General features: G+C 45.5%; 4 protein-coding genes across 18 annotated transcripts in view; 2 read left to right on the top strand and 2 right to left on the bottom strand.

The window, feature by feature from the left end:
* LOC130282879 (protein kinase C delta type-like) overlaps window positions 1-466 on the bottom strand; it is a 10,054-nt gene extending 9,588 nt beyond the window's left edge. For both annotated transcript variants that reach the window (XM_056531779.1, XM_056531780.1), the window contains exon 1: window positions 1-466. This exon is cut by the window's left edge and continues 244 nt beyond it. In XM_056531779.1, coding sequence (XP_056387754.1) covers window positions 1-449 — 449 coding nt within the window. In that variant the 5' untranslated portion in view covers window positions 450-466.
* Window positions 467-28,475: 28,009 nt separating this feature from the next.
* On the top strand, window positions 28,476-143,084 carry LOC130282872 (oocyte zinc finger protein XlCOF6-like). Of its 7 annotated transcripts, XM_056531758.1 has the most exons (13): window positions 88,297-88,404; window positions 91,281-91,430; window positions 91,554-91,742; window positions 93,862-93,982; window positions 94,087-94,181; window positions 94,327-94,423; window positions 95,498-95,664; window positions 95,820-96,011; window positions 96,101-96,221; window positions 96,321-96,406; window positions 97,375-97,486; window positions 99,606-101,363; window positions 139,967-143,084. In XM_056531758.1, exons 2-13 carry the CDS (start codon window positions 91,353-91,355, stop codon window positions 140,500-140,502), a joined length of 3,552 nt encoding a protein of 1,183 aa, XP_056387733.1. In that variant the 5' UTR covers window positions 88,297-88,404; window positions 91,281-91,352; the 3' UTR covers window positions 140,503-143,084. The 7 variants fall into 7 exon arrangements, with proteins under 7 accessions (XP_056387729.1, XP_056387733.1, XP_056387728.1 ...); XM_056531754.1 differs by lacking the exons at window positions 88,297-88,404; window positions 139,967-143,084 and adding an exon at window positions 28,476-28,625 and having other exon boundaries at window positions 99,606-102,552; XM_056531753.1 differs by lacking the exon at window positions 139,967-143,084 and having other exon boundaries at window positions 99,606-102,552.
* LOC130282875 (zinc finger protein 436-like) lies at window positions 52,079-87,507 on the bottom strand. Of its 7 annotated transcripts, XR_008846543.1 has the most exons (11): window positions 76,684-76,907; window positions 73,428-73,587; window positions 73,149-73,298; window positions 70,636-70,759; window positions 67,584-67,732; window positions 67,301-67,492; window positions 67,100-67,223; window positions 64,644-64,738; window positions 61,874-61,985; window positions 58,902-60,309; window positions 52,079-52,194 (listed from the first exon to the last, which is right to left on the bottom strand). XR_008846543.1 is itself a non-coding variant. In XM_056531762.1 (10 exons), exons 2-10 carry the CDS (start codon window positions 73,533-73,535, stop codon window positions 59,012-59,014), a joined length of 2,352 nt encoding a protein of 783 aa, XP_056387737.1. In that variant the 5' UTR covers window positions 73,536-73,587; window positions 87,122-87,507; the 3' UTR covers window positions 56,137-59,011. The 7 variants fall into 7 exon arrangements, 6 of the variants coding, with proteins under 6 accessions (XP_056387740.1, XP_056387737.1, XP_056387738.1 ...); XM_056531762.1 differs by lacking the exons at window positions 52,079-52,194; window positions 76,684-76,907 and adding an exon at window positions 87,122-87,507 and having other exon boundaries at window positions 56,137-60,309; XM_056531763.1 differs by lacking the exons at window positions 52,079-52,194; window positions 76,684-76,907 and adding an exon at window positions 87,150-87,507 and having other exon boundaries at window positions 56,137-60,309.
* On the top strand, window positions 118,216-134,316 carry LOC130282882 (gastrula zinc finger protein XlCGF66.1-like). 2 transcript variants are annotated; one of them, XM_056531789.1, is made up of 6 exons: window positions 118,216-118,906; window positions 127,632-127,787; window positions 128,909-129,100; window positions 131,826-131,934; window positions 133,344-133,432; window positions 134,181-134,316. In XM_056531789.1, exons 2-6 carry the CDS (start codon window positions 127,680-127,682, stop codon window positions 134,205-134,207), a joined length of 525 nt encoding a protein of 174 aa, XP_056387764.1. In that variant the 5' UTR covers window positions 118,216-118,906; window positions 127,632-127,679; the 3' UTR covers window positions 134,208-134,316. The 2 variants fall into 2 exon arrangements, with proteins under 2 accessions (XP_056387764.1, XP_056387763.1); XM_056531788.1 differs by having other exon boundaries at window positions 118,220-118,906; window positions 133,341-133,432.
* Window positions 143,085-144,179: the final 1,095 nt, after the last annotated feature.

The following is a 144,179-nucleotide window of genomic DNA, read 5'->3' as shown; positions in this document are numbered from 1 at the left end:
TCTTCAATCTCCTCTTCTCTCTTCCTCTTCTTCCCTCTCTTCCCCTCCTTGCTCTCATCTTCCTTCTTCCTCTCCTCTTCTCTCTTCTCCTCCTCGTGCTCCTCTTCTCTCTTCCTCTTCGCTCCTCTCTCCTTCTCCACCTCCTCGCTCTCTTCTCTTTTCCTCTTCTTTCCTCTCTTCAGCTTCTCGCTCAGCTCTTTCTTCTTCCTCTCATCTCCTCTCTTCTCCTCCTCCTCGCGCTCCTCTTCTCTCTTCCTCTTCGCTCCTCTCTCCTTCTCCACCTCCTCGCTCTCTTCTCTCTTCCTCTTCTTTCCTCTCTTCAGCTCCTCGCTCACCTCTTTCTTCTTCCTCTCATCTCCTCTCTTCTCCTCCTCCTCGTCCTCCTCTTCTCTCTTCATCTTCTTTCCTCTCTCCTTCTCGCCATCTCCTCTTCCTCCAGTAGCCGCCATCTTTGGGATCCTGTAGAAGTCCGTCCGCTCGGTCCAACTGACAGTTGTGGGTAAACAACAACAACAGCCGTTGTCCAGGTGACGTGTTGTCATAGCAACATCAGGTGGCACCTGCTGGAAGTGGTCCAGGGACCTGTGCATCCATATACACTGTAATGTGGGCATCATGGTGATAGCCTAGTGTCCAGAAAAATGGAGACATCCATGGCTGGTTCTTGTAGTGCTGTTTTATTAGTAGATGGAGCAGAGTGATGTGACTTTTATGTGCTGTATAGGTTGGCAGTGGTGCCCATAGACTCTGCTGGAAGGTTATAACAAGGGCGGTTGTGGGGGAATCCAAATGATCCTGGTGCAGGAATAACCAGATATTGTACCTGCTGTAATGGCAGGAATAATAAAGCCTTGTAAGGGCCTGTAATGTTCTGCTACATCCAATAAGTGGTCATCACCCACATACATTGGGTTGTAGGTCCATAGTCATTAATGTACAGTATATATGTCATGATACGGCTTCACCACCATTAGGACCTATTTTTTAAGCCGAGCAACATAAATTATTTTTGAGTGTCCAGTCTTAGTTATGGGAGAAGGATAAGTTCTATATAAGATGTAGACAGTTTGACAATTGACTTTGCTGAACAATCTTCTTTACTAGGTCTCAGATAATAAATGCAAAGTTGTCCATGAACATTGTATGGTTGTCTTTATTTTACACCATAGACAGATTCTAAAAATGGGTAATCTCTAGGGTTTTCCACCACGCAGGATTTACCAATATTTTCCAGAGAGGGTGTTACAGAGTTTGGAAAGTGTTCCTCTAATATTATCTAAGGATCACTATGAGGCACAGGAGAGGATTAAAGGGGAAACTCCAATATTTAAAATGATCATCTGTCCACAGGATCGATAATAGCTAGCTTATTGGTAGGGATCTGACCAGAATGGAGGTCTCTTTTACCCTGTATGAATAGAGAGGAAGCTCACATAGTCATCCACCACAAGGGGTAATAGGAGAAAAATCCCCCCAAAATTTGTAACCCAATTAATACCTCATATGTGTATGTGAAGTGCTCGGCAAGCACAGTAGGGGGCTCAGAAGGGAAGGAGCAACAATGGGATTTTGGACAGTGAGTTTTTCTGAAATGGTTTTTGAGGGGCATGTCACATTTAGGAAGCCCCTATGGTGCCAGAACAGCAAAAATAAAAATAAAATAAACCCCACATGGTATACTATTTTGAAAACTACACCCCTCAAGACATGTAACAAGGGGTCCAGTGAGCCTTAATACCCCACAGGTGTTTGACGACTTTTCGTTAAAGTCGGATGTGTAAATGAAAAAAAAATTCTTACAAAGGGTAATGGGAGAAAATGCACCCCAATATTTGTAACACTATGAAAATACCCACATTTGGCTTTTGGAAAGCAAATTTTGCTGAAATGGTTTTTGGGGGGCATGTCGCATTTAGGAAGCCCCTATTGTGCCAGAACAGCAAAAAAAAAAAAACACATGGCATACTATTTTTGGAAACTACACCCCTCAATGAAAACAATTTTTTTTCACTAAAATGCTGTTTTTTCCTCAAATTTTACATTTTTACAAGGGGTAATAGGAGAAAATGCCCCCAAAAATTTGTAACCCCATGTGCATTTACAAAGCACCCCGTGGTGCCAGAACAGTGAACCCCCCCCCCCCACATGTGACCCCATTTTGGAAAATACACACCTCATAGAATTTAATAAGCGGTGCAGTGAGCATTTACACCCCACTGACGTTTGACAGATATTTGGAACAGTGGGCTGTGCAAATGAAAAATTACAATTTTCATTTTCATGGACCACTGTTCCAAAACTCTGTCAGACACCGGTGGGGCATAAATGCTCACTGCACCCCTTACAAAATTCCGTGAGGGATGTAGTTTCCAAAATGGGGTCACATGTGGGGGGGGGGGGCGGTCCATTGTTCTGGCACTATGGGGGCTTTGTAAACACACGTAGCCTTCAATTCAGGACAAATTTTCTCTCCAAAATCCCAATGGCGCTCCTTCTCTTCTGAGCATTGTAGTGCGCCAGCAGAGCACTTGACGTCCACATATGGGGTATGTTCTTACTCAGAAGAAATGGGTTACTAATTTTCGGGGGCTTTTTTCCTATTTTGCCTTGTGAAAATGAAAAATTTAGGGTAAAACCAGCATTTTTGTGAAAAAAAATGCTTTCTTCATTTTCCCATCCAACTTTAACGAAAATTTGTCAGACACCTGTGGGGTGTTAAGGCTCACTTTACCTCTTGTTACGTTCTGTGAGGGGAGCAGTTTCCAAAATGGGTATTTATTTTTTTGCGTTTATGTCAGAACCACTGTAAAATCAGCCACCCCTGTGCAAATCACCAATTTAGGCTTTAAATGTACACAGTGCGCTCACTCCTGAGCCATATTGTGCGCCCGCAGAGCATTTTACCCCCACATATGGGGTATTTCCGTACTCTGGAGAAATTGCGTTACAAATTTTGGGGTCTTTTTTTCCTTTTACCTCTTGTGAAAATAAATGTATATGGCAGCACCAGCATGTTAATTTAAATTTTTTTTTACACTAACATGCTGGTGTAGACCACAACTTTTCCTTTTCGCAAGGGGTAAAAGGAGAAAAAGCCCCACAAAATTTGTATTGCAATTTCTCCCCAGTACGGAAATACCCCATATGTGGCCCTAAACTGTTTCCTTGAAATACGACAGGGCTCCGAAGTGAGAGAGTGCCATGCGTATTTGAGGACTAAATTAGGGATTGCATAGGGGTGGATATAGGGGTATTCTACGCCAGTGATTCCCAAACAGGGTGCCTCCAGCTGTTGTCAGTGGCTGTCCGGAAATGCTGGGAGTTGTTTTTTTACAACAGCAGGAGGCTCCATTTTGGAAACACTGCCATACGATACGTTTTCATTTTTATTGAGGGGACAGTGTAAGGGTTTGTATATGTAGTGTTTTACCCTTTATTATGTGTTAGTGTAGTTTAGTGTTTTTAGGGTACATTCGCACTGGCAGCAGTTTATGGTGAGTTTCCCGCTAGGAGTTTGCGCTGCGGTGGAAAATTCGAAAATTTGAAAACTTGAAGCAGTAAATCCTCTGTAAACCCGCAAGTCTGAATGTACCCTGTACATTCACATGGGGGGGGGGCGGACCTCCAGCTAATTCAAAACTACAACTCACTGCATGCACTGACAGATCGTGCTTTCTGGGAGTTGTACTTTTGCAACAGCTAGAGGCAGGGATGCCATCAGACATTTTGGGGCCCCTCACACAGCTCAAGGCCTGGGCCCCCTTGGCCGTCTCCTGGTACTTTGCTACTTTACTTCTTATCCCCTATAAACAAGATAGATCGTTTCTGATTGCAAGGGGTCCGACCACAGAAACCCCTCACGAATTCCTGCATGTCGCTCTCCTAACGCATTCATCTCTATGGAAGAGCCAGAAATACATAACGCTGTAGATAATCCCGCTTCATGTGCAAAATGAGCAAGGGCACTGTGCCAGGTCCCCTCTGGATCGGACACTTATCCTCTATCCTGTGGATAGGGGATAAGGAGTAAAGTAGCAGAGCACTCTTTTAACAAATTTGTGTTGAATCTAGGAGCCAGGATTAAAAAAATATATATATTTTTTTTTATTTAAACAATCAGCGCAATGTTTCAGATTTTGAGAGGCGGTTGTTAAAAATGTTTTTACACTATTTTCCCAGTTATATTTTGCACAGGGACCTGAGTAACTAGTCCTGAGACCCACCCCAAGGAATAGTTCCCAGGTAGCGGCAGAATTTATAAATTATGATTACTCTGAAACACCTGGGTGACCTGAGTGTAATTCATATTGTCCCCCAATTAAAAGACAATAAACAGTAGTAACAGCAGGTCTCCCTTCTCCAGCCTCCCCCCCACCTCACACATAGCAGGACTCTCAGCCCCCCCCTGCCCCCCTTCTCTCCACATAAGAGGCCCCACTATCTAGACCCCCCTCCCAACACATAGCAGGACTCTCAGCCCCCCTGCCCCCCTTTTCTCCACATAAGAGGCCCCACTATCTAGACCCCCCCCCAACACATAGCAGGACTCTCAGCCCCCCCTGCCCCCCTTCTCTCCACATAAGAGACCCCACTATCCAGACCCCACCTCATACATAGCAGGACTCTCAGCCCCCCCTTCTCTCCACATAACAGCCCCCCCCCCTATCCAGTCCCCACCTCATACATAGCAGGACTCTCAGCCCCCCCTGCCCCCCTTCTCTCCACATAACAGCCCCCCCTATCCAGACCCCCCCTAACACATAGCAGGACTCTCGGCCCCCCTTCCCACCTTCTCTCCACATAAGAGGCCCCCTATCCAGACCCCCCCCCCCCCCCAACACATAGCAGGACTCTCAGCCCCCCTGACCCCCTTCTCTCCACATAACAGCCCCCCCCCATCCAGACCCCCCCCAACACATAGCAGGACTCTCAGCCCCCCTTCCCACCTTCTCTCCACATAAGAGGCCCCCCTATCCAGACCCCCCCTAACACATAGCAGGACTCTCAGCCCCCCCTGCCCCCCTTCTCTCCACATAAGAGGCCCCCCTATCCAGACCCCCCTAACACATAGCAGGTTTCTCAGCCCCCCCTGCCCCCCTTCTTTCCACATAAGAGGCCCCCCTATCCAGACCCCACCTCATACATAGCAGGACTCTCAGCCCCCCCTTCCCCCTTCTCTCCACATAACAGGCCACCCTTTCCAGCCCCCTCCTCACACATAGCAGGACTCTCAGCCCCCCTGCCCCCCTTCTCTCCACATAAGAGGCCCCACTATCTAGACCCCCCCCCCAACACATAGCAGGACTCTCAGCCCCCCCTGCCCCCCTTCTCTATACATAACAGGCACCCCCCTATCCAGACCCCACCTCATACATAGCAGGACTCTCAGCCCCCCTTCTCTCCACATAACAGCCCCCCCTATCCAGTCCCCCCCCCCCAACACATAGCAGGACTCTCAGCCCCCCCTGCCCCCCTTCTCTATACATAACAGGCACCCCCCTATCCAGACCCCACCTCATTCATAGCAGGACTCTCAGCCCCCCTTCTCTCCACATAACAGCCCCCCCCCATCCAGTCCCCACCTCATACATAGCAGGACTCTCGGCCCCCCCCTGCCCCCTTCTCTCCACATAACAGCCCCCCCCTATCCAGCCCCCCCTAACACATAGCAGGACTCTCAGCCCCCCTTCCCACCTTCTCTCCACATAAGAGTCCCCCCCTATCCAGACCCCCCCCAACACGTAGCAGGACTCTCAGCCCCCCTGACCCCCTTCTCTCCACATAAGAGCCCCTCCCTATCCAGACCCTCCCCCCCCAACACATAGCAGGACTCTCGGCCCCCCTTCCCTCCTTCTCTCCACATAAGAGGCCCCCCCTATCCAGACCCCCCCTAACACATAGCAGGATTCTCAGCCCCCCTTCTTTCCACATAAGAGGCCCTCCCTATCCAGACCCCCCCCCCCCCAACACATAGCAGGACTCTCAGCCCCCCCTGCCCCCTTCTCTCCACATAAGAGGCCCCACTATCCAGCCCCCCCCTAACACATAGCAGGATTCTCAGCCCCCCTGCCCCCCTTCTTTCCACATAAGAGGCCCCCCCTATCCAGACCCCCCCTAACACATAGCAGGACTCTCAGCCCCCCCTGCCCCCCTTCTCTCCACATAAGAGGCCCCCCCTTTCCAGCCCCCTCCTCACATAAAGCAGGACTCAGCCCCCTCAGCCCCCCTTCTCTCCACACAAGAGGCCCCACTATCTAGACCCCCCTCCCCTAACACATAGCAGGACTCTCAGCCCCCCCTGCCCCCCTTCTTTCCACATAAGAGGCCCCCCTATCCAGCCCCTTCCTCACACATAGCAGGACTCTCAGCCCCCCCTCCCCTTCTTTCCACATAAGAGGACCCCCCTTTCCAGCCCCCTTCTCACACATAGCAGGACTCAGCCCCTCTGCCCCCCTTCTTTCCACATAAGAGGCCCCCCTATCCAGACCCCTCCTCACACATAGCAGGACTCTCAGCCCCCCCTGCCCCCTTCTTTCCACATAAGAGGCCCCCCTATCCAGCCCCCTCCTCATACATAGCAGGACTCTCAGCCCCCTTCTTTCCACATAAGAGGACCCCCTATCCAGCCCCCTCCTCACACATAGCAGGACTCTCAGTCCCCCCTGCCCCCTTCTTTCCACATAAGAGGCCCCCCTATCCAGCCCCCTCCTCACACATAGCAGGACTCTCAGTCCCCCCTGCCCCCTTCTTTCCACATAAGAGGACCCCCTATCCAGCTCCCTCCTCACACATAGCAGGACTCTCAGCCCCCCCTGCCCCCTTCTTTCCACATAAGAGGCCCCCCTATCCAGCCCCCTCCTCACACATAGCAGGACTCTCAGCCTCCCTCGCACAGTAATATGATGAGGCTCTCCTCTCAACCAGTGTAGCAGATCTTCCCCTGAGCAGCTCCTGTTCCTGTGTGCCATCAGCAGGAGGAGTCAGAACCAGTGAGGAGGAGGCAGACAGTAGAGGCAGCAGTGAGTGTCCTGTCTGTACAGTATATAGTAGACTCTGTAGCCTCCGGACCTCTGGTCACTGTATCACTCTGTTAGCTGCAGGACCTGTGTGTGCAGCTGTAGCTGCGGTGCGCAGGTCCTGAGTTCTGACAGGCTGACCCAGTGGCTGATCTGTATGTGTCCTCCAGCCACTGCAGGGGGGTGCAGCGGGGCCGGGCCTCCTTGGGAGCTCGGGCCCCTTACTGGGGTACTGGCTGTACCCCCCTGATGGCGGCCCTGGCTGGAGGCACACTGGTTGGAAAACCTTCAGTTAGGTTCTGTTACCTAACTCAGTATTTTCCAATCAGTGTGCCTCCAGCTGTTGCAAAACTACAACTCCCAACATGCACTGATCGCCAAAGGGAATGCTGGGAGATGTAGTTATGCAACAGCTGGAGGTATGCAACTACAACTCCCAGCATGCTGAGACAGCTGTTTGGGCATGCTGGGATTTGCACTTTTGCAACATCTGGAGGGCTACAGTTTAGAGACCACTGCACAGTGATCTCCAAATTGCGGCCCTCCAGATGTTGCAAAACTACAAATCCCAGCATGCCCAGACATCGACTGCTGTGCGGGCATGCTGGGAGTTGTAGTTTTGCAAGATCTAGAGGGCCACAGTTTAGAGATCACTGCACAGTGATCTCCGAACTGTAGCCCTCCAGCTGTTGCAAAACTACAAATCCCAGAATGCCCACACAGCAAACAGCTGTCTGGGCATGCTGGGAGTTGTAGTTTTGCAACATCTGGAGGGCTACAGTTTAGAGACCACTATATAGTGGTCTCAAACTGTAGCCCTCTAGATGTTGCTAGGCAACTCGCCGACTACCGTAGGATCCAGGGAGCCGCATCACCGTCCTCTTCTGCCGCCGATGGTCGCCGACGCCGATGGGTAAGTGGATCTTCGGCATCGATCCTCTTCGGTTTCCCCGTTTTGCCCCGCCTATTGTGGGTGGGCAGAACGGAGAAACTGAAAGTTAACCCACCCCCCCCCGCCCCCGATCTGCTATTGGTCGTCGCTTCTAGACGACCAATAGCAGCGATAGGAGGGGTTGCCCCCCTGCCACCTCACTCCTATCCCTTCAGGGGGATCGTTGGTGTCTTGGACAACTCCGATTCCCCTTATTTTCTGGGTCACCGTAGACCCGTATGACCCGGAATAGCCGCAAATCGCCAGTGTGAGCTCACTGGAGAATTGCGGTGATCATGCGCCGACATGGGAGGATCTATGGACCCCCCTGAGCATTGGCACGGGATGCCTGCTGAACGATTTCAGCAGTCATCCCGGTCCGATCACCGCCCAGCGAGCGGCAATGATCGGAAATGCGCCCTCCGTCCTTAAGTATCGGGATGCGATGGTGTATCCATACGCCCTTCATCCCCAACAGGTTAAGCAGCTTTTACCCATACATATTACTGATGGTTGGAGCTTCATTCTACTTGTTTAGATCTCTAATATTGCAATCTGTTGTTTGTATATTACCATACTAGCTGAGTACCCGGCGTTGCCCGGTTTTTCCTTCCTAATCCTTGTTGGGGAGGAAAATAAACAAAGGAGGAAGCTTTTGACTTCATATCCCGTCCTCATATATTGTTGTCATATCCCGACCTCCTATCCCGTCATCATATCCCGACCTCCTATCCCGACCTCCTATCCTGTCCTCCTATCCCGTCCTCCTATCCCGTCCTCCTATCTTTACTTACTTTCCTGTCCTCCTTTCCCGTTCTCCTTTTCCGTTCTCCTATCTTGACCTCCTTTCCCGTCCTCCTATCTCGACCTCCTTTCCCTTCCTCCTATCTCGACCTCCTTTTCCGTCCTCCTTTCCCGTCCGCCTATCCCGTCCTCCTATCCCGTCCTCCTATGCTGTCCTCCTTTCCCGTCCTCCTATCCCGTCCTCCTTTCCCGTCCTCCTTTCCTGTCCTCCTTTCCCGTCCTCCTATCCCGTCCTCCTTTCCCGTCCTCCTATCCCGTTCATCCATCCCGTCCTCCTATCCCGACCTCCTATCCCGTCCTCCTATCCCATCCTCATATCTCGACCTCCTATCCCGTCCTCCTATCTCGACCTCCTATCACTTCCTATCCCGACCTCCTATACCGACCTCCTATACCGTCCTCCTATCTCGACCTCCTATCTCGACCTCCTATCCCGACCTCCAATCCAGTTCTCCTATCTCAACCTCCTATCCTGACCTCCTATCCCAACCTCCCATCCTGACTTCCTATCCCGATCCTCCTATCCCGGTCCTCCTATCCCGGTCCTCCTATCCTGACCTCCTATCCCGATCCTCCTATCCCTGTCCTCCTATCGCGTCCTCCTATCCCGTCCTCCTATCCCTACCTCCTATGTTGACCTCCTATCCCGACCCGTAATATGTGTACCAGTTATTGAAATATCTCCAGCCGTACGGAAGTTATGTTGGAACATACTTTTCCCATTGATTTGCATGGGGCTTTAAACAAAAACCCCGACCCTCACAAATGGGGGTAGTTATGGGTTAAATTAACTATCCTATATTTTAAGTGGACATATAAGTAACATGTGACCAAGTATTATCGAAATATCTCCAGCCGTTTGGAAGTTATGCAGTAACATATATTTCCCATTGACTTGTATGGGACTTTAAACATAAACCCCGCCCCTGGCAAATGGGGGTGAGTAAGGGTTAAATCACCTATCCTATGTTTGGTGTTGACATATAAGTAACATGTGTGCCAAGTTTCATGTTAATATCTTTAGCCGTTTGGACGTGATGCTGGAACATACACATACAGATACATACATACACACATACATACACACACGTTGAGTTTTATATATACTGTATAGAGAATACATATGAGGGGGTAATTGGAGCCACAGGGACCTCAATGGCAATAAATATGTATGTAGATGTTGTGTATAGGGGTACATGTAAATAAGCCTGTACTATGCATTGTAAAAAAAAAATAATAATGCACCCAGACAGAAATGTCAAATTGAATTGCTGCAAAACTCTGCATGTAGTTATGTATCAGGCAGATATGTAACTAATTACAGGTGTGGTCTTACCACAAGAGGGCATAGAAGTACTTTATACCTTGTCCTGTAAAAAGGCTCTCAGAGGCTACTTATGGGTAGTATACCATTGGTGAGTGGAGGCTCATCATTGGACTGAGAGAAGCTGGACGGTCATTTTAACAAACTGCTTAACATCTAGGCTGCTGAGACCGAACTGTTTGGAGGTGTTGGGAGCAGTGGTTACATGAGGGGACGCACACATGGCGAACAGGCACCAGCGATTAAATGATCCTGTCTACTGTTAGCCCAGATCACAGATAGAGAGGATCATTTGATCCACCAGTAAATATGAGCAGCTCCCTCAGTTTTCTTGTCCTCCATCCAGACACAGGTGGCACCTTCATTATACACTACTCTTTCTACTCAGACCATTTCCAAACACTTAGTAGATGTAAATTTGGAGTCATGACCAAGAAATCTACAGGGTGGGCCATTTATATGGATACACCTTAATAAAATGGGAATGGTTAGTGATATTAACTTCCTGTTTGGGGCACATTAGTATATGTGAGTGGGGAAACTTTTCAAGATGGGTGGTGGCTAGAGATGAGCGAATCGAAGTTGACGAACCCGAATTCGTTACGAATTTCATGAAAAAATCAATTCGCAACGAATGCGAATATCGCCGCGATTCGATCGCACGAATCGCTTCATTAAACTCCATTTGACAGCGTTCCAGGCTATTGGAGACCTAAGATGGCGGATCCACATGTGAGTACATGGGGCAGGGGATTATGGGAGTCAACAGTCGGTGGGTTCCTCAGACACAACTCTCAGTTGGCATGGCCCGGGAGCAGTCCCTGTTCTCCCATTGCCTTTTTCCTATGCTGTTCCCTCTCCTAGAGAAGTATCTTATGCTGTGGGTTCAGCTCCACTATTTACTGAGGACGATCTAATAGAGGACAGTCAGCAGCTACTGGACTAGGCGGCCAAGTAGTGATGCGGAGAGTGACGTGGGAGGTGGTGTTGCCTGGAAATGGGAACCATGGTGACCGACAACGGGAAGAACATTGTGTCCACGCTGCGACAAGGAAGTGTGAAACATGCGCCCTGCATGGCACACGTGTTGAATCTGGTTGTCAAGCACTTCCTCAAGTCTTCACCCCATTTGCAAAACATCCTGAAAATGGCAAGGAAACTGTGCATGCACTTCAGCCACTCGTACACCGCCAAGCACACCTTCCTTGAGCTGCAGCGTCAGAACGGTATCCCACAACATAGTCTTATTTGTGACGTTGCCACACATTGGAATTCCACCCTTCATATGTTGGACAGACTATAAGAACAAAGAAAAGCCATCACCGATTTCTTGATGATCCAAGCAGATAGTGACACCTGCCGTTTGCTGAGGCCCTTTGAGGAAGCCACATTATTTGTGAGTCGCCTGGATTACGCCATGAACAACGTAATTCCACTGCTACATTTCCTACAAAAAATTCTTGAAATCATGGCTGGTCACGGCAATGGAGACATTGCACCTACATCTCAAGGCTACATGAGCCCTGTGGGGGCTGAACTGGAGGAGGAGGATGATGAGGGGCAGAGCGGAGCACAGTTTAGGTTGGATGAGATGGCCGATGTTTCTAGTCTTCGGAGAGGAGGAGCAGGAGCAGCCAGAGGAGCTGGAGGGTTATGAGGAAGTTGAGACAGAGGACCCAGACACACCTTGGCAGTATGCAGTGGAGATGGAGGCAGGTAGTCCCTCCGAGTCACTGGCGCAAATGGCACGATGCATGCTCAGTTGCTTGCGTAGTGACCCTCGAATTGTCAAAATTTGTCAGCGGGATGACTTCTGGATCTTCACCCTATTAGACCCTCGCTACCGTCCCAAAAATCGGGGCCTTTTTTACACCCACTGAGAGGGAGGACAAACTGACCTACTACAGAGAGATTCTACGTAGTCAGTTGGCTGATGCCTATCGGCCACATGGTCCATCCACTCGCAGGTCTGACTCGGGGGGCCCTCTGCGCTCACCTTCCACTGCCATGGCTGCTGGGGAGGGGAGGGGTGGCAGGAGCAGTACCAGCTCAATCAGCAGCAGCCTGAGTCTACAGTCGCTGATGAGTAGCTTTCTTCACCCGCATAGTGAAGCAACTCATCAGCAGCAGGTAGACATGGAGCAGGACCTGAACCAGCAGGTGGTGGCATACCTTGACATGGCCATGCCAAAAACCATTGAAGATCTGCTGGACTTCAGGGCAGCCAAACTTGATTTATGGCCACAATTAGCAGAGTTTGCCCTGGAAAAGCTGTTAGACATGTGCAATTCGGTTCGGCACGAATGTCAAATTTACCGAATTTTGCCGTTTTCGTGCATTCGGGCCGTTCTGAATGCACGAAAACATTTTTGAATATTTCCGAATAGCAACGATAAAATGAATAGCAACATAACGAATGCATTCGTTTTTCTCCGAATGCATGCGGTAAAAAAACAAATGCATTCCTTATCCGAAAACAAATGCATTAATTATTTACCGAATGCATGCGGTAAAAAAAAGAAAGTAAAGAATTTTTTCTAATTTTTTTATTGTTCCTTGCACTACACTGTTTCTGATTGTTAGTTATTGTTTTACTGTTACAAGGGGGCCTCCAGCTGTTGCAAAACTACAACACCCACCCAGCATGCGGCGGTCTGGGCATGCTGGGAGTTGTAGTTTTGCAACGGCTGGAGGCACACTTTGGCTAACACACGCATTTGCGCAATGCTTTTTAATTCATTTTCAAATTCCGCTGGCTTTTGTCAGAAATGGGTTACCAGGTCAATGACATGCATAGTAATTGCCGTGGGAACATTTTTCATTCATAAAACTGCAGGATTAATTGGATAATTGCCGTGTAGAACGCTTAGGACACCAAATATTCTACACTGCAATTATCCAATTAAGTCTGCGGTTTTATGAATGAAAAATGTTCCCACGGCAATTACTATGCATGTTATTAACCTCAATCACCCGACAATCAAACATATCGATCAAACACATCAATCATTCATACAGCATTCATTCATTCATTCATTCATTTACTCATTCATTCAACATTTCTGTATGTATTAATAATTTATTAATACATAATGTAATATTGAATGAATGAGTAAATGAATGAATGAATGAATGAATGCTGTATGAATGATTGATGTGTTTAATCGTCGGGTGATTGAGGTCAATGACATGCATAGTAATTGCTGTGGGAACATTTTTCATTCATAAAACTGCAGGCTTAATTGGATAATTGCCGTGTAGAACGCTTAAGACACCAAACATTCTACACTGCAATTATCCAATTAAGTCTGCGGTTTTATGAATGAAAAATGTTCCCACGGCAATTACTATGCATGTCATTGACCTGGTAACCCATTTCTGACAAAAGCCAGCGGAATTAAAAAATGAATTAAAAAGCATTGCGCGAATGCGTGTGTTTGCCAAAGTATGCCAAACTACAACTCCCAGCATGCCCAGACAGCCGCATGCTGGGTGGGTGTTGTAGTTTTGCAACAGTTTGATCGATGCGTTTGATTGTCGGGGGATTTATGTATAACATCATGTTATACATAAATCACCGACAATCAAACACATCGATCAAACACATCAATCATTCATACAGCATTCATTCTTTCATTCATTCATTCATTTACTCATTCATTCATTAAACATTACATTATGTATTAATATAAATCACATAAAATTATATTATCTTACCTGTCTTCCAATGTTCCGATCTCTGCGGCTGCCCTCTTTTCCTGCACACACACACTCCCGATAATGGTCCCCTGCTTAAAAAAGATTTACCTGAATGTACCCGAATACCGAATGTATACGAAAAATCAAACCCACCCGAATACGAATGTATCCGAAAAAACATCAAACCCAGACACCCGAATACTGAATGTATCCGAAAAAATGAGCCCCCGGAAACCCGAATACCGAATGTATCCGAAAAAATTAACCAACCAGACACCCAAATACCGAATGTATCTGAAAAAAAATGAAACCTGGACACCTGAATACCGAATGTATCTGAAAATCAAAACTGAAAATATTGCTGAACCGAAAATTTTATAAAAAACAAAAAAAGAAACGAAAATAAATGAAAATTTTTCCTCGGCACATGTCTAAAAGCTGTCCTGCCTGGCCAGTAGTGTGCCATCAGAGCGGGTGTTTAGTGCGGCCGGGGCCATAGTCACCCCAAGGCAAACTTGTCTGTCCGCTAAAAATGTGGAGAGACTGATGTTTGTCAAGATGAATCAGGGATGGATCAGCCAGGATTTCCAGCCACCAATGCCAGATGCCTCAGAGTAGATTGGCCATGCTGCTACACCAACATTTCCCAATTATGGTTGGTTATGAAACCCTCTTGGGTTATCAATTAGGGTTATGAAACCCTCTCTGGTACTGCGATTGCCTGCTCCTGGCTCAGCCTGTGTCTTTCAGGAACTACTTGCCTCACTGATGCTTCTGGCCTTGGGCCTTTAATTTTTGGATGTTTAGCAGTAGCTAAATATATGCTTAACCCCTTAAGGACGGAGCCCATTTTCACCTCTAGGACGAAGCCCTTTTTTGCAAATCTGACCACTGTCACTTTAAACATTAATAACTCTGGAATGCTTTCTGTTATCAATCTGATTCTGAGAATGTTTTTTCGTGACATATTCTACTTTAACTAAGTGGTAAAATTTTGTGGTAACTTGTATCCTTTCTTGGTGAAAAATTCCAAAATTTGATGAAAAAATTAAAAAATTTTCATTTTTCTAACTTTGAAGCTCTCTGCTTGTAAGGAAAATGGATATTCCAAATTTTTTTTTTTTGGATTCACATATACAATATGTCTACTTTATATTTCCATCATAAAATTGACGAGTTTTTACTTTTGGAAGACACCAGAGGGCTTCAAAGTTCAGCAGCAATTTTCCAATTTTTCACAAAATTTTCAAACTCGCAATTTTTCAGGGACCAGTTCAGGTTTGAAGTGGATTTGAAGGGTCTTCATATTAGAAATACCCCACAAATGACCCCATTATAAAAACTACACCCCCTAAAGTATTCAAAATGACATTCAGTAAATGTTTTAACCCTTTAGGTGTTTCACAGGAAAAGCAGCAAAGTGAACGAGAAAATTCAAAATCTTCATTTTTTACACTCGCATGTTCTTGTAGACCCAATTTTTGAATTTTTACAAGGGGTAAAAGGAGAAAATGTATACCTATATTTGTAGCCCAATTTCTCTCGAGTAAGCACATACCTCATATGTCTATGTAAAGTGTTCGGCGGGCGCAGTAGAGGGCTCAGAAGCGAAGGAGCGACAAGGGGATTTTAGAGAGTACGTTTTTCTGAAATGGTTTTTGGGGGGCATGTCACCTTTAGGAAGCCCCTATGGTGCCAGAACAGCAAAAAAAAAACACATGGCATACCATTTTGGAAACTAGACCCCTTGAGGAACGTAACAAGGGATAAAGTTAGCCTTAATACCCCACAGGTGTTTCACGACTTTTGCATATGTAAAAAAAAAAAAAAAAAATTTCACTAAAATGTGGGTTTCCCCCCAAATTTCACATTTTTGCAAGGGTTAATAGCAGAAAAGACCCCCCAAAATTTGTAACCCCATCTCTTCTGAGTATGGAGGTACCCCATAAGTGGACCTGAAGTGCACTACGGGCGAACTACAATGCTCAGAAGGGAAGGCGTCATATTTGGCTTTTTGAGAGCAAATTTTGCTCGGGGGGCATGTCGCATTTAGGAAGCCCCTATGGTGCCAGAACAGCAAAATAACCCCCACATGGCATACCATTTTGGAAACTAGACCCCTCACTAGTCCCAGAATGTAATGAGGGGTACAGTGAGCATTTACCCCCCACTGGTGTCTGACAGATCTTTGGAACAGTGGGCTGTGCAAAATTTTTCATTTTCACGGACCACTGTTCCAAAGATCCGTCAGACACCTGTGGGGTGTAAATTCTCACTGCACTCCTCATTACATTCCGTGAGGGGTGTAGTTTCCGAAATGGGGTCACATGTGGGTGTGTTTTTTTTTTTTTTTGCGTTTGTCAGAACTGCTGTAACAATCAGCCACCTCTGTGCAAATCACCTCAAATGTACATGGGGCACTCTCCCTTCTGGGCCTTGTTGTGCGCCCCCAGAGCACTTTGCGCCCACATATGGGGTATCTCCGTACTCGGGAGAAATTGTGTTACAAATTTTGGGGGGCGTTTTTCCCTTTTACCTCTTGTGAAAATGAAAAGTATAGGGCAACACCAGCATGTTAGTGTAAATTTTTTTATTTTTTTACACTAACATGCTGGTGTAGACCCCAACTGTTCCTTTTCATAAGGGGTAAAAGGAGAAAAAGCCCCCCAAAATTTGTTAGGCAATTTCTCCCGAGTACGGCGATACCCCATATGTGACCCTATTCTGTTGCCTTGAAATACGACAGGGCTCCAAAGTGAGAGCGCCATGTGCATTTGAGGCCTGAATTAGGGACTTGCATAGGGGTGGACATAGGGGTATTCTACGCCAGTGATTCCCAAACAGGGCGCCTCCAGCTGTTGCTAAACTCCCAGCATGCTTGGACAGTCAATTGCTGTCCAGAAATGCTGGGAGTTTTTGTTTTGCAACAGCTGGAGGCTCCATCTTAGAAACACTGCCGTACAATACGTTTTTAATTTTTATTGGAGAAGGGGGGTGGGGGGTGGGGGGGCAGTGTACGTGTGTATATGTAGTGTTTTACTCTTTATTTTATGTTAGTGTAGTGTAGTGTTTTTAGGTTACATTCACACTGGCGGCAGATTACACTGAGTCTCCCGCTAGGAGTTTGAGCTGCGGCGGAAAATTTGCCGCATCTCAAATTTGCAGCGGGGAACTCACTGTAATCTGCCGCCAGTGTGAATGTAGCCTGTACATTGACACGGGAGGGGGGTCAAAACTACAACTCCCAGCATGCACTGACAGACCATGCATGCTGGGAGTTGTAGTTTTGCAACAGCTGGAGGCACACTGGCTGGAAAACCTTGAGTTAGGTTCTATGACCTAACTCAGTATTTTCCAACCAGTGTGCCTCCAGCTGTTGCAAAACTGCAACTCCCAGCATGTACTGATTGCGGAAGGGCATGCTGGGAGATGTAGTTATGCAATGGCTGGAGGCACGCAAGTACAACTCCCAGCATGCCAAGACAGCCTTATGCTGTTCCTGAATGCTTGGAGTTGTAGTTTTGCAATATTTAGAGGGGTTCAGGTTGTAGATCACTAAGTGGTCTCAAACTGTAGCCCTCCAGATGTTGCAAAACTACAACTCTCAGCATGCCCAGCCAGCAAACTGCTGTCTGGGCATGCTGAGAGTTGTAGTTTTGCAACATCTGGAGGGCTACAGTTTGAGACCACTTAGTGATCTACAACCTGAACCCCTCTAAATATTGCAAAACTACAAGTCCCAGCATGCCCACACAGCAAACAGCTGTCTGGGCATGCTGGGAGTTGTAGTTTTGCAACATCTGGAGGGCCACGGTTTAGAGACCACTGTAAACTGTGGCCCTCCGGATGTTGCTAGGCAACAACTCACCTAGCAGGACCCGGAAGCCGCCGCCGCCGCACGTGGGGGATCCCCGCATGGAGGATCGCGATCCGGGATCCAGGTAGGGACCTTCGGCGCCGACCCTCCCTGGACGGTTCCCCCGTTTTGCCCGGACACCGATAGGTGGGCAAAGCGGGGGAACCGAACTTTAACCCCCCCTCCCCCGGTCTGCTATCGGTCGGTCGCTCGGCCGACCAATAGCAGGGATAGGAGGGGTGGCAACCCTGCCACCAAACTCCTATCCCTTTAGGGGGATCTAGGGTGTCTCGGACACCTACGATCCCTCTTATTTTCCGGGTCACCGGGTCACCAGTGACCCGTATGACCCGGAATCGCGCAGATCGCAGGTCTGAATTGACCTGCGATTTGCGCGCATCGCGGTCATGGGGGGGTCTCAGGACCCCCCTTGGCGATGTGCCGGGATGCCTGCTGTTAGATAACAGCAGTCATCCCGGTCCGATCACCGCTACCGGTGACGCGGCGCTCCCGGAACCCCGCGACGTACATGTACGTCGCCGCGCGCCAAGTGACACTTCGCGGCGCCGTACATGTACGTCGCTCGTCGTGAAGGGGTTAATGCAAATGTCAACATTGATCTTTAAATGTAAGGGGTTATGAAACCCTCTTGGGTACTGCGAATGCCTGCTCCGTACTCATTCTGTGTCATAGTTAGTACGGTCAAAAAAAGACATATGTCCATCAAGTTCAACCAGGGAATTGAAGGGTAGGGGTGTGGCGCGATATTGGGGAAGGGATGGGATTTTATATTTCTTCATAAGCTTTCATATCTAATCTAATTCATAAGCATAATATCTAATCCTGTTTTAAAGCTGTTAATCTTTCCTGCTGTGACCAGTTCCTGAGGTAGACTGTTCCATAAGTTCACAGTTCTCATGGTAAGGAAGGCGTGTCGCCCCTTGAGACTAAACTTTTTCTTCTCCAGACGGAGGGAGTGCCCCCTCGTCCTTTGCGGGGGTTTAACCTGGAACAGTTTTTATCCATATTTTTTGTATGGGCCATTAATATACTTATATATGTTTATTATATCTCCCCTTAAACGTCTCTTCTCAAGACTAAACAATTGTAACTCCTTTAATCGCTCCTCATAGCTAAGATGTTCCATGCCCCATATTAGTTTAGTCGCGCGTCTCTGCACCCTTTCCAGCTCCACAGTGTCCCTGGACAGGTGACCAAAACTGAACAGCATATTCCATGTGAGGCCGTACCAATGCTTTATAAAGGGGGAGTATTATGTCCCTGTCCCTTGAGTCCATGCCTCTTTTGATACATGTTAATATCCTGCTGGCTTTGGAAGCAGCAGCCTTACATTGCATGCTATTCTGTAGTCTGTGATCTACAAGTACACCCAGATCCTTCTCTACCAGTGACTCTGCCAGTTTAATCCCCCCTAAGACATACGACGCATGCAGGTTATTAGTACCCAGATGCTTAACTTTACATTTATCCACATTGAACCTCATTTGCCAAGTGGATGCCCAGACACTTAGTCTATCCAAGTCATCTTGTAACCTATACACCTCCTCTATAGACTGTACTGTGCTACAAAGCTTGGTGTCATCTGCAAAGATAGAAACAGAGCTGTTCATGCCATCCTCTATATCATTGATAAATAAATTAAACAACAGCGGTCCCAGTACAGAACCTTGGGGTACACCACTAATTACCGGGGACCAATCAGAGTACGAATCATTGATAACCACTCTCTAGGTACGATCCATGAGCCAGTGTTCAATCCAGTTACAAACTAAAATTTCCAAACCCAAAGACCTTAACTTACCTGTCAGACATCTATGAGGGACAGTATCAAATGCTTTATCAAAATCCAGAAACACTATATCCACAGCCATTCCTCTGTCAAGGCTTCTACTCACCTCTTCATAAAAGCAAATTAGATTGGTTTGACAACTTCTATCCTTAGTAAACCCATGCTGGCTATCACTCATAATACAATTATCCCCTATGTATTCCTGTATGTAATCCCGTATAAGTCCTTCAAACAATTTACCCACAATGCACATTAAACTTACCGGTCTATAGTTTCCTGGGGAAGACCTAGAGCCCTTTTTGAAGATTGGCACCACATTCGCCTTGCGCCAGTCCCTTGGCACAATACCAGACACCAGTGAATCTCTAAATATCATGAACAGGGGTACAGACATTACTGAACTTACCTCTCTAAGAACTCTTGGGTGCAATCCATCTGGCCCTGGAGATTTGCTTACATTTATATTACTTAACTTACCTTGTACCATCTCTACATTAAGCCAGTTCAGTACATTACTTGATGTGTTACCAGCACTGACCTGTCCAATGTCAGCTCCTCCTTCTTCCCTAGTATATACAGAACTAAAGAACCCATTCAGTAGCTCCGCTTTCTCTTTATCGCCTGTGACAGCCTCCCCATTATCATTATTAAGGGGCCCTACATGCTCTGTCCTTGGTTTTTTTGCATTTATATATCTAAAAAAATATTTAGGATTAGTTTTGCTTTCTGCCATCTGTCTTTCATTTTGAACTTTTGCTGTTTTTATTACATTTTTACAGATTTTATTAAGCTCTTTGTACTGTTTAAATGTTATAGCTGACCCATCAGATTTGTATTTTTTGAAGGCTATTTTTTTGTTGTTTATTGCTCTTTTAACATCATTTGTCAGCCATGTAGGATTTAGTTTTAATCGTTTATATTTGTTCCCCTTTGGTATATATTTAGCTGTATAGTTATTTAGAGTTGATTTAAAGTCTTTCAGGAACTACTTGCCTCCCTGCCCTCAGGCCTTGGGCCTTCAATTTTTGGATGTTTAGCAGTAAGCTAAATACATGCTTAATGCAAATGTCAACATTGATCTTTAAATGTAAGGGGTTATGAAACCCTTGTGGGTACTGTGAATGCCTTCTCCATACTCATTCTGTGTCTTTCAGGAACTACTTGCCTCCCTGCCCTCAAGCCTTGGGCCTTCAATTTTTGGATGTTTAGCAGTAGCTAAATACATGCTTAATGCAAATGTCAACATTGATCTTTAAATGTAAGGGGTTATGAAACCCTCTTGGGTACTGTGAATGCCTTCTCCATACTCATTCTGTGTCTTTCAGGAACTACTTGCCTCCCTGCCCTCAGGCCTTGGGCCTTCAATTTTTGGATGTTTAGCAGTAGCTAAATACATGCTTAATGCAAATTTCAACATTCATCTTTAAATGTAAGGGGATGGTTATGAAACCATCTTGGGTACTGCTCCTGACTGCTCCTGACTCATTCTGTGTCTATCGGGAACTACTTGCCTCCCCGATGCCTCAGGCCTTGCGCCTTACATTTTTGGATGTTTTGCAGTAGCTAAATACATGCTTAATGCAAATTTCAACATTGATCTTTAAATGTAAGGGGTTGGTTATGAAACCCTCTTGGGTACTGCTCCTGACTGCTCCTGACTCATTCTGTGTCTTCCAGGAAATAATTGCCTCCCTGATGCCTCAGGCCTTGGGCCTTCAATTTTTGGAAGATTAGCAGTAGCTAATACATGCTTAATGCAAATTTCAACTATGATTTTTAAATTCTCGGCGCTCTGCTAGGGCCTTCTCCTACCCCGCCGGGGCCGATCCGAGGACCTCACTAAACCATCCAATCGGTAGTAGAGACATGCGGTGTGTACAAAGGGCAGGGACTTAATGAACCCGAGCTTATGACCCACGCTTAGTTGAGATTCTTCTTTCCTGGAAAATAATTGCAATCCCTGATCCCTATCGCGAACAGGGTTCAGCGGGTTATCCGCAATGTAAGGGGTTATTAAAGCCTCTTTGGTACTGCTGATGCCTACTCCTGACTGCTCCTGTGTCTTTCAAGAACTACTTGACTTCATGATGCTTCTGGGTTTGGGCCTTTAATTTTAGGATTTTTGAAATACATACATACATGCTTAATTTAAATTTCAACATTTATGGTGCAATGTATGGGGTTATTAAACACTCTTGGGTAGTGTTTTTTTCAAATTTTCTGATAATTATCACAGTAATAAACTTGAATTTTCCACAATAATAACAATTACACCATTGAACGATTGTTGCGTGTGATTTTTTAAGTAAAATTTTCAAAAAAAAAATATGCAGAGGGATGAACTCTGCTTCTTTATTTCATAAAAAATTATTTTATAGAAAAATGTCTTTTGGTGGTCCACCGTCCTGCATTATAGAGTCTTCTGGACTCTTGGATATGCGCTTGTTCTTAAACAAAGGTACAAAAACCAAAATTGGCCGGTCAGGGCTATGGAGACGTTGCGCCTACATCTTACGGCCACATGAGCCCTGTGGGTGCTTGTGAGATTAGGTCCTTTGTACCCACACGGCGGGGTCTGGGACACAAATTTCGATTTAAATTTCAAATAAAATAATCACACATTTCAATGGTCTCCTCATGCTGCAGCCAACTCCAGGCTGCGTCATTCTGGTAATATATAGAGAGCACCTGCTGTCCTAAATTTTCGTTAACATTTTTCGTCAAAAATGTTTGTCTTTTTTATTAGGGATTGTGAAGCTTTGGTGCATACTCATGCATCAGCCAACTCCAGCCTGTGTCATTCAGGCAATATATGGTTTACTGATGGCGCTGCTGGGCCTGGGTCTGGGAATATAAAATTTTCTCATAGGTAGCACCTGTTACGCCTAGCGCTCCGGGTCCCCGCTCCTCCCCGGAGCGCTCACGGCGTCTTTCTCCCTGCAGCTCCCCGGTCAGTCCCGCTGACCGGGAGCGCTGCACTGTCATGGCCGTCGGGGATGCGATTCGCAAAGCGGGACGCGCCCGCTCGCGAATCGCATCCCAGGTCACTTACCCGTCCCGGTCCCCTGCTGTCATGTGCTGGCGCGCGCGGCTCCGCTCTCTAGGGCGCGCGCGCGCCAGCTCTCTGAGACTTAAAGGGCCAGTGCACCAATGATTGGTGCCTGGCCCAATTAGCTTAATTGGCTTCCACCTGCTCCCTGGCTATATCTGATCTCCTCCCATGCACTCCCTTGCCGGATCTTGTTGCCTTGTGCCAGTGAAAGCGTTTAGTGTGTCCAAAGCCTGTGTACCTGAACTTCTGCTATCCATCCTGACTACGAACCTTGCCGCCTGCCCCCGACCTTCTGCTACGTCTGACCTTGCCTCTACCTTGTCCTTCTGTCCCACGCCTTCTCAGCAGTCAGTGAGGTTGTGCCGTTGCTAGTGGATACGACCTGGTTGCTACTGCCGCAGCAAGACCATCCCGCTTTGCGGCGGGCTCTGGTGAAAACCAGTAGCCTCTTAGAACCGGTCCACTAGCACGGTCCACGCCAATCCCTCGCTGGCACAGAGGATCCACCTCCTGCCAGCCGGCATCGTGACAGTAGATCCGGCCATGGATCCCGCTGAGGTGCCGCTGCCAAGTCTCGCTGATCTTCCCACGGTGGTCGCTCAGCAATCGCAGCAGATTGCCCAACAAGGACAGCAGCTGTCGCAGTTGACCGCCATGTTACAGCAACTTCTGCCTCTGCTACAGCAGCAACCATCTCCTCCGCCAGTTCCTGCACCTCCTCCGCAGCGAGTGGCCGCTCCTAACCTCCGCTTGTCCCTGCCGGACAAATTTGATGGGGACTCTAAACTCTGCCGTGGATTTTTGTCTCAGTGTTCCCTGCATATGGAGATGTTGTCGGACTTGTTTCCTTCAGAACGGTCTAAGGTGGCGTTCGTAGTAAGCCTTCTTTCAGGAAAGGCCTTGTCTTGGGCCACACCGCTCTGGGACCGCAATGATCCTGCCACAGCCACAGTCCAGGCCTTCTTCGCTGAACTCCGGAGTGTCTTCGAGGAGCCAGCCCGAGCTTCTTCTGCCGAGACTGCCCTGTTGAACCTGGTCCAGGGTAATTCTTCAGTGGGCGAGTACGCCATCCAATTTCGTACTCTTGCTTCCGAGTTATCATGGAATAACGAGGCTCTCTGCGCGACCTTTAAAAAAGGCCTATCCAGTCGCATCAAGGATGTGCTGGCCGCACGAGAGATTCCTGCCAACCTCCAAGAACTCATCCATTTGGCTACCCGCATTGACATGCGTTTTTCTGAGCGACACCAAGAGCTCTGCCAGGAAAAAGACTTAGATCTCTGGGCACCTCTCCCACAGCATCCTTTGCAGTCTACGCCTGGGCCTCCCGCCGAGGAGGCCATGCAAGTGGATCGGTCTCGCCTGACCCAGGAAGAAAGGAATCGCCGTAGAGAAGAAAATCTCTGTCTGTACTGTGCCAGTACCGAGCATTTCTTGGTGGATTGCCCTATCCGTCCTCCACGCCTGGGAAACGCACGCACGCACCCAGCTCACGTGGGTGTGGCGTCTCTTGGCTCTAAGTCTGCTTCTCCACGTCTCACGGTGCCCGTGCGGATCTCTTCTTCAGCCAACTCCTCCCTCTCAGCCGTGGCCTGCTTGGACTCTGGTGCCTCTGGAAATTTTATATTGGAGTCCTTTGTGAATAAATTCAGCATCCCGGTGACCCGTCTCGTCAAGCCGCTCTACATTTCCGCGGTCAACGGAGCCAGATTGGACTGCACCGTGCGTTACCGCACAGAACCCCTCCTCATGTCTATTGGACCCCACCTCGAGAGGATTGAGCTCTTCGTTCTCCCCGGCTGTACCTCTGAGGTCCTCCTCGGTCTGCCATGGCTCCGGCTTCATTCGCCCACCCTTGATTGGACCACCGGGGAGATCAAGTACTGGGACTCTGCCTGCCACAGGAAGTGCCTCTCCCCCCCTCCCAGTCCCGTCAGGCAAGCCTCTGTGCCTCCTCATGGCTCCCGTCCTTGTGTCTCCCTGCCCCGTGCCAAGCTTCACCCTCTGCCCTCCCTCCCCATTCCTACTCCTGCTGTACTGCCTGCCATTGAGGAAACCATCCATTCTTTCCCGGTGTCCTCATCCCAGGGGAGGCAGTCACCGGACAAAAAAAAGGGGAGACCTAAGGGGGGGGGTACTGTTACGCCTAGCGCTCCGGGTCCCCGCTCCTCCCCGGAGCGCTCACGGCGTCTTTCTCCCTGCAGCTCCCCGGTCAGTCCCGCTGACCGGGAGCGCTGCACTGTCATGGCCGTCGGGGATGCGATTCGCACAGCGGGACGCGCCCGCTCGCGAATCGCATCCCAGGTCACTTACCCGTCCCGGTCCCCTGCTGTCATGTGCTGGCGCGCGCGGCTCCGCTCTCTAGGGCGCGCGCGCGCCAGCTCTCTGAGACTTAAAGGGCCAGTGCACCAATGATTGGTGCCTGGCCCAATTAGCTTAATTGGCTTCCACCTGCTCCCTGGCTATATCTGATCTCCTCCCATGCACTCCCTTGCCGGATCTTGTTGCCTTGTGCCAGTGAAAGCGTTTAGTGTGTCCAAAGCCTGTGTACCTGAACTTCTGCTATCCATCCTGACTACGAACCTTGCCGCCTGCCCCCGACCTTCTGCTACGTCTGACCTTGCCTCTACCTTGTCCTTCTGTCCCACGCCTTCTCAGCAGTCAGTGAGGTTGAGCCGTTGCTAGTGGATACGACCTGGTTGCTACTGCCGCAGCAAGACCATCCCGCTTTGCGGCGGGCTCTGGTGAAAACCAGTAGCCTCTTAGAACCGGTCCACTAGCACGGTCCACGCCAATCCCTCGCTGGCACAGAGGATCCACCTCCTGCCAGCCGGCATCGTGACAGCACCCACTATCCAAAAGTCTTCTTCATAAATTTCTACAATCGTTGTATTTTCTTGGAGGGATTGTGAAGCCCTAGTGTGTACTCATGCATCAGCCAACTTCAGGCTGTGTCATTCAGGCAATATATAGGTAGCACCCGCTGTCCTAAATATTCTTAAGATTATTTTAAAAATGTTTGTTTTTTCTTTGGGATTCTGAAGCCCTGGTGTGTACTCAATGCTGCTTCCCGCTACACTCTGTCAGCCCATTGGTCCTGCGACAGTGTGCTACTCCGCCTCCACATCCTCCACTGTGTCTTAAGCCTCCACTGCCCGGACAAGTCTCAGTGGCCCTTCAGCATACCATGTGTGCAGGTCACGGCAGTGTCACGTTGTTCTTCACATGGTTTGCCTTGGCAAGAAGTCTTGGAAACAATGGCCGGTCAGGGCAATGGAGACGTTGCGCCTAAATCTCACGGCCACATGAGCCCTGTGGGGGCTTGTTGGATTTGGTCCTTCGTACCCACACGCTAGGGTCCGGGACATGCAAAGGTTGTTTTAAATTTCAAATAAAAAAATTATGGCGCTGCTGGGCCTGGGTCTGGGAATTTCAAATTTCCTCATGGGTAGCACCCGCTATCCAAAATCTTTTTCGAAAAATTCTAAAATTGTGGTGGTTTTTGGGGGGGATTGTGAAGCCCTGGTGTGAACTCGTGCATCAGCCAACTCCAGGCTGTGTCAATCAGGCAATATATGGGTTACTGATGCCGCTGTGGGGCCTGGGTCTGGTAATTTCTAATTTTCTCATAGGTAGCACCCGCTATCCAAAATCTTTTTCAAAAATTTCTAAAATTGTGGTGTTTTTGGGGGGGATTGTGAAGCCCTGGTGTGTATTCATGCATCAGCCAACTCCAGGCTGTGTCATTCAGGCAATATATGGGTTACTGATTCTGCTGTGGGGCCTGGGTCTGGTAATTTCAAATTTTCTCATAGGTAGCACCCACTATCCAAAATCTTTTTCAAGAATTTCTACAATTGTGGTGTTTTTTGGTGGGGGGGATTGTGAAGCCCTGGTGTGTACTCGTGCATCAGCCAACTCCAGGCTGTGTCATTCAGGTAATATATGGGTAACTGATGCCGCTGTGGGGCCTGGGTCTGGGAATTTTAAATTTTCTCATAGGTAGCACCCGCTATCCAAAATCTTTTTCAAAAATTTCTAAAATTGTGATGTTTTTTTGGGGGGATTGTGAAGCCCTGGTGTGTACTCGTGCATCAGCTAACTCCAGGCTGTGTCATTCAGGCAATATATGGGTTACTGATGCCGCTGTTTGGCCTGGGTCTGGGAATTTCACATTTTCTCATAGGTAGCACCCGCTATCTAAAATCTTCGGTTTACATTTCTTAATTCATCTTTTAATCTTAGGGATTGTGAAGGCCTAGTGCTTACTCATGCTGCTGGCAACTTTGGGCTGTGCCATTCATCCACTATATGGTCTCCTCATGCGGCCAACACCTCCATGCTGTGCCATTCAGCCACTATATGGTCTCCTCAAGCTGACAACATGTCCATGCTGTGTCATTCAGTCACTATATGGTGTCCTCATGCTGCCAACACCTCCACTCTGTGCCTTTCAGCCACTATATGGTCTCCTCATGCTGCCAATACCTCCACGCTGTGTCAATCAGCCACTATATGGTGTCCTCATGCTGCCAACACCTCCACGCTGTGCCATTCAGCCACTATATGGTCTCCTCATGCTGCCAACACCTCCACGCTGTGTCAATCAGTCACTATATGGTCTCCTGGCACTGATGCCACCACCAGGCTCTGTAATTGTGCTGCTGTGCGGCAGTGATTCTAAAAGCGATGTCGGTAATCTGCATGTTAATCTGAATAACAGTATTATTTCACTAACCAATCAAATTTTTGAAAAGTTCGCTAATCTCTAGTGGTGACCATGCTGGCCATTTTGAAGTTGGCCATTTTGAATCCAACTTTTGTTTTTTCAATAGGAGGAGGGTCATGTGACACATCAAACTTATTGGGAATTTCACAAGAAAAACAATGATGTGCTTGGTTTAATGTAACTTTATTCTTTCATGAGTTTTTTACAAGTTTCTGACCACTTATAAAATGTGTTCAATGTGCTGCCCATTGTGTTGGATTGTCAATACAACCCTCTTCTCCCACTCTTCACACACTGATAGCAACACCGCAGGAGAAATGCTAGCACAGGCTTCCAGTATCCGTAGTTTCAGGTGCTGCACATCTCGTATCTTCACAGCATAGACAATTGTCTTCAGATGACCCCAAAGATAAATGTCTAAGGGGGTCAGATCGGGAGACCTTGGGGCCATTCAACTGGTCCACAATGACCAATCCACTTTCCAGGAAACTGTTCATCTAGGAATGCTCGGACCTGACACCCATAATGTGGTGGTGCACCATCTTGCTGGAAAAACTTAGGGAACGTGCCAGCTTCAGTGCATAAAGAGGGAAACACATCATCATGTAGCAATTTTGCATATCCAGCGGCCTTGAGGTTTCCATTGATGAAGAATGGCCCCACTATCTTTGTACCCCATATACCACACCATACCATCAATTTTTGTGTTCCAACAGTCTTGGAGGGGTCTATCCAATGTGGGTTAGCGTCAGACCAATAGCGGTGGTTTTGTTTGTTAACTTCACCATTCACATAAAAGTTTGCCTCATCACTGAACAAAATCTTCTGCGTAAACTGAGGGTCCGGTTCCAATTTTTGTTTTGCCCATTCTGCAGCACCTGAATCTACGGATACTGGAAGCCTGTGTCACCACCCATCTTGGTCACCACCCATCTTGAAAAGTTTCCCCCCTCACATATACTAATGTGGCACAAACAGGAAGTTAATATCACCAACCATTCCCATTTTATTAAGGTGTATCAATATAAATGGCCCACCCTGTATAATTATTAAGAGAACTTGGGGTGATGTTATTAATAATAATTCATGGACCAACCATTCCCCTTTTATTAAGGTGTATCCATATAAATGGCCCACCCTGTAGACTGCTACATATATATATATATATATATATATATATATTCCATGGAAGAAGAAGATGGCAGCACTCACCGAAATAGTTGAAGGATATTCTTCTTTTATTTTAAAGTGCAGAAGTGAACATCAAGTGCGGCCGGACGCCAAACCTCGATCAGCAGATTGTGTGACAGCTTTTGCGCGTGCGCAAAGCACGCTTCATCAGACCCTGCCTCCTTCATGCATGACGCATACCTATAAACTCTACAGGTGTGACGTCAAACAAAGGTAAGCTTACAGATTAAAAGAAAAGTGCAGTGACATATTAAAAGCAATAATCTGTAGAAAAAAATACTTCACAGGAATACACTATAGTCAAGTCTGTCATTTAGACCTAAATTTCCTTGCGCGTTGGTTCGTAATATCCAGTGTGCTTCAGCTTGTAACAGGGTTCTTTGTCTATCTTGACCTTCTTTAGTGTTAACCCTTTCTAAGCCGTGAAAGACTAGACTTCTGGGATCACCGTTGTGACTTATGAAACGGGGAGCACCTTTTTTAAAACGGATGAAGTAAATATGTTCATGAAACCTGATGTTCATGGGTCTTTTCGTGCTTCCTATATAGAAGTGTAAATACATTTACAGGTAATCGCAAATACAACCCATGGGGTGCGGCAAGTTATAAGGTCATGTAATATTATTGTCACGTACCGGCAGGACTGGTAGTGGATCCTCTGGACCAGAGAGGCAATGGTGCGGGTTGTACCAGAGGACCGGTTCTAAGTGGTTACTGGTTTTCACCAGAGCCCGCCACAAGGCGGGATGGTCTTGCTGCGGCGGTAACCACCAGGTCGTATCCTCCAGTAGCAACTCAACCTCTCAGGCAGCTGATATGGCGTGGTACACAGGGAGCAGGCAGGAGTGTAGTCGGACGTAGCAGAGGTCAGGGCAGGCGGCAAGGGTTCACAGGCGAGTAGGCAGTAGCAACGGGTTCGGCAACAGGCAAGGCAATACACACAATAGGAACGCTTTCTCAGAGGCACTAGGGCACAAAGATCTGGCAAGAGCAGGAAGGGGCAGGTGCCTTTGATAGGGAAGGCAGGGGAAGTGAGGAACCAGCGCACCAATTACCGGTGCGCTGGCCCTTTAAATTTACTGAAGGCGGCGCGTGCGCGCCCTAGAGAAGGTAGCGCGCGCCGGGAGGCAGAGAAGGATGGCGCAGGATGGAGCTGGGATGCAGCGCGTGAACGGGGACAAGCCGTCACGGCAGCCGCGTCCCCGACACAAGGGAACCCGGGCTCCCGGTCAGTGTGGCAGAAGGCCGAGGGGGCGGGGACCGGAGCGCACGCTTTAACAATTATTCTACAACCTCCGATACAAAAAGCTTTACCAGGCAGTAAATGTGAACACCAGGAACACGTACCGCATTTAGAACTCCCTCTCGGACCCAGGGCTTAAGTCCTGCAGGAATGCGTGGGAACTGAGTTCCACCACTTTTTCCACAGCAAGGACACTGGTCCCATTACCAAGTGTACTGTAGGACCAACCATTATGTGGAAGAGTTCCCATGCTTTTTTTTTTCCAGGACTTGACCCCTGCTCGGACCTATATCTGTAAGCCAGTCTGTCCCTTTTTTCTTTTTAGAATCAAAGGAACTACATGTGAGGGTGTCTTTAAAATTTTTTCACCTCCTGAAGGCTTTCATTGGTCTGGTGGGAACTAGACCAATGATCCCGGGGCAGAAGGCTGAGGGGGTGGACGCTCCGGTCCGGGGACGGGGACCTGAGTGCACGCTTTAACTAGAGATGAGCGAATCGAACTTGACGAACCCGAATTCTTTACGAATTTCATGAAAAATTCGATTCGCAACGAATACGAATATCGCCACGATTCTATCGCACGAATCGCTTCATTAAACTCCATTTTTACAGCGTTCCAGGCTATTGTAGAGCTAAGATGGCGGATCAACATGTGAGTACATGGGGCAGGGGATTATGGGAGGGCGGGAAACAGCGGCGGGAATGAAGGTAGGTGGGCTGACCCAGAATCACATGTGAGATGCAGCCTATCAGTGTTCACTGACCCCTGTGATGTCACAGCCCCTATATAATCGGCGGCCATCTTGCCTCTCTTCATTTCATCTATGCACTCAGATGGAGAGGACGGGACTGCGTGTGTGTGAATAGCTCATACCACAGCGTTACACTGCAACTGCTAGTCACATCAGCATTAGGGAAAGACAGGAGTGCAGAGTGCTTTGCTGTTCTCACTGAGAAGGATCATTGATTGCTAAACCTCCTATTCCCGTTATTGAGCATTGCAGCAGAGAGGGGCAGATAGCTGTCAGCTGCCTCATACAGAACTCCAAGCTGCCTGAACTTTCTGAAGCATCTCATCTCCTCATTTTTCAGCTCTATTGAGTTTTTTTTTTTCCTCCACAAATCTTCTGCTGCTCAGAATTGTGTGACAGAGTGCTATTTAGGGTTTAATCCCTAGAATTGTGTGACAGAGTGCAATTTAGGGTTTAATCCCTAGAATTGTGTGACAGAGTGCAATTTAGAGTTTAATCCCTGTTTTTTTTTTTTTTTTTTGGTGGTGCTGCACTGTTGGGTCCTGCTGCTGTTCAGAAAAAAGTCATATTAGTGTGGACATTAGTGCCTTTTTACTATTTTTCACCTGTTACTCTGTCTCTGTGCTAAATTCAGTGTTATACCACACGTTATACACCTGCCGGTGTATTAAAGAATATTTTTTTTTCCTGAGTACAAATACGCTTAACAGTGGCCTTATCATTGCAAAGTGCCTAAATACAAGCAAATAGTGTACCATATACTACCTTTTTTTCTGTCTCTGTGCTAAATTAAGTGTTATACCACATGTTATATACCTGCCGGTGTATTAAAGAAAAAAAAAAGGTTTTCCTGTGTAAAAATGCGCTTAACAGTGGCCTTATCATTGCAAAGGGCCTACATACAAGCAAATAGCATACTATTTAGTACCTGTATTTCTGTTTTATACCACACGTTATACACCTGCCTGTTTATTAAAGAAAAAAAAGGTTTTCCTGTGTAAAAAAAGTAGTGTACTATTTAGTACCTGTATTTCTGTCTCTGTGCTAAATTCAGTGCTATTCCACACATTAGTATACACTGGCTGGTGTATACAACAAAAAAAGAGTTTTTTTCTGCGTATAAATACGCTTAACAGTGCGCTCATCATTGCAAAGGGCATATATACAACAAAGGAGTGTACTATTTAGTAACTGTTATTCTGTCTAGGGCCTATATACTTTGAAAGGACAGCCGTAAGTAATCGCCTGCTGCTGTTCTATACCCTCATAAACGCACTAAGTATGTCAGGCAGGGAAGTGCCAGGACGTTCACAGAGAAGGGGCAGAGGCCTACATACGTCAGGCAGAGTTGGCAGCAGACTTGGGGCGAGTGGCAGCAGGAGTCGCAGCAATAGGCCTGAGCTCCCGTTAACACCCAGCGATCTCTCCTCGTCAATTGGTTTGCACACACTCATCCCCATCATCACAAGCGACATCTGACAACCCCAGTCAAGAGTCGGTGGGTTCCTCAGATACAACCCTCAGTTGGCATGGCCCTAGGGTTGCCACCCTACCGGTATTTTACCGGCACAGCCAGTATTTTCGTTCAGATTCCGGGCTGTGCTGGTAAGTTTGGATGAAAAATACCGGCCATGCAATGGCCGGTATTTTTCATTCACTGTCATCACACACTAACCTAAAAAAGAGGCGCCACTGAGCGGGGGTGCGGGCCGCACACCAGCACCATGCCGCTCAGCACAGCACCCTGTCTGACTCTGAGGCTGTCCCAGTCTAAAACCTTACCTGGCACTGTGCAATGCTGTGCGGCCGGATCTGCGAAGGGACGTTGCGGAAGTGACGTCACGCCGCAGACCCGCGCAGGACGTCACGTCACTCGCCGGCCCGAGACTGAGAGGAGACTGGAGAGGTGCTTCGGTAGTAGGTAAGTGTGTCTGTGTGTGTCCGTTACTATGTGTGTGTCAGTGTTTGTGTGTCTGTCTGTCAGTCAGTGTTTGTGTGTCTGTCGGCCAGTGTGTGTGTCTCTGAATTCCACCCCAATTCCCCTGTGGCAATCCCCCCCCACCCCAATTCCATGGGGAAGAGTGGGGGGGGAGGGGGGTAACTTACTATACCTATGGGGAAGAGAGAGGAGGGGGGGGGTAACTGCCTATACCTATGGGGAAGAGAGAGGGGGGTAACTGCCTATACCTATGGGGAAGAGAGAGGGGGGGGGTAACTGCCTATACCTATCGGGAAGAGAGAGAGGGGGGGTAACTGCCTATACCTATGGGGAAGAGAGAGGGGGTGGGGGTAACTGCCTATACCTATGGGGAAGAGAGAGGGGGGGTACCTGCCTATACCTATGGGGAAGAGAGAGGGGGGGTAACTGCCTATACCTATGGGGAAGAGAGAGGGGGTGGGGGGAACTGCCTATACCTATGGGGAAGAGAGAGGGGGGGTACCTGCCTATACCTATGGGGAAGAGAGAGGGGGGGTAACTGCCTATACCTATGGGGAAGAGAGAGGGGGGGTAACTGCCTATACCTATGGGGAAGAGAGAGGGGGGGGTAACTGCCTATACCTATGGGGAAGAGAGGGGGGGATAACTGCCTAAACCTATGGGGAAGAGAGAGGGGGGGGGTAACTGCCTATACCTTTGGGGAAGAGAGAGGGGGGGTAACTGCCTATAAGTATGGGGAAGAGAGGGGGGGTAACTGCCTTTACCTATGGGGAAGAGAGAGGGGGGGGGTAACTGCCTATACCTATGGGGAAGAGAGAGGGGGGGTAACTGCCTATACCTATGGGGAAGAGAGAGGGGGGGGGTAACTGCCTATACCTATGGGGAAGAGAGAGGGGGGGGGTAACTGCCTATACCTATGGGGAAGAGAGAGGGGGGGGGGTAACTGCCTATACCTATGGGGAAGAGAGAGGGGGGTAACTGCCTATACCTATGGGGAAGAGAGAGGGGGGGTAACTGCCTATTCCTATGGGGAAGAGAGAGGGGGGTAACTGTCTATACCTATGGGGAAGAGAGAGAGGGGTAACTGCCTATACCTATAGGGAAGAGAGAGGGGGGTAACTGCCTATACCTATGGGGAAGAGAGAGGGGGGGTAACTGCCTATACCTATGGTTAAGAGGGGGGGAGGTAACTGCCTATACCTATGGGGAAGAGAGGGGAGGTAACTGCCTATACCTATGGGGACAAGAGGGGGGGGGCAACTGCCTATACCTATGGGGAAGAGAGAGGGGGGGTAACTGCCTATACCTATGGGGAAGAGAGAGGGGGGGGTAACTGCCTATACCTATGGGGAAGAGAGAGGGGGGAGGTAACTGCCTATACCTACGGGGAAGAGAGGGGGTGACTCTGCCTATACCTATGGGGAAGAGAGGGGGTGACTCTGCCTATACCTGTGGGGAAGAAAGGGGGTGACTCTGCCTATACCTATGGGGAAGAGAGGGGTGACTCTGCCTATACCTATGGGGAAGAGAGGGGGTGACTTTGCCTATAGGGAACGGGGGAGGGGGTGTAACTGCCTATACTTATTGGGGGGGGCTACCTAACTTATACCTGGATGCCTAACTACTTACCTACATACCAGGCTATCTAACTATGTACCTGGCCTTCATACATGGCTGCCTAACTACCTAGCTAGCCCCCTACCTACCTGGCTTGTCACCTACCTACATATCCGGCTTCCTGATCTACCTACCTGGTTACCTACTTACCTGGCTGCCTACCTACCTTCCCAAGGAGGGCATTATTACAGTTTGTGGGCCTATAGATGGGAAGATTGTGTAGAGGAGGGGAGGGCACTGAATATATGCAGAGTCTGACATGTTTTTCCTGCAGATGTTAAGAGATCCACATGGCGGTCTTATCCGGACGGAGAAGAAAAGGAAAGAGGACACCGCTGATCAGAAAAGACGTAATTGTGAGTCCCAAAATGTAACTGCAATCGCTTATATGGTATACGCATCCTGTGTACAGCTGTTATCTACTGCCATATGGTCCTGTATATAATCACTTATATGGTATATACATCCTGTGTACAGCTGACATCTACCACCATATGGTCCTGTATATAATCACTTATATGGTATACACATCCTGTGTACAGCTGTTATCTACCGCCATATGGTCCTGTATATAATCACTTATATTGTGTATAGATTCTTTATAGTATACTGGTCTGTGTATAGTGGTTTTATTCAGTACAACATTTTCCGTTTTCCACCTACAGAGCTATATGAGGGCTTTATCGGTATCAATTTGGTTTTGATGATTTTTTCATCCTATTTTGTTGTTGTTGGTAGTGCGTATACAAAGGAGCTGTTACAATGTTTGCATTTGCACTATTTGGTGAGGTTGTCAAATGTATTTATATTATATTTGTATTTGCTGGGTATCCCCTTAAATTCATTGCCTGTTAAATAAATGTTATTTACAATTGTAAGTTTTATTCTCTAAATGTAATTTTTTTGTGCGATATAGGAAAGTTCCCCCAGCATATATATTGTATCCATCCCATCCCCCATGCCATTTCTTTACCCCCCTTCAGTCCCCCATGCCATTTCTTTACCCCCCTCCCATCCCCCATCCCCTGATCCCTCGTCCTCTGTGCAATCGGCCCCTCCCCTTTTTAGCTCCACCCCCACATAGCCACACCCACGACCGGTATTTTTCTGAGGGAAAGGTGGCAACCCTACATGGCCCGGGAGCAATCCCTCTAATCCCATTGCCTTTGTCCTATGATGTTCCCTCTCCCAAAGAAGTATCTCATGCTTTGGGTTCAGCTCCACTATTTAGCGAGAACGATGTAATAGAGGACAGTCAGCATCTAATCGGCAGCCAAGAATGTGAGGAGACTCTGCGGTGTGGTTGTTCTTCATAAAGAATCCGGAGGATCTTAGCGTAGTCACATGCAAAATCTGTGGGCAGAAAGTGAAGCGTGGCCAGGGTCCCAATCTCGGCACCACGGCAACACATGATTTGCCACCATAAAGCGGCCTGGGATAACCGTGGCTCCGAGGTAGTGGTCCAGCCTGCCGCATCACCCAGTGGCCATCCGCTCCCTCCGTCATCCAGCCAAGGCTCCACCACCTCAGCCGAAGGGAGCATTGTGTCAAACCCTCCTTCTTGCGCTCCTGCTTCCTCCGCTCGTAGTCAGCCATTCCGCCAACAATCAATCGGCGAAGCCATGTCCAAGAGACAAAAGTATGCGCCCACTCATCCAACGGTGCAGAAGTTGAATGTGCTCCTGTCCAAGTTGCTGGTGTTGCAGTCCCTCCCTTTCCAACTGGTGGACTCTGCAGCTTTCAGGGAATTGATGGCTTGTGCCGAGCCGAGTTGGAGAGTCCCAAGCCGTCATTTCTTTGCGAAGAAAGCAGTACCAGCCCTGCATAAGTTTGTACAAGAGAAGGTGAGCCAGTCCTTGAGACTGTCGGTGTGTTCAAAAGTGCACGGCAGCGCCGATGTGTGGAGCTGTAACTACGGGCAGGGACAATACATGCCTTTTACGGCCCACTGGGTAAATGTTGTTCCTGCACAGCCACAGCAGCAACTTGGACAGGTCACACCGCTTCCTCCTCCACGCTCTCGCTCCCAGGCAGTTGGTCCTTTTACAGTGTGCGCCTCCTCCTCCTCCCCCGTGTCCTCGGCCTCCACTGCACATACAAATCTCGGTGGCCCTTCATCGTACCACGTGTGTAGGGCACAGCGGTGTCAAGCCGTCCTTCACATGGTTTGCCTTGGCGAACGGAGTCACACAGGGGAGGAACTGCTGAAGTTCATTAGGGAAGAAATCCGAGTATGGCTTACTCCACGAAATCTGGAAATGGGAACCATGGTGACCGACAATGGGAAGAACATTGTGGCCGTGCTGCGACAAGGAAGTGTGAACCATTCGCCCTGCATGGCACACGTGTTGAATCTGGTTGTCAAGAAGTTCATCAAGTCTTCACCCCATTTGCAAGACGTCCTGACAATGGCAAGGAAACTGTGCATGCACTTCAGCCACTCGTTCACCGCCAAGCACACTTTGCTTGAGCTGCAGCGTCAGAACGGTATCCCACAACATAGTCTCATTTGTGACGTTGCCACACGTTGGAATTCCACCCTCCATATGTTGGACAGACTATACGGACAAAAAAAAGCCATCACGGATTTTTTGATGATACAAGCAGATAGGAGTACTCCCCTGTGTAACTTCAATGTGAACGAGTGGCAGCTCATACGTGACACCTGCCGTTTGCTGAGGCCCTTTGAGGAAGCCACATTTTTTGTTAGTCACTCGAATTACGCCATGAACGACGTAATTCCACTCCTACATTTACTCCAAAAAATGATTGAAAACATGGTTGGTCATGGCAATGGAGATGTTGCGCCTACATCAGAAGGCTACATGAGTCCTGTGGGGGATGAACTCGAGGAGGATGATGAGGGGCAGAGCGGAGCACAGTTTACGGTGGATGAGATGGCCGGTGTTTCTGGTCATTGGACAGGAGGGGAGGAGCAGGAGCAGCCAGAGGAGCTGGAGGGTTATTACGAGGGAGGCGAGACAGAGGACCCAGACACACCGTGGCAGTATGCAGTGGAGATGGAGGCAGGTAGTCCCAGTGAGTCACTGTCACAAATGGCACGATGCATGCTGAGTTGCTTGCGTAGTGACCCCCGAATTGTCAAAATTCGTCAGCGCGATGACTTCTGGATCTCCACCTTATTAGACCCTCGCTACCAGCCCAGAATGGGGGCCTTTTTTACACCCACTGAGAGGGAGGACAAACTGACCTACTTCAGGGAGCTTCTACGAAGTCGGTTGGCCGATGCCTATTGGCTACATGGTCCATCCACTCGCAGGTTTGACTCGGGGGGCCCTCTGCGCTCACCTTCCACTGCCACAGCTGCTGGGGAGGGGAGGGGTGGCAGGAGCAGTACCGGCTCAATTAGCAGCAGCCTGAGTCTACAGTCGCTGATGAGTAGCTTCCTTCAGCCGCATAGTGAAGCTACTCATCAGCAGCAGGTGGACATGGAGCAGGACCTGAACCAGCAGGGGATGGCTTACCTCGACATGACCCTGCCAACAACCGTTGAAGATCCGCTGGACTTCTGGGCAGCCAAACTCGATTTATGGCCGCAACTAGCGGAGTTTGCCCTGGAAAAGCTGTCCTGCCCGGCCAGTAGTGTGCCATCAGAGCGGGTGTTTAGTGCGGCCGGGGCCATAGTCACCCCAAGGCGAACTCGTCTGTCCACTAAAAATGTGGAGAGACTGACGTTTGTCAAGATGAATCAGGGATGGATCAGCCAGGATTTCCAGCCACCAATGACAGATGGGTCTGAGTAGATTGACTATGCTCCTACAACAACATTTTCTCTATTGTGGTTGGTTATGAAACCCTCTGGGGCAGACCTGGGGATTGTACGGCCCGCTTGACACATATGGCCCTTTGATTGGCTCTGACCGGCCCGCGCTGATTGGGGGACAACTATGCTGCCTAATCTGGGGGACATCTATGCTGCCTAATCTGAGGGACAAGCATGCTCCTAATCTGGGGGACAACTATGGTCCTAATCTGGGGGACATCTATGCTGCCTAATCTGGGGGACAACTATGCTCCTAATATGGGGAAAACTGAAGCTTCTGGCTTTGGGCCTATAATTTTTTGAAGTTTAGCAGTAGCTAAATACATGCTTAATGCAAATGTCAACATTGATCTTTAAATGTAAGGGGTTATGAAATCCTCTTGGGTACTGCGAATGACTGCTCCAGACTCATTCTGTGTCTTTCCCAAACTACTTGCCTCCCTGGTGCCTCAGGCCTTGGGCCTATAATTTTTTGAAGTTTAGCAGTAGCTAAATACATGCTTAATGCAAATGTAAACATTGAGGGGCATTTACTAAGGGGTTTAGTCATTTTTTTCTGACTATTTTTGGCACAAAATTGTCGCAATTGCGCCTACCCTATAAATTGTGCGACTTTCTCTAGCAAGAGCTAGAAAGTAAAAAAAAAAATTCCCGCTTAATTTACGCAAGTTTTCAGTTTTTACTTGCAGTGGTCAGGAATTTATTAACTGAGACAGTCGCAGTTGCACAATAAACTGTCGCAACGGCCGTAAAAAATGACTAAATTTACTCCAGCTCCAACATGGAGCAGGAAAAGCTACTGCCGCCCGGGCTCCGACATACTTTCTCCCCGCTACCCTCACTGCGCTACCGGGACACTACAGTGATTTATATCCCCCCCTCTCACCTGCCAGCGCCACACAACTCCCATCTGTCTGCTGTTGCAGGACTACAAGTCCCAGCATGCCCTTACAGTGAGGACACGCTGGGAGTTGTAGTCTTGTAGCAGCGGGAGCTGAGCGGCGCGGGCGGGAGACAAGGGGGGGGGTAGCGGGTAGGCCGTATGAGGAGCCCGGGCGGGAGACAAGGGGGGGTAGCGGGGAGGCCGTATGAGGAGCCCGGGCGGGAGACAAGGGGGGTAGCGGGGAGACCGTATGAGGAGCCCGGGCGGCTGCACTGTAATGTCAGCCCGGGCTCCTGCCCTGAGAGCCATAGGCTTTGGCTGTCAGGGCATGCTGGGTGTTGTAGTTTTGCAACAGCTGGAGGGCCACAGTTTGCAGACCACTGGTGTGTGGTCTGTAAACTGTAGTCCTCCAGCTGTTGCAAAACTAAACAGCTGAAGGGGACCGGCGAAAACATTCACTTACCCGTCCGAGGCTCCAGCGACGATCGCTGACGGAGATCGTCGCGCGGCAGTGTCGTGCAGCGCTGGATCCTACGGAAGCCGGTAAGTTGCCCAAGCTTCCCAACCAGTGTGCCTCCAAATGTTGCAAGACTACAACTCCCAGCATGCCTGGACACCCTTTGGCTGTCCAGGCATGCTGGGAGTTGTAGTTTTGCAACAGCTGGAGGCACCCTTGTTGGGAAACACTGGCCTAAAACAGTGTTTCCCAACCAGGGTGCCTCCAGATGTTGCAAGACTACAACTCCCAGCATGCCTAGACAGCCATTGGCTGTCCAGGCATGCTGGGAGTTGTAGTTTTGCAACAGCTGGAGGGCCACAGTTTGCAGACCACTGGTTTGTGGTCTGTAAACTGTAGTCCTCCAGCTGTTGCAAAACTAAACAGCTGAAGGGGACCGGCGAAGACGTTCACTTACCCTTCCGAGGCTCCAGCGACGATCGCTGACGGAGATCGTCGCGCGGCAGTGTCGTGCAGCGCTGGATCCTACGGAAGCCGGTAAGTTGCGCAAGCTTCCCAACCAGTGTGCCTCCAAATGTTGCAAGACTACAACTCCCAGCATGCCTGGACAGCCTTTGGCTGTCCAGGCATGCTGGGAGTTGTAGTTTTGCAACATCTGGAGGCATCCTGGCTGGGAAACACTGGCCTAAAACAGTGTTTCCCAACCAGGTTGCCTACAGATGTTGCAAGACTACAAGCCCCAGCATGCCTGGACAGTCAAAGGCTGCCCAGGCATGCTGGGAGTTGTAGTCTTGCAACATCTGTAGGCAACCTGGTTGGGAAACACTGGCCTAAAACAGTGTTTCCCAGCCAGGTTGCCTCCAGATGTTGCAAAACTACAACTCCCAGCATGCCTAGACAGCCTTTGACTGTCCAGGCATGCTGGGGCTTGTAGTTTTGCATCATCTGGAGGCACCCTGGTTGGGAAACACTGGCCTAAATCAGTGTTTCCCAACCAGGGTGCCTCCAGATGTTGCAAAACTACAAGTCCCAGGTTGGGAAACACTGTGCCCGGCCTCCGCCCCACCTTACTGTAAGGGCATGCTGGGAGTTGTAGTCCTGAAGCTGGGGGCAGGGGACAAGCTTGTCACTTGCCCACACATCTCCTGCACCACACAACTACAACTCCCAGCATGTCCTTACTGTAAGGGCATGCTGGCAGTTGTAGTCGTGCGGGGCGGGAGATGTGTGAGCAGGTGATCATAAATGTACTAACCCATTTTTTTTGTTTTCTTCTCATTTCAGATCCGTGTATCCTGTGGACTCCTTCGGATTCGGTGGATTACTTCGATGACCAGCATTTTTCTTTGTTTGATTTTAATAAAATGGTTAACGAGGGCTTGTGGGGGAGTGTTTTTTGTAATAAAAATTTTTTAAAACCTGTTGTGTTTTTTCTTACTTTACTAGACAGGCTTAGTAGTGGAAGCTGTCTTATAGACAGAGTCCATTACTAACCTGGGCTTAGCGCTAGCCACAAAAACAGCTAGCGCTAACCCCCTATTATTACCCCGGTACCCAACGCCACAGGGGTGCCGGGAAGAGCCGGTACCAACAGGCCTGGAGCGTCAAAAATGGCGCTCCTGGGCCTAGGCGGTAACAGGCTGGCGTTATTTAGGCTGGGGAGCGCCAGTAACAATGGTCCTCGCCCACCCTGGGAACGTCAGGCTGTTACTGTTTGGTTGGTATTTGGCTGAGAATGAAAATAGGGGGGACCCTATGCGGTTTTTTTAAAAATAAATAATTAAATATATTTAAAAAACGCATAGGGTCCCCCCTATTTTTATTCTCAGCCAAATACCAACCAAACAGTAACAGCCTGACGTTACCAGGGTGGGCGAGGACCATTGTTACTGGCCCTCCCCAGCCTAAATAACGCCAGCCTGTTACCGCCTAGGCCCAGGAGCGCCATTTTTGACGCTCCGGGCCTGTTGGTACCGGCTCTTCCCGGCACCCCTGTGGTGTTGGGTACCGGGGTAATAATTGGGGGTTAGCGCTAGCTGTTTTTGTGGCTAACGCTAAGCCCGGCTTAGTAATGGACTCAGTCTATAAGACAGCTTCCACTACTAAGCCTGTCTAGTAAAGTAAAATAAAAAAAAACACAACAGGTTTAAAAAAAAAATTTATTACAAAAAAACACTCCCCCACAAGCCCTCGTTAACCATTTTATTAATATCAAGCAAAGAAAAACGCTGGTCGTCGAAGTAGTCCACCGAATTCGAAGGAGTCCACAGGATACACAGATCTGTAGAAGAAGTAACCAAAAAAAAATAAAAGTGTAAGTACATTTAGGGAGAAAAAAACTGTGTTAAAAAAATGTAATAAACACACACACACACACACTAAACACCGTTTACCACTTCTGAGCCATGACTACAATTTACAGTGATCCCTCAACTTACAATGGCCTCAACATACAATAGTTTCAACATACAATGGTCTTTTCTGGACCATCGTAAGTTGAAACCAGACTCAACATACAATGCTACAGACAGTCCAGATCTGTGAAACGTGTCAATGGCTGGAAGAACCAACCAATCAAAATGGGCATTCACTGGTAAAACCCCTGTATTACTGAAGTGTATGCACTGACTGGTGTCTGGTATTACATGTTCTGTACTCTTTACCTGTATCAGGGTTAGCTGCTCTTTTGGACACCAGGTGAGGGCGACTCCATTACTTGTTTGGGACATTGCCTGTACTGTACAGGACCCCTGAAGACGCTCCTGTCCTCTACATAGACCAGTGTTTCCCAATCAGGGTGGCCCCATCTTTTGCAAAACTACAACTCCCAGCATGCCCGGACAGCCTTTGGCTGTCCAGGCATGCTGGGAGTTATAGTTTTGCAACTGCTGGAGGCTCCCTGCTTGGGAAACACTGACATAGACAGTGATTACAGCTCCCAGCAGATCTTTATTACTTTTATATGTAAGGATTTGCTTTATCTACATTAGTTATCTACCTATTTTTCTTTGTCACTTTTTCCTATTTTTGGATGACATTTTGGTGCCTTTAGAACCAATTACCACGTTTCCATAGAGTTATGGTCTCAACATACAATGGTTTCAACTTACAATGGTTTTCCTGGAACCAATTAATATTGTAACTTGAGGGACCACTGTAGTTATTGAATTATTTAGATGTGGTGAAAAAGCTAAAAAAAAAAAACTCAAAAACAAAAGATCCAGAAGGAAACCTGGCAGCCAAACCTATTCAGACAGCAGGAAAAAGGAACAGACTATTTTTTCTACTACATGAAGTAAATTTCCCACTTTTGCCTATGTGTGCCAAATTTATTAATGCCGTGCAACAATTTAGTAAATTTGTCGCACATAGTCAAAAATGAAGTAGAAAAAAACAGGGTAAAAACCAGACTACATAGTAAAAGATTAGTAAATGCCCCTCATTGATCTTTAAATGTAAGGGGTTATGAAAACCTCTTGGGTATTGCAAATGCATGCTCCAGACTCATTCTGTGTCTTTCAGGAACTACTTGCCTCGCTGGTGCCTCTGGCCTTGGGCCTTAAATTTTTGGATGTTTAGCAGTAGCTAAATACATGCTTAATGCAAATTTCAACAAACGATGGTTAAATTCTCGGTGCTCTGCCAGGGCCTTCTCCTACCCCGCCTATGCCGATCTGAGGACCTCACTAACCAACTCACTAACTTATCCAATCGCTTATAGCGACGGGCGGTGTGTACAAAGGGCAGGGACTTAATAAACGCCAGCTTATGACCCTCACTTACTGGTAATTCCTCGTTTTAAGATAAAATAATTGCAATCACAGATCCCTATCACGAACTGGTTTCAGCGTGCAACACGCACCTGTCCTTGAAAGATAGAGAGACGCTAATCCTTTCAGTGGAGCGCTAGTGCGGCCCAGGACATCTGAGGCCATAACACACCTGTTATTGCTCGATCTCGCAATTGATCGGGCAAGGTAAGGGGTTATTAAAGCCTCTTGGGTACTGCTGAGGCCTACTCCTGACTGCTCCTGTTGCAATGTATGGGGTAATTAAACACTCTTGGGTAGTGTTATTGTTAAATCTACTGGTAATTTTATCAGTAATAAAATAGAATTTTGCAGAATGCTAACCGTTACACAACGGAACGCTTGTTGCGTGTGATTTTTTAATGAAAAAAAAAAAAATAGATGGAGAGGGATTAACTCTGCTTAATCATTTTTGGCGAATAGAATCCTTTTGCCATCTGATTTTTTGGAGACAGATGAACGTACACACATGTAATAATTTTTTTAACCAAATTTCAAACATTGTGTGGTTTATTACTTTTGAGAAGAATGTCTTTGGGTGGTCCACCATCCTGCATTATAGAGTCTTCTGAACTGCTGTATATGCACTTGTTTTTTTTAAAAAAAAAGGTATTTTGTCAGACAATTTCAATAAAATTTTGCGTTTTTTTGGGGTGGATTGTGAAGCCCGGGTGACGGGTATGTAGTGTGTGTACTCGTGCATAAGTCAACTCCAGTCTGTGTCCGTTTGGCAATATATGGCTTACTGAAGCAGCAGAGGTGGGGCCTTGGTCTTGGAATTTCAATTATTTAAAAAAATTTGAACATATTGTGTGGTTTATTATATTATATAAGAATGTCTTTGGGTGGTCCACCGTCCTGCATTATAGAGTCTTCTGAACTGCTGTATATGCGCTTGTTTTAACAAAAAGGTATTTTGTCAGACAATTTCGGAAAAAAATTGCGTTTTTTTGGGGTGGATTGTGAAGCCCGGGTGACGGGTGTGTAGTGTGTACTCGTGCATCAGTCAACTCCAGTCTGTGTCCGTTAGGCAATATATGGGTTACTGATGCAGCAGAGGTGGGGCCTTGGTCTTGGAATTTCAATTATTTAAAAATTTTTTACATATTGTGTGGTTTATTATATTATAGAAGAATGTCTTTGGGTGGTCCACCGTCCTGCATTATAGAGTCTTCTGAACTGCTGTATATGCGCTTGTTTTAACAAAAAGGTATTTTGTCAGACAATTTCGGAAAAAAATTGTGTTTTTTTGGGGTGGATTGTGAAGCCCGGGTGACGGGTGTGTAGTGTGTACTCGTGCATCAGTCAACTCCAGTCTGTGTCCGTTAGGCAATATATGGGTTACTGATGCAGCAGAGGTGGGGCCTTGGTCTTGGAATTTCAATTATTTAAAAAATTTTTACATATTGTGTGGTTTATTATATTATATAAGAATGTCTTTGGGTGGTCCACCGTCCTGCATTATAGAGTCTTCTGAACTGCTGTATATGCGCTTGTTTTAACAAAAAGGTATTTTGTCAGACAAAAAAATTTGCGTTTTTTTGGGGTGTGTACTCGTGCATCAGCCAACTCCAGGCTGTGTCTTTCAGGCAATCTATGGGTTACTGATGCAGCTGAGGTTGGGCCTGGGTCTAGGAATTTCAATTTAAAAAAAAAAAATCAACAATTCATTATTTTTGAGAGGAAAGTCTTTGGGTGGTCCACCGTCCTGCCTTATAGAGTCTTCTGAAATGTTGGATATGCGCTTGTGCTTAAACAAAGTTGTAAATTAAAAAAAAATATTTATACAATTTTGTTGATTTTGGGGCGGATTGTGAAGCCCTGTGTGTACTGGTGCGTCAGCCAACTCCAGGCTTTGTCCTTCAGGCAATAAATGGGTTCCTGATGCCGCAGAGGTGGGGCCTGGGTCTTGAAATTTCAAATTTTTGGATAGCGGGTGCTACCAATGAGAAATCTTTGACAAAAATGTAATATATTGTGTTGTTTTTTTTTTTTTGGGGGGGGGGGGGGGGGGGGGGATTGTGAAGCCCTGGTGTGTACTCTTTCATCAGCCAACTCCAGGCTGTGTCACGCAGGCAATATATGGGTTACTAATGCCGCAGGGGTGGGGCCTGGTTCTGGAAATTTCAAAATTTTTGGACAGCGGGTGTTACCAATGAGAAATCTTTGACAAAAATGTCATATATTGTGTTGTTTTTTTTTGGGGGGGGGGGGGGGGGATTGTGAAGCCCTGGTGTGTACTCTTGCATAAGCCAACTCCAGGCTGTGTCATGCAGGCAATATATGGGTTCCTGATGCCCCAGGGGTGGGGCCTGGTTCTGGAAATTTCAAATTTTTGGATAGCGGGTGCTACCAATGAGAAATCTTTGACAAAAATTTCTCATTGTGTTGATTTTGGAGGGGGGGGGGGGGGGTTTGTGAAGCCCTGGTGTGTACTGGTGCATCAGCCAACTCCAGTCTGTTTCCTACAGGCAATATATGGGTTACTGATGCTGCAGAGGTGGGGCCTGGGTCTGGAAATTTCAAACTTTTGGATAGCGGGTGCTACCAATGAGAAATCTTTGTCAAAAATGTCATATATTGTGTTGTTTTTTTGGGAGGATTGTGAAGCCCTGGTGTGTAGTGTACTAGTGCATCAGCCAACTCCACGCTGTGCCATTCAGCCACTAAATGGTCTCCTCTTGCCACGCTATGTCATTCAGTCACTATATGGTCTCCTGACACTGATGCCACCACCAGGCTCTTTCATTGTGCTGCTGTGCGGCAGTGATTCTAAGAGCGATGCCAGTAATCTGCATGTTATTCTGAATAACAATATTATTTCACTAGCCCAGCACACTCCATATGCGTTTTACGACACAGCAAAGTGTTCTATAACCCTATAGAGGCTGTATGTAGGCTAGAAATAGCCTTTTTTAACATCGATTCGCCGCAAATAAATTCGGATCGAAACTTTTCCGGAAAATTCGGCGAATCGGCCGAATCGAATTTTTGAAAAGTTCGCTCATCTCTAGTCACAGTGTGTGGCAGTATTATATCATGGGCACAGTGTGTGGCAGTATTATACCAGGGGCACAGTGTGTGGCAGTATTATACCAGGGGCACAGTGTGTGGCAGTATTATACCAGGGGCACAGTGTTTGGCAGTATAATACCAGGGGCACAGTGTGTGGCAGTATTATACCAGGGGCACAGTGTGTGGCAGTATAATACCAGGGGCACAGTGTGTGGCAGTATTATACCAGGGGCACAGTGTGTGGCAGTATTATACCAGGGGCACAGTGTGTGGCAGTATTATACCAGGGGCACAGTGTGTGACAGTATTATACCAGGGGCACAGTGTGTGTCAGTATTAGGGCACAGTGTGTGTCAGTATTATACCAGGGGCACAGTGTGTGGCACTATTATACCAGGGGCACTGGATGACAGACCTGGATAAGCGGACCCCTACTAAGAGTAGTTGAGTACCCCTGGTATAGAGTATAGTGGTTTCAAACTGTAGCCCTCCAGATGTTTCTAGGCAACTCACCGGCTTCCGTAGGATCCAGCTGCATGACATCACCGCCCGCCGATCTCCGACAGCGATCGTCGCCCGCAGCCTCGCCCGCAGGGTAAGTGGACTTTGGCGCCGGTCCTCCTCGGTTTCCCCATTCTGCCCCACCTATTGTGGGTGGGCAGAAAAGGGAAAACGAAAGTTACACCCCCCGCCCCCTATCTGCTATTGGTCGTCGCTTCTATACGACAAATAGCAGGGATAGGAGGAGTGGCACCCCTGGTGTCTTGGACAACCCTGATCCCCCTTATTTTCCCGGTCACCTGGTCACCATAGACCCATATGATCCGGAATAGCCGCAAATCGCAAGTGTGAATTCACTTGCGATTTGCGGCGATCGCCTACATGGGGGGGTCTGATAACCACCCCTGGGCATTTGCGTGGGGTGACTGCTGATCGATATCAGCAGTCACCCCGGTTCGGTCTCTGCCCGGCGCGCGTCAGGGACCGAAATTCCCACAGACGTATGCGTACGTCCTTGGTCCTTAACTACTAGGGTGCTTAGACGTACGCGTACATCCATGGTCCTTAAGGGGTTAAATATATATATATATTTATACATTAAATATTATATTTATACATTAAATACCATTTATATGAGGCAACTAGGGGATAGCCCTACAGGAGAGCCCTATTGACATGGAGGGACTCTGGCTGAGGGAACTTTAGACAAAGGGACAGGACCAGGTCCTGTACCGGGACACCACACACTGATCAGTATTATCGGCGACCTTCGGCTCTGGTCTGTTCGCTCTTAGACCAGAGTAGAAGACCCTGGGAGATGGACGAAGGCACGTGAAGGGACCGCCGTCCGCCATTTTGGATGATCAGATACCCGTGACAGTGCCACAGGCGATCCGATCACCCATCTGTATTGATAGCGGCATCTGAGGGGTTAATTGTGTGAGGGGTTAATTGTGGACATCGGCGTGATTGCTGATGTCCGCCATTACCGGTGGGTCCCTGGCTGCTGATAGTGAGCACGGGTCTAGTGCTCGCATCATATACAGGACATAAATGTATGTCCTGGTGCATTAAGGACCAGGGCACAAGGACATACATTTACGTCATGTGTAGTTAATGGGTTAAAGCCAAAATGGGCTGTGTCCTTAAGGATTAATGTAACTTTGGCTGTGTAAAGGGGGGATGAGAGTTTGTGTAGGGGGTAACAACATGTGGGGAGGGGGACAATACGGCTGTTGGCAGGTCATAAGTGTGGGGTATATTGGTATGAGCGTTGCATACCTGGTGAGGGAGGAGCTTAGGGGACCTCTCAGTATTTCTTACAAGAGGCCCCCAAATTTATTGTTACGCCACTGGAAAAAGTGCACTTAAGGACCTGCCCCCCACAATGTCTGTGCATATCCCTAGAGGTAGGTAAAGGTATTCTGAATTGCCTGGTGAGAGGCCTGTCACCTAGGCAAAAGGGGTAAGTTCTCTCCATTTCTGGTGTGTGGAGATTTAAAGGGGTACTCCACTGGAAACATTTTTGTTTAAATCAACTGGTGCCAGAAAGTTAAACAGATTTGTAAATTACTTCTATTAAAAAAAATCTTAATCCTTCCAGCATTTATGAGCTGCTGTTATGATCCACAGGAAGTTCTTTTCTTTTTCAATTTCCTTTCTGTCTGACCACAGTGCTCTCTGCTGACACCTCTGTCCATTTTAGGAACTGTCCAGAGTAGGAGCAAATCCCCATAGAAAACCTCTCCTGCTCTGTACAGTTCTTGACATGGACAGAGGTGTCAGCAGAGAGCACTGTGGTCAGACTGAAAGGAATTTCAAAAAGAAAATAACTTCTTATGGATAATAACAGCAGCTGATAAGTACGGGAAGGATTAAGATTTTGTTCATTGAAGTAATTTGCAAATCTGTTTGTCAAGCATGACTTGATAAACAGCAAAATGGGGGGGGGGAGATTCAGGTAGTAAATGTAAATTAGGGAATCACATTTATATTAAAGTCTTTAGAAAAGACCACCTCTTTGAAAAGACCACCCACTTCTTCAGACCAGATTTTATGTGATGGATTTTTGGACCACCATACATTATACATAGTGGTCATGCTTTTAGAAAATGCCAGAAAGAAAAAAGAGGAAAAACCACCGTATCCAGACGCTGCTTCGTCCACCAATAATCCAGATGCAGTATTTTAAAAATAAAGATATATATATAAATAAAACAACAAAAAACATTTTTATATATTGATTTGCAATAAAATCTACATCTTTATTTAAAATCCTGCATTTTAGGATTATTGGTGGACGAAGCAGCGCCTGGATACGGTGGTTTTCTTCTTTTTTTTTCTTTCTGACATCCATACGGACGGGTTGGGTTGCCCCCTTCCAGTGACCACCCCTAGGCTGAGCAGCTTCCTCTGAAATCTATGGTCCCCCGGAACTAAGGGTGATATGTGCATTTTCTTTTCTCTAAGGTGAGTGGCCACCCAGACCAAACCCTGGGTGTGTTTACTTCCTTTATTCCTAGAATCCCCCACCTTGCGAGGGTAACACACGGGATGCTGCCTCCCGATTCTTTATTTTTACTTCTACACGTTTTTAAAAAGACCACCCACATAGAAGGCCACTTTTAACCCCTTAAGGACCGGGGGTTTTTCCGTTTTTGCACTGTCATTTTTTCCTCCTCACCTTTTAAAAACATAACCCTTTCAATTTTGCACCTAAAAATCCATATGATGGCTTATTTTTTGCGCCACCAATTCTACTTTGCAGTGACATCAGTCATTTTACCCAAAAATCTACGGCAAAACGGAAAAAAAAAAATCATTGTGCGACAAAATAGAAGAAAAAACGCCATTTTGTAAATTTTGGGGGCTTCCATTTCTACGCAGTATATTTTTCGTTAAATATGACACCTTATCTTTATTCTGTAGGTCCATACGATTAAAATGATACCCTGCTTATATAGGTTTGATTTTGCCGTACTTCTGGAAAAAATCATAACTACATGCAGAAAAATGTATATGTTTAAAATTGTCATCTTCTGACCCCTATACCTTTTTTATTTTTCTGCGTATGGGGCGGTATGAGGGCTCATTTTTTGCGCCATGATCTGAAGTTTTTAGCGGTATCATTTTTGCATTGATCGGACTTTTTGATCGCTTTTTATAAATTTTTTCATGATATAAAAAGCGACCAAAAATATGTTATTTTGGAATAAAAAAATGAAGGCCCTTGAAACAGGATCAATAGTACCTTGTAATGAAACCTTTCATTTAAAATGTACCGCAAAACAAAAATATTTTATTTGTGGGGGAAATTGATAAGAAAACCATCGTTTTGCTACTTTTTTTGTTTTTACACAGTGAACTGTATGGTAAAAATGACAATTTCTCTTTATTCTGTGGATCAATACGATTTTTCAGTTATTGTACTACTTTAAAAAGGCAAACGTTTTAAAATAAAATTAGTATACATAAAATTATCCTTTTCAGACTTTTTATTTTATTTTTCTGTACATAGGGATGTATGAGGGCTCTGGCCTGCCACCAGAATAAGAAAGATAACAGAAAAACAGGATTATAGATCAGGGATAGGCAAGTATTTTTATAATCAGTGTCACCGTTCTACCAGCCTGTACCAACAGGTTAGTGCGGGTGACGCTGATGACAGATTCCCTTTAATCTTGGCATGCTGTCCACCAGTCTGTCACATTGCTGTTGGGTGACTTTATGCAACTCCTGGCACAAAAATTCTATTAGATTTGTATGATGGCTTGTGACCGTCTATCTTCCTCTTGATCAAATTCCATAGGTTGTCAATGGGGTTCAGGTCTGGAGATTGAGTTGGCCATGATGGGAGACACTGTGGCTTGTAGGCCTTCGCAACCCGCAAAATTTCGCAACTTCACAAAATTTGACATACGATATCTGCTGCCTGTCCCGACCTACTGTATTTTCCTGTATTGCAAAAGCTTTATAATCTCAGAACCCAACCTGTCTACCCCAATGACCTGCCAAACTGCCTAATCGACTAGTCTACTGCTACACAAGTACACTTGGATGTATCAGATGTTGCTGTCGGAGACTACTCTGTGGGTAGTAACCTGGGGGTTCTCTGCAGTTAAAATCCAGATATCTATACAGCAGTTAAAGGTTAAATACCACTGGGCCCTTAGACTTTGCTACTTAGTTTAGTCCCACGCCAAATCAGAAAATGAAGGGATTTACATGTACTGCTAGGTAGGCCTTGTTTGTCACCCAGATTATCTTCATCCTTCTAGCAACACAAAAGCCATGTACTTTGAAGGTGAATAAAATGGTATATGGAGTATATTTTCTAATTGGGTCTCAAAGAAAAATCTGGATGTGTGTAAATCAGTCTTAGTTTGTATGCACACCACGTTTTCACTCTACGGGTGCCGGATCTGGCGGGGGAGGGGAAAACTGTGCGCTCCCGTACCCCAGCCGGACCTACACCCTAATCCATTGACTTTAATCAGCCGACCGCAGTCACTGTTTTACTCCGGTTGGCTCATTTTTGACCCGTATCCGGTTTTCTGACCGGACCTCAAAACGTAGTATACTCCGTTTTACTCTGGTCGGTTCATTTTTGACCGTATCCTCAAAATGTAGTATAGTACGTTTTGAGGTCTGGTCAGAAAACCGGACACTGCTCAAAAATGAGCTGACCGGAGTAAAACGGTGACTTCAGTTGGCTCATTAAAGACAATGGATTAGGGTGTTGGTCCGGCTGGGGTACGGGAGTGCACGGTTTTCCCCTCCCCCCCCCCCCCCCGCCAGATCCGGTACCGTAGAGTGAAAACGTGGTTTGCATGCACCCTTAACCAATTAGCTCTTGTTCCTTTAGCAAGGGTCAGATGGTAGGCTAATAATAAAAGTGTTACCCAGCCTTAAAAAATGGGAGGCTTATCCTAAGGATAGCTCATGAATATTACATTGACCGAAGTCTGACTTCTGGCACCCAAGAAGATGGGGCCACTACACTCATACGAGTGCTACAGTCTTATTAAAGGGGTTATCCACCATAAGGCGATTTTAGTATGAACCTGGCAGGCCGTAATGGACATGCTTAGGAAGGATTTGCGCTTGTCTTGGGGCTAAATGGCTATGTTGTGAGATTACCATAATACTGTGGCTAGCTTTTTGTGAACTGGTATTTCCTGTTTGACTTTTCTTTTTTTGACTACAAATCCCACAATTCCATTTTCCTCCCTCCCACACATCAGCCACCCCACCCATTGAAACATAAAGGAGTTGCATCCATTCAAAAGACCTGCGGTTTTCAATCAGGGGGCCTACAGCTGTTGCATTAGTTGAAGATTGATCCCTCCACCCATTGAAGCAGACAGGTTCTCTGTCATCAGCTGACTAGTGAGTCAGGTCTTGGCCGCATTGCACGCTGGGAAAAATCTGAGACAACACTCATTTTGTATGCTGGTAAAAATAAATATTGGAGTGAAAATCACAGAAGAATTGTGAGAAAACCGTCACACACAGGTACAGACACTATATTATGAACTACACTAACTTTACAGCCCCTGTAGCATAGTCAAAAAAAAAAAAAACCTGGAATACCCCTTTCATGTTTACAACAGCTCGTACCTGCATCAATGGCCCTTTATTCAGCAGTGTTTTTAAGCTAGGTGGGTTGAGCATGGATGAATCACATCAACAGCCATCTTGAGTTTCATGGATGTGGAGATAGCCTATGTCCATTGTTTATACATCCTATCCATGAAAAGCTATGCTAAGGATTTAGAGTTGCCTGTGACAAAGCACAACAGTTTACAACACAATATTTTAATATATGTTTCTACCATTTTATTTTTTTCCTGTTTGATTTTTCACATTGTAGTGTCCACCTCTACCACTTATCTCTACCACTGTTGGGAATGTATGTACAGATTTTACAGACACATTTATAAATGTTGTAAATTAAAATATTAGCTCACATAATCTCAATAGTTCTTATGGTCATTAAATAGCCTTTCATATCTGACCTTTCCCAACACATATATAAGGTAAACTCATTTAGACAATTCCGTTTAATTTACTTTCAATCACTCTAGGGTTACCACAATGCTAAGAAGTCCACAGCTAATAATAACACATGACAGGTTAAATATAAAATATTACACATAAAAAATGTAACTAAGAAAATTTAGTTACATAGTTACAGTTACATTTCAGAACATCTCAGGATACAGGAGAAATTGATGCACATTGTCTTTAAAAAAACATCTGTATTCTGTACATAGCTTTTACTTTTGTTGAAGAGGAAGTAATCTATCCCAAAAAGTCAGATTCAGGTGTCTCCTCACACCAACACCATCACCTTTTTTTTGACATTTCCATGATTATACCTTAAAATCCCAGCTATCATGTTAGCTTAGTTTCTCCATAGGTAACAGTAGAAAAGGAGATTTTTTTTGTACTCACCGTAAAATCTCTCTCATAGCCTTCATTGGGGGACACCTAACTGATGGGTATATGCTCCAGCCACTAGGAGGTGCTGACACTAGAAAAAGAAAAGTTGGCTCCTCTCTGGCAGGATATGCCAGCCCACCTGCAGTGAGGTAATCAGTTTTGTCACAAAGCAGTAGAAGCCCAAGAGGAAATACGTCCGAAGGACCCTAGAAAGGAATCCCGGAAAAAACCCAAGAACTGGAAGAGAAGAAATGGGTGGGTGCGGTGTCCCCCAATGAAGGATACGAGAAAGATTTTACGGTGAGTACAAAAAAAATCTCCTTTTCTCGTTCGCTCTTCATTGGGGGACACCTAACTGATGGGACGTACCAAAGCAGTCCCCTAGGGTGGAAAAAAACTAAAATCAGCAAAAAGGAGACAGTCCAAGACTGAACTCGCATGCCCGCAAGGTCTATGGATGAGTCCCCAGATCGGAGACATACGAGGCCCAGAACAATGAGTTCCTGTAAGATCTCCCATCCAAGTAGAAGGACCAGAACACCAAGGGAAAGGTCCATCCTCTGTAGAGACCCAAGGCACCTGGGTCAAATAGAGAGACAAGAAAACCCAGGAAAAAGGGAACCAGATGCCCGCGAAAAAAACTCTCCTGCAAAAAAAAACTTCCAGAAATAAGGGAAGGAGAGCAGAACAGGAATACCGCCCCGACCAAAGGATCACTGAGGAGTCAGGGGCCAGCCGCTACAAATGTCCAATCACGGAACCATCAGCAAGGTTCGGTGCCTGGAGGAGCCACCGTGCGATCCAGGAGGGATCGTAGCCCCGCCACCGTAGCTGGTCAAAAAAAATACAAGACCCGTTGAGGGTCAATCCAGATAGTGATGAGGAGGCACCCGAGTCACCCGGACAGAAACCCTGGAAAAGAACACCCGGAAGTACAGGGAGGGGCTGAGCCGACAGGCACCCCAGCAGGCCCCATGTCAGAACAGAGGAGCTCAACCGCCTATGGATACAGCAGCACCGGGGCGCACTCACCGAGCAAAGAAAGGTGGCTCTACACCTACGAAACGGTCCTAGCATATGTAGGAACACAAACATGAGGACCCCACGACAACAGCGGCGGACAAGACCGCAGACACTGTGAAATATCCACAGCAGACCAAGAGTGGCACCTAAGAAAGGAGAACAAGTGGCACTGCTGTTGCTGCAAAGAAAGGCCCCGGAATCCACAGACAAAAAACAAAAAATCCGCACCCCATCTCCTAAAGGTGCTAGACACCCAGGCTGCAGTCGCAGACTCAGGAGAGGAAGAATGGATGTGGAGCAGGAAAAAAGGCCGACACAGTGTGACCTACAGGAAAAAAGGGAGACCTAAGAACCCACATGCACACACTCAGCGGGACTGCACCTGGAAGAGAGAGACTGGACCACAGCTGCAGTGGCAGCCGAATGTGGGAGGCGACCAGGAGGATTGGAACACCAAGCAGATATAGTCTGGCCATAGGGCAAAAAAGACCATGGCCACGTCTGGTCCCGCACACGATGATGCACGGTGTGGAGAGATACCGGCCCGTAAACAGAGTAGCAGGCATGCAGAGAGGGACCTGCCAAGCAGGCCACCCATTAAACCAGTAGGTGGTGCAGTGTACAAGGCACATGGGGCAAATCGGAGAGACTCCCACGAAAACTACCATGGTAGTGGTGAACTACCATCTACAGGGCGACAATGCATGGTAGATGACCCAACACAGCTGTCTGGCTGAGCAAGGAACCCCCCCCCCCAGAGCGTAGGGAAGGGGAACAGCCTGACTGGAGATGACTGCGCACCTACGACAAAAGTGGACGGGCGGGGAGACCAAGAAACCTCGCCCCTTGGGGAGAGAGAGATAGAAGCAGAGAAACTGAGTAATGCATCCCTGACATCCCGCATAGTGTCCGTGGGAAGTGCTGGGTCAGTTCCATGCATACCAAGCACCAGAGTGGGGTACTGGAACACTAGCCGCAAAAAAACATCTGCCGTGAGATAGTCGGCAGAAGAAAAAATGCAGACAACTGTCTGGCTTTCCGGTATAAGTCCCTAGGGGCCAGCGAGTCATCCCAGCAGGAACCTCACCCAGTAGTGAGGTTTTGGAAAACCAGTCGCAGATACAACGGTGATGTGATGTGTAACAAGTGGCGCAGGAAACCTTGCAGACCCTACCAGAACCCCAGCCTCAGATACATCAGACGCATGATGTATGACAGTCGGGGCAGGCAACTACACAGACCACCGGCTGGCTCCCTGGCATGGTCCAGGGAGGATAATGGAACACTCCGTCGGACGTCACCCACAATAGCGAGGTACCGAAACTGCAGAAGCAGAGACAACAGCTGGTTGATGTAGGACAGGAGGTGTAGACCACCAAGCAGACGAAAGATTGGCTTACTGGCAAGGGTCCAAGATAACAATGCATCCCATCGGCACCCCACCTGGTGTAGGAAAGCCTGCAGATCACTATCTGGCTAGCCGGCATGGATACACAGAAGTCAATAGGGATGTAAGAAAAAAAAATCGATTCTCGCGATAATCGCGATTTTTTCATTTGCCGATACTGAATCGATTAAAAATATTTTTGAATCGATTCTTTTAGCGATGTGGAATTTTTATCTCCTGACGCCCGGAACAGCATGTCCTGGGCATCAGGAGATAAAAGTTCCACATTTGTGGAGCCGGGCAGGCCGGATCTGACACGGCGTCGCTCTGGGTGTATGGAGCGGGCTCCGACTCGTGCCCGCTCCGTACTATGCGACCCCCGGCTGATTTCAGTAGCCGGGGGCCGCCGCTAATAGCCAGCATGCCGCGGCTGTCTATTAAAGGAGTACTCCGGTGAACACTTTTCTCATGTTATCCCGTCCGGGCTGCAAAATAAAAGAAAATGCACTTTATCTTACCTGCCAACGAGCCCCCGGAGCTCCGGTACAGGTGTTCGGTCCCCGGGTTGTACTCTTCTTACTTCCTTTTAGCCCGGCACGTCACACGGAGCTTCAGCCTATCACTGGCCGCAGCGATGTCCCGCCTCTGCTGGTGATAGGCTGAAGCTCCATGTGACGGGCTAACAGGAAGTAAGAAGAGTACAGCCCGGGGATCGAACACCTGTACCGGAGCTCCGGGGGCGCGTTGGCAGGTAAGATAAAGAGCGTTTTCTTTTATTTTGCAGCCCGGACGGGATAAAATGAGAAAAGTGAGCACCGGACTACTAGATCGCCGCTGTCAAAGCTGACAGCGGCGTCTATTGGGATCTATGAATGCTCCCAGGTGGGCGATGTATCGTCACCTAGACGGTATCGCGATATATCGGGATATATCGAATCTCCACACTGGTATCGCGATTCGAATCGTATCGCCAAATTCTGGGCGATTCACACCCCTAGAAGACAACCAAGCATACCACCGTCTCTTCACTGGGCAGTGAGGGACCAGAACCCCAGATGCAGATACACCAACCATCTGAGGTATGACAGGCGGCGTAAGCAACCAGCAGACCACGGACAGGCTTACAGGCAGGGACACACCGACGACAACTATTCATCCCATCGGTACCTCACTCAGTAGAGTGGGACTGGAACACCAGCCACAGACACATCAGCCGTGTGATTTATGACAGGCGGTGTAGTCAACTATGCAGACCACTGTCTGGCCTACTGGTGCGGATCCACGGAAGACAACCATACACACCAACAGTAGTGAGGAAACGGAACTCTAGTCGCAGATGCAGCAGCCGAGAATTGTGTGACCGGAGATGTAGGAAACCATGCAGACTACTGTCTGGGTTACTGGAAGGGGTCCATAGAAGACTTCGTAACGAGCCTTAGGGTCCTTAAGACACATCGGAGCAGTCCTCCATATACCGCACAAGGCAGTGGGGTATCGGAACTACCTCCACAGACACCTCAGCCAAGACAAGAGTGTCAAATGGCAGAGGAAACCATGCAGACAAATGTCTGGCTTACTGGTATGGGTGCTGAAGACACATCGGGTCAGATCTCCATATACCGCACCAGCAGTGGGGTATCGGAACCATGCAGAAAACTGTCCGGCTTACTGGTATGGGTCCATCGTAGAGTCATTCCCTCGGTATCTCGCACCGCAGTGGGGCAACAGAACTCCAGCCGCAGATATATCCGCCGTTTGATGTACGACAGGCGGTGCAAGCAACCATGCAGAACACTGTCCGGCTTACTGGTATGGGACCAAAATAGACCACGGAACACTCCATCAGACCCCTCACACAGCTGCGGGGTGGAGAGGGGCGGAGCTAAGCTCCGTAGAAGATACACCTATCCCTCCCTGTCGAGCGCTCCTAAGGTAGCGCTGCCAGAGCAGGGAGAGGGTCAGCCGTTGACCCTCAGAATCCCGCTCTGAGGAAGGGAAGAAGAGGGGCGGAGTTATCCGCCGCCATTACGGCTCCCGCCGGGCGGCACCGCGCCCCGATAAGGAGAGCCGTGACAGTGGGAAATAAGTACAGGGAGCCACCGCTAAGGTCAGTGGCTGCCCGAGACATAAAACTAAATGAGAGGCTACTAGGGAGACCCGACCCCAATAAGGATATTAACCCCTTAAATCCTGTGCTGGGAGTGGGAGCCGCCGCTAAGAGAACATACTCACCTATGACCCATACTCACCTATCTTCACATGCTCACCTAGAGACGTCTTCAGCCAGCATTTTAGTTACCTGCATCACGTCATGCTGCTACAGCCCAAGACGAGCAGGGAAAATAGGGGGACCTGGACCCACGGTGCAACCCCAGGCGCTGGCCGTTGGCGGGAAGGGGTTAATGGTGCATTTGTATTTTATGTCCCGTGCCCCTTAGCCGCATATGGGGGAACAGGTAGGTGCCATGCTCCTGAACCCCCACCTGAAAAAGGGAAACAAAAAGGAGTAAAGAACCTGACTAAACAGCCCTTACTACAAAAAATAAATAAAAGCCCAGGTCTGGAGAGCTCCAGACCTGTGTGTCTACCTCCTAACTGACACTAGCTAAAACTGATTACCTCACTGCAGGTGGGCGGGTATATCCTGCCAGGGAGGAGCCGACTTTTCTTTTTCCTAGTGTCAGCGCCTCCTAGTGGCTGGAGCATATACCCATCAGTTAGGTGTCCCCCAATGAAGAGCGAACGAGAAATGTTAAACTGCCAAAGAAAATCTGTATACAATGGATATTACTTTAAAAGAAAGTTCAGTATGAAGTTTGAACTTCACATAAACTGTCAGGTCCTAAGGTCTCATCGTACCAGAGAATGTCTTAAGACTACTAATTCCTAAAAATGGAGAAAAAAAACTCAAGGCTCAATGTGACCTTACTTACCTTCATGGCTATGAAAATAGAGTGCCCTTTCTCCTTCTCTCATACCCACAGTGGAATATAAAATGCTTTGAGCTGTAATATACCCAGAGCTGAAAATTGAAGAACTGCACTGGCTTGTGTATTCTTTGGACTTTTCTGATGTTTAACTAGCACAGTTTTTAAATGTTTAGTTTTTTTTGCAGCATCATTTTTTTTTCAGAGAGTCAGAATGAGTTAACAAAAAATTAAAAAATAAAATAAATATAGATTTTAAATAAAGATTGGTTGAGCAGACATTTCTTGTGTGATAAGAGAGGCACAAAGAAGTGTGGACCCAGGACTTGTATGTTTTATTTTTAACCAGTCTGAATGCTTTTTTCAAAAAAAGAAAATATCCAGCCAAAAAACTCCTCTAAGGGCTCATTCACAAGGGCGTTTTTTGTTTGAAATTCACAGACAGTTTGAAAGGGGCCCTCCGCGGCAAATTTCCGGCAGTAGAATCTCCGCTGCAGAAAATGCACTGCTGTGCAAAATCCACTGCAGACCCCATTAAATCAATAGGGTCTGCAGTGGATTTTTATCAGCAGAAATTCTGCAGCAGAAAATCTGCTGAGGACAGCTGGCAGAGAGCCCGCCTTTTAAACTAACAGCTGGAAACATGCTACGAGTTCGAAACAATATACGCTTGTGTGAATGCACCCTTGTAATAAAATGATTTCTCACCTGTGAGAGAGTCCTTTGGTGTCTTGGATTTAAGTGTAAACCGTTTTCCAAATTTTGGACTAGAAATAGGTACTTAGATTAGCTTTCTGGGCAATACATCTATAACATTGTTAACATGAAAATGAAGTCCCCTCTTTGTTGCTGCTTTCAATAATATCAAAATTATCTTCTGGTTTAACATGGTCTGAATAAGAAGACATCTTCTCTCCTGTGTGAGTTCTCACATGTCTTACAAGATCAGACTGATGAATGAAACATCTCTCACATTCCAAACAGGTGAACACCTTTTCTCCTGTGTGCAATCTCTTATGTATTTTAAGCTGAATTTTACACGTAAAACACTGCCCACATTCCAAACATGAATAGGACTTCTCCTTTGTGTGTATTTTCTGATGCCTAACAAGAGCGGACTTCTGGTTAAAACATTTTCCACAGTCTACACATGTAAACGGCTTCTCTCCTGAATGAATTCTCTGATGATCAGCAAGAACGGATTTTCTAGTAAAACATTTTGCACATTCTGGACATGAAAAAAGATTCTGCCCTGTGTGTATTTTCTGATGTTCAACAAGATTTGATTTCTTAGTAAACCATTTTCCACATTCCAAACATAAAAATGGCTTCTCTCCTTTATGAATTCTTTGATGTTTGACAAGATGTGATCTCTGAGTAAAACATTTTCCACATTCCTGGCATGTAAACGGTCTTTCCCCTGTGTGACTTCTTTGATGTATCTCAAGCTGACTTTTACGTGCATAAAATTTACCACACTCCAAACATGGGAATGGCTTTTCCCCTGTGTGAATTAGCTGATGTTCAACAAGAACACGTTTTCTAGTAAATGACTTCCCACATTCTGCACAGGAATACGGCTTCAGACCCGTGTGAAATCTCTGATGTTCTAGAAGACTTGATTTATAAGGAAACGATTTACCACATTCTTCACAGGTAAGCGGTCTTTCAGAAGAGTGAATTTTTTGATGTCTAAAAAGAATGGCCTTTAGAGCAAAACACTTTCCGCATGTAGAACAAGAAAATGGTTTGCCAACTGTTCGAATAAGCTGTTCCCCAAGACGTGCTTTTTGTACTACGGATTTGTCGCAGGTATTACATAAAAAATGTATCTGTCCTGTATGAGCTGACTCATATTTAAAAAGATTGGAACGTGTAAAACATTTTCCACATTCAGAACATATAAACTGCGGGCCTGTTCTTTGTGTAACAGCATGTGACTTCTCTGTAGACACTTCCCGATTATTACGGGCATCAGGTAAAGGATGTGGTGTCCCAAGAGGTCTTTGTGGTATTACAGTTATGGAGTTTTCTCTTAAAGAAGCTTGATTTATGTTAATATTATGTTCGATTGTGCTATCTTGTGACAATCCTGCTGAGCACTCTGTGTTATTTGCTGGGAAAAAAAGGAAATGTATTACTGTACAATTTTAGCTTGAGGCCTGTTTACACATAGTAATGTCCCATAAATGATTGGCGGTTTGAAAATGAATCCATGTAAATGATAGACATTTCTATCAGTACAATCACTGTCCTTATGCTACAATTTTGAAACGCAAGTAAATTGTATTGTAAATAGTATTTACCAGAACTACAGTATGTGAACCCCAAACTGAAACTGACATCTGCATAAAAACACTTATTCTACTTTACTCCAATTAATCAGGTATGACACTCTGAGGTCTTTTAGTATGGTATCGAATGGACACATCCTAGGAGACTTCAGAGTGTCATACCTGACTGCTCAAAACAATAGGGGACAGAACAATGTTTTACAAACTTAGGGCATACCTCCGTTCATGGCCCAGCCACAGAATATCCAATGAAATTCTCTTGGAAAGGCTGTAGCCTGAGACTTGTGCCAGACTAAAGCGATCAGAACACGGATTTGGAGTAGTTCCCATTGATTTGCATTGATCTCTTTAGTCTCTCTTTAATCTCAGCCTATGAAGTTGTCAGGAGAATTTAAACAGATATCCTGCTGCCAGAGCATAATCAGAGGCACACTTTAACAAATCGACAGCTAAACAGTCATATTCTGTTTGGGCTCACATACAGTAATTTCCTTTACTTCTTTTTGTAAATGATGGCATTTACAGATACAGTGATTTTTTTAAAGGTATCCACAATCCAAAAATGGTAAACAAAAGTTTTCCTAGTGGTAAGATTTAACAATTAAACAGTCACCCTCCTTCTTCACTTAACAAGTGGCATTAATTCCACAATACCAAATACAGTAACTTTCCTTATGCACCTCTATGAGACGCTCAACAAGTCTCAGAGATGTATAGGGAAAGTGACTTCTGGACCAGACAGCAATCAGTGTGTGAATTGGACAATCACACTAACAAGTAGCAAACCCAGGGCAGCTATTGTGAGGCTGGGTTCACATCACGTTTTATGTAATACTGGACCGCATAGGGCTGTGGGGTGCTAAAACCGGGCGCTCCCGTATCCCTGCCATATGTCGCCCGTATGTAATGAGTGAAGCGCTGACTCCGGTCATCTCATTTTTGCCCCATATGGGGTTTCCCACCGGACCTAAAACCGTGGTCCACCGTGCTTCCCTCCGGGCGGCTCATTGAAATAAATTACAAACAGGCCGCATACGGCAGGGATACGGGAGCGCCCGGTTTTAGCTTTTATGCAGTCCCGTATTGCATAAAACGTTATGTGAACCCAGCCTTAAACTGGCTCCATCTAGTAAGAGAAGGAGTAGGGAAGATGTTGAACGCCCATGCCAGGCAGTAGAAAAACAAACAAAAAAACAAACTACTATTTTTGATGAAGTGGCACTTTAAAAATAGTGTACATTCAGACTCATAAGTATTACTCTATATTTTTAAAACGCTCAGAAAACCATTTTACAGAAAACTCTTTGTTCATATGGAAAACTTAGAATATCTATATTATGTCATTTTATGAAAGCCTGAATATGTGAGTCTAGTGTCTTATATTACCAGTGCTGATATCTGTAGGAATTTCCTCCTCTTCAAACTCTTGATCACACATCATATATGTTTCTTCTTCACTTTCTACAATTTCAACTTTAATATCAATAAGATCTTCTACCTGATTTAAAATGGAGAACAAATCAAATTAATAGCAATAGACAATTCAACTACAAATATAACACAACATATTAAAGACAATCTGACAGCTATTCACCCGCACTAAACCTAGTATACTGGGTTATAGTGCGGATGAACAGCTTTAATATGAAGGGTCACTCACTGTTTTTTGCAGCGTGGGTGCAGACTTATGTTCTTTGATAAAGTTATCTTTATTGCGCTCCAGCTTCCCTGCCTCATCAATTTTCACTCCCTGGCCCACCCCCTTCCGTGAAGCCAAAGCATGGGGGGAGTCAGGTGTAGAGAGTAGCAGAGCGCTTATCAACCCCCACCCCCAAGGCACATTCACTTTAATGGCCCGAAGGTAGTACACTGCACTATCCCTTTTTTTTATTTTTATTTTTTACAATATGGATGCACTACGTTAATGAATTCTGAACCCAGAATTATCACCACTGTGATTTATGTCCAAGAAATCTGGATATTCTGCTAAACCTATTTCCATTTACACTAAATCCTCACACATCAGACAAACTACACTGTCAATTACTGCAATTTATCTGTTTATGTATTCAGAAAGTCATCAACAGAGAGAGGAAACAAAAGTGATCAGTCCGGAGGACTTGGAGGCACAAGTTTTAGCAACCTCAAAAGGAAGATGTTGCAAGCAATGCATGGTATTAGGGTCCTTTTACATATTACACTGATTGACTATATATAAGTGATTGTTAAAAGGAAAAGATCATTTACATGGGTAATTGCTGGAAGTGACTGGCTGCACAAACAATCACTAGATCCTTTTTTTGGGAAGCACATGCCTGGTTAACATGGGAAGATGTGCAATGATTTCTATGGGTGTATGACTAATGGGATTATCAAATGAACAAAAGTTTGCTAGTATATCGGCTGTTATCTGGCTCCTCTACACATCATACAATGATAATCGTCCTATGTAAAGGGGCCTTAAAGGGGTATTCCGGTCTGATCGCGGGGGGCCCGCTGCTGAGACCTAAGGAGTCTAGTAGAATGACAGTAGACTATGGCCAGACAGGGGGGGGGGGACACAGAAGACAGAACAGATAATATGATGCAGAGTGACAAAGGTTAAGTAGGAAGAACAGTGAACTGCACAGCAATATAGACATCCAGAGGCTGCCAGTTCTAGTTCCCTGACTACACCAACAGCATGCACTTCTAACAAAGCTGTGACCCTGTACATGCACTGCCTCCAGTGATATTCTCCTACCATTCTACAGGGTGGGCCATTTATATGGATACACCTTAACAAAATGGGAATGGTTGGTGATATTAACTTCCTGTTTGTGGCACATTAGTATATGTGAGGAGGGAAACTTTTCAAGATGGGTGGTGACCATGGCGGCCATTTTGAAGTCCGCCATTTGGAATCCAACTTTTGTTTTTTCAATAGGAAGAGTGTCATGTGACACATCAAACTTATTGGGAATTTCACAAAAACAATGATGTGCTTGGTTTTAACGTAACTTTATTCTTTCATGAGTTATTTCCAAGTTTCTGACCACTTATAAAATGTGTTCAATGTGCTGCCCATTGTGTTGGATTGTCAATACAACCCTCTTCTCCCACTCTTCACACACTGATAGCAACACCGCAGGAGAAATGCTAGCACAGGATTCCAGTATACGTAGTTTCAGGTGCTGCACATCTCGTATCTTCACAGCATAGACAATTGCCTTCAGATGACCCCAAAGATAAAAGTCTAAGGGGGTCAGATCGGGAGACCTACATCATTATATAGGCCACTGGATATGCAAAATTGCTACATGATGATGTGTTTCCCTCACTATGCACTGAAGCTGGCACGTTCCCTGAGTTTTTCCAACAAGATGGTGGACCACCACATTATGGGTGTCAGGTCCGAGCTTTCCTAGATGAACAGTTTCCTGGAAAGTGGATTGGTCGTCGTGGGCCAGTTGAATGGCCCCCAAGGTCTCCCGATCTGACCCCGTTAGACTTTTATCTTTGGGGTCATCTGAAGGCAATTGTCTATGCTGTGAAGATACGAGATATGCAGCACCAGAAACTACGGATACTGGAAGCCTGTGCTAGCATTTCTCCTGCGGTGTTGCTATCAGTGTGTGAAGAGTGGGAGAAGAGGGCTGCATTGACAATCCAAAACAATGGGCAGCACATTGAACACATTTTATAAGTGGTCAGAAACTTGGAAATAACTCATGAAAGAATAATGTTACGTTAAAACCAAGCACATCATTGTTTTTCTTGTGAAATTCCCAATAAGTTTGATGTGTCACTTGACCCTCTTCCTATTGAAAAAACTAAAGTTGGATTCAAAATGGCTGACTTCAAATTAGCCGCCATGGTCACCACCCATCTTGAAAAGTTTCCCCCCTCACATATACTAATGTGCCACAAACAGGAAGTTAATATCACCAACCATTCCCATTTTATTAAAGTGTATCCATATAAATGGCCCACCCTGTAGTTCGCACACTTCCCCTCTTCTACCCTAGAACCCCAAAATCTAACGTGTCCTAAAAGAAGGAAAAGGCAACTAACTAAAGGTTTTAACTCCTTTATAAGATAGTGTTGAATAAATTAAAATAAGATTGAAAGCTTATAGGTCCTCCATAGGTCATACAGAATTGTAAGCTCTATTCACCTGATCCTCTGGGACACCGTGATTTTCCTCTGTGCAATGCTCCGAATACAGAGGACTGGGGCTTCTCTCTAGGGGAATTTTCTTATCCGGGGCATCTGTAGGAAATACACAGTGACTGAATACATTATGTGATGTGTGATGATAAGTTGATGGGCATGTTTTAATGATCATTAAAACCTTCTAATTTCTCTTTTACACTGCTCAAAAAAAAAAACTATAGGGAACACTTAAACAACACAATGTAACTCCAAGTCAATGACACTTCTGTGAAATCACACTGTCCACTCAGGAAACAACACTGATTGACAATCAATTTCCCATGCTGTTGTGGAAATGGAACAGACAACAGGAGGAAATTATAGGCAATTAGCAAGACACACCCAATAAAAGGAGTGGTTCTGCAGATGGTGACCACAGACCACTTCTCAGTTCCTATGCTTCCTGGCTGGCTGAAGTTTTGGTCACTTTTGAATGCTGGCGGTGCTTTCACTCTAGTGGTAGCATGAGACGGAGTCTACAACCCGGATGGAGTGGCTCAGGTAGTGCAGCTCATTCAGGATGGCACATCAATGTGAACTGTGGCAAGAAGGTTTGATGTCATCGTGCTGTCCAGAGTATGGAGGCACCACCAGAAGACAGGCCAGTACATCAGGAGATGTGGAGGAGGTCATAGGAGGGCAACAACCCAGCAGCAGGACCGTTACCTCCGCCTTTGTGCAAGGAGGAGAACTGCTAGAGTTCTGCAAAATGACCTCCAGCAGGCCACAAATGTGCATGTGTCCACTCAAATGGTCAGAAACAGACTCCATGAGGGTGGTATGAGGGTCTGACGTCCACAGGTGGGGGTTGTGCTTACAGCCCAACACCCTGCAGAACGTTTGGCATTTGCCAGAGAACACCAAAATTGGCAAATTCGCCACTGGTGCCATGTGCTCTTCACAGATGAAAACAGGTTCACACTGAGCACATGTGACAGACCTGACAGAGTCTGGAGACACCGTGGAGAACATTCTGCTGCCTGCAACATCCTAAAGCATAACCGGTTTGGCAGTAGGTCAGTAATGGTGTGGGGTGGCATTTCTTTGGGGGGCTGCACAGCCCTCCATGTGCTTGCCAGAGATAGCCTGACTGCCATTAGGTACCGACATGAGATCCTCAGACCGCTTGTGAGACCATATGCTGGTGTGGTTCCTCCTAATGCAAAACAATGCTAGACCTCATGTGGCTGGAGTGTATCAGCAGTTCCTGCAAGAGGAAGGCATTGATGCTATGGACTGGCCCGTTCCCCAGACCTGAATCCGATTGAGCACATCTGGGACATCATGTCTCACTCCATCCACCAACGCCACATTGCACTACAGACTGTCCAGGAGTTGGCAGATGCTTTAGTCCAGGTCTGGAAGGACATCCCTCAGGAGACCATCTGCCACCTCATTAGGAGCATGCCCAGGCATTGTAGGGAGGTCAAATGGGCATGTGGAGGCCACACACACTACTGAGCCTCATTTTGACTTGTTTTAAGGACATTATATCAAAGTTGGATCAGCCTGTAGTGTGGTTTTCCACTTTCATTTTGAGTGTGACTCCATTATTATTTCAGAAGACTTAAAGGTAGGAAGACAATGTAATAGAGCAGCAGGAAATGCTAGCAGAATGCTTGGATGTATAGGGAGAGGTAAAATCAGTAGAAAGAGAGAAGTGCTCATGCCGCTGTACAGAACACTGGTGAGACCTCACTTGGAGTATTGTGCGCAGTACTGGAGGCCGTATCTCCAGAAGGATATAGATACTCTAGAGAGAGTTCAGAGAAGATACTAAACTAGTACATGGATTGCAGGATAAAACTTACCAGGAAAGGTTAAAGGACCTTAACATGTATAGCTTGGAAGAAAGAAGAGACAGAGGGGATAGGATAGAGACTTATATATACATAAAGGGAATCAACACGGTAAAGGAGAAGAGGAGATTTAAAAGAAGAAAAACTACCACAAGAGGACATAGCTTTAAATTAGAGGGGCAAAGGTTTAAAAGTAATGACAGGAAGTATTACGTTACTGAGAGAGTAGTGGATGCATGGAATAGCCTTCCTGCAGAGATGGTCGCTGCAAATACAGTGAAGGAGTTTAAACATGCATGGTATAAGCATAAGGCTATCCTTCATATAAGATAGAGCCAGGGATTATTCATAGTATTCAGATTATTGGGCATACTAGATGGGCCAAATGGTTCTTATCTGCCGACACATTATATGTTTCTATATCCAGACCTCCATGGGTTGATAAATTTGATTTCCATGGATAATTTTTGTGTGATTTTGTCATCAGCACATTCAACTATGTAAAGACGAAAGTATTTCATACGATTAGTTCATTCATTTAGATCTAGGATGTGTTATCTTAATGTTCCCTTTATTTTTTTGAGCAGTGTACATACAGTCAGTGAAAGTCTCCTCGTACCCAGTGATGTGTGGTCCTGGTTGTTCTCCATGATGACATCCTTGTAGAGATTCTTGTGTCCTTCTAAATATTCCCACTCCTCCATGGAGAGATAAACAGTGACATCCTGATACCTTACAGGAACCTGACACACACACAATGATAAAGTCATCATACTGAGATGATGCTGTATGATGTCTCAGCATTCCCAGCAGGTCTCACCTCTCCAGTCAGCAGCTCAGTGATCTGGTTGGTAAGCTCTAGGATCTTCTGCTCATTGTTTCCCTCATATACAAGTGAGTGAGATGAAGGCTCTGTGATAGGGCTCTGGGTCTTGCTCCATCCTCCTGACACACTGGGATGGTTTCTAACGGTTACACATTCACTAGATGTCTTCCTAACTAATGTGTAATTCTGCGTAAAGAAAGTATGATACTTGTAAATACAATCCCAGCATCCCTCCCTTTTCCACTATTATAGAGATACAAATCATGTTATCCCTTACCTCTCCACCCAACAGGTAGATGATTTCCAAAGTGATGCTTAATATTCTCTCAGTCATTTTCTTGTTTATCCATGGTGGGTCAGTCAGGGAAAAGATCATATTTTCATGTAGGAGACTGTAAGGAGACCTTAACTTGAAATATTCTAAATCTAAATAGAAGAAAATAGGAGGGGATAAAATCACACATTTCTAATAGGAAACCTTTACTAGAATGTTTTTAAGAGTTTTTAGGAGTTTAAAGGGGTATTCCAGGCAAAAACTTTTTTTTATATATCAACTGGCTCCGGAAAGTTAAACAGATTTGTAAATTACTTCTATTAAAAAATCTTAATCCTTCCAATAGTTATTAGCTTCTGAAGTTGAGTTGCTTTTTTCTGTCTAACTGCTTTCTGATGACTCATGTCCCGGGAGCTGTCCAGCTCCTGTGGGGATATTTTCCCATCATGCAAGGGATATTCTCCCATCATGCACAGCTCCTGGGACGTGACATCATCATTGAGCAGTTAGACAGAAAACTTCAGAAGCTAATAACTATTGGAAGGATTAAGATTTTTTAATAGAAGTAATTCACAAATCTGTTTAACTTTCCGTAGCCAGTTGATATATAAAAAAAAGTTTTTGCCTGGAATACCCCTTTAAGGAGTTGACCACTATTTTTTTTTTTTAAATAAACATATAAATGCTGACAGTATTTAACTTACCATTTAACGGCAGCGTATGGAGGAACTCGGCCTCCTCCAATAGACATCCACAGCGCTGGTGGACAGTGTCAGTGTAATAGTCACATGCTTCTCCATACATTCCCATGATTTGACACGGTCAGACTTATATACCACCTTAATAACACAGGGTGTACATGAATGCTTAAAGGGGTATTCCAGGAATTTTTTTTATTTGACTATGCTACAGAGGCTGTAAAGTTAGTGTAGTTCATAATATAGTCTATGTACCGGTGTGTGACGGTTTTCTCACAATTCTTCTGTGATTTTCACCCCACTATTTATTTTTACCAGCATACAAAATGACTTGTCTCGGATTTTTCCCAGCTTGCAATTCAACAGTGAGTTCCCTTATAACACTGATCAATGTCATACTATGGCATAGTATTGAATGGTTTTAGCAATTTAAAAACTACTTGTAGTCGTCCCCTATGGGAACTAAGAAAAAAAAAAAAAAAAGATAAATAACATTTTTTTAAAAATGTTTATAAATATGAATAAGCCCTGCCCCAATAAAAAGTAAAAATCACCCATATTTTACCATTTTTTCAAATAAAAGGTGCAAACAAAAAATAAGCATTACATATTTTGCAACACCGTGTATGGAAATGTCCAGATTATTAACAAAAAACCCTTAAGAAAAATGCATGGTAAATTGGTTAAATATAAGAAAAAATACCAAATGGCAAAATTGCTGATTTTTGGTTACAGTATTTATCGGCGTATAACACGCACTTTTTAGGCAAAATTTTTTTGACTAAAATCTACCTGCATGTTATAGGCCGATAAGCCACCGCAGTTCAATGATTTAAAGTGGGCGCTTTAAATCAATGAACTGCAGCGGCTTTGCAGGTGCAGAGACAGCCACCGTTGCCGGCTTCTCTCTCCCTGCCTGTCCTGGGGTCTAGAGCCCTACTGCCGGCCCTTCTCTCCCCCTGGCTATCGGTACCGCTGCCCGTTCTCTCCCCGACTAACGGTGCCGGCGCCCCATTGCCGGCGCCGATAGCCAGGGGGAGAGAAGCGGCGCCAGAAATGGGGCAGTGGCACCGACAGACAGGGGGAGAGAAGGGGCAGCGGCACCCATTGCCGGCGCCGCTGCCCCGTTGCCTCCCCCATCCCCGGTTGTATAATTACCTGTTGCTGGGGTCGGGTCCGCGCTGTTTCAGGCCTCCAGTGTGCGTCCCCTGCATCGTTTCTATGCGCTGCGAGACGCATTGACGTCACTTGTCATTGTGCCATGCAGTGCATAGCAACGACGCATGGGACGCACACCGGAGGCCTGAAGCAGCGCGGACCCGACCCCGGCAACAGGTAATTATACAACCGGGGATGGGGGGGCAATGGGGCAGCGGCGTCTGCAATGGGTGCCGCTGCCCCTTCTCTCCCCATATAATAAAATGATATTGATAAAAACTATAGATCATGGCACAAAAAAAGGCCCTCAAACATACCAAAATAAAAAAATAATTAAAAAGTTATAGAGGTCAGAATAGGAAAATTTTAAGCATCTTTTTCTTACAAAAAGGTAATACTTTTTTTTTTAAATGTAGTAAAATAAAACTAAACCTATATTAATTGGGTATCATTGTAATTGTATTGACCTCCAGAAAAAAAAAATGTAACCGTAAAGTGCACTGCCTAGAAACAAAACTCCCAAAAGTAGCAAAATTGAATTTTTTTTGTAAAATTTGTGATGTCATTACAAAGTACAAATGGTCCCACATAAAACAAGAAAAACATTAAAAAAACAGCTGCATCCTTAGGATGCGTTCACACTGCAGAGTGAATGCTGAATCTCCACTTGCGGAATTCAGCGAGCAGAGATTCAGCCTGGCAGTAGAATTTTCCGCCGCTGAAATTGCTCAGTGTGAACGGGTCTCGTGGAAACCCATTCACACTGATGTAAAAGTTCACCTCGCGGAATTCCACGGGAATTGCATAGTGTGAACGCACCCTTAAGGAGATACAGAATGGTGTGGCATGATAATTGTTTTATTCTTAACTAATTTTAAGGTGGTGTAAAGTTACCGAATGCACCGAAAAGCATGAGTCACTTTGATACATCTAGTGCATTTTTACACAGTTTTAATAAATCTGCCATATTTGGGGGAAATAAATGAGATTTAAAAAAATAAATTTAAAAAAAAAAAAAAAAAAACTGTCTTACTGACCATAGCAACCAATCACTGCTCAGCATTAATTTTTTAAACTCTAGTTAAATGCGATTGTTTGCTATGGGCAAATCAGACAGATTTTTGTCTCAGACGGTTTTTATTTATTCTCCCCATTGTGCGTATCAAATCATTTTTAAGGAGTAGAGTATCATAACTTACCTGGTGAATGGATAGGATGGTGGTTCTTTATCAACACATCATTGTAGACATTTTTGTGTCCTTCTAAATACATCCACTCCTCCATAGATAAATGGATAGAGACATCCTGACACCTTATGGGAACCTGACACACACACAATAATACCCTCATAATCCAGGCACATTGTCTCATATTTATTATTCAGGTTACACCAGGGCAAAAACTATTAGAATTAAAAAGCTGCATCCAAAATTTGTAAGATAGCATAAAATGTAACCTAATAAAAATTAGTGAGGCCAGAATAGAGTCAGTTTGGGTTATGTTGCACCTTGGTAATCACACAATAATTCATGTAGGTGTAATTTATAAACCCCCTGGTCAAGTAAAAAAAAAAGAAAATCTACTAGTTGAGGAAATGTGAATGGAAAAACCAAAATAGCTAGTTATGAACAGAGTACAGATATTCCAAATCCATTACTGGGTTTATCTCTACAACAAGTAATTAAGAATACAAACCGGAAGTAGACACAAATGGGTATTTGGTATCTGATATCACTGAAGTTAAAAAAGCTTGGATCTATGATCAACCGGCAGTGTGGTTTAATATAAGAACAGTGAGTCAAACAACAAAAAACAATAGTGTAAGATTGTAGAAAAACAGACTTTTTAACTCCTTAAGGACACATAACGTACCAGTACGTCATGTGTCTGCTCCCGATCTATAACGCAGAACCACGGCCGGGACCCATGGCTAATAGCGCGCGGCATTGATCGCGGTGCCGCACGCTATTAACCCTTTAGACGCGGCGTTCAAAGTTGAACGCCGCGTCTAAAGTGAAAGTATGCCGGTTAGCTCAGGGAGCTGTTCGGGATAGCCGCGGCGAAATCGCGGCATCCCGAACAGCTTACAGGACAGCTGGAGGGCCCCTACCTGCCTCCTCGCTGTCCGATCGCCGAATGACTGCTCAGTGCCTGAGATCCAGGCATGAGCAGTCAAGCAGCAGAATCATCGATCACTGGTTTCCTATGAGAAACCAGTGATCAATGTAAAAGATCAGTGTGTGCAGTGTTATAGGTCCCTATGGGAGTTATAACACTGCAAAATAAAAGTGAAAAAAAAAATTGAATAAAGATCATTTAACCCCTTCCCTATTAAAAGTTTGAATCACCCCCCTTTTCCCATAAAAAAAAAAAAACAGTGTAAATAAAAATAAAAACATATATGGTATCGCCGCGTGAGGAAATGTCCGAATTATAAAAATATATTGTTAATTAAACCGCACGGTCAATGGCGTACGTGCCCCCTCCCATAAACTTGCATTGAGAGAACGGGGCGTGACGTCACACGGGGGCGGAGTCGTGACGTCACGGACTTCCATTCCGGTGGTCGGGACCCAGACCCTCCAGCGCTTCCGGTGCAGAAACAGGTGGGTGCCGTATGCTATATTGCGGGGGTCCCCAGCAGCAGGACCCCCGCGATCAGACATCTTATCCCCTATCCTTTGGATAGGGAATAAGATGTCTAGGGGTGGAGTACCCCATTAATGGTATACTATTAAAACTGCTAACAGGTTTAGTTACCCAAACCCTGCTAACAGGAGTCGTCCCAGATGATGGGAAATGTTGTGCCTATTCACATCAAACGGTAGTAGGGAGGAAATGAACAACTATAGACCAGCAAGCCTGACGTCAAAAGTGGTAAATTAATGCAAACAATACTAAAGATTAGGATTGTGGAACATTTAAAATAACATGTATTGCAAGATGAGCAACAACATGGATTTACGTTAAGTCAAACTAATCTTTTTTTTTTTTTTTTTTTTTGATTGGTATCTAAAATAATAGAGGTGCAGTATGCATTGTATAATAAGATTTTAGTAAGGCTTTTGACATTGTCCCACATAGAAGACTTATCAATAAACTACAGTCATTGAGCTTGGACTTCCATATTGTTTAGTGTATTATGCAGTGGCTGAGGGACAGACAAAAAAGGGATTTAGCCAATAGCATATACTCAGAGCAAGGTCTTGTTACCAGTGGGGTACCTCAGGGATCTGTACTGGGAGTCTGGGACCCATTTTGTTTAATATCTTTATAAATGATATTGCAGAAGGCCTCAATGGTTGCCTTTTGGGTCTAACAAAGACCCCCAGCTGCCATGGCAACCCATCAATACCTCACAATCTCAATGGGGGATCAATGAGCTTACAGAAGGAATCCTCACATCTGTAAAACCACTTAGATGCCACAGCCACTATTGACAGCAGTATCTAAGGGAGTAAATGACCGGATTGATCAGAATTTCTGTGTTTGCTCCACATCGGCAATGTACTATTACAGCGGTTTGCGTAATCGCATAGCTATTGTGTCATGGTAATACGCAGGGGGGCAGGTAGAGATTAATATATTAGACAGGGTTATCAAAACTACTCAGCTCGAATTTATTGGTACAAATGACGACATTATAAATACATGTGGGGAATTATTCCTTGTTGTTACTGTATTATATCCCAGCATTCCCAGGATGGCTCACCTCACCAGTCAGAAGCTCAATGATCTTGTTAGTGAGATCTAGGATCTTCTGCTCATTGTCTCTCTCATATATCTGGGACTTAGGTGGGGGACCGGAGTGGTTCCCAGGAATCACACTCTCACTAGATGTCTTCTTTACTAATGTGTAATCCTGTATATGAAAAATGGTTACAGATATCACTAAATACATCCCTACAATACTAAAACCCAGCTCAACTAATAGAAAGTGATGTCATGTAATTGATGTAGCAACCAACAAAATGATCAAAAAATTTTTTACCTGTCCTGTCAACAAGCTGATAATATCCAGGCTGATGTGAAGGAGGCTCTCCCTTATGTTGTGTCTGTCCTTGTCCATGCTTGCTGGACCATGCAGGGAGTGGACCATTGTCTTGCAAAAGAGACTATAAGGAAAATTCAGGAACTAACATCCTGGACATCTGAAACACGTAAAAGAAGAACTTTTATTCAAGCCTGTACAATTCAGTTTTATATGGGCTTAAATATACCGTATATACTCGAGTATAAGCCGAGTTTTTCAGTACGATTTGTCTTGCTGAAAACGCCCCCCTCGGCTTACACTCGAGTGAACTCTCCGCCTGTCAATCCCTTCTCAGTGGTCTTCAACCTGCGGACCTCCAGATGTTGCAAAACTACAAGTCCCAGCATGTCCAGAAAGCCTTCGTCATCATCCAGACACCTCCTTTAGTTTTCTACTCACCTCCCTTCGGTGGGAAGTTAGGGTGAGCTGGTCCGGGCAATCTATGCTGCAGGGACCGTCCGGTGGGGAGGGTTAGTCTTCTAGGCTGTCCATTTTCATCGAGGGAGCCCTCTTCTCCGCGCTCCGGGCCCGGCACCGGACTAGCGACGTTGCCTTGGAGACGACGCACAGGAACGCACATGAACGTCCCAGTGCGTCGTCGTCGAGGCAACGTCACCGCACGGTCCCTGCAGCATAGATGGCGCGGACCAGCTCACCCTTCCTTCCCACCGAGGGGAGGTGAGTAGAAAACTAAAGGGGGTGTCTGGATGATGGCGAAGGCCGCAGTGGTCTTCAAGCTGAGGACCTCCACAGGTTTCAAAACTACAACTCCCAGCATGCCCGGACAGCCGATGGCTGTCCAGGCATGCTGGGAGTTGTAGTTTTGCAACATCTGGAGGTCAGCAGGTTGAATACCACTGATGAAGGGATTTACAGGCGGTGATGATGAAGGGGAGGGGGGGGATGATGACATGGGGGTCTGGATGATGACATGGGGGGGGTGATGTATTTCCCACCCTAGGCTTATAGTTGAGTCAATAACTTTTCCTGGGTTTTTGGGGTGAAATTAGGGGCCTCGGCTTATATTCGGGTTGGCTTATACTCGAGTATATACAGTAATTTTTTTATTGACCACTATCGTTAAAACTAAAATTGCTATTGCACTCCTTATGGTAAGTAAAAAATCTTTCTAATGTACTTTGTTTAAAAAAATTAAGTTTATGTTTTTTTTTGTTTTCTTTGACTGAGACTGAGTAGAAAATATAGAGCAATATCAAGGTAGAAAACTAAAAAATAATAAAGATAAAGGCAGGGGGTGGTTTATTATGATGGGGGCAGCGAACTGGGAGGATTATAAAATTTAACAAGATCATGAGAGGTATTCTTTAACCATTTGTAACCAGACATTTCAGGCTATAGGGCTACCATGAGACTGATAACAAATGGCATCTACCAATCAAAAGTAAAGTCAAAGAAGAAAAAGGCAAAAAGAGGGGCGCTTCAACTACCTTAGCGACCAAACAACCTCACCAAGGGCGTGCACTAGGGTTGCACAATTTGGGGAAAATGTCATATTGTTCTTATATAGGTAAATATTCTGATATAATAAAGAGATGGTGAAATTCCTCCATTTCATGTCCATCCCCCCCCCCCCCCCCATTTCATAATAGTTTCCCCATTACATGCAGATTCCCCTTGTTTCCTGTCCATTCCCCCTATTCCCTTTCTCCCATTTCGTATCTAATCAACTCCATTTTGTATTCATTAAAGGGGTACTCCGGTGGAAATGTATTTTATTTATTTTTTATGAACTGGTGCCAGAAGGTTAAACAGATATGTAAATTACTTCTATTTAAAAATCTTAATCCTTTCAGCACTTATTAGCTGCTGTATAATACAGAGGAAATTCTTTTCTTTTTGAATTTCTTTTTTGTCTTGTCCACATAGCTCTCTGCTGACACTTCTGTCCATGTCAGGAACTGTTCAGAACAGGAGAGGTTTGCTATGGGGATTTGCTCCTACTCTGCACAGTTCCTAAAATGGACCTAAGAGGTTTCAGCAGAGAGCACTGTGTTCAGACAGAAAGGAAATTCAAAAAGAAAAGAACTTCCTGTGGAGCATACAGCAGCTGATAAGTACTGGAAGAATTAGGATTTTTAAATAGAAGTCATTTACAAATCTGTTTAACTTTCAGTCACCAGTTGATTTTAAAGAAAAATGTTTCAGCGGAGTACTCCGGAAGTAAGTAAAATGTTAGTAAATGAGGTAAGTTTTTTTTTTTTTTAAAGGCAGACAACCCCTGTGTGGAAAGGCTGTCAAAAACCCAGGGGTCAACAGGAAATTCTAAGTTGCCATGGTGACCTGGCATCTGGGATAGCCTTGTCCTGTAATCCTGTAATTTTAAGTCAGTATACCAATTTAACAAGAACAGTGCAGAATACTGAGCTAGTCTAGATGTCAAAAGCAACTAAACCTCAGATATTGGGGGAGATTTATCAAAACCTGTGCAGAGGAAGAGTGGTGCAGTTGCCCATAGCAACCAATCAGATTGCTTCTTTCATTTTCCACAGGCCTCTAAAGAGGCCTGTGGAAAATGAAAGAAGCAGTCTGATTGGTTGCTATGGGCAACTGCACCACTCTTCCTCTGCACAGGTTTTGATAAATCTCCCCTATTGTTTCTTAAAATTCTGTGTTGCCCATAGCAACCATTCTCGGCACAGATTTCTGAAAATAGTCTTGCAAAGTGAAAGCTGTGCACTGATTGGTTGCTATGGGCAACAAAACCTGTTTGTTAGACCGCCTGCAATGTGCACAGAGCAGGTCACACTCCGGACTCTTTGGGTCACTGACTGTGTTAAGGAATAATTGTTATTGTTGTCCATAGCAACCACAGTGCAGCTTTCCTTTTGTAGTCTGAAAAATAAAAGCTGCTTTCTGATTGGTTGCTATGGGCAACAAAAACCGTTATTAGTGTAAAATCTGCTGCACTCTCTACGGCAGTGTTTTCCAACCAGGATGCCTCCAGCTGGTGCGAAACTACCACTCCCAGCATGCCCGGACAGCTGAAGGCATCCTGGTTGGGAAACACTGCTCTACGAAATAAGACTATATATGGGGGCAGTTCCCTGGTCCTGTATACAGGAGATGTGATGCCTATAGATGAACATCAGTATAGTAAGAAACAATGACACATAACGTGATCCCGCTCGGCCCCATCCATTACTGCTCCCCCGGATCCTGCACAATGAAGAACAAGACAGAACGACACATATACCCTGAGAACTCACTGAACCACCACCGATTCACTGCCCGGAAGTAATCTTCCCCTCTACCGGACCACTTCCGCCCATTTCCTGATGCTCCCTGTGGGCATCACGTGACTTCTGTCACAAAGATCGGCTTCTTTATTCCAAAGCTGCACACTCTGTTATGGATGCTGTGGCGGCGACGCTCTGTACCGCTGCGCATGCGCAGTAGACATTATTCCAGCAGCTTACAAACGGTTGCCTGTAGCAACCTATCAGCTGCGAGCTGCCAGTCCTCACTGGTCACCTGGATACAAAAGCAGCCTCCTGATTGGTTGTCGCCGTGTGTGACATGTCACTGTTCCCTTCTTTCCAACACAGTACACCCAAGTTGTGGTTCCATGACACCTGAAACGAAATTTCTGCTCCTTCTAGTGCAGTTCTTGTTTTTTTTTTTTGTTTTTTTTTTTGCTTAACCCCTTAAAGGGGTAATCCAGTGGTGAAAAACTTATCCCCTATCCTAAGGATAGGGGATAAGTTTGAGATTGCGGGGGTCCGACCGCTGGGGCCCCCTGCGATCTCTCTCTACGGGGCCCCGGCTCTCCGGCCAGATAGCGGGTGTCGACCCCCGCACGAAGCGGTGGCCGACACGCCCCCTCAATACATCTCTATGGCAGAGCCGGAGATTGCCGAAGGCAGCGCTTCGGCTCTGCCATAGAGTTGTATTGAGGGGGTGTGTCGGGGAGCCGCTTCGTGCGGAGGTCGACACGCCCCCTTCCCGTAGCTTGTCGGGGCCCCGTACAGGAAATCGCAGGGGGCCCCAGCGGTCGGACCCCCCGCGATCTCAAACTTATCCCCTATCCTTAGGATAGGGGATAAGTTGTTAACCACTGAGTCACCACTGGACTACTCCTTTAAGGACACAGGGTTTTTCAGTTTTTTCCTCATCACCTTCTAAAATCATAACGCTTTCAATTTTGCACATACAGACCTAAATGAGGGCTTTTTTTCTTACGCCACCAATTGTACTTTATAATGACATCAATCATTTCACCACAAAATTTACTGCGAAACCAGAAAAAAAATATTTGCGGTGCAAAATTGGAAAAAAAACACCATGTTGTAACTTTTGGGTGCTTACGATTCTATGCAGTGCACTTTTCGATAAAAAAGACATCATATCGTGATCTGTAGTTTTTATCTATACCATTTTTTGTTTTGATGGGACTTTTTAATTGCTTTTTATACATGTTTTTAGGGTAAACAAAGTGACCAAAAATACGCAATTTTGGACGTTTGAATTTTTTTTACACATAAACCATTGGCCGTGAGGTTTAGTTAACATTATATTTTTATAATTCAGACATTTACACACGTGGCAATATCACATATGTTTATTTTTATTATGGTTACATCATTTTTATATGGAATTTGGGAAAAGGGGGTGATTAAAACTTTTAATATGGAAGGGTTTATGGGTGTTGTTTTTTTAACTTTTTATTCAAATTTTATTTTTTTTTTTTACACTTTTAGTCCCCCTTGGGGGACTTTTAGGAGGAATCATTAGATTCCTCATACAGGTGATCTGTGTGCTCTGCGCTCGATTGATAAAGCCTGGTCCTGCCAGGCTTTATCGTTCTCAGCACAGCAGCCAGCATGGAAGCAAAGGTAAGCCCTCCGGCTACCTCAGCAGTGGATGACCCCACTGGAGCACCAGGAATAGTTTAAATGTCCCTTTAGACACTACTGTCAACTTTGAAAGTGGCGATCTAATGGGTGTGGGAGCTACAGTCTGCAAAAAATTTATGTAAGAGAACATACAGACGAGCAGATTACGCTGCGGCTCTGCCACCGAAGGACCCCTACAGGGTGCCTTTAGATGTGCCTGCTCCGAGCGGCACTGCGCCGCTACGAGCAGACACACTGCTGGGAAGTGCAACACACATGCGTCGGGTCATGTGGGCTGTGACGAGTGACGTCTCCTTCGGCTTCTCTGCACAGTGTCAAGGACATCACTCCTCATTTCCGGCAGCCACGCCGTTACAGGGCACAGTTTTCTTCATTACACCCCAGCGCTGCAGGAAATGACGAGTGACGTTGTGCAGAGGAGCCACAGGAGACGTAACTCGACACAGCCCACGAGACCCGACGCTACCTGAGCCTGCCGAGCGTGGCCAGGTAAGTAAATATGAAAAATAGAAAAAGCAGGAGGAGGGGGGAGCAATGAGCAGGGGAGGATGAGTGGGGGAGAATGATGAGGCAGAGGGGGGTAATGAGGAGCAGGGGGGTAATGACAAGCAGGGGGGGGTAATGAGGAGCAGGGGGGGTAATGAGGAGCAGGGGGGGTAATGAGGAGCAGGGGGGGTAATGAGGAGCAGAGGGGGGAATGAGAAGCAGGGGTGTAATGAGGAGCAGAGGGGGGGTAATGAGGAGCAGGGGGGGTAATGACGAGCAGAGGGGGGTAATGATGAGCAGGGGGGAATGATGAGCAGGGGGGAATGATGAGCAGGGGGGGAATGATAAGGATGAGCAGGGGGGGTAATAATGAGCTGGGGGGTAATGATGACCAGGGGGGGATAATGATGAGCAGGAGCAGGGGGGGTAAAGATTAGCAGGGGGGGTAATGATGAGCAGGGGGGTAAGGATGAGCAGGGGGGTAATGATGAGCAGGGGGGTAATGATGAGCAGGGGGGGGGGTAATGATGAGCAGGAGCAGGGGGGGTAATGATGAGCAGTGGGGGAATGATGAGCAGGGGGTTAATGATGAGCAGGGGGGTAATGATGAGCAGGGGGGGTAATGATGAGCAGGGGGGAATGATGAGCAGGGGGGTAAGGATGAGCAGGGGGGAATGATGAGCAGGGGGGTAAGGATGAGCAGGGGGGTAATGATGAGCAGGAGGGGTAATGATGAGCAGGGGGGGTAATGATGAGCAGGGGGGTAAGGATGAGCAGGGGGGTAATGATGAGCAGGGGGGTAATGATGAGGGGGGTAATGATGAGCAGGGGGGGGTAATGATGAGCAGGGGGGGTAATGATGAGCAGGGGGTAATGATGAGCAGGGGGGGTAATGATGAGCAGGGGGGGTAAGGATGAGCAGGGGGGGTAAGGATGAGCAGGGGGGGTAAGGATGAGCAGGGGGGTAATGATGAGCAGGGGGGTAATGATGAGCAGGGGGGGTAATGATGAGCAGGGGGGGTAATGATGAGCAGGGGGGGTAATGATGAGCAGGGGGGTAATGATGAGCAGGGGGGGTAATGATAAGCAGGGGGGGTAATGATGAGCAGGGGGTAACGATGAGCAGGGGGGGTAATGATGAGCAGGGAGGGGTAATGATGAGCAGGGGGGGGTAATGATGAGCAGGGGGGGGTAATGATGAGCAGGGGGGGTAATGATGAGCAGGGGGGGTAATGATGAGCGGGGGGGTAATGATGAGCGGGGGGTAATGATGAGCAGGGGGTAATGATGAGCAGGGGGGAATGATGAGCAGGGGTGGAGTGATGAGCAGGGGGGGGATGATGAGCAGGGGGAGTAATGATGAGCAGGGGGGGTAATGATGAGCAGGGGGGGGGGGGTAATGATGAGCAGGGGGGGGTAATGATGAGCAGGGGGGGTAATGATGAGCATCATAATGAAGTGCTCCGTCTTCCAGGCAGCCTTAATCTGGCCCTTACTGGGAGAGTGCTAACCACCAGGACCTGATACCTCCCTGATGTTCTTCCCATGGGAGACTATTACAAGCAATCACTGAATAACTATGACTAGGTTCACATTGCCGTTGTCTTCCGTCCCTTTCAGGGTCCATTTGCTTCTTTTTTTTTATTTATTTTTTTATCATTAACAAAACAGACCCTGAAACAGGTGGGAACAGAAGGGACACAGTGGGAATGCAGTAGTTTAGCATAGAAAAAAAATAGTGCAAGCACAATTTATTTTGTGATAAACTCCCATCGTTCTGACGGAATTGCCAATAGAACTCAGAATAGAGGAGTCCGATGGCAATGTGAACAAGGCCTAACACTGAACATTGCTGTGCCATAGCATAGAATTGATCAGTGTTATGAGCCATCTGCTTATACAGCCTGTCCTTAAATGGGCACTGTCATCAACATTTTTTTTTATATGTTGTAGTACATATGTACTACAACATATCTCTAATATATTTTCATTATTTTTATTTTATTAAAACGTTTTAATTTAAGTTTGAAAACCGGCCACTAGGGGTCTCCCTCCTAGTGGCTGGCTGCAGGCTGGCGTGACGTCACGCCTGAATTCGGACTGATGCCGGCCGGGCATCGGTCCTTATTCATTCAACCTGCGCTCGCTCCCTGCCTGTCAATCAGACAGGCAGGAGCGAGCGCATTGGCTCCCTGGGCTCACACGGTCACTCCTCCCGCACATGCAGCCGCTGCTGCTGCCTCTGCACGCCCGCTGCTGGACTCTGCAGTATGTGTCTATCTTTAGGGAAGTGTGGGGTTCAAAGTTTTTACATCGGGGTTGGGGGAGAGCTGGGTTCGGGATTTCAACACGGGGGCGGGGGGAACGGAACGGGGTAGCGCCCCATGGCCCTAACTTATTGTATTATTGTTTTCAACACAGGGTGCCTCCAACTGTTTCACCACTACAACTCCCAGCATGCCCTGACAGCCAATAGATGTCAGGGCAAGCTGGGAGTTATAGTGGTGAAACAGCTGGAGGCACCCTGTGTCAATGAACTAAGGGTGGAAGTGTGCCCCCCCCCCCCCCCCAGCAGGCATCAGTGACATCGTGCCTGCTGGGGAAATCTGCCTGGTAGTGAGCACACAAAAAGGCATTTTTAATATTTAAAAAAAAAATAAAATTAAAAGCAGGGAGGGGGTTAGGGATAGAAGGGCAATAGGCAGGGACAGTAAAAAATAAATAATAAGAATGGTGGGAGCTACACTTTAAGGGGTTATGCATGTTTATTTTCTTCCAAAAAGTTTTTTTGCTTTTATTATCCAAGTAAAAAGCACAGACATACAGAAAGTGGTCACAAAAAAGGAAAGGCTGTACATTGTTACAATTTACGCATGATGTATGCCGACAGAAGGTTTTTTTCAGCTCTTATATATGTACAGCAGTGATTCCCAATCGCGGTGCACAGGATTTTGCCGTGATTTTTTAAAATGTCCCTTATGACTGACGTCCCCCTCTCCCTTGTGGCGCAGTGACCCGAAAATGGTTGCCTGGGGAGGAACGAGCTGCATCTGCTCCGGACTCCTGTGCCTGCCGTGGAACTGCAAGCTGCAGGGGCTGGCTTGCTTAAGGTACCGTACCCTTTCCACCCCTCTGTTACCCCTTCTCATCCCTGTCCAACCCCCCACCACCACCACTACCCCCCGTCACTCATGTCCACCCCCCCTGTCATCCATGCCCGCCTTGTCCACCTCCCTGTCCAACCCTGTCACCCATGTCCACCCCCCCTGTCACCCATGTCCACCCCCCCGTCACTCATGTCCGCCCCCCTGTCATCCATGCCCGCCTTGTCCACCTCCCTGTCCAACCTTGTCACCCATGCCCACTCCCCATGTCACCCATGTCCACTCCCCATGTCACCCATGTCCAACCCCCCCATGTCACCCATGTCCACCCCCCCTGTCACCCATGTCCACCCCCCCTGTCACCTCCTACCCCCCTGTCACCCATGTCCACCCCCCATGTCACCCGTGTCCACCCCCCCCTGTCACTGGTGTCCACCCCCTGTCACCCATGTCCACTCCCCCTGTCACCCGTGTCCACCCCCCCCTGTCACCCGTGTCCACCCCCCCCTGTCACCCGTGTCCACCCCCCTGTCACCCGTGTCCACCCCCCCCTGTCACCCGTGTCCACCCCCCCCTGTCACCCATGTCCACCCCCTCCTGTCACCCATGTCCACCCTCCTGTCACCCATGTCCACCCCCCTGTCACCCATGTCCCCCCCTGTCACCCATGTCAACCCCCCCTGTCACACATGTCCATCCCCCCTGTCACCCATGTCCACCCCCCCAACCCATGTCCACCCCCCCTCACCCATGTCCACCCCCCATGTCACCCATGTCCACCCCCCCATCACCCATGTCCACTCCCCATGTCACCCATGTCCAACCCCCCCATGTCACCCATGTCCACCCCCCCCTGTCACCCATGTCCACCCCCCCTGTCACCTCCTACCCCCCTGTCACCCGTGTCCACCCCCCTGTCACCCGTGTCCACCCCCCTGTCACCCATGTCCCCCCCGTCACCCATGTCCCCCCCGTCACCCATGTTCACCCCCCCTGTCACCCATGTCCACCCCCCCCATGTCCACCCCCTGTCACTCATGTCCACCCCCCCTGTCACCCGTGTCCACCCCCCCTGTCACCCATGTCCACCCTCCCGTCACCCATGTCCACCCTCCCGTCACCCATGTCCACCCCCCTGTCACCCATGTCCCCCCCTGTCACCCATGTCCACACACCCCCTGTCACCCATGTGCACCCTCCCCTGTCACCCATGTGCACCCTCCCCTGTCACCCATGTCCACCCTCCCCTGTCACCCATGTCCACCCTCCCCTGTCACCCATCTCCACCCTCCCTGTCACCCATCTCCACCCCCCTGTCACCCATGTTCACCCTCCTATCATCCCTGTCACTCATGCCCGCCCCCACTCTCACACATGTCCACCCTCCTATCATCTCTGTCACCCATGTCCACCCCCCTTCTCACCCATGTCCACCCTCCTGTTCACCCATCTGTCCCTTTGTCACCCTGGTCCACCCCTCTCTGTCACTCCTGTCCCTCTTTTACCCCCTTGTCCACCCCTCTGACCCCCTGTCTCACATGTCCACCCTCCTGTCATCCATGTCCAACCCCCCCATCCAACCCTCTGTCATCCATGTACACCCTCCATTGTCCACCCCTCTGACCACATCCTTGTCACCCATGTCCACCCCCCTGTTCACCCCTATCCACCCCTCTGTCACCCCCTATGCCCCCGTCACCCATGTTCACTCTTCTACACCCATCTTTCACCCTTGTACACCTCCCTACACCCCTCTGTACACTCCTCTGTCACCCATGTACACTCACCTACACCCCTCTGTCACCCATGTACACTCCTCTACACCCCTCTATCACCCATGTACACTCCTCTATACTCCTCTTTCACCCATGTACGCTCCTCTACACCCCTCTGTCACCAATGTATACTCCTCTACACCCCTCTGTCACCCATGTACACCCCTCTGTCACCCATGTACACTCCTCTACATCCTTCTGTCACCCATGTACACTCCACTACACCCCTCTATCACCCATGTACACTCCTCTACACCCCTCTATCACCCATGTACACTCTTCTTTACCCCTCTTTCACCCATGTACACTCCTCTACACCCCTCTGTCACAATGTATACTCCTCTACACCCCTCTGTCACCCATGTACACTCCTCTACACCCATCTGTCACCCATGTACACTTTTCTACACCCCTCTGTACACCCCTCTGTCACCCATGTCCATCCCTCTACACCCCTCTGTCACCCATGTGGAAAAAAAAAGTGTGGAGCCTAATAGGTTTGTTTTGCAGGTTTAGCGGTGAAGAATTGTGTGTGGAAGAAATCGAGATGATGGCGGGGCCAGATGGAGAAGAGAAGGCAACGATGCAAATTAGAGAATATGTCATTTTTGAATTGCTGTATAAAGCAGCACTTTAAACTACATACCCACTGATAAATAGATATAGTGCATTGCGTTTTTTACCTTTTTTTTTGCTCGTCAACCTCGGTAGGGGTGCCCCGCGGAAATTTTTTCCCCGAGGTGTGCCCCGACCCGAAAAAGGTTGGGAAACACTGATGTATAGGCTCAATGCCTTGGTAAAAATCTTGTTATCTGTTTAGACTAAATGTTAAAATAACAGTTGATTAGTAAAATACCCTGTAGTTTTTGCAATTCCTACATTTTGGCAATTATACAAATACTTCTGAATTACGCAATATTCATATGTGAGTTTGTCTTTTGTAAATATTCTTTGTTCTCCTGAAGGGGTTAAACAATGGGGGAGATTTCTGAAACTGAAAGACTGGCTCTTCTGCCCATAGTAACCAATCACAGCACATTTTATATCCTGCTCTTAAAAATTGAAAGCTGTTCTGGCATTGGTTGCTATGGGTAACAGACGCAACCTTTCTTTTACACAACATTGCCAATAGGCCTCAGTCATCAAAACTGTCTTAAAGATAAACCATATTTGGTGCTCATAGCAACCACTCAATGCACAGCTTAATATTTTGCATTGCTCTCTCGATAAATTAAAGCTGCATTGTGATTGGTTGCTGTGGGCAATAAAAGACAGTTATACTTTTAGACACTTTTGATAAATCTAGCTCAATGTACTGTATATCGGAAAGTTATAAAGGTTTTTATTGACTGTGGGATTAATGTACAGGCGCAGGTTTGTTACAGATATCAGAGCTCTGTCTTACACTGAGTCTAACATTTGTGTGATCATCTCATGACCAGCACTGATGTTCATCCACTAGAAATATTCTATAAAGGTTCCTAATAAATTACAGCAAGCAGAGATCTTGAACTGTGAGGACTTTATAAAGAAAGTATGTTGGGAAATTATAAAAACTTTTTACTATGCAAACAATCGCCTTGATTTGCTGAAGCCACAGTACCCTCTGAAGAACTCGCGTATAGGGCAGCATTAGGGTCTGTGTTGTACGGATCTATGTCAGAAATCTATGGGCTCCGTCTGTTGGGCTCACAAGATGATATTAAAGGGGTACTCCGTTGCTCAGAGTTTGAAACAAACTGTTCCGAACGCTGGAGCGGCGCCGGGAGCTCGTGACGTCATAGCCCGACCAGACACTCAGTATATTTAAAGGGGTACTCCGCTGCTCAGTGTTTGTGATGTCATAGCCCCACCCCCTCATGACATCACGCCCCACCCCCTCAATGCAAGTCTGTGGAAGGGGGCGTGACGCATCATCTCTTGCGCAGACTCCCTTTCAAAAAATTACTTGAATGGGTGAATTGCCATATTCAACCATTCAACCTATAGCTAAAAAATGCCTTGACTATCTCAAGGATAGCAAGAAGGTATTAAAGTCACTGGATGGTTTGGAAGGACCTGATGCTTACCAATGGCTTCCCACAATCCACACAGTTTGGTTTTTATTGCCCTCAACTATTATCTTCAGTGAACCCACCAATATGATATGTCACATGAATTTATGTTAAAGGACAACTGCTGCGAAATACACTTGTCCCTTATCCACAATCTGCTGGGGGCCCCCTGTGATCTCCCAAAAGGGGCCAGGGCTGTGCACTGGCTAATTTGTGTAGTGTCAACGGACATGCCCACCTCCATACAGCTCTATGGGAGAGGCGGGAAGGCACGAACACTGCATGCCCACAGAGATACATAGAGGAGGCGTGTCGCGGGCAGAGCCAGGGTCCGGTGCAGGAGATCGCGGGGGTCCCAGCATTCAGACCCCCTGAGATCAGACACATCCCCTATCCTGTGGACGCTGCCCCGTTGCCTCCCCCCATCCCCGGTTGCATAATTACCTGTTGCCGGGGTTGGGTCCGCGCTGCTTCAGGCCTCCGGTGTGCGTCCCCTGCGTCGTTGCTATGCGCTGCACGGCGCGGCGCATGATGTCAGTGCGCCGCGCCGTGCATAGCAACAACGCAGGGGACGCACACCGGAGGCCTGAAGCAGTGCGGGACCCGACCCCGGCAACAGGTAATTATGCAACCGGGGATGGGGGGAGGCAGCGGCGCTGGCAATGGGTGCCACTGTCCTTTCTCTCCCCTGGCTGTCGGCGCCGCTGCCCCATTGCCGGCGCCGCTTCTCTCCCCCTGGCTATCGGCGCCGGCAATGGGGCGCCGGCACTGATAGTCAGGGGGAGAGGACGGGCAGCGGCGCAGATAGCCAGCGGGAGAGAAGCGGCGGCAGCAGGGCTCTAGACCCCAGGAAAGGCAGGGGGAGAGAAGCGGGCAGCGACGGCCTCTCTCCCCCTGCCTTTCCTGGGGTTGTATCGAAGTATACACGCGCACACACATGCACCCTCATTTTACCATGGATATTTGGGTAAAAAACTAGTCAGCTGATGACAGGGAGCCTGTCTGCTTCAATGGGTGGAGGGATTGCTTGGTGGGAGAGAGATCAATCTGCAACTATTGCAACAGCTGTAGGCACCCTGATTGAAAACCACAGGTCTTTTGTTTCAATGGGTGGGGTGGCTGATGTGTGGGAGGGAGGAAAATGGAATTATGGGATTTGCAGGCAAAGAAGAAAACTCAAACAGGAAATACCAGTTCACAAAAAGCAAGCCACAGTGTTATGGTAATCTCACAACACAGCCATTTAGCCCCAAGACAAGTGCAGATCCTTCCTAAGCATGTCCATTACTGCCTGTACTAAAATCACCTAATGGTGGAGAACCCCTTTAAGGTACAATGGGTGATAGCAAATAGTGATACCTGCAGTCCGGGATATGTTTCCTCTTACTCATTATGTATGCAGCCGGCGTCCTCAAGAGTGGCAGTCTCAGTGGTGAGAGTAGTAGTCGGCGCTGGCACAGAGTGGCGTCCGGCCTCTGTGCGGGTAAGTTGTCCTGATGCGGTGAGTAATCTCGGTAAAGTGCAGGTTGGCACGGATATGCATCCGGCCGGAGTGATCCTTATAGGTATAGACAGGTGGCTGGACTTATCGCAATCCCTGGCATCCTCGTGTTAGAGACTGGCAATAGATCGTGCATGATCAGTAGTGGTCCAAAGAATAAGGTACTGCAGCGCTGCCAAAGGCTAATACATAGGCTATCAGGGTCATATAAGGTGGTTGTAGTATAAAATATAGTAATATATAAGGCTATACGAGTTTCAAGACAACAGTCTCATTCCTCAGTAGCCAAAAAATATATTTTTTGGCTACTGAGGAATGAGACTGTTGTCTTGAAACGCGTATAGCCTTATATATTAATTTTTCTATACATGCACTTTATTTTTACTATTATTTTATATACAACATCTGGTGCAAGGGCCCTGCCCAGATGTGAGAGGTTATAATGAATAAATACTGTCTATATTATATGTATTATTGTATTCATACTTAAATCAGGTTTACCGTTATCATTCATATTTTATTGATATATTACTTTTATCTTTCTTTTTTTCTCCCTTCTTTTATATTATTTTATTTTTCTCTAATTTTATTTTATTCCATTACTTTTATTTTTGTTATTTTTATTTTATTCTATTCTTTCTTTTTTCTCCTTTCTATTCTATTATTATTTTTCTCAAATTTTATTCCACTTTATTTTTATTATTTTTACTTTTATATTTATTTTTATTCCTATTTTTATTTTATTCTATTCTCTCTTTTATTCCTTTTTCATATTTTTCTTTTCTCCGCTTTTTCTATTTTTCACTGTGCCTTGAGGAATGGTTTATATATATATATATATATATATATATATATATATATATATATATATATGTATATACAGTAATCTATATTATATATGCATCTTGTACATGTTTGAAATTTGGCCACTATAAAATGGCGTCCCAGCAGAATACAAAAAATATGATCTCCCTGTCCCCGGCTGTAAGGAGCATGCGCGGCACGGGGGTCCTGCTGGGATTGAGCTTGTTGCGGTCTCCTGAGACCAGGAGCAGGTAGACACGTGATACGGGGCGGAAGTGCCTTGTGAGTGAGCCAGCTGAGTTGAGGATTACTTCCGGGTTGAGTCGGCGCTGGCTCAGTGAGTGCTCAGTGTATGTGTCAGTGTGGTTGTATGCCCTTCTAGCTTCATGTTATGTGTTCCATTGTATGTATCGGAGTCTATGAACTGGCGTCTTATAGCAGTGTTTCCCAACCTGTGTCCCTCCAGCTGTTGCAAAACTACAACTCCCAGCATGCCCGGACAGCCAAAGGCTGTCCGGGCATGCTGGGAGTCGTAGTTTTGCAACAGCTGGAGGAACACTGGTTGGGAAACACTGTCTTATATGAAAGTTTTCCCAGCTGAGAAAGATCCCCTATCCAGAGTTGGTGGTGGGTGGTCTGACTGCTTCCCCCCCACCACTTCCACTTATGATCCTGAGAATGGGACCCCAGTCTCCTCTAATAATGGAGCTGTGGTTTTAAAGGGGTATTCCATTAAGAAAAAAAAAAAAATTTCCATTTTTTTTTCATATTCATATTTTTTGTCAGACAGAGGTGACAGCAGAGAGCAGTGTTGTCAGACAGAAAACAACAACTCAACTTCAGCTACTGATAAGTACTGGTAGGATTAAAGGGGTTATCCAGGAAAACATTTATGTATCTCAACTGGCTCCAGAGAGTTGAACAGATTTGTAAATAACTTCTATAAAAAAATCTTAATCCTTTCAGTACTTATGAGCTACTGAAGTTGAGTTGTTCTTTTCTGTCTAAGTGCTCTCTGATGACACGTGTCACGGGAACCGCCCAGTTTAGAAGAAGTTTGCTATGGGGATTTACTTCTAAACTGGGAGACACGTGTCATCAGAGAGCACTTAGACAGAAAAGAACAACCTTCACTTCAGAAGCTCATAAGTACTGAAAGGATTAAGATTTTTTAATAGAAGTAATTTACAAATCTGTTTAACTTTCTGGAGCCAGTTGAGATATATAAATGTTTTCCTGGATAACCCCTTTAATCCTACCAGTACTTATCAGCAGCTGAAGTTGAGTTGTTGTTTTCTGTCTGACAACACTGCTCTCTGCTGACACCTCTGTCTGTCTCAGGAACTATCTGAAGTAGCAACACATCCCTATAGCGAACTTCTGCTCTCGACAGTTCCGGAGACAGACAGAGGTGTCAGTAGAGAGCACTGTAGTCAGACAGAAAAGAACTCAACTTCGGCAGCTGATAAGTACTGGAAGGATTAAGATTTTTTTAATACAAATCTGTTCAACTTTCTGGAGCCAGTTGATATGAAGAAAAATGTTTTTTTCATGGAATACCCCTTTAAAGCCATAGCTCCATTATTAGAGGAGACTGGGGTCCCATTCTCAGGATCATAAGTGGAAGTGGTGGGGGATAGCATTCAGACCACCCACCATCAACTCTGGATGGGGGATAGCTTGCTGGGAAAACTTTCATATAAGGCAGTGTTTCTCAACCTGTGTCCCTCCAGCTGTTGCAAAACTACAACTCCCAGCATACCCGGACATCCTTTGGCTGTCCGGGCATGCTGGGAGCTGTAGTTTTGCAACAGCTGGAGGGACACAGGTTGGGAAACACAGCTATGAGATGCCAGTTCATAGACTCAGATACAGTAATTTACAAATCTGTTCAACTTTCTGGAGCCAGTTGATATGAAAAAAAAAAAAAACGTTTTTTCATGGAAAACCCCTTTAACATGCACACGTCACAGAAACAGCCAAACATTCTGCTCGCTTGTTTTTGTGGCTCCAATAGAGAACGAATGAAGTGGCTAAGTGCATGCAAAGCTTTCTGCTGGAGACTGTTTGTGAGACCACGGGGGTCCAACCACTGGGACACACTCCCCCTCCCAGAGTACACCTTTAACATTTTTCTCCTTTTGACATAAGATTTATGTAAATCTCTGGCCATTCTGAGCTATTTAGGCATGTGCTGTGGTTGAGGTGGGTCGGTGCTGTGGTTGAGGTGGGTCGGTGCTGTGGTTGAGGTGGGTCGGTGCTGTGGTTGAGGTGGGTCGGTGCTGTGGTTGAGGTGGGTCGGTGCTGTGGTTGAGGTGGGTCGGTGCTGTGGTTGACGTGGGTCGGTGCTGTGGTTGACGTGGGTCGGTGCTGTGGTTGACGCGGGTCGGTGCTGTGGTTGACGCGGGTCGGTGCTGTGATAACAACTTATCCCCTATCTGAAGGATAGGGAATAAGTTATAGATCGTGGGAGTTCCGACTACTAGGACCCCTGCGATCTCCTGTACGGGGCCCCGACACTGCATGAAGGGAGTGTTCTGTCCCCGCATGGCGCAGCGGCTGACACGCCCCCTCCATGTATCTCTATGGGATGCATGGAGGGGCGTATCAGCCGCTGCGTCATGCTGGGGACAGACTTGCCCCCTCTCTGCGGACTTCCGAGGCCCTGTACAGGAGATCGCGGGGGGGTCCCAGCGGTCGGACCCCCGCGGTCTATAACTTATCCCCTATCCTTCGGATAGGGGATAAGTTATTTTCCACTACAGATGTCCTTTAAAACCAATGGGCTGATCACGTAATAGACAAATATTGAGAGAGCTTTTCTTTGGATCAGTGTTTCCCAACCAGGGTGGGAAAGGCTTAGCCTAAGCCTGATTTTACATTGCGAATCACTATAAGGAGCTCCGTCAGCAATTCCATTAAAACGATGGGATTTTGGTGGAGAAAAAGTGCATTCAAATCGGTGGGATCCGTCAGGTCCCTGTGGTCACCTGGTGGTGTTTAGGAAGCCATTCGGTGCAAAAAAGGAGCCGAATGGACCCAGAAGGGGACAGAGAACAACGGCGATGTGAACTTAGCTTAAGGCTGTCTGGACATGCTTGAAGTTGTACTTTTGTAACAGCTAGAGGTCCACTGCTCCAAAATCTAAAAATCATGCAGATTAAAAGATTAACATTAAAGAAAATGTTTTACAGTAGCCCATTGTTTCTACAGTACAGACTCATCTATCCTGGAGTCTTACAGTGTTCCTGCTCGACATGGTCCTTTTGTTTGCAACTCCTAAGGATGGACAAGGGTCAAGCCATAATATTTAAGCGTGTATTCAACCTCACTCAGGACATCATCTATCTTCTGATTGGAGAGGTGAGACATTTTGGGAATTATATCACATGACATCTCAATTTTTTAAATAAATAAATACAGTAGTTTTTTTCTAGTAGCTACTGTGATGCTAGAAATTTGTTATATTAGTGTTTTTATACACAGGATTACACTCTAGTAAAGACAACATCTGAAGACTTTGTGAGGTCCATCAGTCATTCTGCGTCTGAAGAATGGAGCCGGACCCAGGTCCCTTTTTTGGAGCCTCCATCTCTTTTATTGATACTTGATCGAAACAAAACGAAGAAGGTCCTAGAGCTCACCAGCAAGATCATTGAGCTGCTGACTGAAGAGGTGAACACTATTACACTATAGGTATAAAGGCTTAGGTTTGTTAAGCTTAAAGTGGTATCCTAGCTATGCTAAAGGTTATACAGTGGACTCTGGATGCTTTAAAAATGAAAAAAAGAATGTATACTGACATACTGCCATAATCCCCAGCAGCTGCTGTTTTGCCGGTGCTTCCTTTGATAACTTGTTTTTGCAGAAAATGCATTGTCCCTAGTGGTGACCTACCTCTACTAGTGATTGGGTACAGAGGCATTTCCTGCAACAACAAAACTTCAAAAGAAGCGGGATCAGTGGTTATCTGCAAGGATCCGGCCTCATTGGAAAGGCAGCTGTGTTGGATCAGGGCAGGTAAGTATGCCTTATTTATTTTGAAAGCACCCCGAGTCCATTGTAAAACCGTTAATATGGCAGAAATACGTCTTTAACTGAAACTAGACCAGGCAAGCAGATTCACAAAATTGATCACTTTAGGTTATGCTGTATACTAAATATGGTAATTTCAGACATGCTTCTCTTCCTTATATCTTTTAACTTTGCTTACTTAAGACCAATATTCTGTGCAAAAACCTTGGAGTATGTGGGTGCATTTTCAGCTACATCCTTTTCCTTAAAGCATACCCGTCAGATTCAACAAAAAAACATTTTTTAAATATATATCATTCAGTACCTAATCCTGACCATGTACATCTAATTTTTGTGTCTAGCACCTTTATTTATTTTTTTACACTTTTAATTTAGCTCACAAGTCTGAATTCCTCTCAAAGGGAGGGGGCGTGGCCTCACTGTGCAGGTCTCCGCCCCCTCCCTCAGCATGCTGTCTGCTCACATCTCCCCTAGCATTAGCAAAACTACAACTCCCAGCTTGTCCTCACTGACAGTAGCGGGACACAAGCTGACAGTGGGAGTTTTTTTTCTCCAGCTGTGAGGTCTGCGCTCACAGCTGTCAATCAAGGAAGTGTGTCTATGACATAGGTGATGACACATGGACACAGCAGGACTAGTAAGTGTCCAAGCAGGCAGGGGGGGCAGTTGTTTGACTGGCTTTTTCAGAATGAAATACTGAAAATTTTCTAATGAAAGCAATTGCAAAACCTATTGGTTTGGCATGTTTTACAACATATCAAAAGTTTTTGTATCTGACAGTGACCATTTAAGGTATGCCCCTTCCACTTCGTGCATGAGGAGAGCCTGGGTGCTGGGCAGGAGACCACAGGTGTCCCAGCGGTCGGACCTCTTGCGATCAGACGCTTATCCCTTATCCTGATGATAGGGGATGATGTTAAGTATAGGATTTCCCCTTTAACAATTCTTATCCAGCCATACCTGTATTTATACTGTAGCATTAGTTATCTTCATAAAAATTGCTTTTTTAACCTGGCCTGGAGATGTCCAAACAGTTGGAGAGGTGGGGCCTGGGGCTCCCATGCTTCAGGGAGCGCCACGCTTCTCCGCTTACGTCACGCCGTTGATTGACATACAGGGCTCGCCCGCAGAGCCGCCTGTGTAGTTCTCCTCACTTCAATAACCAACAGTGTGACATAAGCGTAAAGAGCCATGCAGCCCCGTAGCATAGAGGACCCTGGGTCCCACCTCTCCAACTGTTCTGACATCTCCTGGCCAGGTTACAAAAGCAATTTTTATGTTGATAACTAATGCTACAATGTAAACACAGGTATGCCTGAATCAGACCTGCTAATCCCTAATGCATTGTATGTGCAGCTTAACAAGTCAAACTTACCTGTCATCCAAACTTACAGTGTCTCCTACGCTAACTTGTTGATACAGGCGTGTAGTGTGGGTGACACTGATGATAATGATACTTGCATATCTCTGATCTGTGGTCCTGTTCGTCTGTTATCTTCCTTATTCTGGCGGCAGGCTTGGTGCACCTCAGTGGTGACTTCAGTGTGCTTCTGCCATACACCAAGCCTGCCGCCAGAATAAGGAAGATAACAGACTAACGGTACCACGGATCGGGGATAGGTAAGTATTGTTATCCGTGTCACCCACTTTACAAGCCTGTACCAACAGGTTAGTGTGGGCGATACTGATGACAAATTCCCTTTAATAAATGCCTTTTTAAAGTGTCTGAATTGTCATTGTTTTATTGCTTGTATATCAGGTTTCTGTAAGGTGTCAGGATATCGCTGTCTATTTCTCCATGAAGGAGTGGAAGTACATAGGAGACAAAGCTCTGTATAAGAATGTCATAATGGAGGACCAGCAGACCCTGTCCTCACCAGGTAAGAGGAGTCCTTCATTGAATGGAGCAATTTTGATTGTCCCCTATTATATGATAATCATATATAAACAATGTATCCAGTCACGGACTGTGTGTTCCCCACAGAGGGTTCCAGTAAACGTAAAGCATCAGAAAGGTTTTCAACTCTGTGTTCCCAGGATTGTCTACAGGAAAATCACAAAGTCCTACAAGATCATCAGGTAGTCGTAGCAGAGATCTTACCAAATACTTTATATGAGCTGTAGAAAAGTGGGGTGGATCTTTTTATATTTTATCGTATTACAATGCCGAGGCAGAATTTAGGGGTTTCTTACAGCTATCTCTCGAATTGTTTATTTATCGAAGAAGGGGGAAGATTTTGGTTCTTCACAAGTTGGAATTCTAAACGATGAAGAAGAGACATTCATGAAGGTTGGCCAGCAGTGTAGGTTCGAAACCCCAGGTGAGTAAATATGGGGGGGTGTTGCCTTCAGAGTCATCTGCTTCTAGAAGATTCAAAACACTGTGTGTCTATGGTCAATTGTTATGAAATGTAGAAAGGTAGAAAACTAAAAAATAATAAAGATAAAGGCAGGGGGTGGTTTATCATGATGGGGCAGTGAACTAAGAGGATTATAACATGATCATGACAGGTACAGTGATCCCTCAACTTACAATGGCCTCAACATACAATAGTTTCAACATACAATGGTCTATTCTGGACCATTGTAAGTTGAAACGAGACTCAACATACAATTCTACAGACATTCCAGATCTGTGAAACGTGTCAATGACCGGAAGAACCGACCAATCAGAATGGGCATTCACTGGTAAAACACCTGTATTACTGAAGTGCATGCACTGACTGGTGTCTGGTAGTGCCCCCTACAGTACAGGGAGGCATTACATGTTCTGTACTCTTTACCTGTACCAGGGTTAGCTGTTTCTTTGGACACCAGGTGAGAGTGACTCAATGTTACTTTTTTTAGGACATTTCGTGTACTGTACAGGACCCCGAAGAAGCTCCTGTCCTCTACATAGACCAGTGTTTTCCCAAGAAGGGTACCCCCAGCTGTTGCAAAACTACAACACCCAGCATGCCCGGACAGCCTTTGGCTGTCCGGGCATGCTGGGAGTTGTAGTTTTGCAACAGCTGGAGGCTCCCTGCTTTAGAAACACTTACATAGACAGTGATTACAGCTCCCAGCAGATCTTTCTTACTTTGATATGTAAGAACTTACTTTATCTATATTAGTTATCTACTTATTTTTCTTTAATTCTCACTTTTTTCTATTTTTGGATGACATTTTGGGGGCTTCAGAACCAATTACCAGGTTTCCATAGAGTTATGGTCTCAACATACAATGGTCGTCCTGGAACCAATTAATATTGTAACTTGTGTGACCACTGTATTCTTTAACAAATGCTATTTCTATACAATCTGTACTATGCCCCTAGGTAAATCAGCCATGTGTGTTTTACACAATATGTTTCCACTGTATCACTTTCTCTCCTTTTTTCATCCCCCCTCATTCAGGTTCCTATAATCAAGAATCTTCCCAGGTGTATCTTCCTAAGAGTATCTTCCACAAGACAGTGGTCCCATTGCTGACTGACCCTCCAAAAATGAAGAGGTATAAGAAGCTGATCACAGAATGGGTACTTAACCTTTCTCTGGAGATCATCTACCTCCTTACTGGAGAGGTGAGGGATTCTCCAATATCTTTGTAAGTAAAATAGTAAAAATAAAACCGTGGCTTTAACAAATTCATGTTTCAGGTGTCAGTATCTTCACACATGGACTTGGCTAGAATGGTGAGATATTCTGGGGATAGAAATCACTCTCTCTATGTACACAGGATTTCAAGATAATGAAGAAGACATCTTGTGATCATGTGAGCCCCAGTGGATGCCGCTCTTTGTATGGAGGATGGAGTGGGCCCCAGAGCCCAATCACGGAACCTACTTATCATTCACCATTACGTGAGAGAAACAATGAGCAGAAGATCCTCGAACTCAGCAATAACATAACTGAGCTGCTGACTGGAGAGGTGAGCACTGCCGGGAATGCTGGGACATTATACATAAGAAAAAGGAATAATATGTGCCTGGATTAAAACTGTATCATTATGTGTGTCAGGTTTCTTTAAGGTGTCAGGATGTCGCTGTCTATTTCTCCATGGAGGAGTGGGAATATTTAGAAGGACACAAGGATCTGTACAATGATGTTATTGAGAACCATCATCCCTCTAAATTACCCGGTAAGAGAAGTCTTTCATTGACAGTATAGGAGAAAGCAGTTTTAGGGGTCATTCAGATAATTCTATCAATGATGTATTTACACTGTGTGTATTCTACAGAAGGAATCGGCAAAATAACTCCAGCTGAGATATATCCCACTCAGACTTGTCCAGAGGAGAATCACTTGGTCTCACAGAGCCCTCAGGTAAAAAAGCTGCTTGATGAGAAGACTCCATTTATACCTCTAATTACTGATATTGTCTTGAGTGGCACTACTGGTGTTTTACCCCTTTAAAGGGGTACTCCGGCTCTCCCTCCTCCCCATCTCTTTCCTCCCCCTCTTTTTCCTCCTTTTTTAATTTTTTCCTTGGGAATTTCTGGGACGTAAATTGTTGAAATATTAGGTAAGGCAACTAAGGCGATGTTATTTATTGCTTTGGAAGTATGTGTATATGTTAGTCGTTGTTTTTTTTATGTATGTGTGAATAAAATTTAAAGGGGTACTCCGGCTCTAAGACATCTTATCCCCTATCCAAAGGATAGGGGATAAGATGCCTGATCACAGGGGTCACGCTGCTGGGGACCCCGCAATCTTTCATGCAGCACCCCGCTATCATCAGCCTCCGGAGCGAACATCACTCGGCGTCTGATGAATCACGTGTGGCGAAACGCTCCGCCCCCTCAATGCAAGCCTATGGGAGGGGGCGTGACAGCTCAATTATGTACAATTTTGTGTAATCATTTGGAGTTTAGATTTTATTATAAAAAAAAAAATGGGGTGATTTAAAATTTGTTTATCTTATTTGCATATACAGTACACTGTAATACTACAGTATTGTGGCAACTTATTGGCACCCTATGGTTGTATTGTGGGGGTACCAATCAGTGTTTTGATAGCATAGCTGTCAGATAACCACATAATACCATGGTCGCTTTTGACTATGGCTTCTAGGGGGGTAAATTACCTGCATCTCTGATGTTGTTCCCTGACAATGTAAGCTGCTGATAGCAGCTGGGATCTACTGTGTATGGAGCTGGCACAGCTCCTGAGCTCATCCCAAACACTGTTAATGTCTCCATGATCGGCATGCATGTCCTGGATTGTTAACGTGTTAAAAAAAATATTAAAAATAAAATAAACTTTGATCCAATTTTTTCCATATCATGGATTAGGTTGAAGACATATTTGATTTTAAAGTTGAAATTGTAGAAAGTGACGAAGAGGTGTATATCGGGTGTGATCAGCAGACAATGGAGAAGAAATTTCATGCAGATATTAGCACTGGTGGGTAATAAAATTTAAATACTAAACAAACTAAAAAAAAAAGGCCTCAAGAGCAGGAGAAAACAGGTCACAGAGCATACCTAGCAAACTTTCCCATAGATATTTATGATTACATTCAAAGACTATAGCTTCAGATTAGTGGAAAAACATGGCTCAAAAATTTGCATTTAAGTTTTTGATAACCCTATTTTATACTGTATATAAAATTCCCTTTTAGTTAAGTACCAGTTGCAATTGATAGAATAGAAAGAACCTAACTTATTCATAATTGTCAAACACTTTTATTTCCTTGGGTGTGCTACAATTTTCCACAGCAGAAAATCTGCAGTGTTTTTATACCAAACTCTTAACCATTTGGTGTGGATTATGTTAATAGTGTAGAAGAAATAATTTTGTATTTGAAATCAGCAGTTGCACATTTTGTTGCGAGTCCAGAGTTTCCACAGCAAAATCAACCACTGCAATATATATTGTGGCTACTTAACTTCTTGCTAAGAACTTCCTGGCGAACATCCTCATTTAATCTGTGTTTCTGTTTCTACAACATAAAATCACATGCTTCATTTACAATATGCACTGCTGGTTACTTTATGCATTAAAGGAGCAATATATAACAAACTTCCCCATGCATGACAGATCCATGCCAAAGATAGATCATATACAACAAGACAATGGCGTGTATAGATCAAATAACTTTATTAAGACATAAATGCTCCAAAGACATACGGTACATCAAATATAGAAATAGAAAGTACAGCTGGTGACGGAACCGAACAAAAAAATGTAGGCTTACATATAGGATGTGACCACAATGTAGATAACACTATATCAGAGGTGAGATAACAGATAGATAGAGAACACTATATCAGAGGTATCATTATATTCCCCAAAGTCCTCACTGTCCTAGGACTCATAGCCGCAGTAAGTACATACGTAGAGGTAACAAGTAGAGATGAACGAAGTTAGAGTAATTCGATTCGTCACGAGACTCTCTCCTAGGACTGTATCAACCATTTCCAGCCCACCGGAGCACCTGAAAGCTGAACTAATTTATGCAGTATAAATCATCAACTGCCGAGCCGAGAAGTTCGTGACAAATCGAATTACTGTAACTTCGCTCATCTCTAGTAACAAGAAAGTAATAATAACAGACAATGGGAAGAAAGACACCCAAACAATAACAAAGATAAGAACAATCATTACCAAGTGGGCTATGAGAGTAAGCAAGCCTCTACCACGCAATGTTTTGCTCCAAGGCCTCTTCCGCGGCGTGAAGAAGCCTTGGAGCGAAACGTTGCGTGGTGGAGGCTTGCTTACTCTCATAGCCCACTTGGTAATGATTGTTCTTTCCTTTGTTATTGTTTGGGTGTCTTTCTTCCCCTTGTCCGTTGTTATTAATACTACATGTTACCTCTACATATGTACTTTCTGCGGCTATGAGTCCTAGGACAGTGAGGACTTTGGGGAATATAATGCACCTCTGATATAGTGTTCTCTATCTATCTGTTATCTCACCTCTGATGTAGTGTTATCTACATTGCGGTCACATCCTATATGTAAGCCTCCATTTTTTGTTCGGTTTCGTCACCAGCTGTACTTTCTATTTCTACATGTGATATTACATGCTTTTTAATGTATGTCTTTGGAGCATTTATGTCTTTAATAAAGTTATTTGATCTATACACGCCTTTTTGTCTTGTTGTATATGATCTATGCATTAAAGGAGTCCTACAGTGAAGGGTCTGATCATGGGGGTTTGACCACTGGGACCCCACAATCTCTTGCGCAGCACTCTGACTGCTGTACATGTGTATCTCCGGCTCTCCTATAGAGATGAATGGGGTGCTATGTGCACTAGGAAATTGTGGGGGTGGCGGCTCTTGGAATACCCCCCCCCCCCCCACGATCAGACACTTTTAAATTGTCCTACACTGCAGTATCCCCCTTTTTGTGTGAAATTGTGCATATTTTTATGGACCTTGTTGATAAGATTTACTTTGCTGCTACTGTAGCAAGCTGCAGATTATCTGCAGCATATCTGCCCTGTGTGAACATACCCATAGATTATAATATATATGTTATTGTGTATTTAAGAAAATAGTATCCTATTTATCCACAGTTGACCACAACAAGGGACATCTGCTTTTATCTCCAGATTGTGAAATTGAAGATAACATTATACAACAATTTCCAGAAGAAATCATTACTGCCCCAAGTGTACTTCCAGGACTTCTCAGTGCATATCACTTCTCAGAGCATTCTTGTCAAGAGGAATCAAGTGGTAAACTCTTTCAATGTTCTGAATGTGGGAAATGTTTTACCCAGAAGTCCAATCTTTTGAGACACAAGAGAACACACACAGGAGAGAAGCCATTTTCTTGTGATAAATGCAGCAGATCTTTTACTCAGAAGTCACATCTTGTAGAACATCAGGTATTTCACACAGGGGAGAAGCCGTTTTTGTGTTCCATATGTGGAAAATGTTTTACGCACAGGGCTATTCTGTATAGACATTGGAGAATTCACACAGGTAAAAAGCCATTTACATGTGCTGAATGCGGTAAATGCTTTTCTTATAAATCTTATCTGGTAGAACATCAGAGATTTCACATCAAGGAGAAACCATACTCCTGTTCTGAATGTGGGAAATCTTTTGTAAAGAAATCTGTCCTTGTTAAACATTTAAGACTTCACTCAGAAAAGAATCGGCTTACATGTTCAGAATGCGGAAAATGTTTTACCAAGAAATCAATGTTTGTCAAACATCAAAGAATTCATACAGGAGAAAAACCGTATTTGTGCTTAGATTGTGGGAAATGTTTTGCCAAGAAGTCAGTTCTTGTTGATCATCAGAGAACTCACACAGGAGAAAGGCCTTATCCTTGTTTGGAATGTGGGAAATGTTTTTCTAAGAAATCAGGTCTTGTAAAACATCAGCGGACTCACACAGGAGAGAAGCCTTTTCCATGTCCAGAATGTGGCAAATGTTTTTCACAAAAATCTGGGCTTGAGAAACATCAGAAAACCCACACAGTGGAGAAATCTGTTTCGTGTTTGGAATGTGAGAAAGGTTATACATGTATCCACCCTGAGAGACATCTTGCATTTGAAAAAAAGGCAAGGCCTTTTGTATGTTCAGAATGCGGGAAAAGGTTTACCCAGAAAGCATACCTCATTAAACATCTGAAAATTCATACAGGGGAGAAGCCGTTTTCATGTTCAGAATGTGAAAAATGTTTTATGCTAAAAGATCATCTTGAGCGACATCAGAGAATTCACACAGGGGAAAAGCCATTCACATGTACAGAATGTGGGAAAAGTTTTACCCAGAAAAAGTCTCTGGTTGAACATCACAAAACTCATACTGGGGAGAAACCATTTTCATGTTCTGAATGTGGAAAATGTTTTACACGGAAATGTCAGCTTGAAATACACCAGAGAAGTCACACAGGGGAAAAACCATTTTTATGTTCAGTGTGTGGAAAATTCTTTATCCAAAAATCTGATCTTGTCAGACATCAGAAAATTCACCGTGGAGGGAAGCCTTTAGAAACTGGGAATGGTGATGTTCATCAGAGAAATGACCGAGATGAGCGGCCTTTTTTATGTTCAGAATGTGGGAAATGCTTTAGCCAGAAATCATATCTTGTTAAGCATAAAAAATTTCATTCAGGTGAAAAACCATATTCGTGTTCAGAATGTGGGAAATGTTTTACCATGAAATCAGGACTTGTTGAACATCAGAAAATTCACACAGGTGTGAAGCCGTTTTCATGTCCAGAATGTGGAAAATGTTTTACACGTAAATCTCAACTTGAGATGCATCAAAGAACTCATACAGGAGAGAGACCTTTTTTGTGTTCAGAATGTGGAAAATGTTTTATACAGAGATCCGATCTTATTAGGCATCACAGAATTCACACATCTTCAAGTGTCTCGAAAGTTTCCAATGTCTCTTTCTTGGATGGATTTCCTTTCTCTTTGATCCAATACAAACGCAGATTATTGTTACATGAAGGTCCAGTAGTAGGTTCTAGGAAGTAAAAGAAGGCTAAGAATTTTAAAGGATATTTCCATCAGGATATATCTACAGGATATTTACTATCATGATATATGATTATGTCTAATAATTGTTCAATGTCAGTCCCAATTTGCAATTTGTCTAAAGGGGTTATCCTGCCAAAAACATCTTATCCCCGGGACTGGAGACGTGACGTAATGCCGCACCCCCTCGTGACGACACGCCTCCTCCATTCATGTCTATGCGAGGGGGATGTTATGTCTGTCACGCCCCCTCCCATAGATATGAATGGAGGCGGCATGGCGTGATGTCACGAGGGTGTGTGGCATTACGTCATGTCTCCAGTACCGGACACAAAGAGCTTTTCGAGACTGGAGATGTAGCCTGCATAGAATGCGGGTGCTGCTCTTTGGCCAGCTAACCCCTTTAACTTCCCTTGACATTAATGGGAGTGATGTAAACATTGTAGCACCGGGATTTGTGCTGTATCAGTAAATCATAAGTTACAAAAACAGGATAACCTTAGGGGGTGTTTCTGAAGGAGTATTCCAATCTGAATAAGTTAACCTCTATTCACAGGATAGGGGATAACAAGCTGATGAGTGGGGTTCATACTGCTGGGCACCCCACAGATCCCCAGAATGGGGACAAAATTGTCTCTGGAATGAATTGCATGTAATGTGTGCACCATTCGTTCCAAGAATACATTTTTCCCCATTCTCGTGTTTAGCGTGATTCCCAGCAGTCAGGCCACAATATATTAGTTTGTTTTTCCATATCCTGTGGATAGGGGATAACAGCTGTAAGTGGGAATTCGCCTGTAACATCAATAGAACTTATGAATATAGCTTGAAACAGCCTGAATCTTTTGGCTTCCTGACCACCCTTGGTAGCCACAAGCAAGTTAGAGGGGGGCCCCTCGATCTAGAGGTAGATGTAGGACTCGCATCTATCTCCTGTGGATATGGCATACATGTCCAGATAGGAATACCACTTTAAAGGACAACTGCAGTGGTAAATATTTATATATGCCTGTGCCCGGGCCTCAAAAATAAACAAAATAAACTCATACATACCTTCCTACGAGCCCCCATTGGTCCTGCACAGGCCTCACGGTCCGGCAGTGCTGACGTCATTCCACTTCCTGGGAACAGGGACGCCGCAGAGCCATCAGCGTATCACCGGCCGTGGCGATGTCCCGCCCCGGCCTGTGATAGGCTGATCCCACTGTCATGTAAGGAGCTCTGGCGGGCTTCTTACATGACAGTGGGCTCATCCTATCACCGACTGGGGCGGGACATCGCCATGGCCGGTGATACGCCGACGGCTCTGCGGCGTCCCCGTTCCCAGGAAGTGGAATGACGTCAGCACTGCCGGACCGTGAGGCCTGTGCCGGACCAACGGGGGCTCGTAGGAAGGTATGTATAAGTTAATTTTGTTTATTTTTGAGGCCCGGGAATGGGCATATACAAATGTTTACCACTGCAGTTGTCCTTTAAGTCTGATAGTGAATCTTTAATCACAACTGTATTACAGAAAAGCTGGTGTTGTCAGCCAAATCCATCACAGTTTAGGTTTTATTTCTTAAAGGAGTAGTCCAGTGGTGACTCAGTGGTTTACAACTTATCCCCTATCTTAAGGATAGGGGATAAGTTGCAGATCGCGGGGGGTCCGACCCCTGGGGCCCCCCGCGATCTCCTGTACGGAGCCCCGACAGCCCGCGGGAAGGGGGCGTGTCGACCTCCGCTCGAAGCGGCGGCCGACACGCCCCCTCAATACAACTCTATGGCAGAGCCGAAGCGCTGCCTTCGGCAATCTCCGGCTCTGCCATTGAGATGTATTGTGGGGGCGTGTCGGCCGCCGCCTCGTGCGGGGGTCGACACCCGCTATCTCGGCGGAGAGCCGGGGCCCCGTACAGAGAGATCGCGGGGGACCCCAGCGGTCGGACCCCCCGCGATCTCAAACTTATCCCCTATCCTTAGGATAGGGGATACATTTTTCACCACTGGACTACCCCTTTAAACTAACATGCAAAAAATTAAAGCTTGCTATGGGAAAAATGTCAGTTTCTGTTCCATTTCTGACATTGAGGCCCATTGTCTCTTGATGAGTCATATTGACTCTTCCACGTATTTACAGTATGCGCATAATGACCCATGCTTCTAAATGCTCTAAGTGTCCATGGAAAATGTCAGCAGAAATAGAAAAACACACAAAACTCCCTATTTATTTATATAAAGTAACATAATTGGTTTCCCATATACAGTATACAACAATATATTCCTCTCTACTTTTTGTAAATGAATACCAAGTAGGTGTTACTTAAAGGAGTAGGGTTTCTTTCCTAATTATGCTTCTATGGGAGGGGGAACATTTCCTTACCTCAAGCGCTCCTGCAGTGCCCCGGTGTCCTGCTCCGGTCCCCCGTAGTGATCATTTTCCTGGAGCTGAACGCCCTGGGCCAAAGTGTTATACTGCAGCTGTGCTAATCGTTGGCCACAGCGATGTCCCGCCACGACCAGTGTATTGCTGAGATGCAGTGTAACACTGGGCCCCAGTGGTGATATTACATAGTACTGAACAGTACTTAGCAATCTGATGGTTGATTCTAATAAGAAAGCAAAACTAAATTATAAAAAAATTTTATAAAGCTATCAAAAAGTTCCATCAAAACAAAAATTATACTGATAAAAACCACAAATCACAGAGAAAAAAATAAGCCTTCATATCACCCTGTATACAGAAAAATGAAATTATAGGGGTCTGAATAGGACATATTTTACATACTTGATTTGTCAAGAGCAAAGATAACATCTGTTTTACCATAAAGTGCACTATGTAAAAAGAAACCCTCCAAAATGTGCTAAATTGCATTTTTTTCCACCCCCATACCTCTTTATTTAAGAATTCTTGGTGTTTTTTTGTTTTTTTCTAATTTTCTCTTTAACTATTTATATTTTAAAATAATCATGAAGTTTTGCAATTTTCAGTCTGGTGACTAAGCCTAATAATAGCTGAGCTGTAAAGAAAATCTTTTAGCAGTCTTCTTCTTATCATTAGCAGGATTATAATGAAATGCAACCTAAAAGACAAGGATCCACCATTCACAATAGGTCATGGTCACAGATCCCTCGTTCCCCTTTCTGCACTCTCCCAACTCTCCCAAAAAAAGTCAGTTTCTGTTTATAGTTTCCTGTCTCCATAAGGCTGCTGTGGAGCATACCTCTACATGCTGTTTAAAGGGGTATTCCACTTTCCCAGCATTGGGAATATTTTGTGTACTCTGTGCTCTGAATCACGAGCACAGTGCTCTCTGCTGACATCTCGTGCTCGCGATGTCAGCAGAGAGCTCTGTGTTCAAAAAGGAAAATAATTTCTTCTGTAGTGTTCAGCAGCTAATAAGTACTGGAAGGATTAAGATATTTTTTTAATAGAAGTCATTTACAAATCTGTTTAACTTTCTGGCAGCAGTTGATTTAAAAAAAAAAAAAAAAAAAAAAAAAAAAAAAGTTTTCCACCTGAGTACCCCTTTAATATGTATGGAAAGATTTAAAAAAAGATGGAATTGCACAATTTTGTGGGGCAATAATTTTTTGGGGAGTTCACAATATGGTAAAACTGACATGGAAACTTTTTATCTATGGGTCCAATGATACCAATAATTTTTGTTTTTATTTTTTGGTAAAAAAAAAAAAACAACTTAAACTTAAGAGGAAAAAAGAAAAACTTTGTTCATTGCCATGTTCTGACCCATATAACTTTTTTTATTTTTCCACCTACGGAGCTGTGTAAGGGTTTATTTTTTGCGCCATGAACTGTAGTTTTCAACTGAACCACTTTTTGTGTAGTTATGGCTTTTTCATCAGCAATTTTGGCATTAAAAATAGAATGGTTTCCAGTGAAATCTTGTCTTTGTATCAAAATATTTATATCTAAGATTATTTTTCTTCCAATGTGAAACATGCTCAGTAGAGATGAGCGAACTTACAGTAAATTCGATTCGTCACGAACTTCTCGGCTCGGCAGTTGATGACTTTTCCTGCATAAATGAGTTCAGCTTTCAGGTGCTCCCGTGGGCTGGAAAAGGTGGATACAGTCCTAGGAGACTCTTTCTTAGGAATGTATCCACCTTTTCCAGCCCACCGGAGCACCTGAAGGCTGAACTAATTTACGCAGTAAAAGTTATCAACTGCCGAGCCGAGAAGTTCGTTACGAATCAAATTTACTGTAAGTTCGCTCATCTCTAGTGCTCAGTGTAAATCTTATGTGCCAAAAACTATACTTGGTTCATATCATCCAAACATGAATTAAAATCTTAAACATGCATGAATGTAAAAGGCTATTAGGGCCTCTTTTTTTTGTATGTAGAGTTGTATGTAAAGTTGTAGGTGTATAATAAAGAATGACTTTATATACCTGAAATCTCATTTTCCACATATACAACACAGCAAAACTGGGTAGTAGCTAACAGATATCTGCCATATTTATACAACATACTCCTAGGTTTCCTTCCCCATAAAATAAATAGCAAAATTAAAGCAAGAACTTTATTGGGTGAGTGTCTGCTGCCTTTAAATTAAAATAAATGAAAAATTACTACATGTTGGATTACTGTGATTACTGGAGGATTTGGATGACCAGACACAGGGCATAAACATCTAACATAGAACCTTGTACAATAAGGGCTCTACTCCAGGTAGACATGGAATTCCAGGCTGAAGGAACACATTTTCAGAAACACTGGGTTCTTGACAGGTAGAAAATAGCTTTTCTATCTTCCAGATAACAGAAATGGAAAAAAAATGGAATAGTATAATTTATTGTTCAGTCATGTGCTACATTAATGCATATTTAGAATTATACAATTAGTTTTTGTACAGGTTTACTTGTAGCACTTTAAAGGAAAACTGTCACCCTGATCACCCCCACTAAACCCAATACACAGGGTTACAGTGTGGGTGAACAGGAGTGCAAAGTGCATACCAAATTCCATCCAGTGGCTCCTGTGATATTGCCCAAAGAAAGTCCTGTGCTCAATTTGGTTAATTGCGCTCAGGAGGCGGGGCCCCGCCAGCTGCCCGCCCCCTGCTTCTATTGGCCTCTGTTAGCATATTCAATATCCAGCCTCTGAGCGCAGCGCTCACATGACATGCAACTCATGTTGTCTGTAAACTAACTGCGCTTGCCATCCTGCCTCAGAGCGCATTTTTAAATAAGCTAATAGAGGCAGTTTGCTTCAGGAGGCAAAAAGAAGCAGGGGACAGGCAGCCGCCGGGGATTGATCACAGGGGCCACTGGACGGAATTTGGTGTGCACTCTTGGTCACCCACACTATAACCCTGTGTATTGGGTTTAGTGTGGGTGATCAGGGTGACAGTTTTCCTTTAAGAAAACCCTTTTACCTAATAAAGTAGTGAGTCACAGCATCTAAGTAATGTGTTAGCAGTCATTATATATTGTTAAAGGAGTAGTTCTGTGCGCACTTTTCTCATTTTATCTGGTCCGGGCTGCAAAAAAAAAAAAAAAAAAAAAAACTTTCTCTTACCTGCCAACGAGCCCCCGGAGCTTCGGTACAGGTGTTCGGTTGCCGGACTGTATTCTTCTTACTTCCTGTTAGCCCGGCACATCACACGGAGCTTCAGCCTATCACCGGCCGCAGCGATGTCCCGCCTCGGCTGGTGATAGGCTGAAGCGCCGTGTGACGTGCCGGGCTAACAGGAAGTAAGAAGAATACAGCCCGGGGACCAAACACCTGTACCGGAGCTCCGGGGGCTCGTTGGCAGGTAAGAGTAAGTTTGTTTTCTTTTATTTTGCAGCCCGGACGGGATCAAATGAGAAAAGTGCGCGCCGGACTACTCCTTTAACCCCTTAAGGACCAAGCATTTTTCTGTTTTTACACTTTCGTTTTTTCCTCCTCACCTTTTAAAAATCATAACCCTTTCAATTTTGCACCTAAAAATCCATATGAGGGCTTATTTTTTGCGCCACCAATTCTACTTTGGAATGACATGAGGCATTTTACACAAACATTTATGGCGAAACGGAAAAAAAAATCATTGTGTGACAAAATTGAAGAAAAAACACCATTTTGTAAATTTTGGGGGCTTCTGTTTCTAGGCAGTACATTTTTCGGTAAAAATTACACTATCTTTATTCTGTAGGTCCATACGATTAAAATGATACCCTACTTATATAGGTTTGATTTTGTCGCACTTCTGGAAAAAATCATAACTACATGCAGGAAAATTTATACATTTAAAATTGTCCTTTTCTGACCCCTATAATTTTTAAATTTTTCCACGTACAGGGCGGTTTGAGGGCTCATTTTTTGCACCGTGATCTGAAGTTTTAATCGGTACCATTTTTATTTTGATTGGACTTCTTGATCGCTTTTTATTCCTTTTTTTATGGTATGAAAAGTGATCAAAAATACGCTATTTTGGACTTTGGAATTTTTTTGCGTGTACGCCATTGACCGTGCGGTTTAATTAATTATATATTTTTATAGTTCAGACATTTACGCACGCGACGATACTACATATGTTTATTTTTATTATGGTTACATATTTTTAATATGGAATTTGGGAAAAGGGGGGTGATTTAAACTTTTAATAAAGAAGGGGTTAATGTGTGTGTTTTCAAACTTTTTTTAAACTTTTTTTTTTTTTAAACTTTTTGTCCCCTTAGGGGACTTTTAGGAGGAATCATTTGATTCCTCATACAGATGAATGGGATTGCATACAATCCCATTCATCTGTGTGCTCTGCGCTCGATTGATAAAGCCTGGTCCTGCCAGGCTTTATCATTCAGAGAGCCGGAGCCGACACAGGAGGAGAGGTAAGCCCTCAGGCTACCTCAGCAGTGGATCGCTCCCCCGCGATCGCGCTGCGGGGGAGCGATCCACCCCACTGGACCACCAGGGACTGTATACAGGCACCTTTAGACGCCGCTGTCAACTTTGCGGCGATCTAAAGGGTTAATAGCCGGCCGCGGCGATCGCCGCATGTCAGCTATTAACGCCGGCCCCCAGCTACAGGAATCAGCTGGGGGCTGGCCGGTATGACGCGGGCTCGAGTCGGGAGCCCGCGTCATACCCCGGTAACGGCCATTGGACGAGTATAGACGTCCATGGTCGTTATCGGGTTAAATGAGCGCTGTCAGATACAAAAACTTTTTATATACTTCAAAAGAGGAGAAAAGACGGCAGCTCACCGCACTTGCAAATCAAGCTTCTTTATTTCCAGCAGCGTGAGTGAACATACAAAATGTTGCAGGTGCCCAGACAACCGCACGAACAATGCCCGTTCCGCACGTAAAGTGCTTCTTCCGGTTCGTTGTCGTACTCCCATTACCTCCCATAAATACTTGACCCTAATCCTGACGTAAAACAGAGGTGGAGACTAGCTAACAAGCATCCGTCGCCCTAACATTACTCATATAATTACGTCATACAAGTGCGCTCACGATGCCCCGTTGCCGCGGATGCGGAAGGGACGTGGATAAACACTCCGTCAGCTGACCCGTCGTGGCTTCCCCCGTCTCCACAGCAACTCTGCATCATGTGACATTCTTCGCACTGCGGGAAAGGAAAAATAACAAGGGGGGTAAGTAAATACAACAAAGTGAGCTGTGATTAAAACAATGCACAATAAAAATAGTACACAGATTAAAAACAAATTAAGGACAACCTACAGAAAAATGCTCCTATCAATTTTTTCGTTTAATCCTCCTGCGCCCATCGCTCCTGTTCTTAAGATCCACTTGCTCTAACATTGCAGTAGACTCCCGATTTCTGTCACCACCGGTTTTGGAATTTTCAACAATCTGTATCCCAGCAAATTTAAGAACAGACGGATCACCACCATGTATTTCTCTAATATGTTGAATTAATCTGGGACATCCAACTCCCGTGGTGACAGATCGGAGATGTTCCCTGATGCGTACATTCAAACTGCGAATCGTTTTTCCAATATAGAACAGACCACATATGCAATAAATGACATATACCACATATTTGGATTTACATGTGATAAAGTCCCGTACTTGCCAGTTAATTCCACCCAGGGTAAGATATTTAATTTCAGTCTCCCTTTTCCCTCTCGCTTTCTTCCTTCCTAGATTCCGGGCTTTATTCAGAGCAGCATAGACTGATTCATTTGGGTACCCTCTGTTCAAAAATCTTTTAGCCAATTCCTCCGCCTGAGTCTCAAACATCTCGTCTGTACTATTTAATCTCCTAGGTGGAGAAACTGGCTGTAGGGGATGGATTTCTTGACGTGAGGGGGATGGTAGCTCTCATAGTGCAAAAGCGCAATAACTGCCGTGGGTTTGGGGAACCAGCTGGTGATAAAACCATCCTCGGAAATCTGTACCCTCACGTCAAGAAACTCCAATGCCCTACCGCCAAAGACATGGGTAAACTTTATGTTCATCTCCCCGTTGTTATTGAGATACCCCACAAATTGGACAAATTGTTCCTCGTCACCTGTCCACACGATAAAAATATCGTCCATGTATCTCAAAATGGATGAGATATATCGTGTGAACGGGTTCTTTTAATTGAAAATTTATCATTTTTCGAGTATAGCAAGGTACAGGTTGGTTAGGGAACATGCGACGGGCATCCCTATCGCTGTCCCACTAACCTGCCTGTACCATTGCTCCCCGAATCTGAAGGCATTATGCCCAAGAACAAATTCAAGTGACTCACAGATTAAATTGACCAGGTCCCTTTCAATTTGAATTTCCTCCAGAAATTCTCTAATTACCCAGACCCCCACAACTTGGGGGATCCGGGTATAGAGACTTTCAACTTCTACTGACGCCAAACTGGATCCAGGGAGGCAGTGGACACTATCCAAGGCCATGAGGAATTCCCCAGTGTCCCTCAGGTAAGTTGGTATCTCCGTGAGCAGGGGGCGGAGCAGCCAGTCTAGGTACTTGCTCAAACCCTCTGTCACCGAGCCGATCCCAGAGACGATAGGACGTCCCGGGGGTCGGCTCAGCGACTTGTGGATCTTGGGGAGATAATACCAACAACCTTGTTGCTATTTTTTCTGACAATACCCTCTTTTCAACATACCCTCTTAGCAAGGTCTGAAGTTTAGAGAGGTACCCACTAGTAGGATCACCTGCAAGTTTCACATAGGTGGAAACATCGCTGAGCTGTCTCAGGGCTTCCTCCCTGTATATTTCTTTAGACAACACAACGATGTTTCTACCCTTGTCTGCTTTTCGAAAGACTAACTCTTTTTGCTCTCTGAGCCATTTCAAGGCCCTGTGCTCCTTGCTAGACAAGTTATCAACTGATTCAGGGTAAATTAACATTTTAATATCCTTCAAAACCAAGGAGCCAAATAGCTCAAGGGTACCGCCCGGCTGTAAGGGTGGACAGAAAGTAGAACTGTTGCCTCCAGTAAAGGCCGAGATATCAAATTCCTCTTTTTCAGTAAAGGTGTCATTATCCAAAAGAAGTTGGGCCCCTCTTACAATGTCCTCCCCCATACTGGTCATTGCACTAAACCCCAAAGGGCCACTACAGATAGGTTTTCCCCACTTAGAGGGTCAGGGGTGGGCGCAACATTCTTGGCAAAATGTTTTTTGAGTCCCATCTTTCTGATGGCCTTGAATAAGTCAATCTGAAAGTCAATTTCATCAAAAGATTCTGTCAAACTGAAATTCAATCCTCTAGATAATAACTTAACACAATCCTCGGGTATCTGAACATTTGCAAGATTAATAACATTAATAATGTCCTCCTTACCCATGTCCATTATCTCCTTGAGACTTGCTTCCTTTTCTTGCCCCGCCCCCGCCTTGTCCTCCTTCGGGTTGTCCCCCATTTTTTTATGCTCCTGCGGAGCGGGCTTCTGTATTTCCACTATTAGGGTCATCGGAACAACTCGAATCTGAGTCGGTTGTCCATTGATCGTTGTTTCGATTCTTTGGACAATTTTTCCTCTTAGATGGTGTACGATTTCCCCAATCGTATATCCGTCCTGTTTCGAAGTCGAGCTAGTCCCTAAGGAATTTGTCTCTTTTTCTGTCTTTTGTTTCAGCTTGTGTTGTTAATAGCTTTTTTTCCAACTTTTTCATGAATGCTGCGAACTGTTCCTCAGTGTACCGAGATCTCAACTCCAATTTGGCTCTGCATAACTCCTGTGTAACCAGATTATATTCAACTTTGTTTCTCTTAAGGATGATCCTCATCAGACAAAGTGAATGCTCCAGGTAGGCTTGTCTCCACTCATTCAGAAAACTGTCATCCTCAAGGAATTGTGACGACTCCTTGTATGTCCGCAGACCCCTAGGTGCTCTATTGCATGCATCATAAGAGCACAGGGAATTAACAGTCCAGAACAAACGTACTTCCTTTTCGGAGAGTGACATCATTTTTTGTTCTAGTGGTTTAAGGCTGAGCATCTGTGGGGTGTCCTTAGACTCACATGCGGTGAAATAGGCACCCACATCAGTTCTTCCCACGCTAAGTGCCGTGCCGACTTCGGGTTGCGAGGGTTCCCCATCGGTTTCCATCATCCAGAATGGGATCAGAGGTATATGGCCCTTTGTAGCTGCGTGCTCAAGTTGATGCAGTCAAAGATAAACACACGTGATTTCCACCAAGGATATACAACTGGCACTGTTGCTAATAACAGGGTCTTAACCTCTCCAACCTCCTCAGTACCCGTCTGTCAGGCCCAATGCCTGATTATGGAAACATACATGTGTTTTATAATTGTATCTATGTATTATCCAAGACATGGGTGAGGGGTCATTCAGACGGTGTATCCTTTTTGTGTATTGCATTTTATTGGGGGTCTGGCTGTTTGTTTGTATCTCCTTTGAAGTCAGAGGCCCTTTGAAGCAGCAGGATGTAAGGGCTCTCTGGTCCCATCATATAATCAAACAGATAAGGGGTCAGGAAGAGAGATGCCCCACCTAGCGGGATCAGAGGGGAGGGGGGGGGGGAAATGGAGTTTCCCTCCAGAGAAGCAGAGATAAGATTTAAAATGCTGGACTCAACTGTTGTTCAAGGCTGTGCCAAAGGTTGACAAGAGCTGTACTCTCACTGACAAGGACGGCTATATCATCATGCTGTAAGAACTTCATCTTTTGTTTTCTGAACTTGCCTTGCTAAACTCTTTCATATTTTTGTAACTGTACATCATTTGTTTCTGTATTTTTATATAGTCAGCACTGTGATACCTTTTATCAGATTAAATGTTTAATTATTCAGCTCTGGTCTTTGATCTCTAGATATATGAGCTCACCTTTCTGAAGGCAGCTCTGGTGGAAACACGTTTACCTCAGGGTTAATTTGGTGACTTGCTGGGACTAGTAGTGGATACCCAGAGGTCTGGCGTCTTTAACCCTTGCACCATCACACTCTCTCTAATGTCTTGGCTGGACCGATAGGGTGTGATCGTGACACTGTCGTATACAGGCACAGTCACCTGCTGTAGCTTTTTGCACTGGTGGTGCACAGACTTGTACAAAAAGCCAAAGTGTCCAATCAGATATACTTCAAAAGGAGAGAAAAGACGGCAGCTCACCGCACTTGCAAATCAAGCTTCTTTATTTCCAGCAGCGTGAGTGAACATACAACTTTTTATAGGTTGTACATCTTGGCAAAACAATAAAGTAGAACTCTGGGATATGAAACTTATCCCCTATCCTAAGGATAGGGAATACGTTTCAGATCGCGGGGGTCTGACTGTTGTGGCCCCCCATGATCTCCCATAAGGGGCCGTCGGCTCTTTGCCGAAGTAGCGCATTTCCCCCCAATACATTTCCATGGCAGAGGTGGAGACTGCTGAATGCAGCGCTCCGGCTCTTCCATAGAGATGTATTCAGGGGGCGTGTTGGCGTCATGCGGTGGCCGGAAACACCCCCTGGCCACTGATTGCCAAGGCCTGTACGGCAGATTGCGGGGGACCCCAACGGTTGGACACCCTGCTATCTGAAACTTATACCCTATCCTTAGGATAGGGGATACATTTTCTTATCCCAGAGTACTCCTTTAACCTTTCTAATATACATGGCTTATAAAATCATAGCTTTGTCCAAGCAGAAGCACAGGCATAGACAAAGTCCAGTAAGTGAGCGTGGGCTATCACTCCTCTGTGCTCTCTCCTGTCTCATGGAACTCCTCTGGGCTCTCTCCTGTCTGATAGCACTCCTCTGTGCTCTCTCCTGTCTGATAGTATTTCTCTGTGCTCTCTCCTGTCTGACGGTACTCCTCTGTGCTCTCTCCTGTCTGATGGTACTCCTCTGTGATCTCTCCTGTCTGATGGCACTCCTCTGTGCTCTCTCCTGTCTGAGCACTCCTCTGTGCTCTCTCCTGTCTGATAGCACTCCTCTGTGCTCTCTCCTGTCTGATAGCACTTTTTAAATTAGTTTTATTGAAGAGTAAGTAAAGATCAGCCGACAGGCGTGTCACAGTCACACCCTATCGATCCAGCCGAGACGCTAGAGAGAGTGTGATGGTGCAAGGGTTAAGGCCACCAGACCTCTGGGTATCCACTACTAGTCCCAGCAAGTCACCAAATTAACCCTTAGATAAACGTGTTTCCACCAGAGCTGCCTTCAGAAAGGTGAGCTCATATATCTAGAGATCAAAGACCAGAGCTGATTAATTAAACATTTTATCTGATAAAAGGTATCACAGTGCAGACTATATAAAAATACAGAAACAAATGACATACAGGTACAAAAATATATAAAAGAGTTTGTCAAGGCAAGTTCAGAAAACAAAAGATGTAGTTCTTACAGCATGATGATATAGCAGTCCATGAGAGTGAGGGTTCCAGCTGTTCTTAGGATGGTCTTGTCAGCTTATGGCACAGCCTTGAACAACAGTTGAGTCCAGCATTTTAAATCTTATCTCTGCTTCTTTGGAGGGAAACTCCACCCCCCCCCTCCCCTCTGATCCCACCAGGTGGGGCATCTCTCTTCCTGACCCCTTATCTGTTTGATTATATAATGGGACTAGAGTGCATGACTTCAAAGGATACCAAACAGCCAGACCCCCAATAAAATGCAATACACAAAAAACAAAGGACACACCATCTGAATGACCCTCACCCCCAGGTGTTAGTTTATACACAGATACGATTATAAAACACATGGATGTTTCCATAATCAGGCCTTGGGCCTGACAAGGCCCATGAAAGTGAACAAAGTCCAGTACATAATACAATAGATCAAGGCGCATGAAGTTCAATGCAATTGAACAGAATGTATACGACAATGTAATTAACCATAAAGTGCAGTATTTCGAACAGTATAACAAAAACAATAGAAAGAACAGAAACTGAGGTAAACCATTACAGTCTGTGAACATACACCGATAACACTAATGTGGAGTATGGCCTTGAGGTAAGTAGGTGCTACCTTAAAGGGCTACTCCGGTGAAAACCTTTTTTCTTTTAAATCAACTGGTGGCAGAAAGTTAAACATATTTGTAAATTACTTCTATTAAAAAACCTTAATCCATCCTGTACTTATTAGATGCTGTATACTACAGAGGAAATTCTTTTCTTTTTGGAATGCTCTCTGATGACATCACGAGCACAGTTCTCTCTGCTGACGTTGTTATAATAATAATGCTTTATTTAATGTTGTCCTTAGTGGGATTTGAACCCAAGTCCCCAGCACTGCAAGGCAGCAGTGCTAACCACCGAGCCCTTAGCATTCATCTGCTATGCATCATTGCTAAAATGGACAGAGTTGTCAGCAGAGAGAACTGTGCTCGTGATGTCATCAGTGTTCCAAAAAGAAAGGAATTTCCTCTGTAGCATTCAGCAGCTAATAAGTACTGGAAGGATTAATATTTTTTAATAGAAGTAATTTACAAATATGTTTAACTTTCTACCACCAGTTAATTTAAAAGAAAAAAGGTTTTCACCGGAGTACCCCTTTAATGTCTACACAACAGACCCATGCATGAGGATGTAGTACAGAAGACTGACAAACACAACATAGAAAAGGCACATATGGATAGCATCACAAAACAATCACTCTTGGTCCCTGGGGAGAGACATAGTGATAGTACTCCTCTTTTCTCTGTCCTGTCCTCAACTTGGACAAAGCCATGATTTTATAAGCCATGATTTCTATAAAAAGGAAATTATTTTTTCTTATGCAGTAAATTAGAATGGTTAAAGGAAATATGCAGCATAACACTTTTATGTCCTCCTGTGCCTGGGCAGCAAAAACAAATAAAACAAACTTTAGCTCACCTTCCTGCATTCCCCTGTTGTTCTGGTATTGGCTGCTGACCGCAGTGTGACATTTAGAGCCTAAAAAGCATGGAGCCCAGCATCAGTGGAGGAACGGGACGTTCTTCCACCGCTGCTGGGCTCCGTGCTTTTTAGGCTCTAAATGTCACGCTGCTGCCAGCAGCGATATCCCGCCTCGGCCAGTGCCGGCCCGAGCACCTAACATGACCTATCACCGGCCGAGGCGGGACATCGCTGCTGCTGGCAATATGCTGACCGCAGCATGACGTTTCGAGCCTAAGAAGCACGGAGCCCAGCAGCAGCGGAGGAACGGGACGCTGATACCGGAGCAATGGGAACGTAGGAAGGTGACTTAAAGTTTATTTGTTTTTGCAGCCGGGCACAGGGGGAAATAAGTGTTACGCTGCATTTCTCCTTTAATGTTTTGCCGAGATGTACAACATATAAAACGTTTTTTAATCTGACAGTGCCCATTTGAGAATAAACTGTTCCATGTACTGGAAAACACTGCAAATAGATCATGTAATATTGATTTTCAAGGATTTGTGTGCACTCTGTTCAGACACCATATCAATAAGTGCTAAATAGGTATTAGAGGGGGCTATAAATGTCAGTGAAGTAGAAGTAAAGACTGCAAGAGAGTTTATAAAAGTAACTTATCGCCGCTAAAGGGATTGTCCATAATTATACGCTGCTTCTTTCTTGCAAAAACAGCACCACTCTTGTCCACAGGTTGTGACTGGTATTGCAGCTTTGCTCCATTGAAGTAAATGGGACTGAGCTGCAGTAGTACAGACTTCCTGTGGAAAGGCGTAGTGCTGTTTTTACATTTTTGTAATCCTGGACAACTTTATGAAACTGTTACAACAGACAATGATAATGTCATTTGTTATATTGCCCATTAGCGTCTGTGGACCTCCAGCTGTTAAAAAAAAAAATCTCCCACCATGCCCTAATAGCAGCTGGAGGTCCCTTGTTTGGAGACCACTGGAGTAGACTTTAATACAGTTATAATAGACTGTTAGGCTATGTTTACATTTCGGAATTTTTGTGTGGACTTCCAAATTGGAATTCTGCACGGAGATTCCAGAGCAGTATAGTCCTGTTAAAGTCAACTGGATTATGCTGCGCTGTGCACACAGTGGAATTTCTGTGACAGATGGTTTTTTTTTGCAAGGAAATAGCGAGTTCTATGTGCGCAGGAAGAATGAACCTGTTCGCTCTTTCTGCGGAGTCCGCACGGAATGCATAGCTATCTATGAGACCGTGCATTCCCGTGTGGTCTTAGCGCTGGCATGTTATGAACATGTTAGGTGTGTGGACACTAGGGGTGTGAATCGCCAATAATTTGGCGATACGATTCGAATCGCGATACCAGTGTGGCGATTCGATATATCCCGACATATCGCGCTACCGTCTAGGTGACGATACATCACGATATATCCCGATACATCGCCCACCTGGGAGCATTCATAGATCCCAATAGACGCCGCTGTCAGCTTTAACAGCGGCGATCTAGTAGTCCAACGCGCACTTTTCTAATTTTATCCCACCCGGGCTGCAAAATAAAAGAAAACGCAATTTCTCTTATCTGCCAACGAGCCCCCGGAGCTCCGGTACAGGTGTTCGGTCCCCGGGCTGTATTCTTCTTACTTCCTGTTAGCCCAGCACGTCACACGGAGCTTCAGCCTATCACCAGCAGAGGCGGGACATCGCTGCGGCCGGTGATAGGCTGAAGCTCCGTGTGACGTGCCGGACTAACAGGAAGTAAGAAGAATACAGCCCGGGGACCGAACACCTGTACCGGAGTGTACCAGAGCTCCGGGGGCTCGTTGGCAGGTAAGAGAAAGTGCGTTTTCTTTTATTTTGCAGCCCGGACAGGATAAAATGAGAAAAGTGCGTGCCGGACTACTCCTTTAAAAGCCAGCCGCGGCGATCGCCGCATGCTGGCTATTAGCGGCGGCCCCCGGCTACTGAGAACAGCCGGGGGCTGCAGAGTATGGAGTGGGCACGAGTCCGGAGCCCGCTCCATACACAATGCAGAGCACCGCATGCTGGATATTAGCGGCGGTGATGCATCAGCGGTCCCCGGCTACTGAAATCAGCCGGGGGTCGCGGCCTGCCCGGCTCCACAAATGTGGAACTTGTATCTCCTGATGCCCGGGACATGCTGTTCCGGGCGTCAGGAGATACAAATTCCACATCCCTAAAAGAATCGATTCAAAAATATTTTGAATCGATTCAGTATCGCCAAATGAAAAAAATCGTGATAATCGCGCAAATCAATTTTTTCTTACATCCCTAATGGACACTGCACGGGAATGGCTATGCATTTTATGTGGAGTCTGCAGAGAGAATGATCTGGTTCATTTTTTCTGCGGACACGGAAATCAGAATTTCCGTGCCAAAAAAAAAAATCTGGAAATTCCACATACAATGGGACTCTGAATTCTCCGGTGGAATTCCAATGCAGGATTCTTCTGGATGTGTGAATATGGCTTTAATGAGACGTTTACATATTGTCTGTGGAATAAAAAAAAAAAATTAGTCTTTTACACTTAAGCAAAATAAAAAATAAATTATACATTCAGGAAAAAGACTGAACTAGTTACTACATTTTGGCTATTAATTGTCCCACCGCTCTATACGTCTCAGCACCTATGTGGAGGTATTCCAACTTATACTGAGTCCTGGCACATGAAGGGTCTTATTTCCATGCTGTATAATGAACTCTGTATGGTGGTAAGTTGTATTGTCTTCAGTGCAGGAATTTGGTTGGAAGGGTTACCTTTGTGTCTTACCCCTGCTACACATACTGCGTAACAAAATCCAGAATATGGAATAACATAGTGACGTAATTTAATATTACAGCCCCACCACCAAAAAATCCGAGGACCCTGCCCCTGCAAAATGGCCTCCGTTATACATTTGCAGGGCTACAGAAAAATGGCCGCAAGCCATCTCCACAGCCGATGCAAGGGATTTCTTTGGAAACTGGATTGTGTGCGCAGTGCTCGGCGGAGGGAACGTATCGCGGACAAGCTGCGGGTCACATGGGTTCTTGAACGTGTAGAAATACATTACGGACAGGGGGACATAGAAAAGAGTCGGACCGGCTACTTCCGGAGCGAGTGGTTGTCGGCTCAGTGAGTGCTCAGTGTATGTGTTTCCGGAGAGATTGCACCTTATTAACCCTCCATAGCCCCCGTCTCCTCCTGCAGTGTACAGTATTGGTGTTATAGCCGGTGTAGTGAATGTCATAGTGTCTTATTCTATGTGTAAGGCCAATATGAAATGTCTGCTGCCTTCCCTATAGACATTGTGCCCACAGTCCCCTCTTACCTTATATGCCAAATACATACACTATGGAGGAGATTTATCAAAACCTGTCCAGAAGAAAAGTTGCCCATAGCAACCAATCAGATCGCTTATTTCACTTTGCAGAGGCCTTGTTAAAAATGAAAGAAGAAATCTGATTGGTTGCTATGGACAACTGGGCAACTTTTCCTCTGCACAGGTTTTAATAAATCTCCCCCATTGTGCCCACAGTCCCCTCCTCCCTTATATGCCAAATACATACACTATGGGGGAGATTTATCAAAACCTGTCCAGAAAAAAAGTTGTCCATAGCAACCAATCAGATCGCTCCTTTCATTTCTGAAAGGCCTCTGAAAAATGAAAGAAGCTATCTGGTTGCTAGGAGCATGTTTTTATAAATCTCCCCCTATATGCTAAATCAGAGCTTGACAAATCCAAAGCGCCAGGTCACCATGACGAATAAAAATTTAGTGGTAACGTTAATGTTTTTGTCAATAGGAATTGTCCATCTAGAAAAAATAAAATAAAACAGTTTTACTTACCTCCACCTCAGTTCCTGCACTCTGTCTCCGGATGGTTACATGAGCAGAGGATGTTAGGTGACGGTGCATTGCCGTAGAATGAGATTTGCCATAGAATGAGATGGTCCGCCTCCATCACATCCTATTGGCTCACTCTTGTCACGTGACATATTTAAACGTCACGCATCGCTGCGCACAGCAGTCTCAGTTTGGCTATCACAGGGAGAGGATCTCCTCTCCCTGTGATAGCTGAAGCTGCGCGGAGCTCACATGGGCTCTGTGGCCTGACAGAAGCTCACACATTTACGCAGCTCATATACATTTACTGTATTATTAGTAGAGCTAGGGGGGACGGGGAGTAGAGCTACGGGGGACGGGGAGTAGAGCTACTGGGGGCGGGGAGTAGAGCTACGGGGGACGGGGAGTAGAGCTACGGGGGACGGGGAGTAGAGCTACGGGGGACGGGGAGTAGAGCTAGGGGGGACGGGGAGTAGAGCTAGGGGGGACGGGGGGAGTAGAGCTACGGGGGACAGGGGGAGTAGAGCTGCGGGGGACGGGGAGTAGAGCTAGGGGGGACGGGGAGTAGAGCTACTGGGGGCGGGGAGTAGAGCTACTGGGGGCGGGGAGTAGAGCTACGGGGGACGGGGAGTAGAGCTACGGGGTCGGGGGGAGTAGAGCTGCGGGGGACGGGGAGTAGAACTACAGGGGACAGGGGGGAGTAGAGCTGCGGGGGACGGGGAGTAGAGCTGCGGGGGACGGGGAGTAGAGCTGCGGGGGACGGGGAGTAGAGCTGCGGGCGTGGGGCGCTCAAGGGGACGCACACTGATGACAGCGCCATCGGGCATAGGGATCCCGATAGCGCTGTGGATCAACAGTAAATGTATATGAGGCAGCCGTATGAGCTGCGTAAATGTGTGAGCTTCTGTCAGGCCACAGAGGCCATGAGAGCTCCGTACAGCTTCAGCTATCACAGGGAGAGGAGATCCCCTCCCTGTGATAGCCAAACTGAGACTGCTGTGCGCATCGATGTCACGTAAATATGTCACGTGACAAGAGTGAGCCAATAGGATGTGATGGAGGCAGACCATCTCATTCTATGGCAAATCTCATTCTATGGCAATGCACCGGCCGTGCGGTTTATAATCCATGTCTGAGATGTCCACCACAGCGATGTGTCCTGTATTAGGTTTGCTGGTATCGAGAAAGTTGATATTCTAGAGGTGGAGCTAAGCACCTATTGCTCATGGAAAAAGAAGCCTGTTGGATAATCTGAGTCAATGCGCTCGGTCCCCTGGGATTAAATGACAGGAATTAGATGGGTGCTTTTCTCCACTAAAGCCTTCCAACTGTGTATATATTTTTAAATTAGGTGTTGTTTTTATAATCACTTATATTTGCACTTTGTATCTTGCACTGATATTAGGTTTATATAGTAACGCCCATCAGGTTACTGCATAAAACTCCACCTTGACGTTCCAGATCAGTATGGGCCAGAGGAAGCGCCATCGAACGCGAAACTAGTTGCCGCCCCTGTGTCACGCCTCCACCTCACCTGTATCACATTACTCCCCGTGTGTCTGTCCTGTGTTAAGCTGTCCACTGCTGATATGAAATAAACATAAACGCCAAAACATGCACAAGAGTATGATATTTCGGCCTATAAACTAAAAGGGGGTAGCCCTGCAATTATTATAATAACCCCTAAAGTGAGAATAGTAGTATTAATTTACAGCAGAGAAAATCCCTCAGATAAATGTGGCACTGACTACCATAATAATCTATATAGACTCCAAATATACAGATAACACAAAGAACACAGGAGCTATTAACATAGGTAATTAAATAATTAATCTTTATTGAAATACATTGTTCAAATACATAAAAACAGTTAAAAAAGGAGAAATCGGCAGCAAAAGGCGGCAATACCTGGGACATACAATAATTTAATACTGAGTACCAGTGTATGAAAATTGTACTGTAGACACAGGGTGAAATAACAGCTTTATATAGTCAATATCAATGCGGCAAACAGCTTGGGCTAAAAAAGCCTTAAAGGGGTACTCCGGTGAAAACCTTTTTTCTTTTAAATCAACTGGTGGCAGAAAGTTAAACATATTTGTAAATTACTTCTATTAAAAAATCTTAATCCTTCCAGTACTTATTAGCTGCTGAATGCTACAGACGAAATTACTTTCTTTTTGGAACACTGATGACATCATGAACACAGTGCTCTTTGCTGACGTCTCTGTCCATTTTATCAACCATGCATAGCAGATGTATGCTAAGGGCTGCATGGTGGCTCAGTGGTTAGCACTGCTGCCTTGCAGTGCTGGGGACTTGGGTTCAAATCCCACTAAGGAAAACAATAAATAAAGTGTTATTATTATTATAATAACGTCAGCAGAGAGAACTGTGGTCGTGATGTCCTCAAAGAGCATTCCAAAAAGAAAAGAATTTCCTCTGTTGTATTCAGCAGCTAATAAATACAGGAAGGATTAAGATTTTTTAATAGAAGTAATTTACAAATATGTTTAACTTTCTGCCACCAGTTGATTTAAAAGAAAAAAGGTTTTCACCGGAGTACCCCTTTAAAGGAGAACTCCGGTATGGGGAAAAAAAAAAACGTATCCCCTATCCTAAGCATAGGGGATAAGTGTTAGATCGCGGGGGGTCCGACAGCTGGGGCCCCCTGCGATCTCCTGTACGGGGACCCGGCTCGCTCCTGCTCAATGCAGGAGCCAAGCGTTTTCAACCACAGCCGAAGCTGTGGCCGACACGCCCCCTCCATTCACTTCTATGGCAGGGCCGGAGATTGCCAAAGGCAGCACTCCGGCCCTGCCATAGTAGTGTATGGAGGGGGCGTGTCGGCCGCAGTTTCGGCTGTGGTCAAAAACGCTCGGCTCCTGCATTGAGCAGGAGCGAGCCGGGTCCCCGTACAGGAGATCGCAGGGGGCCCCAGCTGTCGGACCTCCCGCGATCTAACACTTATCCCCTATGCTTAGGATAGGGGATAAGTTGTTTTTACCGGAGTTCTCCTTTGAAGTGCAGGTGCAGACTATGCTAATGCCACATATAAGTATCAGTAAAAACTTAAAGCAACAACCTCAGTGTATACATACCAGAGATAGTAACGAATAGTACTAGAAGTCCCAGGATGCTGCCACCCCTACATGTGTTTCGGTCCACTGACCTTCGTCCGGGGGGACCGTGATATGAAATAAGCCTGAACTTTTGCATCGGTACCTGTGGTGAGTGCGTTATCTTCTGCCTTCTATTGAGTCTATGAGTTGCCATGTATGGATCTTTTGGATAAGAGCACCTCCACTACCATTGCCTTTGCTGGACAGATACATATGCAGTTATGCCTGTCATAATATAGTTGGACGCGCTAATTACATCACATTAGCAGTGCCAGACAGTTCTTTCTTTCATTGGTTTCTGAGAAATCCAGGTAGGTTTACGCCCCATTCACATGGCAAACTGTCTGCCCACAAAATATCTGGATGGACATTTCTCCATCCAGGGCGCTAGGAAATGTGTCTTCTCCGTACAAGACAATGCATTTTCAAGCAAATTATCCAGAAAGAATTGAAATGTCAGTTCTTTCTGCCGAGTCCAGAATTGGAATCTCCATGACAGATGTATCCACAGTGGAAAGTACGCCGTTTGCACAGAGAAGTAGTATCTCATTGAGAAACATTGGAGTCTGCTAAAACTGAATTTCCAAGCAAATTTTTCTGCCGTATTCAATTTTCTGTGCCGTATGAGCAATACCAGGGGCCAGTGGGCAATTACAGCAGCATTAGGTCCAACTCACTGCCTGTTCCCAGTTCACTCCAGTGTGCCTAAGCACACATACAGTGGGAACAATGAACATTTGTTCATATTTTATACTTTGAGGTGTATAAACTTATAAACTCCAAATCTAAACACCTTAATCCAGGGCTGTGGAGACGGTAGATAAATGTTCCGACTCCGACTCCGGAGTTTTCTGTGCTTCCAACTCCGACTCCTCTGTATTAATATGTGAATGTATTTTGTACATTCCTTGAAGGAAAGAAAGGCAACATACATGTCATTACCACAGGACTACTGGCTGGGAAGCCAACAGTCTACTGTATTGAACAGTTTGTGTGCTGATCTGCTGCTGAAGATAGGGCAGTAGGAGGATCCAGGAAGGGGCATTTATTATAAAACATGATTTCCCTAGTAGAATCCCATAGTCAAGTTTGAAGGGGTACTCCGCCCCTAGACATCTTATCCCCTATCCAAAAGATAGGGGATAAGATGTCAGATGCACCCCCGGGATCGCCGATGCGGCACCGCGCTATCATTACTGCATACCGCGCTATCATTTCGCTCTGTGCGTAATGACGGGCGATACAAGGGCCGGAGCATCGCTACATCATGGCTACGCCCCTCGTGATGTCTAGGGGCGGAGTACCCCTTTAAGCTAACAATCGAGTTTACAAGTTTTTATAGCCTTAGCTGAATGGCAGCAGTTTTTCCAATGGTTTACAGCTTCAGTCTTGAACTATTGACCCTCCATTCCCTTCACTTATGCAAGTGTCTCTAGTCCTGCAAAAAACATATTTACTTAATCCCTTATCAGTAAGAGGCTAGGTTACCCATGGGTTCCCTGTAACAGCAGAACACAACACTATGGAAAGTATAAGTATTGCCGCTCCTAATTGTGCGTTGTGTGCCAAATAGTAAAGCATATGAAAAGCATGCTTCTTCACGGTCACTTAATGTGTTCGTTTTGCGGTTACATGAGGCACTGCATGCATTGGTCTTTATTCTTATAGTAGAAAATTCATTAATTATAACTTTTTGTGAATTGGGACATTTAAACTTGCTTTTTTTTATTTTTCATTCCAATCTAAATTTAGTAGGAGTCGGAGTCGGTGCATTGTTTGCCGACTCCAGGTACCCAAAATTTTGTCCGACACTGACTTCGACTCCACAGCCCTGCCTTAATCACTATTATAGGCAGCATTTTGGTGCACCTTTGAGGCCGGCAACATAGCCTACTTGGGTGGAGCTCATGGCCTTCCTCCCTCCTCCCCTTGTATGTGTGCTTAGCCACACTGGAGTGAACTGGGAGAAGGCTGTGAGTCGGACCTAATGCTGCTGTAATTGCCCACTGGCCCCTGGTATTACCCATACGACACAGGTAGGTTAGTGCTAGGTCCCGTGCCACTTGAGAAACCTTGGCGTTGGTGTGTGGGCTCAGGTATGTCCTTCATATAAGGATATACTGGCTAATGTCTCAATTTTAACATCATTTTGAGGGTTAGTCATGTTACTGTCTACATCTACCACAGTAGTGCACCTACATTTTTGTATTACTCTAATTGTTACACATCCACACTTTTCATCGGGTGTAGGATGCTATTGTGGCACTTGTAGTCTGCTACAGGCATCGCCCATTGTATGCATTTCATGCTGGGAATTGCCCTTAGCAAAGACCACAAGGGCAGGATCTGCGCACAACTGCATTTGGGGTTGAGCACCTCCTGCCCTTTGAGACGTTTTTTTATTGTTGTTCAAAAACAACTTTTTGACAGTCCCACTCACTGCAAGTCCTGTACAGTTTTTCAATATTCTCCTTTTGAACGTTTGGCCCTTTAGTCACCCCCAAATAAAAGGATCCTTATCACACCTATATGCCATGCTAAACTCCCCTTCATTTGGTATAAAGCTCCCCTTTATGTCCCAATGGGATGCAGATATCAATGTCACTGCCCTCAAAGTACTTCATAGAGCGTGCTATGTACCATAAAGGCTTCATGCAATTCTCCCATCAGTTGCACTCTTGTGTTTCTATGGTTGGGCTGGACAGAGAACCACTATTCCTATTTGGTGGTCCTGTCCAGTTGTTTCACAATTGCTTCTTGCTGCTAGGATTTACATAGCTTCACTTCTGTCTGTGAGCGGAGGAATTACTAGGGTTAATATACATGGCAGAATTTCCGAGTGGAAAAATTCAGCTTGGAAATTCCAATTGCGGACTCCACAGAAAGAATGAACATGTCAATTTTTTCTTGCTGAATCTGCTTGGAAATGTAATATCCTCTCTTCCCCCCCCCCCCTGATAACCCTTTAGGGGCTCCCCCCCCCTTGTTAACCCTTCAGGTTCAAGCACTGTCCCCTGCCCTTTCCTCCTGTTAACTCTTCAGATACTGATTTCCCCCCCCCCCTTCCCTTTCTTAACATTTCAGGTACTGTCTCCTCTGCTTTCTCCCTGATAACCCTTCAGGGTCTGTTCCCTCATTCCCCCTGTTAACCCTTCAGACACTGTCCAATTGTCAGTTGAAGCCCTGGTACTAACCACTGCGTAATGGAACACTGCACTAGACTTGTATCTCTGACCCACTCAATCACAATGTGGCCTTTCTTAAGGTCACTAGGATCCTTAAAGGGGTACTACACTGGAAAACAACTGGTGCCAGAAAGTTAAACAGATTTGTAAATTACTTCTATTAAAAAAATCTTAATCCTTCCAGTACTTATTGGCTGTTGTATGCTCCACAGGAAGTTCTTTTCTTTTTGAATTTCCTTTCTGTCTGACCACGGTGCTCTCTGCTGACACTTCTGTCTATTTTAAGAACTGTCCAGAGTAGGAGCAAATCCCCATAGCAAACCTCTCCTGCTCTTGACAGTTCCTAAAATGAACAGAGGTGTTAGCAGAGAGCACTGTCGTCAGAGAGGAAATTCTAAAAGAAAAGAACTTCCTGTGGATCATACAACAGCTGATAAGTACTGAAAGGATTAAGATTTTTTTTTACAAATTTACAATTTAGAAATCTGTTTAACTTTTTGGCACTAGTTGATTTTAAATATTTTTTTTCCAGTGGAGTACCCCTTCTTGTCCATGTTTCCTGCTTCCAACATAACAACTTTAAAACATGTCTTTTAATTTGCTGTCTGTTATAGCCTACCCTTTGACAGGAAAAATTGACCATTGACCAGTTGCCCATAGCAACCAATCCGATTGCTTGTTTCATGTTTGAAAAAGCCTCTGAAAAATTAAAGAAGCGATCTGATTGGTTGCTATGGGCAACTGGTCAACTTTTCCTCAGCACAGGTCTTGATGAATCTACCCCCGGGGTGTCCCCGTCGCTCCGGAACGTCTCTGCTGCCCGGTATCCTCGCTCTCCGTCGCCGCCATCACGTCGCTACGCACGCCGCTCCTATTGGATGATGGGACGGTGTGCTTGACGACGAAGGAGAGCGCCGGCCATGCAGGGGATCCCGGCATGGAGCAGTCATTCGCCGATTTCACCGCGGCGATCCCGAACAGCCCGACTGAGCAGCCGGGTTAGTTTCACTTTCCCTTCAGACGCGGCGGTCAGCTTTGATCGCCGTGTCTGAAGGGTTAATACAGGGCATCACCGCGATTGGTGACGTCCTGTATTAGCTGCGGGTTCCGACTGTTGATGGCCGCAGGGACCGTCGCGATATGACAGGATTTTAATGTGTATTTGCCCTATAAGACACACCAACTTCCCCCCCCCCCCAGTTTTGGGGAAGAAAAATTGCGTCTTATATGGCGAATAATTCGGTAAATGGTATTTACTGGAGCACAATGGCAATGTGAACAAGCCCTTACTATGTTAAATAAGGTAATCAAGGTATATATACACCTAGGTATCCTAAGATTGCCTGGACAAAAAAAAAAAACAATAAACACATACACAAGGGGATACGAATAAGATGCACGTGGTGGGGGTGGTGGTGTCGGTGGGGTGATAAGGAACCTACATATGATCTGTAAGTGAGTAACAATTGAAGGTTAAAGAGAGTCATCCAAATGTATTATCCAGGGCTGCCAAGTTCTGTCAAGTGCCTTTGTAAGTCTGTAAGAAGGCTGGTCAATTTATCATTTGCCATATTCCAATTCAATTTCAACTTGACTCATTTCAAAGGTATAGCTGGAGTTTTCCAACTGGTAGCAATAGCCTGTCTGTGGTTTTACTGTTATGTTTCATCATTACATATAAGAAATACATAATAATTCAGTATAATGTTTTTCCTTTTAGGTTTCTTCAGTAAAGGATCTGTCCTGCTGATGTCTCTTCAGCAAAACAATGTTCCTTTGTCTGACTGATCGACTGAGGATGGACAAGGACAGAAAAGACATAGCTGACAGGGTATTAAACCTCACCCTGGAGCTTATTAACCTGCTGACTGGAGAGGTAAGGGATCTGTCAAATGACATTGTCAAGCGTGAATGTGTGTGATCATCATCAGCTACTGTGGCATCCTCCAAGGTAGTGTTTTCCAAACAGTGTGTCTCCAGCTGTTGAGCAACTACAACTCCCAGCATGCCCAGACAGTTGTAGGAGTTGTAGTTTTGCAACATACATGCGACAGAATTCAGACACACTGTTGGGCAAACACTGCCCTAAGGGTATGCTCGCATGCTGCACATCTGTTGCAGGAAATATTGCGTTTCTGCATGAAAACAAATAAATGTATTACAAAATCAGTTGTAGAAATGCTGTGGATCAGTTGAGGAAATCTGCAGCAAATCTGCAGTGATTGAACATATCCTAAAAGAAACAATCTATAGCAGCTGTAAGTGGGGCACTGAAGGTGTACCTGCCCTGGGGACAAGCCATGCTCTGCGCCTTGGGGACAAGCCGGGCTCTATGACATGCCTCCGGCTTACACATCAGGATGATTGACAAGCCAGGAGCCTGTACAGAGCCCTGCTTGTCCCGCCCTCACTTCCTGTATTTTGTCTCCGTACAGAGACACACAGGCAATACCTGCAGGCAAAAGACAGCATTTTCTTCTCCCATAAATATACATATTTTGTAAACAATGTATATTACAAATATACATATAATGTTATAACCTACATTATATTAAACATTTTGGCAAATGACAGTGTCCATTGAAGCCACAGCTATGGGAGAGGAACTGGCAGGAGTGTTGTGGGAGAATAGAAGGCATGGTAGGAGCGCTGTGATCAAGATCTAAGGAAAGCAATGCATTCTGGGAATTGTAGTACTGAATTTGAGGGAGCTTTCATGAATTTGAGGGAGACAGTGCTTCAAATGATGCTCAATCAGGATGTAGTGAATAGCAATATCAGCTGAAAGGAGGTACATAGTCACAATACAATTTTTTTATAATTTTTTTTGCTGGTTTTAGAACTAGGACAGCTAGAAAAACAATGATGCTTCTGCTTACCTTTTTTTAACCTAATGTCAGAATACCAATTTCATTTTGGTTAGAATATACGAGTACACGGCTGGAGGGTTTCATGTTATGTATATACTGATATTTATCAGTCTCTCCTCATGCACAGAATTATACAGTAGTAAAGAAAACATCTGGAGAGTGTTTGACTTCCAGCAATCATCGTTATATATCCAGAAGATGGAGCAAAACCCAGAGTTCCATTGTGGAGCCTCCACCGCATGAGAGAAACCATGAGAGAAACGACAATGAGAAGATCCTAGAACTCACCACCCAGATCATTGAGCTGCTCTCTGGAGAGGTGAGACCTGCTGTAAATATTAGGATGTTATACAGTAAATACATATGTTACGAAGAAAAATGAAGCGTTGCACTCACCACTAGATTCTTCCACACCGACCGTATGTTTATTGTATAGTTCAAAACATCCGATATATTTCATTAAGACGCCATTGAGAAGGTGCAAAGGCGAGGTTAGACATTATACTGTAAGGCTATGTTCACAAGATGGAATTCCGGATGGAAATTCCGCAGCAGAAGAGTCCTATTGATTTCAATGGGATATTGCTGCACTGTTCACATGGAAGTATTTCAGATGTACCAAACAAATGCCCAGTCTAGAATCTCACCAGGTCATACAAATGAACTGGTGCATAGTGATAGCAGAAATGTATAGCTTCAAGTTTATTGTAGTACACAGGAATGACGCGTTTCAGGATATACAAACCCCTTCTTCAGATTAGGCAAATTGCACAGGATCCCCCTTCTCAACATACCTCTGCTTGAGGTTATATGCGTATGTAATATACGCTCCAGGTGAGCGGCCACTTTATAGATTCATACCTTGCCCCCACTTTTGTATCAATTAGGGTGACGCACAAGGCGCCTCCTCTGAGCCTTTCTTTTTTCTACTTCTACACAGGTTTAAATAGACAAGCTGACACTCATTCGGCACTATGTACCATCTCACGACTCAATCTTTCCCGCAGTACGCTGGCTTGCGGCTGAGATGGTCAGCTGCTGCAGCTAATGAAAGCTTATTCTGGAAGATAGTACAATGTCCTGGTAGGCTGGAATAATGAGCTGTCCTAGATGATAGAACAGCCACCTCTAAGCTGGCAGGCTGAAGTGGTCACTTGGCACAGTTGATGGAAGCTTGCTCTGGATAGTATCACAGCATCCTCCGAGCGTCTCCTTTACAGCAGGTTGATGCAGAGTGCGCTCCACTAGTATGAAAATTAAAGGACATCTATGGTGTAGATTTTGTATAATCCCCTGTGCCCGGGCTGCAAAAAAGAACAAAACAAACTTTAACTAACCTTCCAAAGTTCCCCTGTTGCTCCGATATCGGCATCACAGTCCTCCGGTGCTGGACATATTCCTGCTTCCTGGGGACTGTGACTCATACTGCTCTCAGCATATTGCTGGCCGCAGCGATGTCCCTCCTCGGCTGAGCGCACTGTCATGTAAGGAGCCCGGGCAGCAGGGAGAAGGCGGGGCCCGGGCTCCTTACATGACAGTGCACTCAGCCTATCACCGACCGTGGCGGGACATTGCTGCAGCTGGTGATACGCTGAGTGCAGTATGAGTCACCTTCCCCAGGAAGCAGGAAGAAGTCCAGCACCGGAGGACCGTGACGCTGATATCGGAGCAACAGGGGAATGTCGGAAGGCGAGTTAAAGTTTGTTTTGTTCCTTTTTGCAGCCTAGGCACAGGGGATTATAAAAAATAAAAATAAAAAATCTACACCATAGATGTCCTTTAATTCCCAGACTGCATAGATCTTTACAACAGAAAATCTTTGGAGATGTTATTGGTGCGTCTTTTAAAATAATCTATAGGCTAGACATGTTTTGGGGTGCAAAAAAAATTCATAAAAGGCCACCTTCCTCAGTAGCGATAATGCAGTCTGAGATGCAGTCTGTCCGGGCATTAATCTTCTAACAGTTTATTCCAAGGACAATACAGTTTTGGTTGAGAACATTTTGGGCTAAGTTGAAATGCAGGACAATCAGCTTATAAGTATTAGTCGCTTCAAACCGCATTTCTCCCTGTCTGCTCAGACAATGTGGGAGATTTATCAAAACCTGTGTAGAAGAAAAGTCGACCAGTTGCCCATAGCAACCAATCAACTCGCTTCTTTCATTGTGAAAAGGGCCTCTGAAAAATGAAAGAAGTGATCTGATTGGTTGCTATGGGCAACTGGTCATCTTCTCCTTTACACAGGTTTTTATAAATCTCCCCCAGTTAGTCTCTAATATTTCTCTGCAAGGACCCTTACCTCCCCTTTTGCACCAGCTTTAATTCTGTTTCGTGCAAAAGGGGAGCTAAAGGTTAATGCCCTTACAATTGCTCCATTGTCTGGTGACCTCTCTCCAGCTGGCTAGTTTACAAGACAATGAATTTGTGGTAAGTTCACAATTTTCCACCTAAAGGATAACTCAGGGATGTAACAACTTATCCCCTATCCTAAGGATAGGGGATAAGTGTTAGATAGCGGGGGGTCCAACTGCTGGGGTGCCCTGGCTCCCTGCATCGAACGAGAATTTTCGATCACAGCATGATGGCCAACATGCCTCCTCCATGCAGTTCTATGGCAGAGCCGGAGATTGATGAAAACAGCGCTCCAGCTCTCCCATAGAACTGCATGGAGGAGGCGTGTTGGCCGCCGCTTCCTGCTGTGTTAAAAAATGCCCATTCAGGGAGCCAGGGAGCCCCAGTGGTCGGACCCCCAGCGATCTAACACTTATGCCCTATCCTTAGAGGATAAGTTGTTACATCCCGGAGGTATCCTTTAACACATTAGATGTGTGACACTGTCACAGGTGTTCTGAGGTATAAAAAAAATAAGTGGAATAAAAACAACAAAACTTTATTTGATCAGTCAGGGTCTCAGTATCAATCTCTAGATTAAGCTAGGCACGCGGCTGTGCGCTTCACTCCCCAACTCACTGTCCAATGGGAATGTACCCATATACAGATTAAATGTATATACTTTTTGTTGTGTCTGTCTTTGTCCGCATTAGGGTGAAGATGTGGCTAATGTTAAAGTGGAAGTAATAACAGAAGAAGAAATATATATGAGAGGTGGCCAACAGTGTAAAGAGGAGGAAATTCATGTAGATACCAGCCCAGGTAAATTGTGGCCAGTACATTCTCCCTTGTCAGTAAACAACATTGTGCTATAGGTCAGAATTCATCAGCCCTACAACCTTGTTTTGCTCCTCTCAGTGGTCTCATTAGGGGATATTTATCAAAACCTGTCCAGAGGAAAAGTTGCCCATAGCAACCAATCAGATTTTTAAAGGGTAGCTCCCACCATCACTTTTTTTTTTCTGTCCCTGCCTATTACCCATCTATCCCTAACCCCCTCCCTGCCTTTAAATTTTTTTTTTACCATATTAAAAATGCCTTTTTGTCTGCCTGGTAGCGTGCTCACTACCAGGCAGACTTCCCCAGCAGGCACCACGTCACTGATGCCTGCTGGGGCCGGCACTTCCGCCCGTAGTTCACCTATACAGGGTGCCTCCAGCTGTTTCCCCACTGCAACTCCCAGCTTGCCCTGACATCTATTGGCTGTCAGGGCATGCTGGGAGTTGTAGTGGGGAAACAACTGGAGGCACCCTGTATAGGTGAACACCGGAGCACATACCGCTCCCTGCCGTGCAGCCCGCAACCCCTGCCCCCATCGCGCCGCTCAACTCGCTCCCCTCCCCCTTAGTTCACCCAGAGTACCCCCTCCCCGCAGCGCAGCCCGCAAACCCAGTTGCCAGGCTTCAACGAGTCGAAATTCAGTGGTGACGTCACTGCTGAATGCATTCGGCCACTAGGAGGGCGACCCCTAGTGGCCGAATTTAAAAGTGATTTTAAACTGTTTTAAAATCGCTTTTTTTTAATTAAACTATATTAGAGATATGTTGTAGTACTTAAGTTCTACAACATATCAATTTTTTGTTTTCATGTCAGTGCCCATTTAAGGCCTCTGCAAAATGAAAGAAGTGATCTGATTGGTTGCTATGGGCAACTTTTCCTCTGCACAGATTTTGATAAACCTCCCCCATTGTGTCCACATAAGAGTGAACATGTAGACAGAGGCAAATTTATCAAGCAGGACAACTCAAAAAATATTCACCATCTTCATTGGTAACACTTTACTGTCCACTCAAAAAATTTATTTAACCTATGTGCCCAAACTGCATAAAAAAACAAAAAAGCTTCTATTCACCATCCTTGCTCCCTCCTGTATTGGCACATTGCTGCTCAGCCAATCCCTGGCCGCAGCGATGTCCTGCCCCGTCAGTGATTGGCTGAGCGCTGATGGGCAAAGCTGCGGCTTAGACCAGGTGCCCAAACCAGAGGCTGTGAGGGAGCAAGGATGGTGAGTAAAAGCTTTTTTTGTTTTAGTATGCAGTCTGGGCACATAGGTTTATTACATTTTTTCAATGAAAAAAAACTTGTAGAGAGCAGCTTTGAGGGACATATAGACTGACCAATTATCAGATAATTTAATAGACATGTATTAACCACTTTGTTATATTCAGCAGATGGACCTAGTAACAACAATGCCCCTGCTCCTTCTCTCTGTGCCCAGTACTGGAAAGAAAACAATCCTAGAATCCCACAGGGTCATCAGGTAAATGAAGCTGATATCTGGTCAAATACTCTGTATGATCCTAAGGGCATGTTCACATGGGCAAAACCTCAGAATTAGCACACCATGTGGAAGCTCCTGCTGATTTTAATGGGAGCGTCCATGCAGAACCAAGCGTAAAAGTGACATGTCTTTTCTTTTTCTGTGCAGAAAAATAAACTATGTAGGTTTTTTACCCCCTTCCCGCTATAGGACGTATGCATACATCCCAGCACCAGACACGTTCGCGCGCTGAGATGTATGCATACGTCCTGACAATCTCCTGCTCTGCTGTGTGCAGCTCAGGAGATCGGCGGCGGGACCCGGCTGTCAAGCTGCCGGGCAGCGACCGTGCCAGTCCCAGCAGCATTTACCCCATAGATGTTGTGATTGCCATAATTGTACCGACCCACAGAATAAATATAACATCACTTTTAACGCACAATGAACACCATAAAAAAAATTTAAACGCCAAGAGTTTTTCACAAAAAATGCTGCATGTGTCAACAAAAATGCACCACTTATATAAAGTACAATATGTCACGAAAAAACAATCTCAGAATCCGCTCAAAAAAAGCATTCTAAAGTTTTTACAATTTAAAGAGACACGTCAAAGTTTTTTAAAAAGAGCCTGGTCATTAAAGGAAAAACCAATATTTGTTTTTACATGTGTATACGTGCCCTTAGAGGAGCTGTGTTCCTACTGCACACTAAGCTCCATATAACATGTTGTAATGATGTTATTGCTTAGGATTCTCATTCTCCAGCCATCTTCTGACTTCTGCACGGATTGTTTACATCCTGAACCAGGGCGAAGATCTGTCTGATATTAAAGTGGAGACTATAGAAGAAGACGATGAATGGGGGGATTATCAGTGTAAACTGGAGGAAATTCCTATAAATCTAAGTCCAGGTGGGTAATATCTACTAGGTTCCGTCACTACAACCTGTTTACATCCCACCCCTAACCCAGAAATCAACAGCTCTGTGGGACCTAAAATTGTAACATGCAGTACAATACACTGATCTATGCTATCAGCACCTGATTGCTAAAGCCTGCTAATCACTGATCCAGGGTAGATGCTGAGGGACAGGAAAGGAACCCCGTAATTACATCACAAGGAGGCCGATGGGAACACTAGACACCAGGGATTATGGTATTTAAATGGGCACTCTCATTAAAAAATTTCTCTGGCGCTCTTCATTGGGGGACACCAAACTGATGGGTATATGCTCTTGCCACTAGGAGGCGCTGACACTAGGAAAAAAAGTCGGCTCCTCCCTGGCAGGATATACCCGCCCACTGGAAGTGAGGAAACCAGTTTTATCTAGTGTCATAGGAGGCCAGACATGGTTCTGTGGGTCTCCCCAGACCTTGTCTTTTTCTCTTTATTTTCCTAGTTTTAGGCTAAAGTTTTTTATTTTTTCTAGCGTGGGGTGAAAGGAGCATGTTGCCGACTGATCCCCCACATGCGAGCTAGGGGCACGGCGCATTGGATGAGAAGGACCCGTTAACCCCTCCTCGCCAGCAACCAGCGCCTGGTGGTGTACTCTGGGTCTGGGTCCCCCATTCGCCCCTGTTCGCCATGTCGGCAAAAGGCAGGAGGCACTAGCTGGTCGATGACTTCGAGGGTGAGTATGTGGCGGTTGAGGTAAGTATTTTATCCCCAACCCCCCTCCCCCCCCCCCATCTCTCCAGAGGGACTCTTTTGGGGTCCTTATGTTTCACATCTCACGGCTGATGTATCCGCGGCTGGAGTTCCGGTACCTCCTACGGTGCTGGGTGCCTGCCGGATTGGCTTGTTCTCTCCTAGGGTTCCATACCACTACGCCACACAGTGGTCTGCATTTTCCTCTGCAGCATGTCACGACTGACGGCTTGCGGCTGGTGTCCCGGTTCCCCACTGCTGTTTGTGGTGTGCACGGAACTGACTCATTGTGTTTCAGGGACCCTATGAGGTTGACAGGGATGCATCCCATGGCTCCTCTATCTCCCTCTATCTCTGGGAGCGGGGTTTTAGTCCATGGCTTCTTGACCTCCCCGCCCTCCCGCCTGTGTCTGTGGAGCACAGTTACTGACTTTATGTCTCTTCTCTCCACGCTTCGGGCGTTGCCCTCGTTCAGTCAGTCTGTTGTCAACTCGGTTTCCGCTGTCATCGGTCCCTGTCCTCAGGGCCGCCGCGAGCATAGCCTGTTTTTCCGTAACTCACCACTGAGTGCGGGAACTGGGGTAAGGTCCCCACAGGTACGCAGGTTTGCTGTCAGTTGGACGTCCTTCAGTTGCTGGGTCTTTCTACTCCACCTGGTCCACCGCTTGGTCGGACCGCACTCTAGTACCCCCCTTTATGTGGGGGGCTGACTGGAGTCATCTTGGGTGCTCTTGAATTCTATTCTTGTCGGCCAGTCTGTTTTCCACTTGGCTGTCTAATGACTCCAGTTATCTTCTATACATCTCCCCCTCGGTGGGCGGTAGCTCAGGTGACCCGCTGCCAAGGTGTTGTTTTCAGTGCGTTTCCTGTGTCTCTCTATGGACTTTGTTTCATGCATCAGATTCTGAGTGGCAGAGTGTACCCTGTCCGACGGCCGGTATCTCTCTTCTCGCGGTGTTTTCTGTATGTGGGACCGGACCTGCCCATGGTCCCTATGCCACATAGCCGGACTGTGTCCGCATGTTTTTTCTAAACCACCTGGTCGCCTTCCTCATTACTTCGTGGCCGCGGCTGTCGTCCGATGTCCTTTTCCAGGGACAGTTCCGCTGTGTGCGTATCTGCGGGTTCTTGACGCCCTCTCCCTGTGTGTCTACCTGTGTCTACAGGTTTCCTGCGCTACATTCCTTCTTCCTTTGGATGTCTGCGGTTCCTTTCAGGAGGCTTTTTCGGTTCACCCTTGGTGCTGGTTCCGATCTTGGTCATGTGTTCTGTTTCGACCCAGACTCCACCGCTAGCCCATCAGATGGGGCGTTTTTTTCTCTACTGCACTCCTTCCCTTCTTCATGTTCTTTTATGGTCGTCCAGTGTCTTTTCGCGGACGTCTGCTTTTCCTTACTCCTCTGGGGTTGTTCGTTTTCCAGGTGACCCTGACATATCGATTTCTCGTCTGGTCCCCCCAGAGGTTGGCCTTTTTCCTTGGGGTCCTAGTCCCTCTTCCTGGTCGGGCGATCTTCTGGGAGCTCAATTTCTGGCTCTGGTCTTTCTCCGACCTCGGGGCTCGTCCACGGACCCCGTGGACTCTGAGGTTCAGTCTTGGGACTGATCCTTTCCGGTGGTTGTATTTTTCCCACCCTAGGGGCCTGCTTTGGTACGTCCCATCAGTTCGGTGTCCCCCAATGAAGAGCGCCAGAGAAAAGGAGATTTTTGTACTCACCGTAAAATCTCTTTCTCTTAGCTCTCATTGGGGGACACCGCACCCACCCATTTCTTCTTCCTTTTTCCGGATTATTCTTTCTGGTTCTTGAGTTGTTTCTCCAGGATTCCTTTCTAGGGTTGGATGTATTTCTTGTTGGCTTCTCCTACTGCTTTGTGACAAAACTGGTTTCCTCACTTCTAGTGGACAGGTATATCCTGCCAGGGAGGAGCCGACTTTTTTTTTCCTAGTGTCAGCGCCTCCTAGTGGCAAGAGCATATACCCATCAGTTTGGTGTCCCCCAATGAGAGCTACGAGAAAGAGATTTTACGGTGAGTCTTCTTTTTGCTATTGCACTCCTTATGGTAAATAAAAAATATTTCTAATATACTTTGTTAAAAAAAATGAAGTTTTCTTTGTTTTATTTGTGCATAAAAAAGCTCAAGAGCACATTTTCGCCACTCTCATACACAGACTTTGACTGAAGCCCAAACATGGGAAGTGCAGCCTGGAGTGCTGAGGGGTGTGTGTCCAACCAACAGCATATGGCAGTTAAGTGTGAGAGGAGCTATGATTGGATGAGGCTGGACACCCCCCCCCCCCCCTCAGCACTCCAGGCTGCACTTTCTGTGTTTGGACTTCGGACCAAAGCCTGTGTATGACATGGGGGAAAATGTGCTCTTGAGCTTTTTTTAAGCACAAATAAAACATAAAACATAGAAAACTTCATTTTTTAAAAAACAAAGTATAATAGAAATATTTTTTATTTACCATAAGGAGCAAAAATTTGTTTTAATGAGAGTTACCCTTTAATGTTTAACTGCAGCAATCGCTATTGCTCGCTACATTTATCCATCTAAATGATGGTTATGACGCGGACCCAACTCACAGACCCGCGCCATATTCCCCTCATTAGACCCATAACATACAGGTACATCAAGGGTTGGTAAGGGGTTAAAGGTCTGTCCCATGAAAAGATATTATTTATGGTTAGTGTTTCTGTCACTTTTGACATGTCTTGCCACAGTTCAGAGGCACCCAGTGATCTCTAGATATAGCCGGAAGAAGCCCACGGGTGTGTTCTTCACTCTCTTGCTTGCTGCTGGGTTCAACGCATTTTAGGAAACTGCTCCATAGACTTACAATAGAGCCTCTCTACTGCAATCAGCCAGATTGAGTGGCAATAATCATACATTTTTTTAATTACAGTAATGCTTTAATTCAGCCCCGTATTCTGAACATCCTTTGTAATTAATCACACCTATTAAAAAAATAGTTATGTCACCTGATGTTTTAGGAAAAACATTAGGGCCCTTTTAGATGGGCTGACACTTTCCAGATAATGATCACCGATCTCGCTGACCAGTTTACTGAACCTTTACAAGGCTCAATCATGTGACTATTCAAAAGCTTCATTATTGGCCACATATTTCCTCTTTACACAGGCTGATGTGCTGCCGATAATGATAATTTAAAAGGCCCCGCAAAAGATCTATTCAACTGACTAACAAGCGTTTGCGCCTAGAAACGCTCATTTGCCTGATAATCAGCCTGTGTATCACAATGTATCTCAATGTAAAAGTCCTACATAGTACGGTATGTTTCAGTCATAAGAACCATTGTGCAGAATTTAAAATAAAAAGGCATTAGATGCAATATAGAAAAAAGAAACAGAAAATAAAGCGCAACTATGTGCCGTTACTCCTACAGGTATAGGGAGTGTATTCTGTGGTTCAAGAGGGTACGCTCACCTTTATGTGTTATACTATGAGCACAACACTATCGTGCGCTTGAAGCCAGACAATGTGGCTAGAGTAAATGGAGTGCAGACGGCATCAAGTCCCGTCCTTCTGACGGTAGAGGAATATAGAAGTGAAGATGCTGTGGACACAGCTTGAAAGGTGATGCTTCCAGGCGCTCTTCCAGTCAGGAGTTAACAAAATTAACCGAAATCATACCAATAAAATAAAAGATTTATTTCTATGAATAGACAACGCGTTTCAAGGGGCGGGACCCCCTCTTCCTCAGTTCCACTAATTGGTTAACAAAGACAATGGCGGCTTTTATACAGTGGTGGACCGCGAAACTCATCGGTCTATCCAAGACTGGTGTGGCGGCATAATATAAAAATATACAAACATAATAAATTATACAATATATAAACATAAACAAACATATACAACTGTTAATAAATTTTACATGGACAGTTGTATATGTTTGTTTATGTTTATATATTGTATAATTTATTATGTTTGTATATTTTTATATTATGCCTCCACACCAGTCTTGAATAGACCGATGATTTTCGCGGTCCACCACTCTATAAAAGCCGTCATTGTCCTTGTTAACCAATCAGTGGACCTGAGTAAGAGGGGGTCCCACCCCTTGAAACGCGTTGTCAGTTCATAGAAAGAAATCTTTTTTATTTTATTGGTCCGATTTCGGTTAATTTTGTTAACCCCTGACTGGAAGAGCGCATGCAAGCATCACATTTCAAGTTGTGTCCACAGCATCTTCGCTTCTAAATAAAAAGTAATGGCATTTTATGCTTGTAAAACAGTAAGCACAGTATAGATTAGTGGTCTCCAGTTGTTGCAAAATTACAACTCCCAGCATGCCAACTGTCTGGAGGTCCACAGTTTACAGACTACTGGTATAGATCAAGGTGTATTGGTTCCAGTTTGGGACAACCTTCTATTAGCCAAGAGCGATGTACAGCTATAGCTGCTGCAGGAAAAATGTGCAGGAATTTTTTGAAATGTTATATGTTACGTATAATAAGAATTTGCGGTTTTGAAAAAATACAAAATACATTTTTTTTCCCCCTAGTATGTGACTTTACAAGAGACACTGAAAGACACCTCCTTTTATCTCCAAATTGTGAATCAGAGGATAACAATGTTGCACATGATAAAGCTGTAGAATCTCCCAACAAATCTCAAATCGTTCAGGACAGTGAGCCATTGACTGACCACAAAGATCCATCTCCTTATCTTTCAAATATTGTTAATAATAATAATGCATGCCAAAATGCAGGTAATGTTTTAAAAAACACGTACAAGAACATGGACAATGGTGAGTGGCCACTATCATGTTTAGAATGTGGGAAATGTTTTACCCGAAAAGATCACTTAAAAAGACATCAGAGACTTCACCAAGAAGTGAGACCATTTTCCTGTTCTGAATGTGGGAAAGGTTTTAATCACATATCAGTTCTTGTTGAACATCGGAGAATTCACACTGGAGAGAGGCCTTTCTTATGCAAGGAATGTGGGAAATGTTTTATTTATAAATCGGCTCTTTTTACTCATCAGAAAACTCACTCAGGGCTAAAGCCATTTTTATGCTTAGAATGTGGAAAATGTTTTGCCCGGAAATCAGTTCTTGTTGATCATGAAAAGATTCACACAGGGGAGAGACCGTTTTTATGCCTGGAATGTGGGAAAAGTTTTACTCAGAGATCAGTATTCGTTAAACATCAAAGAATTCACACAGGAGAAAAGCCATTTTCATGCTCAGTATGTGGGAGATGTTTTGCTCGGAAATCATGTCTTCTTCTCCATGAGAAAATTCACACTGGAGAGAAGCCATTTTCATGTTCAGAATGCGGCAAACGTTTTACTCACAAAAGGGCTCTTGTCAGACATCAAAAAATTCACACAAAAGAGAAACCTTTTTCGTGTTTTACACAGGATTCACTTGTACATGAGAAAATTCACCAGGTTTTCTGATCTGCTTCTTAATCTTATGGACTTTCTCCACAGCCTATAAGGATTACAGCTGACTTTACTTGACATCCACCTGGGACAGGTTACCATAATAATCTGCACATCTTTCCAGCCCCAACTTCTTTTGAGGCTGCTTAAAAGGGGTACAGCACCCGGCAATTTAAACAGTATGTTTAGAATGCTGGGTTACTGTGGCGGGAGACATGATGTCATGTCATGCCACGCCCCCTCCCGTATGGAGGGGGCGTGGTGTGACGTCAAGTCTAGTCTCCCCCGGGAACCCACCATTCTAAACATACTGTGGAGGGGAGGAATGGAGGGGGCGTGGTGTGACATCAAGTCTAGTCTCCCTGGGAACCCACCATTCTAAACATACTGTTTAGAATGCAGGGTGCTGCTCAGAGATCACGGGGGTCCCAATCTGCAGAACCCCCGCGATCAGATATCGTATCCCCTATCCTTTTGGATAGGGAACAAGAAGTCTAGGGGCGGAGTGCTGCTTTAAAAGCTAGAGAGGCAAATCTATCATAAGTGGTTCAGGGTGTTTGAAAACTTTGGCACAACCTTAAACTGTCTAATTTTAATTTAGACTTATGGCAACTTGTGTTTGTCTTTAAAAATCTGCATCTAAATTTTGGTGCATCTTCCCTGGTAAGCCCCCTCCCCCTTGTTGAGTGAGGTATAAATACAGTCTACAGAACATAAATGTGTTTTAGATGAAGAATGTCCCAAATTGTTCTTAAAGGACATTTATTATTTCTCCTACTGACTTTCAGATTGCTGTACCAACCTTAAAGTTTTGTGGCTCTTATTGCCTCAGAAGTGTCTTGTTGCTTTTGTTTTGTGTTATAACTGTTAACCTATTTTATTGCTATTTATATTTACTCTCTTGCCAGCGCCAATTAATCTGTTTTTTACCTCTGCCCTTTGACACTATGGAAGGCCTGTAAATAAACCAAATGAACTAATATGACATATTATATTACTTAAAGGGGTATTCCAGGAAAAAAGTTTTATATATTAACTGGCTCCAGAAACAGATTTGTAAATTACTTCTATTAAAAAATCTTAACCCCTTAAGGACCCGGACATTTTTTGCACATCTATCTGACCACTGCCACTTTAAGCATTAATAACTCTGGGATGATTTTACTTTTCATTCTGATTCCGAGAGTTTTTTTTCGTGACATATTCTACTTTATGTTAGGGGTCAAATTTTATCCATACTTGCATAATTTCTTGATGAAAAATCTTTCTTGAAGCTCTCTGCTTATAAGGAAAATAGACATACCAAATTATATATTGATTCACATATACAATATGTCTACTTTATGTTTGCATCATAAAGTTGACATGTTTTTACTTTTGGAAGACATCAGAGGGCTTCAAAGTTCAGCAGCAAATTTCACAGTGAAATTTTTCACATATTTACAAAATCAGAATTTATCAGTGACCAGTTCTGTTTTGAAGTGGATTTGAAGGCCTTCATATTAGAAATACCCCATAAATGACCCCATTATTGAAACTGCACCCCTCAAAGTATTCAAAATGACAATCAGAAAGTTTGTTAACCCCTTAGGTGTTTCACAGGAATAGCAGCAAAGTGAAGGAGAAAATTCAAAATCTTAATTTTTTACACTCGCATGTTTTTGTAGACCCAGTTTTTGAATTTTTACAAGGGGTAATAGGCGAAAAAGCCCCCCAAAATGTGTAACCCAATTTCTCTTGAGTAAGGAAATACCTCATATGTGTCTGTCAAGTGTTCGGTGGGCGCAGTAGAGGGCTCAGAAGGGAAGGAGCAACAATGGGATTTTGGAGAGTGAATTTTGCCGAAATGTTTTTTGGGGGGCATGTCACATTTAGGAAGCCCCGATGGTGCCAGAACAGCAGAAAAAACCCCACATGGCATACCATTTTGGAAACTACACCCCTCAAAGCACATAACAAGGGGTCCAGTGAGCCTTAACACCCCACAGGTGTTTGACGACTTTTCGTAGAGTATGGAAATACCCATGTTAGGATGTAAAATGCTCTGCGGGAAAACTACAATGCTCAGAAGAGAAGACGTCCCATTTGGCTTTTGGAAAGCAAATTTTGCTGAAATGGTTTTGGGGGGGGCATGTCGCAAATAGGAAGCCCCTATGGTGCCAGAACAGAAAAAAAAAAAACATGGCATACTATGGAACGTAACAAGGGGTACAGTGAGCCTCAGCCCACAAGTGTTTGACAACTTTTTGTTACAGTTGGATGTGTAAATGAGAGAAAAATAATTTTTCACAAAAATTTTGTTTTTCCCCAAAATTTTACAGAAAATGACCCCCAAAATTTGTAACCCCATCCCTTCTGAGTATGGAAATACCGCATGTGTGGACATCAAGGCGCACTATACCCCTTGTTACATTCTGTAAGGGGTGTAGTTTCCAAAATGGGGTCACATATGGGCATTTTTTTTTTTGTGTTTTATGTCAGAACCGCTGTAAAATCAGCCACCCCTGTGCAAATCACCAATTTAGGCCTCCAATGTACATGGCACTCTCACTCCTGAGCCTTGTTGTGCGCAGCGCATTTTACGTCCACATATGGGGTATTTCCGTACTCAGGAGAAATTGCGTTACAAATTTTGGGGGTCTTTTTTTCCCTTTTACCGCTTGTGAAAATAAAAAGTATGGGGCAACACCAGCATGTTAGTGTAAAAAAATTAATAATTTTACACTAATATGCTGGTGTTGCCCCATACTTTTCCTTTTCATAAAGGGGTAAAAGGAGAAAAAGCCCCCCAAAATTTGAAGTGCAATTTCTCCTGAGTATGGAAATATCCCATATGTGGCCCTAAACTGTTTCCTTGAAATACGACAGGGCTCCGAAGTGAGAGAGCGCCATGCTCCTTTGAGGACTAAATTAGGGATTGCATAGGGGTATTCTATGCCAGTGATTCCCAAACAGGGTGCCTCCAGCTGTTGCTACACTCTCCAGCATGCCTGGACAGTCAGAGTTGTTGTTTTGCAACAGCTGGAGGTTCCGTTTTGGAAACACTGCCGTACGATACGTTTTTCATTTTTATTGGGGCGGACAGTGTAAGGGGGTGTATATGTAGTGTTTTACCCTTTATTATGTGTTAGTGTAGTATAGTGTTCTTAGGGTACATTTGCACTGGCGGGTTTACGTTGAGTTTTCCGCTAGGAGTTTGCACTGCAACGAAAAATTTGCCGCAGCTCAAACTTCAAGCAGGAAACTCACTGTAAACTCGTCCGTGTGAATGTACCCTGTACATTCACATTGGTGGGGGGGTGTGCAAACCTCCAGCTGTTGCGAAACTACAACTCCAAGCATGCGCTGACAAACCGTGCATGCTGGGAGTTGTTCTTTTGCAACAGCTGGAGGCACACTGGTTGGAAAACCTTCAGTAAGGTTCTGTTACCTAACTCAGTATTTTCCAAACAGTGTGCTTCCAGCTGTTGCAAAACTACAACTCCCAGCATTGTACTGATCGCCGAAGGGCATGCAACTACAACTGTTTGGGCATGCTGGGATTTGCAGTTTTGCAACATCTGGAGGGCTACAGTTTGGAGACCATTACACAGTGATCTCTAAACTGTCGCCATCCAGATGTTTCAAAACTACAAATCCCAACATGCCCAGACAGCAAACTGCTGTGTGGGCATGCTAGGAGTTGTAGTTTT

This window comes from Hyla sarda, chromosome 7, assembly GCF_029499605.1.
Source record: "Hyla sarda isolate aHylSar1 chromosome 7, aHylSar1.hap1, whole genome shotgun sequence".
NCBI classification, from domain to species: domain Eukaryota; kingdom Metazoa; phylum Chordata; class Amphibia; order Anura; family Hylidae; genus Hyla; species Hyla sarda.
Note: the sequence above shows the minus strand (reverse complement) of the source record. Positions and strands in the feature narration are given on the sequence as shown.

Bases quoted from the DNA above. Each gene is read 5' to 3' on its own strand.
- LOC130282882 (XM_056531788.1), top strand. From the start codon at position 127,680: ATGTTCCTTTGTCTGACTGATCGACTGAGGATGGACAAGGACAGAAAA. The intron at 129,101-131,825 runs GTGAGACCTGCT...TGTCCGCATTAG, and splicing joins TTGAGCTGCTCTCTGGAGAG to GGTGAAGATGTGGCTAATGT. The intron at 131,935-133,340 runs GTAAATTGTGGC...TGTTATATTCAG, and splicing joins TCATGTAGATACCAGCCCAG to CAGATGGACCTAGTAACAAC.
- LOC130282875 (XM_056531762.1), bottom strand. From the start codon at position 73,535: ATGGTCCACTCCCTGCATGGTCCAGCAAGCATGGACAAGGACAGACAC. The intron at 67,224-67,300 runs GTGAGACCTGCT...TGTGTGTGTCAG, and splicing joins CTGAGCTGCTGACTGGAGAG to GTTCCTGTAAGGTATCAGGA. The intron at 61,986-64,643 runs GTGAATAGAGCT...ATTTTAAATCAG, and splicing joins ACGGTGTCCCAGAGGATCAG to GTAGAAGATCTTATTGATAT.
- LOC130282872 (XM_056531758.1), top strand. From the start codon at position 91,353: ATGGACAAGGGTCAAGCCATAATATTTAAGCGTGTATTCAACCTCACT. The intron at 94,424-95,497 runs GTGAGTAAATAT...CCCCTCATTCAG, and splicing joins GTGTAGGTTCGAAACCCCAG to GTTCCTATAATCAAGAATCT. The intron at 96,407-97,374 runs GTAAAAAAGCTG...ATCATGGATTAG, and splicing joins TGGTCTCACAGAGCCCTCAG to GTTGAAGACATATTTGATTT.